The sequence below is a fragment of the Chenopodium quinoa genome, unplaced genomic scaffold (assembly GCF_001683475.1).
Source record: "Chenopodium quinoa cultivar QQ74 unplaced genomic scaffold, ASM168347v1, whole genome shotgun sequence".
Classification (NCBI taxonomy): Eukaryota; Viridiplantae; Streptophyta; class Magnoliopsida; order Caryophyllales; family Amaranthaceae; genus Chenopodium; species Chenopodium quinoa.
This window is the reverse complement of record NW_018745523.1, coordinates 2,172,247-2,315,641: the sequence shown is the minus strand read 5'-3', so window position 1 is coordinate 2,315,641 and position 143,395 is coordinate 2,172,247. Positions and strand designations below refer to the sequence as shown.

The window sequence follows — 143,395 nt, the reverse complement described above, 5'->3', positions numbered from 1 at the left end:
CACGTGACACTTAATGACCCTTTTCTTTCACCAAGTGTCACGTGACCAAGTCAATGCCGGAGAATTTTGGTCAAACTCCTTCATAATCCGGCGTAAAGGTAGTAAATTACAACATTTTAAAAATTTTAGGTAGTCAATTACAACATTTTTCACTACTAGAAAACAGCTTAATTCCGACGGAACCGTTCCGACGGACAAGAAAATCCGTCGGAAAGTACGAAATTTCCGACGAAATTAAATTCTGTCGTAAATTTACGACGGATTTTTAATCCGTCGGAAATTATACCATTTACGACGGAAAATTCCGTCGTAAATGGTATAATTTCCGACAGAATTTAATTTCGTCGTAAATTTACGACGGATTATAACCCGTTTCCGACGGAATTTAATTTTTTTTTTTAAAAAAAAGAAAAAACCCCAAAACCCTAATACTAAAACGGCGCCCCAACCCCCCTCATTCACAATCCGCCTCTCTCCTCCCTTTTCTCTCTCCTCACGCTCTCTGTCTCCTCCCTTTCTCTCTCCTCACGCTCTCTCTCTCCTCCTCCTCCTTCTCTTCTCACGCTTTCTCTCTCCTCTCCTCCTCCTCCTTACTCTCTTCTCAAGCAAGCTCTCCTCCTTTTATGTCGTTTATGGTGATGTTAGTCAAATTAATGGTTTTTAAGGTCAAATTCGACCATGAAAATCCTAGATCTAGGGTTTTCGTGGTCGAATTTGGCCTTGTTAAACCAAGTTCGTGGTTAATTTCGAAGTTTTTTTTATCTTAAGGTACGTTCTAATATTTAATTTTGATTTTTTTATTTAATTTTTGGATGATTTTCGGTGGTGGTGGATCTAAATTTGGGTGATTTTCGGTGGTGGCTGTGGTCTGGGTCGTATTATGGTGATTTTCGTGGTGGTTGTGGCTTGGTTAGTGTATTCGGTCAGGGTGGTGTGGGTTTTGGTGGGCATTTGTTAGGGGTGGGTATAGTGTGGGCTCGGTTAGGGGTGGCTGGGTTTAAGGTTGGGTTGGGTTTTGCGAAGTTTGGTGTTTTGGGGTTATTGTGTGCGTGTGGTGGTGTCGGTGTGAGTGTGGTGGTGTGTAGTGGGGTGGTGTCGGTGTGAGTGTGGTGGTGTGCAGTGGAGTGGTGTCGGTTCGAGTGTGGTGGTGTCGGTGTGAGTGTGGTGGTGTGCAGTGGGGTGGTGTCGGTGCGAGTGTGGTGGTGTCGATGCGAGTGGTGGTGTGCAGTGGGGTGGTGTCGGTGTGAGTGTGATGGTGTGCGGTGGGGGCTGGTTGGGTTGGCTGGTGGTATGGGGTGGTAGCTGGTGGTGGGGGTTGGTGGTGCGGGCTTTTTTTTTTTTTTTAATAAATTTCCGACGGAATTTCCGTCGGGAAATTCCGACGGAATCGAATTTCGTCGAAAATTTCCGACGGACTTTTCCAGACCAGAAAAACCTCTTTCGACGCTAAATTCCGACGGAATTTCCGTCGGAAAAGTGTTTCCGACGGAAATTCCGTCGTAAAATATCAATTTTCCTACAAATACTTTTCCGACGACACCTTCCGACGGAATTCCGTCGTAAACACGGTTTCCAACGGAATTTTTCCGTCGGAATTAAGCTGTTTTCTAGTAGTGTTTTTTAATAGGTAGTTTCTCGCAAATTCTGGATTATAATAGGTAGTTTTTCACAAAATTTCCTTTAATATTAAAAATTTAGAAGATGTTTGTGAGAATGTTGTGTTTATGGAAGAAGTTGTTATTGGTGTGGTGGAAAAAGGAATGATAGAAGGTGTATTTATAGGTAGGGAATGAACTAGAGATGAAGCTGAAGACAAAGGTTAGTTTTATGAGTTGAAAAGTAGGAACTTTATATTAATGGAGCTCCCAATATTAGTAGCAATGAATATACTATATGAATTAATTAAAGGTTTTCAAATTTAATATAAACCTGCCACCATCTTAGCTTTAAGGTAAAGAGGTTTGTTTCTGTCCATTTCAATTTTCAACTTTAGCTTTTTCAAATAATATGTGTAACTACATGATTGGTGTGTTTCAAATAGGGAGAAATTATTGGAGAAGTTTGTTGTGATCTATAACTTGTCTTAAATGATGATAACAATAGTAAGATGATTTCTAGCTTATTAAGTTATTATTATTACCTTTTGATCGAAGGTGTTTAGTATTGCGGATTATAATAATTAAGCATTTTTATATTAGTAATTAGTGTTAGAGGACTAATTCAACCAAAAACTTAAGTTAATGGTTAAAATTCAAGATCGGTTTATATGCTCTATCTTATCCCCTCACATGAGAGCCCTTTGGGCTTGAACTGTGGATGCGCATGAACTCCACACACTCATACCGAGCACAAATTATTCTATTCTAAAATGATGGTGGATGAGATTCGAACTTGTGTCCTTTGTGTCACGCTGACTTTGATACTACCATGTTAGATCACCAGCTCAACCATAAGCTAGACCAACTCAACCATAAGCTAAGCTAAGCTAAGCATAATTATAATCTTATGGCTAAAGCCATGATCGGCTTATATACTTGTAAGGAATATGCCTTGAATCGATAGCCTTGAGTCGGGAACTAAGAAGTAGGGCATGTTATAATTACGTCCATGCCTTGGGGAGACATGAACATGCCTCGACGAAGAAGTATTGAAGACTGAATAGGCACGTTCATGCCTTAGCGAGCTTCACATGTATTCGGCCAAGCACGTCGTCCGTGCCATCAGGAAGCACGTCTATGCCTATACGGAGTTTCGACGAGGCACGTTAGTTCTGGTGCCTTTGAAACGGTCTGTGCCTCAGCAGTTTTGACCAATTTTGGATACATTGTTCGTGGGCTTTATTCAAATAAAATTATCTTTTCTAGCGTATGGGTTAATATAACTACCCTTAAGTTATTTCCTAGCCCCACTATGGTGATATTCATTATCAATCTATAATCTAGAATTCCTCAAGATCAATAAAGTTTTTCCTTTCGTCTGTCCGTGGACGTAGCCAACTCATTGTTGATGAACCACATAAATATGTGTGTTATTTATTTATTTTACATTCGTTAATTTGTTCTTTCTCACGTCCGTAATAACAATGTTTATCAGTTAGAAATGCTAATCATTCTCTATATATGGAACAAACAAACAATCATGCATTCATGCTGCTCCCAATCAAGGCCAGACTTTGATTAGTTAGAGAGAAGAGACTTGAGTGAAGCTTTAGCTTGATTGACAACAACTCCTAGCATTATTTATCTAATAATCCTTCAACCCCACAAAAAGGAGAAAAAAAAATAAAAAATAAAAATAAAAAACTTTATAAATTTAGTGTGAGCTACGAATTTAAATGTGTAGTCTCTTATACAGTTATACGTATAGTACTTCATTGTTAAGTATTTTTATTCCATCAAATTCCAAGAAAAGTGGACAAGTGGAAAGAAGATTATGTGGTGTTTTAGGAAGTCTTCCCCACAAAATGATTTAGGCTTAAACACATATATATGGATATACAATCAGTAAAGTTTTCTCAATAATTCATTCATATATACAGTAGCCACATTATCCAATTATCCATAAAATGATTTTGTTAATTATTAGTCAGTGTTAATTATCAATTGGTGAATAGCTTAGTTGTTAATTAATAGTCATATATTGCCCAATAACCCAAAAACTCACAGTCTAAATAACTAATGGTGTACTAAGTATATGCAGCACAAACAGAGATCATAACTTTGGATCTCATTAAGCTTTATTTATTTTAAGTTTTAACCAACAAGCTAAAAAGTTGAATCAATAGAAATAGAAACACTAGCGATTTTATTCTGTTTATATAAAATTCTTGCACATTTACTATATTTGGTTTTTATCAGTTTTACTTTTACCTTATAAATACTTAAAATTACTCCTCGAAGCCACAAACTTTAAAAAAATCGGGTATACGATAATTATTGTACATCCACTATAAAGATAGACTAGATTGATCAAAAGTTACCCCTAAAATAAATAAAAGTTACCCTAATATGCATAAAAGTAATCCAATACAAATAAAAATTATTAGTAAAGGATCACATTTTAAATTACTAAAAATCAATTATTCATTATTAAATGTAATTAAATTACCATTATAAAACCTTTCTTATTGTCTATTTATATAAAAATTGTATTATGTTAAAAGTTACCCAAAAAAAGGCAAAAAGTTACCCTAAAATTAGGTAAAAGTTACCCTTATACTGCTCGATGTACAGTAAAATTAGTGTAAATCGGGTGTATACAAAAGTTTTTGGGCCCATTAACTTCAAAATTACTCTATGATCACCTCTAGTTTAAACTTTGAGCTTTTCTATGATTATGGTATACTCCGTCTTTTGCTATTCTGATCTACAATAATTAATTTTGAAGACATCTCCTCCAATGGAGAATCAAAGGATTTAAACGTTTGGGGTTTTGCTATCTAAGATGCTCAATTCAAAACATAAGTCAAGCTCAAGTGCAAAAAAATCTATGTTGCGAACAATTGTCGTTCTAGTTTAATTGCCTATTCTAATGTCTTGTAATATCTTTGTATTCTGTTACTATCAAATAAATAAATAAAAAAATACATTAAAAATGTATAGACGTGCTACACGCAAAACGAATAAATAGTTTTTTTTTTTTTTTTTTTTTAAATGTTACGACTTTGACTCTTTTATTAATTATAAAAATCGTGTAGATCTTCCCACTAAACAATCATAATGGAGGGGCATAATCGATCATAATTAATTCATTAACCAGCACAAAATTATTTGTGTACAGCTTAACTGATAGTGCAATTTTATCAATAAATTATAAAAATTAAAATTAAGACGTGCATGCATGATTATATTATACGACAAATACTACGTTATATAGTATTGACTCGACTATTAGCAATTGTGTACCTTTCCTCTATTCATTAAATAGTACGACTACATTATTGAACGACAATGTCTCTGAAGCAGAATAAGAGCTTCAATATCGTGACAATGTACGTGATTACGCTTGTAATTATATTTTCTTTGGTTGTACACACCAACGCCGAAACAACCAAGGAGAAGGTATTAGAGAAATTAAGGAAGTGCGACGAGTATAGCAAAGAAGCTCGTCAAAACATGGAAGATGCTATTAAACAAGACCAAGAAAACTCTACTATAGAGAGTAAACGGAATCGTGAATTCTTTACGAATGCTTATTCCGTTGCTCTCAACTTCTGCCAGGGTCGAATGTAGCTCTGTTTGGTTTTTTTTTCTTCATCTTTTATGAAACATTCGTGTTCGATTTGTGATTAATTACTATATTAATATAGGATACGTTCCTATTGTTTTTAATTTTATGGTTGTTGCTTTATTTTAATTTAATAACATACTATTTGTATGATGAATTTCTACACTATTTTATGGTTCTAAGCTAGTTGGTGTATTTTGTGATAGGGTTTATAAATCAATCATCACTTAGTTCGCTTTTATGAGCCTCAACTATCAGCTTAATTAAGTTTGAAATTGATTAAAGTGATTCTTTAACGTGGTATCTAATCAAGCATGACAAAAGGTTTCTGTATTCCACAAACAAAAGTGCATGTTTTCTATTCCCAACGATTGTTCCTCTGTTTTTTTTAGTTGATATTTTTCTACTATCACACTTGCCAACGCATGTTTTTAACGCTCAATAACTTCAATTATTAAATTTGTAAAATTATAAAAAGTGAATATTAATAAAATATACATATAGACGATTCAAACAAGATCCCACATTATTATAAAAAGTAGACAAGTGGAAAGAAGATTATGTGGTGGTTTAGGAAGTTTTCCCCACAAGCAACGAATAATTGATTTGGGCTATATGGATAAACAATCAACTAGTTAAGTAAAGATCCCTCAATTATTCATTCATATATACAGTAGCCATATATATGGATATATATCCACTTATCCATATAGATTATATTGATAATTATTAGTTAGTGTATAGATTAGTAGTTGATCATTGGTTATATCTTGTCCAACAACTCTAAATCTAGTTTATGCAGCACATAATTAAAGGGAAGAGAACTTTGGAGTTCAATAAGGTTTAATTATTTTAGTCAATAGTTTACGCTCATCTCATCAATTAGTAGCATCCAGCTGAATTAAAATGATAAATAATATTAATCTTAATTTAATATGATGATTGTCTTATAAAAAATCAAATTTATTTCGAAAAATATTTATTAATATTATTGGATCTTTTACCAAAATGGCTAATTTGACAAAAGTATTTACCAAAACGGCTAATTATAAAATTTAATTCCCAAACTAGCTAAATTTATTGATTTGAAAGGACATTATTTATTTTTTATATTACTTTGAACCCGTTTAGTTCACTTTATTCTTTTTTAGTTTATTATTTAGAAAGAATTAGTTTTTTTTCTTTTTTACCTTTGGTTTTATTTAAATTCTAAGGCCATAGTTTAAAATATCCCATTAGTTTAAACAATAACAATCAACATAATATATATGCAGCAATTCTCAATTTTTAAAAAAGTTACACAACATAAACAACCACTCAAAAAAATGATCCAAACTTCCAATCAACAAAAGGAAAAAATAAAAATACAACTATTTTTTTTAACACATAAAGATGGAATTAACATAAAGATGAAAATAAATATATGTAAGTTTGATTTATCATACACATTAAACAAAAAAAAAATATATTCATACTAGCCAACATTCACAAAGAATATACAATTAATAGACATGAAAAAGATGAACAATACCTTAAAATCTCTCATCGTCATATAAATTTGTGGTAGTCTTGATAGAACAATACTACTTGAAATTCCAAATTTTTGTGATTGATATAGACGGAAAAATTAGTGCTTTTAATTTTTTTTTTATCGAAATTAGAGTTCTACGAGTCTGCGACTGTTTACGTTGTTCGTAGTTTTGTATATTGTTTAAATCTTCTTACTTAAAAAAATCTTTAAGTAAATAAAACTAAAACAAAAAAAAACCAAAGTTAAAAAAAAAAGAACCAATCGGTTCAAAGGAAATAAGAAATAGATAGATTCCTTCCAAGTTAATAAATTAGCTAGTTTGGGAATTAAAATTTATAATTAGCCGTTTTGGTAAATACTTTTGTCAAACTAGCTGTTTTGGTAAAAGATCCAATATTATTATTATTATTGAGAAGGAAAAGCACATGAGAGGGTTAAGACAGCCTTTAGTTAAAGCTATAACCTATTCTATCTATATAACGAGTACTAAAAAATCTACTATCTGTAAAGAGATCAATATTCCAATGATGACCTAAAGCTGCAACATAATTTGTGACATGATATGTGTCCAGTTTTCTTATTACATGTGGCGAGAACAAGTCTTAGTAAAGTAATCTAGCAATTTATTATTGACATGCATCATCGATAAATAACGTAGATGGATCTTCCACGGATCCAAGCCTTTGTTAGGCTTGATCTTGGAACATTAAGGTTGGATGAGGGAATGGTGGCAAAAAGTGAATTGTTTAAAATTGAAAAGCTAAGAAGGGACACAATTATTTGAGTGCCTTGTCTTGCAATTAGTCGTGGCTTTGTATTTTAGCAAATGTTTTTGGCTGTTTTCTTCTTTTATGCAGCGCCACTTAGTGAGTGAGTCTACTAAAGTGACTAATAAGTTAGTGTTCTCTTTATTTTTTAGGTTGTGCTCTCTCACTTTCAAAACAAGGTTCCACAGAGAATCCTTTTTTTATTAATATAAATAAATGAGTCACTGAGTAGAAAAAAATAACACACATTATAACCTTAATTATTATTCTGCTTTTTCCGTTTCTTTTATTTAATTTGCAATACAACTTTCGACTGGACTTATACTTTTAGGAGGTAAATAGAGTTAGTAAACGGAGAACTTTACCAAATAATTTAAATAACAATGGGAATGGAAAAGGTAAGATACTATTCATAAATTTGTTTGTACTGTGTACATTATCTTTGGAAAACTCTTTATCACATGCACTTTATATATCAAACAATAAAATGTTTTCCATCAAAAATAGTCTTACTTTGTATTAATCGATTAATCTTATAAATGAAACGTTACATAGGCATGGTATTTTTTATATCCTCATCTAGAACTTTATTAGTACCAACATGGATTCGTTAGAAGTAATAACCTAATTATTTATCGGTAACATCTTTTATGCTTGATCAATAACTTCATACTATCATACTCCTTATATGCATCATTAGTAACCTCTATATATTAAATATAAACAAATAATTTAACTTTTGTACTTGTAATCCCATTGTTGCATGCATGGTCAATAATAATTACATGGTCAATTATTTCATTTGAATATATTTTACCATTGATTTATTGTATGGCGAATCACATATAAGAACACCTCTATACAAAAGCATCCATAAATTTACTCAAGAACTCGTAAAGGGGTATGTATATTTAAGTAACAAAATGCATGTGAATAATATATAGTATATGTTAGAAGAATGAACAAAGGATCTTCCTAACTAAAGAAAGCTAGTTGATTGGTTAACTACGTTTGATTTGATTTTCACTTTATTCAAAGGTACCAAAAATATGGCACTTAAAGAAATTTTCCCTAAAAAAAGAGGGAATGATTAAAATAAGTAACAAATTGTACCAATATATACACATAAATCCTTAATCCTTATTTGGCTTGTTTGTGTACAAATATTTTTTTTTATTACAAAAAAATGTATAGAAGTATAATGCAAGACGAAGTTGCAAATTTTGCATTGAAAGAGAACATATTCTTTTCTTTTTCTTGACACATTTATATGATTCCCTCCAAAAAAAAACAATAATAAATTTTTAAAAATTAAAATGTATCATGCTCTACAATTGTAAGTTCCTCCTACAAAAAGATATAATGGCTAATTTTGATGTTTAAGTTGAGAATAGAAATCCTTGATGAAATCTTCAGCAGCCTGATCCACATGCTCGTCGTCTTGATCCATGTTTCGTGTCGAAAACGGTGAGTCCGTTATCCTTAGAGGCTGGACCGTAGGGCTCTGTCCGAACCCTAGGCCCGGCAAAGCCGGTGAAGCAGCTGAAACACCACCAACATCTTTGTCATTACGTAATATCATTTCAAGTACATTGTTAACATCCTCTATATTATAACTTTGACCATCTTCCAAGGGAAAAGGGGAGGGCATGTAATAGTGATCATTATTTAGGTGGTGATGGTTCTTTCTTTGGTTTTTGAAGTAGCGGTGGTATAAAGGTGTGTTGCTACAACTAAACTCGTACTCCCTGGCGTTGTTGGAGAGGTTAGATGACCCACCAACGCCGTCCTGGGTGGAGAAGAGGTGGTGGTTGTTGTGGAACATAAGGTTTCCTAGGGCTTTTTTACCGGCCATTTTGCGACGTTTCATCATGAAGTTGAGGTCCATGACTATTTTTTTCTTGCATAGACCTTTCTTTATCATGAAAATTGCCACCCTTACTATTTTCCATACCTTCCTTGAAATGCCTTCTAATTTAGGCTCCATTTCTAATGCTTTTGTTTTTTTTAGTGTTAATAATTGTAGGAGAGAAAAGTGAATTGAGAAGACAAGACTTGTTATGATGAGAAAGGGATGCAAATTGAAAGGAGTTATATATAGGAGAAAAAAAGTTGATTATGAAATGTTAAATTATTGAGTACTTTTGATTGTGGGAGGGTGAGTAGAAGTTTCAATTTCTTAACTTGTAACACTTCTACTTTCTCTACCTTTATTTATTGAATAATACTAGTTATTAGGGACACGTTTAATGGAATTACTTGAGTTGTAATAATGCAAAGGAAAACTTTTGTATACACCCGGTTTTCAGTAATTTACTGAACACGGGTACACTTTTGTCAGATTTTGTGTCACTTTTGTCAAATTTATCAATGAAGCAGAAATAACTTTTATATATGTCAGGGTACCTTTTGTGTGTTTTAGTGTAACTTTTGCACATTTTATTGTCACTTTATAACGGATGTTCAGTAATTTACTGAACATCCGTTTTATTTAAAAGTTTGTCTAATGCAAAAGTGGTTTATTTGAGACATGTTTGAACTTTAAACGTGTTGAATTTCCTAAGCTAGCTAGTTAGGCCATAACGCCTTTTTTGGTTAGTACAAATAGTACGTACAATAATTTCTTGCATCTTTTTTCCCATGGAACTTCATTTATCTAGCCCATTTGCATGAATCATTTGTATAATTGTATATCATATCATCTTGTGCATTAGGACGAAAGAGTTTTTTTTTAATATCAAAAATATTAAGTGAGATACTGAAACTCAATTATAAAATAAAAATTTGAACATATACAAGTTCAAAAAATAGTAATGAATGAAACTATTATTACTTATAGCTTGAATACCATCATATTCAGCGCGATAGTTTTAAGTACTCTTTGGGTACCATAGTACCATACTACCATGTTATATACGTTATTATGTTAAAACCCATTTAGGGTGGTTTTGGGGAATGGGTTTAGGGTATTGGTGTTAGTTTTTGGGTGGGGAAAGGGGTCATTTCCGGTTGGGGGAAAGGGGAATGGGTGGTGTCGAGGTGGGGGTTTTAATGTTTCATTTTTACCGTTTAAGGTGGTTTCGGGGCAGCGGTGATGGGAAAAAGGGAGGGGTGGGGTTACTGGCGTTGATGGGGAAACGGAGGTTGAACTGTGGCAATGAGGGTGGTTGAAGATAGAGTGGTGGCTGGAAGGTGGCAGTGAGGCGGCTAGACAGTGGTTGGGCCCCACTAACATAAATAGTAACGGTATAAGGCAACAAATAGTGATATCTAAAATTTTGGGATTTGGGTGGTAGTAAGATAGAATAAAAAATCAAACCAGTAGCAAATGTGAACCAATTAAGGTTCTTTCGTTGGTAGAAAATGCTTAAACTTTAAATAGATTTAACAATTAGCAAGTTTGCTTCAAAATAGGATCAGGCTCGAGTATGAGCTTAAAGCGAAACTATTAACGGATGTGAGAAAGAACTAATAAAGAATGTAAAACAAACAAATAACACACAGATTTGCATGGTATACTAATATTGTGTTTGCTACATCCACTAGCAGGTGTAGACACCTAAAAATGTCTCCCCTAAAACTAAACCCGGTGATGAACAACCTTTCTCCGCCATTATTGGTCGGGTTGAATATTTAATCCCGAGAGTGCTTAAAGTCCATGTTCAATCAAACTCAGCTCACAAAATAGTCAACAGATCAATCCTAATGTTTAGACAAAGCATAGTCAATTTGTATTTTGGCCCGAACCCTTTTTAATTCGTTTTGTATTATTTATTATTTAAGCCCGATTAATGAATAATAAACCTAAATAGCCCGAAATTATGAAACGACACTTAAAAATACTGAGCGAAATTATATTAGATTAAAAATGAATTTGGACGCAAATCTGGAAAAATTGAACACTGTGACACGGCGCCACGTGCCGCGCCACGGTGGACATTGCCGCGTCACGACATTCTTTGCCGCGTCGCACACTGGATTTTTTGTGTTTTCTCCGCGTACACAACAACACTCGCTTTATCATTTTAGGCCAAATTTTGTATCGCGCCACGATGTAATTTACCGTGTCACGGCACCCATTGTCGTGTCGCAGCAGACATGCCATGTCACAGTGCCCAAAATTAGGGTTTTTATTTTTTCTAGGGTTGCGTGTGATCCCCTGCTCATTTCCTCTATAAATACAAGCCTCATTTCTACAGTTCGGGACATAAAATAATTCTCTCTTCTCTCTTATATGATCTAACCTAAACACTACCCTACCTTATTCTCTCACAATACTTCCCCAAGCACTCCAAGGACTCCATACTTTACCCGAAATTCCATCCTTAAACCAAGGCGTGAAAGGTAGAAATGTTCGAGGGTTTGGCCCCAAATCAACTTTAATTGATTTAATTTTAATTATTGTTTTATTAATTTCCTTGAAGTTACTAACGCGTTAATTGTTTAGTTGCAAGCAAACAAAATCAAAGTAAGGAATCATGCATGTTCCTTTTATTTCTATTATTATTCTAACTATTGTTATTATGTTTATATCAATTGTTGGATTATAGTTGAATTGCTACCAATATTAATGCTAATTCTGTTTTTATTATTGATCAATATATATATTGCATGTTTCAAGGGAATATGTAATCGAAAATCACGCCTAATAAGATAATTTGGACAACCGGTTTAGGTTCCTTTAATCTTATTGTTTAATCGAAGTGATCAATAATATTTTAGAATTATATGTTGCATTAGTGTTCAACCAATTTAGCATAATAATAGTTTGGAGCAAATTGAATATTTTGTTTGTATGGTTTTGAGATCACGGGAATGCTTTTCACAATAAGAATCGAGTAGAGGTCAATACGGGCGAATGTGACTCCATGACTCACTTCGTATCATCAACCCTAATCCTCCTTTCGTGGTTCCGAACCATATGGAGTTAGTAATCTCATGGATTATGAATGGGGTGTAACCTTCACGGGTCAATCGTTGTTGCCTATTGTTGTTCCCTTATCGTGGTTGTCTTTAATGATCCGTGAATGGTTTACAATTTCCTTACAAACTTGTTGGAGGATTCCTACTTTCCTTGTCCCTAATCGTAATATGTCAATTCCTACTTCCTATGAGTGTCAAGCATATTCACACGTGCTTCTAACGTAGGCGTACTTCAAACGACTCCTACAGCAGGGCTAGAGGAAAATAAAAGCTTTATTAATCTTGAATTCCATATTACAAATTGATTATGAATATCACAAAGCTAATAAATAACCTAAGGAGTATTATTTATAATAACCCATAAACTGGGGTCTGGGTATTTATAATAATCCATATATTAGCAAAGATAGACTTTAATTACAGAGATAAAGCCTAGTGCAAAATCGACTTAATCTGCCCAAAAATCTCCAAGCACGAACGTACTTCTTAATGCACGTCTATGCCCCAATATTAGAAATAAAATTGAAACGAAAGTTAATTGTTGATGTAGCACCCCCAAATCTTCCTCTACGAAAATACTGGTATAATACGTATAATTTTACCGTATAGATAGAGTTAGGCTTATTATTGTCGTGTGATTATGCAAGGCTACTCAAACTACTAACCAAAACAATACTTTGCAGCGGAAATTTAAACTCTTCTTTCATTAATAAAAGCTATAAATAGAAACCATTGTCATGAGTGCGTACTCATCATAAAAATAAAGACCAACATTCCTAATCTAGGTGAAGAACATCCCGGGACTCCCAAATGCTCAAATATGGACTCCACATGAAATTAGTCAACATTGCTTAACATTAAGGTAAACAGGGCGAACCAAAACAAATAGAAAATACGAATTAGAAAAATATGCTAAGTACGATAAGTTCAAGATAAGTAAACTCAATTTATTTGCAAACATGCTTTTAAAACCAATTCCAATAACTAATCCAATAATCCAAAAATTCATGATTTGAATCCAATTCTCAAATATAATTCAAATAACTCAATAAAATGATTATTAAAATCAATTCTTTTCAAGGTTGCTGCTGTCGGTGGTCGGTGGCTGGCGTCGGAGGGTGGTGGCGGCTAGTGGCAGCTGGCGATGGGAGGTGGTGTTTAGTGATGGTTGGCGCAAGAAAAAAAAAAAGAAGAGGAGAATAGAATTAAGAGAGAATTAGAGAATTGGTGTGAGTGTTTAGCCATGAATCAATAGGTATTATAGGCTAGATTATGTATGAATTATGGTAGGAAAATGTAGGAAGAATTATAGTAAAAAGAGTTAAGGAAATTACTTGGAGAAGAGCGAGAGCTTTATAATTATGGAAAGTTTGAGATTAAGGTGACTACGAATAATAAAATTAAGGAAAGTATGTTGTCGTGAATAATAATATGGCAAAAAAAGGTTTACTTGGGGAATAATCAAGGATGAAATAAGATAGGAAATAAGATGATCAAATATCTAAGAGGTGGAAAATAATAGATTTAAGGAAGATAATTAAAAAAAATACAATTTACCAAAATAAATCACCCAACGGTGGCCGAAATTTTTTAGCTTCATTCCATAACTCAAATTTCAGACACCCTATGACCCTATGTATTTAGGGAAATATTTTTCTAGATTGGAATTGAAAATAGTTGTGTAAATAAAATATACGTACTGTATAAAAGAATTAATTAAAAGAACACAAACTATTTACTAAATAACTTAACCAAGAAAATCAGATTTTCCACACTAGGAAAATCCTAAATCCTTAGCTAACCATTAGAGAATTTTTGACCTATTAGTTAAATAGTTAAAATATAATTTTTGCTTTAATTAAAATATCCGAAATGTATATATAAATAATTTGGATTTTAAAAATAAATGGATAATAAATCTTATCCAAAATCTAAAAAGAATAATTAAGTTTTAAAATACTTTTGGCGTCAAAATTCAAATACCATTTTGGCTCCAAAATTGGAATAATAAAATAATTTACTAAATACCTTTTTGAAAAATAATAATTAATTAATTAATTAAAGAAATATGTATCAAAATACGGGGCATTACAGTTGAGGAGTGCCAAAATTTTGGCACTTGCACGGCACCAAACACAAACATGCTTCATGCGAGCAAGGACGCGCCACAACGATTCTCTGTCAAGGCACAAACGTGTCAGAGTGAGTGCCTGTACTTCTTCGTCTAGACATGCCCATGCCTCCCAAAGCCATGGACGTGTTGTTGCACTTTCCTAGCTTTCGACTTTTAGCTGGCACCTTGTAGCACCAATCCTAGTCAATAATTATTTATGTAAATCTATTAACAATAAACTAGAATCCATGTAAAATTAGATCTCAAAACAATGTAAAAAAAAATAGTTGTTAAGGTTTTTGTTTAAATGAGACAATTGAAAACCTAATTCAATTATGGTTCCATGAATGAGATTATAAACCACTAGCTCAATTAAAATTTTATATCTTAATTAAGAAATTGTTTATTCTTATTTAAAGCCCAAGGCAAATTTCTTCATTTCACTTTTCACAAAATTCAAAAGGAAAAATTACTGATTCAATAGGGAGTTTTAGTCAGGAGAAAATTGTCAAATCAATCAGCGATTTACCAAATTAAACCACTGATTAAATTGGTGCATTATTTAGTCGAGAGGACTCGAGACAAATGGAAACTTATTTTAAACCACTAGTTCAATTAGAAATCTGCTAAAATCATTGTTTTATCTTAAAAGATTGTCAATTCTTATTTTAAACCTGAGCTAGTAATCAAGTCAACCCCCTCAATTCACTTATAGCGAAATTCAAAAGGAAAAATCACTATTTCAGTAGGAGGTTAGGTTTCATGAAAGAAAATTCGTCAAATCAATTAGAGATTTGCCTGATAAAACTACTAATTAAATTGGTGTGTTATCCACTAATTGATGAAGTGGCTGTTTTATCCTTCATCAAAACCACCAATTCAATTAGCAATGCAATTTTGCATGCCTTGAACTACTTTATAAAATTGTTGATATATTCGACTTCTTTAACCATTTATACAAAATTGTTCAATGATATTGTAGACACCCATTTGTGTCTCCCCAAAACCAAACCCAGTGATAAGTACCTTTCATGTCGAATCATAATCGAATGAATTGAAAGTGTGGAAAGTTTAGTGTTGCGGAAAATTTTAATTTCTTTTCTCTTCTCTCTGTTTTTGAAAACCTATTTTAAGAAAACAGTCAATCCAGTTTGGTTGGTCCATGATATGGGTTCAATAGTAGTGTAGTTGGATGGGGCTTAACAAGACCTTTCCGACGATATATTATAAGCCCAATTCCGATGAATATTGAGGAAGTTATGGCCAATTTACTGAACTGGGCCCGGTTTGAGCCTTATATGCGGCCCAATGAACTAGGAGAGGGCCTAATATAGATTTATCATTCCTAATGCAATTAGGAATGGTTTTAGTCTTATAGATTTTTCTAGAAGGTTCTTTTCATTCTTAATTTAATTAGCATTGATAAATTGATTTTTCAGAGTTTTAATTAAAATCAAAGAACATATTTTGCGGGAAATACGATTTTATCCTCCTGTACGGTAATTTTTATCTGATTTTAAGAAAACGCGTGAATTTCTGAATCAGCGTCAAACGCCAGCTGTAGCGCCTGGCGCTACGCTTGGCGCCTGGCGCTAATGTTGGCGTCTGACGCCAATAGCCAGCGTTGGCGCTGATCCAATTTTATCCGCGCCAGAACTCTGTTTTGATATTTTATCTTTTTGGCTAATTTTCTTTATGAATAACGTCGTAAAAACTCCGTTTTGATTCACCAATGTTTAATCAACATTCATCAACAATCATCAATTCTAATTCTCTCTCTAATTTTCACCAACTCTCATCAAGTTTTTCTTGATTTTTTTTCTCTCTCTCTTTTCTAAACTAGCCTTTTCTCAAATACAAAATTCCGCATTCATTAGATCTAGATACACCTAGCCATATTCGAAGCTGCATTCGCCCTAGACGTGAAAGGTTTTAATTTCTGAGGGTTTGGTCCCTAATCCCTCTTTCAATTATTTAATTTAATTGTTTATTATTTTCCTTGAAGTTACTAACGTGTGCATTTTGTTATTAGAAAGAGGTACGAGGCATCAAAATAAGTTCTTTAATGGTTTTTATTGATGTTATGATATAGAGTTCATGCTTAGGTTGTTATTATGATTCCTAGTATCATGTCTAGGGTAATTTTAATATTAATTAAATATGATTAAAAGTATAATGCTTCTTATGTTCTTCCCAATATTTGTTCATGTTAGTATCATGTTAGGGCTAAAGCTTTGATTTTTATTGCTTAGTGACATGCTAGGGTTTGTTATTAATCTTGTTAGTATCATACCTAGGATCTTGCTAATATTATGCTTTAACATTGTTATTGTGATTATAATTGTTATAATAGTTATTTTATGATTATTATTATGTTGCTTGATGCTTATTTATTGTTATTGCTTGATCACACCTTTTATGCATGTTTAAAGGGAATTTGTACTTGTAATCACACTTAATAAGATAATTAATAATCTTGTTAGGGTTAATATGATTATAATTCAAGTGATCGCCAATAATAGATTTATTTGTGCATTATATTCAACCAACATAGATTAAACAGGTTTAGGGTAATCCTATTGATTGTATGTTAGTCAGAAAGCGCACATGAATACGATCAGAATAAAGTAGAGGCCTATTATTAGGGCAGGTTCAATCTCTTTTAGGTTGGATTTGTACCTTCATCCCCGAACCCTATTTGGTTCAAGACCTTATGGAGTTGACGATCTCTTGGATCGTTAAGGGGTGTAACATTCACCTCGTGAACGGTTTACAAGTTCCTAAAACTTGTTGGCGACTCTTTTGCTCTATCTTCTTTCCCTTTGGACGCCACCGTACTTTAGTGTATGATCACAGTGGGGTTCAAGCTAGGGGATTAACGCTTGAAATATTCCCTACAGTTTTTGGCGACTCCGCTGGGGAGGATTTCTATTTTAATTCCTGAATTTGTTTCGGCAATGATTTAGAATGAGTGGATGAGACTCGAAACGTTCTAAGTATTTCATGTGCATAATTTTGATTAACATTATTGTCATATGCATAAAAAAGATCTCATTGGAAATACCATCCGTAATGAGTTCAAACATAGGATTTTACACGTAGGAAATTTGAGAAATATCTTTCACAACTAGGACCGAAAAAACACTGCGCGAAAGTGGAAAATTTTATCGAGCACAGAAAGCTGCTGAGACATGTAGGAATTAGCGTCAGCGACCAGAGCATTGGCGCCAGACATTTAACTATAGCGCCAGACGACAGGCTTGTCGCCAGGCGCTACAGCTAAAACCTGGTGCCAAGCTCTGTTTGCTAGCGCCAAATTCTTCCAATACCGAGCCAGAAATATGCGTTCTAATTTCGACCAGTTTTTCGTATTGTTTTCTCGATCCTACTTCTTGATTGAGTTTTTCTCTCTTTTCTGAAACCCATATGTTTTCTACATATGGATATAACCCTCTGGGAATTCATGCTCCATCTACCTAATTGAACGCTCTGAGCAACAAAGGGTACATCCGAGAATGTTGAATTCACCAAACCATGGAAGCGAGTTTTTCTAAAACTCGCGGTGCCCATCCACTCGCGCCAACCCTTCACGGTTAGGCTTCCGCGCGGTGCATCCGGACAATTAACCATGGACCCTCTATTGACTAAACCATATCCCGAACTTTAGAGAACTAGAGACATGGTTAGGTTGCAAACTCATTGCATCATATTGTGCCTACTTGACTAATTGTGCATTATTTGTTGTGCATACTATGTTTTCTTAACCGTTTGTTTGACTTGTGTTGAGATTAAATAAATTAATGACTTAAAGAACTTTGCCTAATTAATTAATTGATTAATTAATTTGAGTAAATAAAGTCTAATATTTTAATCAGAATTGACCTAGTACGACTTTAGGTATCCTCTGTTGATTAATAACACCGAAAACAGTCTCAGATTGAAGCTCCAGCATTGGCGCCAAAATCTTAACTGTAGCGCCACTCTGTGGAGTGGCCTGGCGGCAGCTCTGTCGTCTGGCGCTACACTACACAGTGCAGCACCAGTCTTGTCGTTTTGACGACAGTTCGTATTATTGATTGAGTCATCACCTAGTGTCTAATTAACCAGTTTGCTAATTAAGTCGGTTAAATTTCGCTGTCAATAACACCTTGTCGAGTCATTAATTGAGTCTAGTCACATAGTCTAGCCACATGGTCATGACACGAGTCTTAACATATCACCTACACTCACTAGTCTTAGCACACACTTCGAGTACATATCACCATGACTATGTCTTAGGTCCATGCATGAGTCGGTTTTTTCCGTCATTTGAGTTGGGGGTACATTCTATTCCTAATTCTTCACATCCCTCCATCTACATCATTTTTCTTCACATTCTATTCCAATCTTTCTTCACTTCCTCCATCCATTGCATGTTGAATAAAGTTTGAGTCAAATAATTAACAATGAATATCCCCAAATTCCTTTTCCACAGTACTTGGTCAAGGAGAGAAGGGCGATTAATCAAGGACAACACCTTTGTTCAGGTCTCGCTTTTTGATAAACCGATTCGTCAAAAGAGGAAGGCTAAAAAGATAATGGCAAGTCAAGAAGAGGTCAATGAACTTAGGAATCAATTGAATGACGTGACTGAGGTGTTAAAGGCTTTAACCCTCAAAATTGATGACCTTGTGAAGCAACAACAAATGAACCTCATGCAAGAAAGTTTGAGAAAGCTATCTAGTGACTATAAATTTTAGGGCATGAGTTCACAAGGGGTCTCGTTGGACAAGGAACTTCTTCCACATAAGTTCAACGCCACTGACATCCCTAAATTCAAAGCAACATATAACCCTTACTTTCATCAAAGATCTTTCGAAACTATAATGAACATTAAGGGTATCGATAAGAAGGTTTTCCCCTCTCTGTTCTCACTATCTCTTGAGACCGTTTGCCAGCAATGGTTCTTTTCCCTCGAGAAAGAGAAAACCTCTTCTTAGGAGTCGATAACAAACGTTTTCATAGATAGATATAAGTGCAACATCCAAGACGAAACAGACCACAGACAACTTGAGATGTTAAAACAAAAAGAAAACGAAGGGTTCACTTCTTTCTTCAACAAATGGAGGGAAACTTCTGCTAATATGGTCAAAACTCCCACTGAAAAGGAATCTGTGAGGATTTTTATCAAGAATCTCCAAGGGAAGTATTCAAAGCACTTAATATACCAACACAACTTGAATACTTTTAAGGCTGTGTATAATATAGGCATTGACATTGAAGATGACCTTCTAAAAGATAGTAATGCGAGAGGAAAGAAGAACGACCATCCTTCTTCTTCCTCTCCCATTAATGGAGTACATGCTACGAATGCCTCTAAATCGCGAATCCAAAGGTCAAAAAGAGTGTTCACTCCACTTGGTATGAGTTATGAAACGGCTTTCGAGAAACTACACCACAAAGGACTAGTCATGCCCATAGGGCCTATCAAAGATCCAGTTCCAGAATTCAGGCCACCTAAGTGGGACCCTAATAAGCACTGCAAATATCACCAAGGAAAGGGTCACGACACTGAGGAGTGTTGGAAACTCAAAGAAACTATTCAAGATCTGATCGATAACAATGAAACTTCCGAGATTCTAGCCATCAAAGGAGATCAAACATCCTTCGACCCATCACTTCTTATCACACCTGTGGGAGAGCCCATGATCGAGACAACTTATATAACCTCTCTCGATGAAGTGGCCATAATTGAGGAAGATGAAAGTCTTTCCTTAGATAATACTAGGGAAGACTCGTCAAGTCTAAAAGAGGACGTTCGAAAACTGCAAGATGTCATTGCCATGCTCTTGAATGTGGTAGAAGGACTAGCAAATCGGGTGATGGTCATCGAACAAAATTATCGCCAAGGGTTTAATGAAGAACTCAATACTCCTAAGCCACGGGCAAAACAGACCATTGAAGAATACACACCAATAGGAATGACTTACAATGAAGCTTTTAACTGTCTTCACGGTCAAGGTCTTATTCACTCCATTGGTCCCAGTCAAGCCCCTCCATCTGAAAAACATTTTCCCAATTGGGATCCAAATTCTTATTGTCGATACCATAGAGGTCGCGGTCACACTACCGAAAAGTGTCTCGCCCTCAAGGATCGTGTTCAAGACTTCATTGATTCAAATCTCCTTCATGTTCCTCCGCGCGACAAGAAGGCCAAGATTAGTAACGATAGTAACAGTGGTTGTAAAGGGAAGAAGAACGACTATCCTTCTTCTTCCGAAAACACCTACTCTAGTAACAGTATTGGTACTTTCGACCTTAATGAGATCTTAGCCATGGATAATCAAGGATTTAGAAATCAACAAAAAAAGGATTTTACCCCTATTGGAATTAGCTACGATGATGCTTCCGATCGACTCCATGCCAAGGGAATCATTACTTTTATTGGACCTCTTCAAGATCCCCCACTTGAGAAGAGAATACCTAGTTGGAATCCAAATGTGCGCTGCAAGTACCATCAAAGTAGGGGTCATGCTACTGAGAGCTGTTGGAAGCTAAAGGAGGCTGTCCAACATTTGATTGATAATAACAAGCTTCCCATACCTCCAGTTAACAAGAAGAGCGAGTGATGATAAAGCAAACAACACAAGACAAGAGGCGAGCTTCAACGACGAGATTTCATAACATCTTTTTTCTTTTTCTTTATTTATCCTTTCCCCAATAAGTCTAGCATAGGCACCTTTCTTCTCCCTTAGATTAATTTTGTAGATTCTTTCTTTTTCCCTTTTTAATAAAATGAGCATTTTATTCTCTTACATATGATCATCACATTGCATTGCATAAAAAAAATAAAAAAAATAAAAAAATCCATGTCAAACTAAGCACAAGGTATACTAATGATTTAAGGCACCCCTTGTAGCCACATCATATCACCTTTTACCTTTCTAATCTACAATCCTTTCTTCATAAACCACTTTGAGCCTCGTCTAACGATAGACATTTCATTTTTCAACCTACATCTACCTAACTTTGGGATGGGATGGTGTGCAACTTATGCAATTCTAAAAAGGCTTGAGTGAATTCAAAGATTAAAATAGAAAAAATAAGCATAAAAGAAAAAATAAATAAATAAATAAATAAAGTGTACAAAAGGGCAAGTGTTCCAATGTCTTTGATATGAAAATGTCTTCGATATGAACACGTCTCAGATTGCGTCTCTTATCGAGTGCTTAGTACCGTGCCTGAGAAACATGAATGCCAAGTGAGTGGTAGACCGCATGATCGGGATTGCCCACACTTATAAAAATAAAAATAAATGCTAAAGCAAAAAAGAAGAGAGCTAAAAAAGAGTAGAAACTCAAGCATAAAAATACAAAGATTCAAAAGCAAGGTTGCACACCCTGGGGGCTTATCTAGGGTCTTGAGCCTTTTATCCCCTTTTTCTATAGCCTTTAGCCTAACCACGTTACAACCTTTAAAAAAACCTTTTTCAGGTATACACATACTTGTGTGAGGTTTGGCTAGAGCTACGTTCGGCCTGATTCCTAACGGATACGTAGGCAACCTCACATCAAGGTGCGGCCGTAATAAAAATGCATTCATATTTACATTCACAATTGATCATATCAAGGGATCCCCTGTGCTCATCCCTATTCACTTAGAGCTAGACTTGGGGGCTTGATCCCTACATCATTAGCTTACCTAGCCTAAGAGTCACCACCATTTGACTCTTTTCCATATATTCTTCCACACGCTTAGCCCTTGTGGCCTAACTCTAGTGTCACTTTCACACACTGCACAGATACATGACCAAATATACTTTCCCTTGAGGAACCCTTTGTCATGAAATCTTAACACAACGCTGAAGCATGCCTTGTCATATCAACATCACTCATCAATCATAATTGTCATTGCATCGAAGTATGAAGTGCTTAGCCTCCGTGCCTAAGTTATCTAAATACTTTCATCATTGAGTCAACCATTGAGATAGCCTAGGATGGATTAATCCTTGAACCTTGAGAGATAGTATCAAAAAAAACATTTGACTAAGCTCATTCAACATGCACCTTCAAACTTCGCTTCTTTCTTTTTTGCGTCTTTCTTTTTCGGGAGAAAGTCGGTACCCTCCACAAAAATGACGGAAATTTTTTTCTTTTTTGCATTTTCGAGTCGTACGATCACATTACAATGCACACACGAGTCATGTACACATTGAGTCATGTCGTGTCATATCACCTTGATTTGAGTCTAACACATGTGTCAAACACTTTGAGTCGAGTCAACCTCGAGTCAAGTTTATGCCTTGAGTTGTGATAAGTCAATGAGTCAAGCAATGCTAAACCTTAGGTCAACCCTAAGATGATTAAAGAGATTAGCAAAGTTCTATAGTCAAAAATAAATACAGGTGCATCAGAATAGGGAAGACCCTACCCCAGCACCAGACAAAAACATCTAGTGTCTGGCAATAGCTTTTAGCGCATGACGCTATATCTCAGTGTCCGGCGACAGAGTCAATTCTTGGCGCCAGAGATATTTCAGCAGCGACAAAGCTCGAAGCCTCTCAGATAGGTGATTTTGACCTCATACAGCAATTTCGGGTTCCTTGGTACGCCAGTTAGCCCCTATAAGCAATTTTACATGATTAAGTAGTCGGTTTGATTACAGTCTCAATAAGTGATCGACCTGATGAAAGATCGTCTCACTTAGCTTAAAGCGCCTAAGCGTTGGCTTATCACGAACATAATGGTTCACAAGCAGCCCCGCCGACGTATTGGCATAGCGGAAGCAAAGTTCAAGCGAGCTTTAGAGATCAGCAAGCGTTGGTCTTTAGAAATTTCTCTTCGGAATATTATCGCAACAAACATTCAAGCATCAAGCTATTTTGTTCAGAAACCCGTGGACATGTATTTCAAGCTCTATTGTTCAGAGACGCGTGGACATAATATTCAATCTCTTTTGTTCAGAGACGTGTGGGCATCCTATTTTCAAAGCTCTTTTGCTCCAGAGACGCGTGGACATATCATTCAAGCTCTTTTGTTTGGAGACGCGTGGACATATCATCAAAGATCTTTTGTTCAGAGACGCGTGGACATATCAAAAAGCTCTTTTGCTCGGAGATGCGTGGGTATCCTATTATCAAGCTCTTTGTTCAGAGACGCGTGGACACATCATTCAGAAGTTCATATTAAAAAAATAATAAAGAAACTCTATTGTTCAGAGACGCGTGGACATATCCAAAAAACATGAAGAAGCTCTATTGTTCAGAGACGCGTGAACATATCATCAAGCCCTTTTGTTCAGAGGCGCGTGAACATATCCAAAAGAAGGTCTTTGTTCAGAGACGAGTGAAAATCGGAACAGCAAGATGGCGTTCCATAGATTGTGGAAAGTTGTCAAAAAGCAACTGAAGGTGATTTTAGGCGAAGTTGTCTTCGATTATGTTCCCTTAGACGTGGAAGATGGTCATAAAGCGGAAGGGGATGATTTCAAGCGAAGTTATCTTCGATAGTATTTCTTTGAATGTGGAGTATTATCATAGCGGAAGAGGATTGTTTCAAGTGAGGCAATCTTCGATAGTATTCCCTTGGACGTGGAATATTATCAAAGCGGAGGAGGATCGTTTCAAGCGAAGCAATCTTCAATATTGGAAGCAGTTACAAGTGTAGCAGTTTTCAAGCGGGGTGACATTCTCTTGCCAGGAGGTCATAAAAAAAACAGTAAAGCGGCAGCAAATTGGTTTTTTTCAGAGACGTGTGCTCGACGGTGCAAGATACGCGTTTCTTAAGTCTTTTATCTGTTTAACTAACGCTAGTTTGTAGGTATCGGTGTTACAAGAGTTGTTTAGGATCGCAGAACGTTCTGAATCATTCTCCGTCCCTATCGATACTTTGACTTTTGTTTTCAAAACTTGCGTTTCTCCAAACTCAGTCAAAGTGGGGGCTTCTGTAGACACCCATTTGTGTCTCCCCAAAACCAAACCCAGTGATGAGTACCTTTCATGTCGAATCATAATCGAATGAAGTGAAAGTATGGAAAGTTTAGTGTTACGGAAAGTTTTAATTTCTTTTCTCTTCTCTCTGTTTTTGAAAACTTATTTTAAGAAAACAGTCAATCCAATTTGGTTGGTCCATGATATGGGTCCAATAGTAGTGTAGTTGGATGGGGCTTGACAAGACCTTTCCGACGATATATTATCATCCCAATTCCGATGAATATTGAGGAAGTTATGGCCAATTTAGTGAACTGGGCCTGATTTGAGCCTTATATGCGGCCCAATGATCTAGGGGATGGCCTAATATAGATTTATCATTCCTAATGCAATTAGGAATGGTTTTAGTCTTTTAGATTCTTCTAGAAGGTTCTTTTCATTCCTAATTTAATTAGCATTGATAAATTGACTTTTCAGAGTTTTAATTAAAATCAAAGAACATATTTTGAGGGAAATACGATTTTATCCTCCTGTACGGCAATTTTTATCTGATTTTATGAAAACGCGTGAATTTATGAATCAGCGCCAAACGCCAGCTGTAGCGCCTGGCGCTACGCTTGGCGCCTGGCGCTAGCATTGGCGTCTGGCGCTAATGTTGGCGTCTGGCGCCAATAGCCAGCGTTGGCGCTGATCCAATTTTATCCGCGCCAGATTTCTGTTTTGATATTTTATCTTTTTGGCTGATTTTCTTTATAAATAACGTCGTAAAAACTCCGTTTTGATTCACCAATTTTTAATCAACATTCATCAATAATCGTCAATTCTAATTCTCTCTCTAATTTTCACCAACTCTCATCAAGTTTTTCTTGATTTTTTTTCTCTCTCTCTTTTCTAAACTAGCCTTTTCTCAAATACAAAATTCCGCATTCATTAGATCTAGATACACCTAGCCATATTCGAAGTTGCATTCGCCCTAGACGTGAAAGGTTTTAATTTCTGAGGGTTTGGTCCCTAATCCCTCTTTCAATTATTTAATTTAATTGTTTATTATTTTCCTTGAAGTTACTAACATGTTGTAGGGAATAATTTCAAGCCTTTAAAATCCCACTAGCTCGAACCTCACTGTGATCATACACTAAAGTACGGTGGCGTCCAAAAGGGAAGAAGATAGAGCAAAAGAGTCGCCAACAAGTTTTTTAGGAACTTGTAAACCGTTCACGAGGTGAAGGTTACACCCCTTAACGATCCAAGAGATCGTCAACTCCATAAGGTCATGAACCAAATAAGGGTTCGGGGATGAAGGTACAAATCCAACCTAAAAGAGATTGAACCTGCCCTAATAATAGGCCTCTACTTTATTCTGATCGTATTCATGTGCGCTTTTTGACTAACATGCAATCAATCGGATTAACCCTAAACCTGTTTATCTATGTTGGTTGAATTTAATGCACAAATAAATCTATTATTGGTGATCACTTGAATTATAATCACAATTAACCCTAAACAAGACTATTAATTATCTTATTAAGCGTGATTACAAGTATAGAATTCCCTTTAAACATGCATAAAAGGTGATCAAGCAATAATTATAAATAAGCATCAAGCAACATAATAAATAAATATTATCATGACAATAAAATTATAATCATAACAATAATAATATTCATGATCATGTTCATATTAATATTAAAGCATAATAAAAATAGCAAGATCCAAGACATGATACTAACAAGATTAATAACAAACCCTAGCATGTCACTAAGCAATAAAAATCAAATCTTTAATCCTAACATGATACTAATAATCATAAATATTAGGAAGAACATAGGAAGCATCGCAACAATCATATTTAATATTAAAAATACCCTAGACATGATACTAGGAATATCATAACAACAATGTAAACATGATTTCTACATCATAACATCAATTAATCAATTAAAGTACTTACTTTGATACCTCGTACCTCTTTCTAATAACAAAATACACACGTTAGTAACTTCAAGGAAAATAATAAACAAGCAATCAAATTAAATAATTGAAATAGAGATTTGGGACCAAACCCTCAGAAATTAAAACCTTTCACGTCTAGGGCGAAGACAACTTCGAATATGGCTAGGTGTATCTAGATCTTGTGAATGCAGAATTTTGTATGAAAAAGCAAAGTTTAGAAAAAGAGAGAGAGAGAGAAAATAATCAAGAAAATCTTGATGAGAGTTAGTGAGAATTGGTGATGAATGGTGAATGAATGTAGATGATTAATGAAAACGGAGCTTTTAATACGACATTTATAGAGAAAAATCAGCCAAAAAGATAAATTAACAAAACAGAGTCTGACGCTCAGAAAACAGGGTTGGCGCCAACCCTGGCTAACTGGCGCCAGGCACCACCACTAGCGCCAGGCGCCAAGCCTGGTTCCAGGCCCCAAGGCCTGGGGTTAGGCGCCAAGCCTGATTCCAACGCGTTTTCGAAAATCCGATAAGTTTATAGTACTGGAGGATAAAATAATATAATTTCCTCAAAAATGCTATTTGATTTTGATTAAAACTCTGAAAAGTCAACAAAAGTCAATTTATCAATGCTAATTGAATTAGGAATGAAAAGAACCTTCTAGAAGAATCTAGAAGGCTAAAACCATTCCTAATTGCATTAGGAATGATAAATCATATTAGGCCCTCCCCTAGATCATTGGGCCGTACATAAAGCTCAAACCGGGCCCAATTTGGTATATTGGCCATAACTTCCTCAATATTCATCGGAATTGGGCTTATAATATATCGTTGGAAAGGTCTTTGCAAGCCCCATCCAACTACACTACTATTGGACCCATATCATGGACCAACCAAGCTGGATTTGCTGTTTTCTTAAAATAAGTTTCCAAAAACAAAGAGAAGAGAAAAGAAATTAAAACTTTCCGCAACACTAGACTTTCCACACTTTCACTTCATTCGATTATGATTCGACGCGAAAGGTACTCATCACTGATTTTGGTTTTGGGGAGACACAAATGGGTGTCTACACATGTGTATTTTGTTATTAGAAAGAGGTACGAGGCATCAAAGTAAGTTCTTTAATGGTTTTTATTGATGTTATGATATAGAGTTCATGCTTAGGTTGTTATTATGATTCCTAGTATCATGTCTAGGGTAATTTTAATATTAATTAAATATGATTAAAAGTATGATGCTTCTTATGTTCTTCCTAATATTTGTTCATGTTAGTATCATGTTAGGGTTAAAGCTTTGATTTTTATTGCTTAGTGACATGCTAGGCTTTGTTATTAATCTTGTTAGTATCATGCCTAGGATTCTTCTAATATTATGCTTTAACATTGTTATTGTGATTATAATTGTTATAATAATTATTTTATGATTATTATTATGTTGCTTGATGCTTATTTATTGTTATTGCTTGATCACATCTTTTATGCATGTTAAAAGGGAATTTGTACTTGTAATCACGCTTAATAAGATAATTAATAATCTTGTTAGGGTTAATATGATTATAATTCAAGTGATCGCCAATAATAGATTTATTTGTGCATTATATTCAACCAACATAGATTAAACAGGTTTAGGGTAATCCTATTGATTGTATGTTAGTCAGAAAGCGCACATGAATACGATCAGAATAAAGTAGAGGCCTATTATTAGGGCAGGTTCAATCTCTTTTAGGTTGGATTTGTACCTTCATCCCCGAACCCTATTTGGTTCAAGACCTTATGGAGTTGACGATCTCTTGGACCGTTAAGGGGTGTAACCTTCACCTCGTGAACGGTTTACAAGTTCCTAAAACTTGTTGGCGACTCTTTTGCTCTATCTTCTTTCCCTTTGGACGCCACTGTACTTTAGTGTATGATCACAGTGGGGTTCAAGCTAGGGGATTAACGCTTGAAATATTCCCTACAGATATACACAGTTCTTAATAGTTTGATGTAAATTATAAATGCATGGCAATCACACATTGTAATTAGCGTAATTAATATTTAATTTAATTTAACTTAATATTTCCAATTTTAATTCTTTGCATGTACTTTCTTGTCACTAAACCACAATAGGTTAGCTAGCCCATGCATAAACTAACATTCAAGCATGGACGCATGATAGATCGATATTGTGCGTAGGGGTGTACATAAACAGGACCGGACCTGAAAACCGACCTGATCCGGACCTGTTGGGATTGGACCTGACCCGGACCTGTAGATTCAGGTCCGGTCCCGGTCCTTAAAATTCAAGGTTCCCGGTCCCGGTCCGGATCAGGTCTAAACCCGGGGTTTTCAGGTCTGGACCTGAAACCCGGTAAAAATGTATTTTTTTTAAAAAAAACTTTTTTTTCCCAAATATCAAAACAAGAAGTCAGTTCATTTCTAACCCTAACTTAATCACTCACTCCCTAACCCACTCAGCCGACACAAGTCACACAACACACTTACAAACCCACTCCCTCACGCTGCACACTCCTCTAGCGACCACTGGATCGCGCGACTTTAGCAACCTCAGCCACTAGAACGTGCGACTCTAGCAACCGCTACCACCACATTGCGCGTCTCCAGCAACCACAGCCACCAAAACACGCGACTCTAGTGACCGCAGCCACCAGATCGCGCGACTCCAGGGACTGCAGCCACCAGAACGCGCGACACTAGAGGCCGCAACCACCAGATCGCGCGATTCCAGCGAACGCAGCCACCAGAACGCGCGACTCCGGCGACCGCATCCACCAGATCGCGCGACTCCAGCGACTGCAGCCACCCAATCATACACCAATCGCCCTCTTACTCGCTTCACGATCTACCCCGACCTTCCTTTGCGACCATCTACTTTGAAGGTGGTAGATCTGGTGGTTGTTGTTGTCTAGTATTTTTGGTGTTTGAGAATTGGGACTTTAGTCAATTTATACAATTTATGTAGTATTCATGATTGATAATATTAGATTTTATGTTATTATTTATTTTATTTTTTAAATAAAAAATCAAAAAATAAATAAAAAAACAGGTCTATTCAGGTCCGAACCCGAACCGGACCTGATTTTTTAGGTCTAACCCGGAACCGGACCTGTTGAATCAGGTCCGGTCTCCGGTCCTCAAAATTCCCTGATTCAGGTCCCGGTCCCAACAGGTCCGGTCCAGGTCCGGTCCGGTTTTGGACCGGTGTACATCCCTATTGTGCGTACTTAATGTTTGACAAGTGGCTTGTGTTAAAGAATACTATACAATACAAGAATTTTAGTGAATCTTGAATCCTAAAATGATATTATAAATAACTAACTAGATACACCTATGTGTCCTTGCTTTTTGTGATTGATAGATATAAGGATAACAAAGTTATTATTTTTAGCATATCAATCATAATACATAGTCCAACATTTAGATATTATTGAGGCCAAAAAATGTGGTGTGTAGTCGTTGCTTTCGAAGTTTTGATAAATAAGATTCTCTACCAACTTTGAAAAAAATAATATAAAATGAATGGAGTGTGTTAGATTATAATGATATGTGTGGTGTCGAGTAAGAGATAGAATCTAAGCTTTTAAGGTTGCTTAATCAATTCAAAGATCTTCTAGTTAAATTTACTTGCTAGATACAGAAACTAATTTGTATTAAGTTAATCATCTATTTTTATTTTTGATGTAATTATATTAAAAAAAATTGATTACTAAAAAAATCTTATTTACTGGTAATATCTAAATTATACAAGTATTTGAAATTTACAACCAGGCTCATACTATTTACAAAAATAAAAAATAAAAAAACCAACTAGCTAACTAAGGAAACTATGTTAAAAACAATTCGAAGATGGTCTAGTTTTGTTTGAGAATTGGTAATTGATAGTAGTCACTTGGCTTTTTATGTTCCATATTAGTTGATCTGTCAGATCTTATATATACAACAAGCATAATCATTTCAACTTTGATACGAGTACAAGTATATTGTTGGAATAAAGAAAGGGAATTCAAGGCGTTACTTCCCATTCTTAATTTCTTGAATAATTTTCATAACACCTCTTTTATGTGGAAGTTTAAGGAGATTAATCACCTCCGTTATACTCTTGTGTAACTCTTATAACCCCTCCCTTTTATGAGAATGTTAAAGGAGATTAATTACCACCATCAATTTGATTATTCATCTCCCTTGACGTTTGATGGGATTCTTCTTCTATGTTTTTCTATAAATAGAAGAAGTCTTTATTATATTATACACACTTACAAAAATACATATCAAACACAAGCTAAACACATACTCTATATTGGGCATAAGTTACTTGGCTCCAACCTTCCACCCAAAAGTGCCTTTGAGTGGAAGTGGTGTGTTAACCTTAGGGAACGTGCCGACGAATACAATTGAGCACCCCGGTTGCTTCGGAATTTCGTTTTCAAGTCAGTGAATTTGCTTCACGACACACCGTACTCTTCCTACTTTTGCGAGATCAATTTTTCGGTCTTGCTTAATAATTTTATAATATTTGTAATAGACCACTCCTTTATTTACAACAATTTGAAAACGAAATTATGTCTATTGCTAATAGTATTGCGAAGTCTCTTCCCGACCTCTCTAAGTTGGAACCTCTTGATGGTAACAACTACAAGAGGTGGTCACAAAAGTTACTAATCTTTTTTGAACAAGTGGAAATAGATTATGTCTTGAATGAAGATGTCATTGAAATATTGGAGAAGGCGGAAGAAGTTGCCAAAACCGCAACGGATCCCATTCCGGCGGCCATCACGGAAGCTTTAAAGAAAAAGGAAAAGGACAACGAGCTTGTTCATGGTCATCTCCTTAACCATATGAACAATACTTTGTTTGATTTGTTTGTCAATTTCAGGTCAAGCAAAGCCATTTGGGACTCTTTGGAGAAAAAGTATGGGGCGGATGATGCCGGGAAAAAGAAGTACGTAGTGGTCAAATGGATTAATTTCAAGATGGATGATGAGAAGTCTATCATGTCTCAAGTCCATGAATATGAGAACATGGTGATCGAAATTCTTGGTGAAGGCATGAAATTTGTGAGACTCTTCAAGCCAATGTCCTCTTGGAGAAATTCCCTCCCTCTTGGAATGACTACCGGAATTCTTTAAAGCATAAGAAGAAGGATATGACTCTTCAAGAGATTATTAGTCACATGAGAACCGAAGAGGCTAATCGCCTTAAGGATAAGTTTGAGAATTTATCTCTTAATTCTTCTAAAGCTAATATTGTTGAGTCTTCTTTGAATGTGTCTAAAAACAGGAAAAATTCTAAGAAGAAGGGAAACAACAAGTCCAAAAACAACTTCACTCCAAACAATAAAATCCAAAAGCCAAAAGGTGCTTGCTATGTATGTGGAATCATTGGACACAAAGCATACCAATGCAACAGAAGGCATGGAGCAAAGAAAGACGACCACACCTCCCAAGCCAATGTTGTTGAAAAAGAAGAAATCATTGCTGCGGTGGTGGAGGAATCCAACTTGGTCGAGAACAAAGTGGAGTGGATTTTGGACACCGGAGCATCTAGGCACTTTTGTGCTAATAAGGCCTTGATGACCGAGTTTGAAGATGTTACCGACGGTGATCATGTCTACATGGGCAACAGTAGTACCGCCGAAGTCCTTGGCAAAGGAAAGGTCCATCTCAAACTTACCTCCGGAAAAACTTTATTTTTAAATAATGTGTTGTATGTCCCTTCTCTTAGGAGGAATCTTATTTCGGGAGCCCTTTTCAACAAAGTAGGCCTAAAACTTGTCTTTGAGGCCGACAAGATTGTAATGACTAAGAATGGAGACTTTGTTGGGAAAGGTTACCTCAATAATGGCTTATTTGTTTTGAATGTTATGAATGAGAATGAAAGTACTTCTTTTGCTTATATTGTTGAGTCTTTGGATGTTTGGCACAATCGTTTGGGTCATCTAAATTCCTCTTATTTGAAAAGTTAAAGGACATGAATTTGAATAATTTTTCAATGGATGAAAAACTTGATAAATGCCAAATTTGTGTTGAGGCCAAACATACTAAGAAACCATTTAAGCAAGTGGTCTCAAGAAGTACAACATTACTTGAATTGATTCATTTGGATTTAGCGGACTTTAAAAAATGCACTAGTAGGGGTGGAAAAAACTATTATATTACTTTTGTCGATGATTTTTCTCGTTATACCAAGGTGTATTTGCTTAAAACAAAGGATGAAGCCGAAAGTGCATTTTAAAGTATAAAGCCAAAGTTGAAAATCAATTGGACCTTAAAATCAAAAGAGTTAGAACCGATAGAGGTGGTGAATATGGAAAAGATTCTTTAAAATATTTTGTGAGTCCAATGGCATCGTACATGAAACTAGTCCACCTTGCACACCCCAATCAAATGGTATTGCCGAAAGAAAAAACAAATCTTTGAAAGAGACTATGAATGCCATGCTTCTTATTTCCGGTTTATCCGATAACTTGTGGGGAGAGGCGGTTCTTTCCGCTTGTTATGTACTCAATAGAGTGCCTCATAAGAAGTTGGATAAAACCCCCTATGAATTTTGGAAGGGATATAGTCCATTTTAAATTTTTGAAAGTGTGGGGGTGTTTGGCTAAGGTGGCTTTTCCGGATTTTAAATAATCCACTATCGAGTCTAAAACTTTTGATTGTGTGTTCATTGGATATGCTCATAATAGTGCAGCCTATAGGTTCATGTTATTAAGTGATAGAACAATTTGTGAAGCTAGAGATGCAGTATTTTTTTAGCATATTTTTCCTATGAACAAGTCCTTGTCTTCTAATGTTGATATGCATGCTAGTAATTCAAGTATGAATGTGCCCCTTGTTGATTCTATTTCTAGTTCTAGTCTCCCTTCTTCCTCTACCAAAGTGGTAGAAGTTGAACCTAGGAGAAGTAAGAGACCTAGAGTAGAGTCTTCCTTTGGACCGGATTTCTAGACTTCTTTTGTTGTAGAAGACTTTGATGTGGATTCTTTAAGTGAACATGTTGTGTCTTTGTTTCTTTTAGAAGAAGACCCTAAGACTTATGATGAGGCAATGAGGTCCATAGATGCTAGTTTTTGGAAAGAGGCCATTAAGAGTGAACTTGATTCAATCATGACCAATCACACTTGGGAACTTTGTGATTTGCCTAAGGGTTCTAAACCTATAAGTTGTAAGTGGATTTTCAAGAAGAAACTTAGACCGGATGGGACCATAGAAAAATTCAAGGCTAGACTTGTAATTAGAGGATTCACCCAAAAGGAAGGTATAGATTTATTTGACACCTATTCTCCCGTGACTAAGATTGCCACCATTAGAACCTTGGTAGCCCTTGCGACAATTCATGACTTAGTGGTTCACCAAATGGATGTCAAAACGACTTTTCTTAATGGAAACCTTGGTGAAGAAATTTATATGACCCAACCGGAGGGTTTTGTGGTGAAGGGACAAGAGCACAAAGTGTGTAAGCTTAGAAAGTCTCTTTATGGTCTTAAGCAAGCTCCTAAGCAATGGTTTGAAAAGTTTGATAGTACTCTTAGGATTTGTGGTGTAGACACCCATTTGTGTCTCCCCAAAACCAAACCCGGTGATGAGTACCTTTCGCGTCGAATCATAATCGAATGAAGCGAAAGTGTGGAAAGTCTAGTGTTGCGGATAGTTTTCAATTATTTTCTCTTCTTTCTGTTTTTAAAAACTTATTTTAATAAAACATCCAATCCAGTTTGGTTGGTCCATGATATGAGTCAAATAGTAGTGTAGTTGGATGGGGCTTGCAAAGACCTTTCCAACGATATATTATAAGCCCAATTCCGATGAATATTGAGGAAGTTATGGCCAATATACCAAATTGGGCCCGGTTTGAGCTTTATGTACGGCCCAATGATCTAGGGGAGGGCCTAATATGATTTATCATTCCTAATGCAATTAGGAATGGTTTTAGCTTTCTAGATTCTTCTAGAAGGTTCTTTTCATTCCTAATTCAATTAACATTGATAAATTGACTTTTGTTGACTTTTCAGAGTTTTAATTAAAATCAAAGAGCATTTCCGAGGAAAATATACGATTTTATCCTCCTGAACGGCAAAACTTATCTGATTTTCAAAAACGCGTAAAAAACAGGCCTGGCACCTGACTCCAGGCATTGGCGCCTGGAACCAGGCCTGGCGCCTGGCGCCAGCCATTGGCGCCTAGTGCTAGCCAAACAGAGTTCTGGCGCCAATTAGCTGGTGCTGGCGCCAGCTCTATTTTGCGTGCGCTAACCTCGTTTTGCGTGCGACAGAACTCTGTTTTGATTTTTTATCTTTTTTGGCTGATTTCTCTATAAATAACGTATTAAAAACTCCGTTTTCATTCACGAATTCTCACCTACAATTAGTTTTCATTCGCAATCATTAATTCTCTCATTCTCTTCTCATTCATTTAATTCTTTCTTCTCTTTTCTAAACTTTTCTTTTCATATACAAAATTCCGCATTCACAAGATCTAGAAACACCTAGCCATATTCGAAGTTGCCCTCGCCCTAGACGTGAAAGGTTTAATTTCTGAGGGTTTGGTCCCAAATCTCTCTTTCAATTATTTAATTTGATTGTTTGTTTTATTATTTTCCTTGAAGTTACTAACGTGTGTATTTTGTTATTAGAAAGAGGTATGAGGCATCAAAGTAAGTTTTTTAATTGATTTATTGATATTATGATGTAGAAATCATGTTTACATTGTTATTATGATATTCCTAGTATCATGTCTAAGGTAATTTTAATATTAAATATGATTCCTGCGATGCTTCTTATTCTCTTCCTAATATTTATGGTTGTTAGTATCATGTTAGGGTTAAAGATTTGATTTTTATTGCTTAGTGACATGCTAGGGTTTGTTATAAATCTTGTTAGTATCATGCCTAGGATCTTGCTATTATTATGCTTTAATATTAACATGAATATGATTATGATTATAATTGTTATAATTTATGATGATTATGATATTATTATTATTATTATTATTATTATTATTATTATTATTATTATTATTATTATTTTGATGATTATAATTTTATGATTATTTTTATTGATTATATATTATATGTTGCTTGATGATATTATTTATTTGTTATTGCTTGATCACACCTTTTATGCATGTTTAAAGGGAATTGGTACTTGTAATCACGATTAATAAGATAATTAATAATCTTGTTAGGGTTAATTTGATTATAATTCAAGTGATCGCCAATAATAGTTTATTTGTGCATTAAATTCAACCAACATCGATAAACAGGTTTAGGGGTAATCCTATTGATTGCATGTTAATTAAAAAGTGCACATGAATACGATCAGAATAAAGTAGAGGCCTATTATTAGGGCAGGTTCAATCTCTTTTAGGTTGGATTTGTACCTTCATCCCCGAACTCTTATTTGGTTCTAGACCTTATGGAGTTGACGATCTCTTGGATCGTTAAGGGGTGTAACCTTCACCTCGTGACCGGTTTACAAGTTCCTAAAACTTGTTGGCGACTCTTTTGCTCTATCTTCTTCCCTTTTGGACGCCACCGTACTTTAGTGTATGATCACAGTGGGGTTCAAGCAAGGGGATTAACGCTTGAAATTGATCCCTACATGTGGCTATGTGGCTAATTCTTCAGATTCTTGTTTATACTCTAAGGAGTTTGAATCATCTTGTGTTATAATATGTTTATATGTTAATGATATGCTTATTGTTGGTACTAACCTTGATGTGGTGAATAATAATGCTAAGGCTATGCTTTCTACTAAGTTTGAAATGAAGGACATGGGAGAAGTCGATGTAATCCTTGGAATACGTCTAAGGAAAACAGGAAATGGTTTTTTCATGAGCCAATCTCACTATGTGGAAAAAATTCTCAAGAAATTTGATTCTTTTGATGTGGTGCCTTGCAATACCCCATATGATCCCAACATGAAGCTTGATAAAAACAAGGGTCCTAGTGTATCTCAAGAGCTCTATGCAAAGGTAATTGGTAGTGTAATGTTTCTAATGAATTGCACACAACCCGACATTGCTTATGCGGTAAGTAGACTTAGTAGATATACTCACAATCCAAGTCAAAGTCATTGGGTTGCACTTCGTCGGTTACTAAGGTACCTCAAGGGTACTATGAATGAATGTTTGCATTCTTATCGCTTTCCTAATGTTTTAGTAGGATATTGTGATGCAAATTGGGTAACCGATAATGATGAAATTTCCTCAACTAGTGGCTATGTTTTTATTTTGGGTGGAGGTGCTATTTCATGGAAGTCCTCAAAACAACCATGTTTAGCTCGCTCCACCATGGAATCTGAACTTATTGCTCTTGAGTTGGCAGGTCATGAAGCGGAATGGCTTAGGAACCTCCTAGCCGACATACCATTGTGGGGGAAGAGTTCATCACCGGTGTCTATACATTGTGACTCTCAAGCAGCAATTGGAGTGGCCAATAATAGCAACTACAATGGAAAAAAGAGACATATTCGTATGAGACACAAAGTTTTGAGGCAATTTCTCAAGAATGGAGTGATTGCATTAGACTATGTGAGGTCCGAAAAGAACTTGGAGGATCCTTTGACGAAAGGACTGGAAAGAAAATAAGTTGGTGAATCATCGAGGGGAATCGGACTTAAGCCACATGATACATTACATTTGTCCTAATTCCTATGGTGATAATGTTTGTAATGTTTGACTTTGTTTGTGAGGTTGAGTTGTTTAACTCTTAATGGGTTCTTGTGCTATTGAGACGCACACTAAAGAACTCACCTATGTGGTTGTGAAGATTAGCCATCTTCCATGAAAACTTTGGCCGGTTTCTAGAGCCTCCACTAGACCTAAGGTGAATGTGCTTGGCTATAAATAAGCACATCTCTTCGCGAAGTTCAAGTAAATTTTGGAGTGATGTATGTGATGTGAAGGTCTTGGATTAAATCTTAGAGTTTCAAGGCTAGTCTACTCTTTGATTAAGAGTCTAAGGGTTTCAAGGTTAGTCCACCCTTATACTTGTAATTCATTACCTCATCTCACTAAGCACTAGATTTCAAATTACTCATGTAATATTTAAGTGTTAAGTATTGATCTCCTCTTATGCCCAATATGTTGCTTATCTTCTTCTTTGGTTTTTCTTCCCTTCCTTTAGTGGGGGATTGTGGGAATAAAGAAAGGGAATTCAAGGCGTTACTTCCCATTCTTAATTTCTTGAATAATTTTCATAACACCTCTTTTATGTGGAAGTTTAAGGAGATTAATCACCTCCGTTATACTCTTGTGTAACTCTTATAACCCCTCCCTTTTATGAGAATGTTAAAGGAGATTAATTACCACCATCAATTTGATTATTCATCTCCCTTGACGTTTGATGGGATTCTTCTTCTATGTTTTTCTATAAATAGAAGAAGTCTTTATTATGTTATACACACTTAAAAAAATACATATCAAACACAAGCTAAACACATACTCTATATTGGGCATAAGTTACTTGGCTCCAACCTTCCACCCAACAGTGCCTTTAAGTGGAAGTGGTGTGTTAACCTTAGGGAACGTGCCGACGAATACAATTGAGCACCCCGGTTACGTCGGAATTTCGTTTTCAAGTCAGTGAATTTGCTTCACGACACACCGTACTCTTCCTACTTTTGTGAAATCAATTTTTCGGTCTTGCTTATTATTTTTATACTATTTGTAATAGACCACTCCTTTATTTACAACATATATGAATGTACCTTGTTTATGTACTATGTTAATTATCATGCATAAAATCCATCATGCACTTATCTTGGAGAATGACCAGATTGGTTATTGTTTAATTGTTACAACACCACCAATCAACCAAAATTACATGTACGTTGTGCTTATTTAATACAACGATTGTTACCCAAACTCTATGTTATGTACATGTACCAATGTACGTGAGTTTCGCACATTAGTGAAGATGTAGGATATTATTATATTAACCACTAAATAGTAGTGTAGACAAAGTAATGAATGTATCTTGTAAATTAGGTCATGCATAGTACAAGTTTTAAAATATGTAAAATGATATCAAAAGATTGATGACACTAAAAAATTCAAGTCCTTAGGATTCATATTATGGTTGATAGACGGTACGAGTGAAGATTTTGAATTGGAATCATAGTTTTCATGCTTGTGGTCCATAAAAGCAAAGGATAGCGCACATATTTTGCAATGTTTTTACTCAATGTTGACGGCTCATTGAGGTAAAGGTTTTTTTCCTTCCTTTTGTGAAAGTCATGTAGGTAAAGTTGCCGCGTCTTTTTCTCATTAGAGGCTCTTTAAGGTTATGCTGTCCAATTTTAATTGGTTGTTGTAGGTCGTGTCTTATCAATGCTTATAATTGTGAAAATTTTTGATTTTGATTTCATTGATTGCTAGTAATTAGTCTCTTTATCTAGTAGAGACGTAGAGTTCTTTTCATCAAGCTTTTGATAAGTACTTAAGTTTGTCACTATTAAAGTCATTTTATTGTTAAATTAGTTACTTGTATTTGAGATTGGTGGTGGACTTATTTTTCATCATAGATGTTTGAATGGTTTCTTTCACTATAAACCTATCAAATAAATCTTTTTCAATCACATAGTTCATTATTTCTACATCAGTTTACTTATTTAACAAAAAAATTCTACGTTAAAACTCGAGTTATTTTTTATTATTATTTTTTTTATTTGGTCAAATCAGATTTCAATGTTAGATCGACATAAACCGAATATAAATACCAGTTGACTTTAAAAGCAAGTGCATCAATTTCAAAAAATGCAAACGTCCAAATGATTCAATAAGAGTGAGTTTGCCACTATAATATACTATAACATACATATTTTGCACACACAATAAAAAGTAATGCAAAATTACAAGTTTCTCTACCTTACAAGCTAGTCCAAAGTTCTACCATATTGCTTGTCCCAAAAACAGACAGCATAATATTTCAAAAAAAGGACGCACATTTTCAGCATCACTGTTTCCTGAATTGTATCATATTTGATACCTATATATGTGTATTTTTCTACTATATTGCACTAATTTTACCTTAACTTACACTTAACACAACATTAATAACAGTTTTGCTCCTTGAGTTGCGAGTAAAATCTCTTAATAAACTCCTCGGCAGCTTCATCCACACGTTGATCACCGCAATCTCCTTCATTTTGCAAAGGAAATGGTGAGTCCGTTACCCTTAAAGGCCAGACACCGCTATCTTTCCTAGACAACATGGTGTCCAACACCTTGCTAATAGCTTCTAAACTATTATCAATGTCTTCAATTTTTGGAGAAGGCATGTAGTAGTAGTTTTGGTTATTTTTCTTCTTGTTGGTGAAGTAATGACGGTATAAAGGGGTGTTGCTACAACTAAACTCATGCTCTTGTTCAACGTCGAAACCAACAACACCACCACCTTGAGTGGTGGAGACTTTGTTGGTTGTAAAGGCCGTCTTTCCTCGTTTCATCATCAAGTTGAGGTCTAAGAGCAATTTCTTCTTGGAGATACCTTTTCTTAGCATGAAGATGGCTAGTTTAACCATGTTGTACAGCTTTTTTGTGATTATTGGTAGGTTTTGCTCCATCGTTTCCTAGATTATTTTTGTAATAGTGGTAAGCTAGCTTGTTTGTTAGAATGTTGTGTTTTTTGTATAAGAGAGGTTTTTGGTGTGGTGGAAAAAGAAATGGTAGAGGGAGTATTTATAGCTAGGAAATTAGACATGAAGCTAGCTTAAGACAAAGGTTTTATTGAGTGAAAAAAAAAGGAACTTTAAATTAATGGAGCTCCCAATACTAGTAGTAGCGTTGCATGAATAAATTAAAGGCTCTCAATATTATCATAAACCGGCCACTTTCAACTTTAAGGCTTTAAGGCAATCAAAGAGGTTTAGTTTCTGTCCATTTCAATTTTAAACTTTAGCTTTTTCAAATAATAAATTGTGTATGTTACTACATACTGCGTATATGATTAACGTGTGAATAACGGAAAAATTATTAGAGAGGTGATATGAATTTTGATGGATATAACCTTCAATCGCAGTTGAAAGGTTTGGAATCTTGAGTCTCGGTCAAGAAACGCTAAGCAACACGAGCTTAAAACCTAAACTAGGCCAAGAATACACATGCACAAGCTTACGTAAAACTTTATAAATTTCAAATCAATCAATCATACTTTTCGTTAAACACCATCACGTATTTATAAGCTAAATAATTAGCCTAAAAATCGGTAAAACAAATTCTAATCTAACTAGGAAACTAACTCTAACTTGTAAAGATAATATTTTGCAAATATGATCTTTAAAGTTAAGCTTATCTTATACTAACCGAATTAAACTAACAAAAATATCCTAATAAATTCGGTCATCTAATAATAAACTAAAAATAACAATAAAAATAATTATAATAACAATATTGATGCCTTGGAACCGCATCAAGAGGGTTTCTTAATAGATAACTATTCTTCTTTCAAAAAAAAAAATAGATAACTATTCTTGTCTTAAATGATGATAACAAAGAACATGGTACATTATTTTCATTTTGTAGGTGATTTGTACGGAGTACTATTGTGGTTTAATTATTTTTTGGTATGTATTTTCGAACCTCATGTTGGTATTTATCATTATAATGTATTATACGTGCATTAATTAGATTATATCCACGTACATAATACTATGTATTAGTGTTATTGTCATCTGAGTAAAATACATGAAAAAATATACAGAGTTTATGTTTGTAACTTTTACCCGTGTGGTGATGCCTTCTTCCACTACTAGAAAACAGCTAAATAACGACGGAAATTTTCCGTCGGAAACACCCTGTTTTTCGTCGGAAAACTCGTTTCCGTCGGAACTAGTTGTCGGAAAACTATTCGTAGGAAAATGGGCTTTTTCCGACGGAATTTCCGTCGGAAACACTATTCCGACGGAATTCAGTCCGCCGGAAAATATTTTCAGGCCCGAGAAAGTCCGTCGCAAGTTTCCGACGGACTGAGTTCTGTCGGTATGTTGCGACGGAAATTCCGTCGGAAAATTATTTTAAGAAAACAAAAAAAAAACGCCTCGCACCACCCCACCACCAGCCCACATCACCAGCAACCACCCTGCACCACCAGACGAACAGACCCCACTGCACACCCTTTTCCCACCTTCAAACATCACCACCAACACCCACAGCAACCGTTTTCCCACCTTCAAACACCACCACCGACACCACCGACACCCACACTAGCCACTAATCCACCTTCAAACACCGCCACCGACACCACCGACACCCACACCAGCCACCAATCCACCTTCAAACACCGCCACCGACACCCACCCTAGCCCCTTCCCACCTTCAAACACCACCACTCCAAAAATAAACCCCAAAAAACACAAAATTTAACAAAATAAATCGAAAATAACCAATAATCGAAAATCAACCCAAAAATACGAAAATTAACACAAAATACGAAAATTAAGAAAATAAAATTGAAAAAAACCACTAGATCTACATATTTAACAAGAATTTCATAAAGAAAAATGAAAAAAACGATAATTACACAACAAAAATTAAACGAATTATATAATTACACAATTATCTAATAAAATTTACAAAATAAAACAATTACATAAACAATTAACTAGATCTACAATCTAACCTAAATTTAAACTAGATCTACAATTGATGTTGGGCGTTGCCGGTGTTGTTGTGGTCGTCGTTGTTGTTTCCCGGTGGTTGTGGTCGTCGTTGTTGTGGTCGCCGTTGTTGCGGTGGTGGTGGTGTTGTTGGTGGTGGGGATGGCAGAGATGTTATTGGTGGTGATAGAAGAAAGAGGGGGTGAAAATGAAGAGGAGAAGAAGAAAAGAGAAGAAGAAAAGAGAGGAATGGAGGAGAGAATTCGCTGAACAAGGAACAGAAGAAAGAAAATAAGGAGGAGGAGGAGAGAGAAAGGAGAGAGAGAGAGGGAAAAAAGAAAAGGGGCGGAAGAGAAAGGGAATTAGGGTTAGGAAGTTTATAAAAAAAATATATTTTTTTTTTATAGTTAAATGTTCCGACGGATTTTTCCGTCGAAAAACTTCCGACGGAATAATTTTCCGTCGGAAAAGACCTTTTTCGACGGATTATTCCGTCGGAACGTCCAATTATTTTGACGGAATTATTTTCCGTCGGAAATTTCCGACGGAATGCTATAATTCGTCGGAAATATTCGACGGAAAATAAATCCGTCGGAAATTTCGATTTTTCCGACGGATTTTCGGGTCCGTCGGAACCGTTCCGTCGGTATTTGACCTGATTCTTGTAGTGTTCTAGCTCAAACCACTATTAGTGACTCTTCAAACCTCATACTATGTACTACGTATTGCCTCTGTTACATATAAGTGCAACTTTTAGGTATTATTTGTGAGACATAAAAAATTTCAAAGTTACACTTAAGTAGTATATAACATCCACATATTTAAGCAAAGTAAAAATTATTTATCCCACCAATGTGAGACAAAGACGAGCCTTTCCCTCAAATAGAAGAGTAGATAAGTAAAGTTAGCTCCCAATTCCATGCATTATATCCAACATATAATTGTATTCATATGGGTGAGGATAGACGGTGTATGCGTGTGATTGAATTGGCGATATTATATGCGTAAATAAAAGTTTTTTTCATGCTTGTGGTCCATGATAGAAATGGTAGCACATTTTTCAAATGTTGCTCGATTGAGGTAAAGTTAGTTTCCTTCCTTCGGTGAAAAGTCATTTTAAGTAAAGTTAGTTACCGCGTCTCTCTCTCTCTCTCTCTCTTTTGGCGTTCTTCATCAAAATTTCCTACCGTTTGATTTCAAATTGTTGTTTTAGGCCGTCTCATATCAATGTTTATACTAGTGATAGTCGTGATTTTAATTTCATTCATTACTGTATTCGTCTATGAGAATTTTTTTTATCAATCTTTCGAAAACTACACATTTAAGTCTGTCACTATTAAAGAGTTAGATTAATTTAATCAAATGGAACTGGTAGTCTGCGATTGACTTATTTCTCATGATTTTTTAAAAGACTCGTTTCTTTCTCTAAGTTGTACCTATCAAATAAATCTTTTATCAGTCACATATTTCACGATTCTTACATCTAGGCTGCTAAATTAAAAAAATTAAAAAAAAAAAAGTTGTTCAAAGCAACGATTTAGTTTGTGCTGATTTAACTAAATATTTTCTAGCTTCTAAGGAGAGTGAGGTTTGTTTTGCTATATGTAAACTTATAAATCAAAGATTAATACCACCTTAGAAGCAAGTGCAATTTTACAAAGTGCAAACTATTATACAATATACATATATTTTGCACACACAATAAAAAGTAATGCAAAATTACAAGGGTTTCAACCTTATAAGCTAGTCCAAAACTCTAACATGATATTTCAGAAAACGGACGCACATATTCAGCATCACTGTTACCTGAATTGTCTGTGTATCTTTCTACTATCTTACACTAAATTTCACCATATTTTACACTTAACACAAAGTTAAGCAACCAAAAGTTTGACCACAAAAATAACCGACTAGTAACACTACTAGCAGTTTTGTTCCTTGAGTTGCAAGTAAAACCTTTGAATAAACTCCTCAGCAGCTTCATCCACACGTTGATTACCACACTCTCCTTCACTTTGCAAAGGAAAGGGAGAGTCCGTCACCCTTAGAGGCCGGACACCACGATCTTTCCTAGGCACCATGGTCTCCAACACCTTGCTAATAGCTTCTAAGCTATCATCAATATCTTCGAATTTTGGTGAGGACATGTAGTAGTGGTTTTTCTTCTTGTTGTTGAAGTAATGACGGTATAAAGGGGTGTTACTACAACTAAACTCATACTCTTGTTGAACGTCGAAACCAACAACACCACCACCACCTAGAGTGGTGGAGACTTTGCTGGTTGTAAAGGCTGTCTTTCCTCGCTTCATCATCAAGTTGAGGTCCAAGAGTAATTTCTTCTTGGAGATACCTTTTCTTAGCATTAAGATGGCTAGTTTAACCATGTTGTACAACTTTTTTGTGATAATTGGTAGGTTTTGCTCCATCTTTTTCCTAGATTGTTGGAATAGTTGTAAACAAACTAGGTTTAATAATAAAATATCTAGATGTTTGTGAGAATGTTGTTTTTATGAGAGATGTTTTTGTTGTGTTGAAAAGAAATGACAATGTTATAGGTGTATTTATATGAAATGGAAATGAATATAGAAACGTTAAATTATTGGCGTTTTTTTATTTAATTAAATGTAATAGTGTTACAAATAAAGGTTGATTAAGATTTGGGAAAGGCTAATCTATACACCGGCCACTCTACTAGCACACCTTTAAGGCAAAATAGTTTCGTTTCTATCCTTTTTGCCTAGCTTTAGCTTTTTCAGTTTATACAATGGAGTAGTATTTAAAATTATCTAATTTATTGCATGATTGGTATGTCCATCATGCATGTATTATTGGAGTAGGCTGCATTCCTTGATTAGTTTGAGAATGGATGTCAGCTATATTAATTGATTAAACTGTTAAGAAATATGTTTGTATCTCTTCAAAAACATTGTCTTTTATGAGTTGCGACTCTTTGTAACTGTTGTACGTACACTTATAAATAAAGGTTTTATATAACTCGAGCTCAATATTTTTTTTTGGTGTGTGTTTAACTTAGAGAGCCACAAGGACGGCTGATATTAAGAATCAATCTCAGAATCTCCTAGAGTCGGGAAGGAAGCTCTAACTACTTGAGCTATCCTCACTCTCAGAGTCTCAGCTCAATATTTCTAGAGCAACACCAATATAAACTCTATGGCCCTTACTATGTTTAGCTTAGTCCGTCCTTGCTTTGCATTAAATTTAACATCATATACACTCCCACGAGAAGACACTCTAATAACAAGCAGTGCGCAAGTGTACATTGTGATACATTAAACAATATCGTTGAATTGTTGTGCTCATGGAGTTTGAGGCTCAGGGACTCAGGGTTTAATAAAGAGCCTAAGCCACTCGTGAGATACTAGAACTTGGCTCGAGTGTTCTTTGATGTATCTACTTCAAATTATTTTTATAATTATTTGTAATTTTCTTAAATAAGTGAATAGAACAACACCTAATAAGGTTCAATCGGTTTTAATTAGGTTCAATCAAACCCAATAAGTTCAAGACAATTCAAGTTAAGATTGAAATGCTCATCAAGTGCTCAACCTTGTATCATGTTATTATCAACATTGTTCATGCCTATCAATTCAATCTAATATACTACTCCCTTTGGCTCATTTGCCTTGTTTCATATGCTTTCATTGCACATTGTTTTTTTTTTCCCCCTTTTTTTCAGAGGAAATGCACATTATATTTGAATTGTGCAACAATAATATCTCTAATACATACGATTAAAATAATGAAAAATATAGTTTTTTTTATATATATTTTTTATGAAGAAATTTAGTGGTTAAAGTTTCACTCAATTTAAATAGAAATATTGCAAATGGAATAAATGTGAAGGAGCAAAGGAATAATTTTTATCCAAATCTTGCCTACAAACTTTAAATTATATCCTCGTTATCTACTTCATTGTTAGGCATTTCTTCCCATCATATTTAATAAAAGTAAGGCATTCTTTTCGTAAAGAAGTAGGCAAGTAAAAAGTAAAATAACTACTAGTTTAGGAACTCATACAAGCTAAGTTAAGGATAAATGATTCATCAGGCTAAACGAATACATGTGGATAAGGAATGAACCAACAAATCAAAGATTCCTCAATAATTCATCCATATCCATATATCATACTAATTTGCCAAAATCAGCTGTGCTATGAGTGTGCATATTGCTAGCTAACGCCTTAACGTTCACATATGTTATAGACAATATAAAGTTGGATAGGGTTATTAAGACCATGTTCTATTCACCTTATGTTCTCTTAATTTAAAAAAAGCAAATTCAATTCTGATAACAATTAATAAATTCAATTTAAGCTAAGTTCATATATGAATTAATAAAGGTGTTAGTGGACCATGTCAACCAAAAGTTTAAGCAGATGATTGAGGCCCAATAATATGTTTTATAATCTATCATGTCCCCTCACACGAAAGCTCGTTTAGGCTAGAAGTGTAGGTGCAGCATGGATCCTTCTCAAACCCAGCGCTCAATATTCCACTTGAAAATGAGGGGTGATGAGTTTTGAATCCGTAACCTTTATGTCACACGCTGGCTCTAATATCATGTCAGGAATTGATTTTCATTTGTCGTATTAGTGTATGAACAAGTTTATACATACAACCTTACAAGAGATTAGGGCCGATAATATTGGCCCATTAGCTATACAATATTAGGCTTAACAAAAGGTTATACAAAATCAACTACACAATACATGCATCTAAAACAAGTTTAAATAATTTATATAAGCTCGTATAAGGGAAAATTGTTTAAATAGAACGCACCCTAAATTGAGCACACTACAAAAATAAAAGCTTTTTAGCAACTAAGTTTGGCAACAGATTTTTAAAATGTTGCTAAATAGCAACGAATCTAAATTTTTTCATTGCCTAATTAAAAGCGACATTTTATGTTTTAGTTTTTAATAAACAATGGCTACATGTTTTTGATTTATTGTTTTTTAAAACAAATTTTCTTACTAGTTGTTACTAGACGGCATCATATTTTTCTCTTGTTGCCAAATAGTAACAAACTATGACAACAAATATTTTATTTGTATTGATTTAGAAACAAACAAATACAATGAATTTTTGAATTGTTTCCATTAGAAACAAGTCTTCTAAATTATTGTTGCTAATTGATAACGCATTATTTTGTTTGTTGTCATTGGAAACGAGTTGTGTTACATATTGTTGTTAATTTATATGTAAGCCACTTTCTGCTGTAATGTATAAAATTATTTGTTGTTAAAATGACATCAAATAGAGACGGGTTTCAATTTCGTCTCTAATTTAGAGACGGATTTTTTATTTTGTCCCTAATTTGGAGACAAATTTTTCAATTTCGTCTCTAATATTTTGTTCACTTATTATAAATTATATGCATAGAAGTAAACAAATAGTATTTGGTATAGTTGGTAAGAGATTCACCATCTGACTTTGAGGTCGCAAGTTCGACTCCTACCAAATGCGATTCTTGAGACTGGGGATTCAAAGAGCCTTACGTGCAAAGTCGAGCCGAGTTGACCTAACCTGAGTGGGATTTCAGATTGGTAAAGGCCGAGATCGGGTTGAACCAAATTGCTAATAGGGATTGGGTTTTTGTCTCATAGTGTTGATAGCAACCAATATTAATGATTTGTAGCTATTTTTATGAACCAACTTTAATAATTTGTTGCTATTTTTAAGAACCAACATTAATAATTTGTTGCTATTTTAGGAACTAACATTAATAATTTGTTGCTAATTTTAGCAACAAACAATGGTAATTTGTTGCCAAAGTTGGCAACGAATGCACCAAAAACAGCAACAATCATGGAAACTATATTTAAATGATGCAATATTGCAACAAAATTGCTTTGCAACTGGTTTCCAAAATCCCATGGCAACAAGCCTTTTAGCAACAACAAATTTTTGTTTCCAACCCGTTGCTAAATAGAGTTGGCAATGGATTTTTGGTAAATAGCAACAAATTTTAGTTGATGCTATATTGATTTTTTTTTATTTTATTTTTTGTAGTGGCACCACATAATAAAAAAAATGGATATTTTGTGAAAAACTACCTTTTATACTTTGAATTTTGCGAAAAACTACCCTAAAAACAAAATGTTGTAATTAACTACCTTATAAAGTATAAAATGTTGTAATTAACTATCTTATAAAGTATAAAATGTTGTAATTGATTACCTCCCACCGCAATAACACATTTGATTTTTATTTTCCAGTGTTGACCATGTCATGTGAGGGTCACATGACTCTTTAATGACTTAATACCCCCCTTTCTCCCAAATTTTCCCGCTTTATACCAACTCTTTTCCTTAACAATACAATTATTTATATTTTATATTGTTTATTTGCAACCCCTTTGATAATTGTATGGGCTGAATTGGTGTAAAGTAGGAAAATTTGGGGAAAAGAGGGGAATTAAGTTATTAAAGGGTCACGTGACCCTCACGTGACATGTTCAATGTCGGGAAATAAAAGTCAAATGTGTTCATTCCGGTATAAGGTAGTCAATTATTATGTTTTATATTTTATAAGGTAGTTAATTACAACATTTTATTTTTAGGGTAGTTTTTCGCAAAATATGGAGTTTAAAAGGTAGTTTTTCACAAAAAAATCCTTAAAAAATATGATCAATATAGATAACAAAACTTGCCTTCTTTAAGCTTTAATTATTTCGACTTCCACCAAAAAAAAAAAGTCATTATTAATTAATAATATAGATATAGATTGAGTAATTAAAGCAATGAGAGGAGGAGTTGTTGGATTTTAAAAATTGTTAAGAGTAGATGAGGGAAGAAATCCAAGCCTTTACTTTACTTGCTCTTGGGTTTTGAGGTTGCTTGATGGTAAGGTGGCAAAAAGTGACAAATTAATTTAATAAAGCTAGTAAGGAGCACAATTATTTGGAAGCTTTAATGGTGGGCTATATATTTTAGCCATTATTTTTGGCCGTTTTCTTCTTTTGCTAATATTGTGCCACTAAACATGAATTGATATAAGTGGAGGCGTCTTTTAATTTTTTTAAATTTTTGATTGATGATATACTTCTAGAATAGAGCTCAAAGTAGTGTAGTGTTAAATTTTGAGTTAGAAGGTCCCATGTTTTGTCTATAATAATTTGTAGATTTAGCGAATGAATCTATCCCATAAATGGGAGTTACTCACCCATAAAACAACCATTGATATATACTAGCTATGTGTAGGATAAGGAATCTATTAATTTTTAAAATCAGGCCGACGAAAATTTATCGGCTATTATAATTGGTTTTAAAATAAAACTCGGTTAAACTTGTATGTTGTCAAACATATAATTATGTGTTTGCCCAATAAAAATTATTGGCATAAATTAAGTATAACCACTAAACAAATCCTTCAAAAATTCAATCTACTAAGGATTTGAGATCGACCAATCAAATGTAGGACTTATTAGGAGTTGTATATAATAATCATGAATTATCAAGTACATTTAGTACTAACCCTAGAAGAGAATATAGTAGAATCTTATTAAAATCCTATTAAGATTCTCACATATTTCCCCTAACTTTTTAAAAGTTGAGTGAGGGTATGTTAGTGCCTTATTAACTTAGCTATCATGCTTAATATTCATCCACTTAAAAAAATAACAAAATATATATATATATATATATATATATATATATATATATATAATGAAGAAAAAAAAAACTACCATGCTTTATATATATATATATATATATATATATATATATATATATATAATGAAGAAAAAACTACCATGCTTTTTATACCATATGAAAATGAATATTCATGGAAGTACCACCATCTTTAACTCTCTTTTATTTTCACACACTAATCCTATAGCGGCACAAGCAGCATGTTTTATTGAAGGTGGTCCAAAAACAAAAGTTTTACGAGTATGATATTTATCCTCTTTTTATATTGATAGTATGAGATTTAATTAGCTTATTACACGTTAAAAAAATTGAGAAAATATGGAATTAAAATTTGATTGGAGAACTTTGTGTAACGGCTTTGTACTTCATCACTTTCTTTCTGATGAAGGATTTCTAGTGCACATAATAATCTACTATAATGGGCCCCTTTCAAATAGGTCCCACTAATATTGGAGGGGTTATATTTATGCATAATAATATAGTGCATTAAAAAAAGCTTCAAACTTGGAAGCTAGAAAATGCATCTTTATATTCACCTAAAAATCAACTCTACTCTAATACATCAAACATAATACAAAGATGGCAACATATAACAGTTAACCTAAATAGTTTAATTACTCGTATGATAATATTTAAGGGTCTGTTCACATTTACTGAATTGAGCTGAAGTGAACTGAATTCGTTGGAGCTGCACTACATAAACATTCAATAACAATTTCCTCCTATAAAAATCTTTAGCTTGTCCTTAATCTATTCGATGGGCATTATTATCTAATAATTAGGGTTTTCAAAAATGGAACATAACATAAAACTCTTTTCATCATTGAAAACAACAAGATTTCCGGTCCCTTGCATTGCATTACCATAAGGACAAGAAAAATTCATTAAAAAAAATAAAGATTGCTCTTGTGACTTGGAATGATTCTTTCTCGGTGGAGGAAAGGAATAGCGATAGATTTTGATAGAGCATCCATGAGCTAGAAGATTCAATCAGACGACGTACTAGTTGATTATCCTATAATCTGACTCAACAATACTTGTTTAGATGCCGAAGAATAACAAGAATACAGCGGTCACCTTGTATAAGAATTTAAACGAAATCTATCTAGTGAATAAAAATAAATCACTTCTAAATGCAACTAAATTTCTTTTCTAATTTGATTGTTGCAAACAAATTATTACGTCTAAATAAATCTCATAAATCCTCAATTTATCATTGACAAACACAAGTGTAACGTTTATGACCCATCTTTTATAAAACATGATCAATTATATATATTAGAGTTATTATACTTATTATTTTATTATGTTAGTTAGTTAGTTACTCTAACTAACTAATATATATATATATATACTGTAGCTTGTAATCTTTAGTGCTGTAGATTCATTTTCTCCATTTTCCTCTGATAATGGAATCTATCTAATTCCTCATTCTCTGTCTACTACTACATTTCTATAATATATACTACCTCCGTTACAGGTTATGTGCAACGATTAGACATTGTGCCTCTCTACTTTATATCAAATCGTTGCACATAACCTGTAACGGAGGTAGTATGTTACTATGTTAGCGAACATATTGAATTGAATAATGTATCACATTTGATAAAACTAACTTTCATTATTTATTGACACATAACAAATAAATCACATTCTAACAAAACAAATTTATTAAGTCAATAACTTTTGAAAATTAATGTACTTCAACTAAAGGAATGTTTGCCATATTCTTCTTACAAAAGTATTGGCTTGATAGAAGAAAAAAATTCAAATGATATATATATATATATATATATATATATATATATATATATATATATATATATATATATATATATATATATATATATATATATAGGGGTGAATAGGTTGAATACTCACTAGTATTTTAATAATTCTCACTATAGCTCAAAAAGGAATGATACAAAAGAATAATGGATTCGTAATTTAGAAGGTGGATAGTATACAATGAAGGTAGAAAGGTAGGAAAACTTGTGTATTGATATGACTTCTTATGTGTGTATCCTTTGATTGTACGCCAAATACTCAATATTTATAGTTGAAAATGGAGGTTGAAAGAAATGACAAGTATATTCTAGATTTCTCTTCATCATACATTTTTGTAGCTAAAATGTTTAGTAATTTAATATCATACGCGGTAAACTATATATTCTAATTGCTTTCAATGTCAAGAATTCTCTAGATTGTTTAAGAAGCTTGTGTCGATAAGCTAGTTGAAAAATAATCTAGAGAAATAAAAAGCAATGTTAACCATGTTACATGTATCCAAAGTTTGTAGAGCATGCATAAATAATAATCCACCAAAATATTGGACCTATAAAATTTGGGTCACACCCAACACATCTTATTCATCCCAATATAATTGGTAGTTTATTTTTAGAATGTATGCTACTCGCTCCGTCTCTTTCTATCTTCATTTTTGAAATCTTTTTGTGAGCTAAATGATCAAAGTATAAAGATTAAAAGAGACCAAATAAGTAGTATTTTAATCAGCAAATTAATATTTAAAATTTATATTTCCTATTTGAGGATGACTCATTGTGTGTACATAGGTAAATAATTACAATATATAGGAATGTGTAGGCATAAAATTTTGTACAAGATGTAGATATAAAATTTTATACAAAGTGACATACTAGGTAGAGCTGTCAAAAGCTCACCTGACTTGAAATACCGACCCGAACCCGATTATTAACCAACCTGCTTGAACCTGAAAAATGGTGACCCGAACCTGATATGACCCGACTCGAAACCAACCCTAAATCCGAGTTAACCTAAGTATTTGAGACCCAAACCCGAACATGAACCGACATAAAGATGACCCTACCTAAATATAACCCGTAAATTATTGACCTGAACCGAATCCGACCAGAACCGAAATTGACCCTAACCCGTCAAAACCCGAATTAAGCCAACCTGCCAGTAACCCGACCCGAATTTAACCGAACATGTTATTAAATCGACTCGAACTAAACCCAACCCGAATTTTACCCGACGTATTACTAACCCGACCCAAAATTCACCCCAATCTGTTGCTAACCGACCCAAAATCAACACGGCGTGTTATTGACCCAACCCAAATTCAACCCGAATTGTTCCTGACTCATTTCGAACTCAACCTAACCTGTAATTTACTTAACCTGATTTCAAATTACCTTAAATTCAATTTAGACCACCTTATTATTATTGATTAAAGTATAGTTATACAGTTACATTGTCACTTATTATGTATATATTATCTAAACTTATTTGAACTAATTAGCTCGAATTCAAACTTATCTAAAATTATTTCTATTACAATAAAAGAAAAAATTGATAATGATAAAACGTGAACGTCATTACTGAAATGTTAACAAACCGACCCAAAAAATGTACCCGAACCCGATACGACCTGACCTAAAATCAACATGAAATTCAGATTAACCCAATATTTGAGACCCAAATATGACCTAGCTTGGAATTGACCCGACCTGATTGTCATGAGTTGGAAATGACCCGACCTGATTATAACCCGCAAAATGTAGACTTGAACCGAACCCGACTCGGACCCGAGAATAACCCTACCTTGTTTTAACCTGTGGAAACCCGAATTACACTCGACCTATTATTCACTCGACCCGAATGTAACCCAACCTTTTATGACTCAACCTAAACCTGACCCTACCCAATAAGATGTATGACCAGATGTGACCCGACTCAAGTATGACCTAACCCGAACCCAACCTGCATAAGTTACGACATTAACCCGAATTAACCTGACCCGAGTTAACCCGACCCACACTTACCTAACCCGTTTACCCAAATTGACATCTATTACTAGGTCACAATGTTGGAATTTTCAAAGTCATCGGAGATTCGGAGTACATACATATACATGTATGAGTGTATGACTACGTACTACATGGGTGGGTGGAATTTTGGGGGAAAAAATGCTTAAATTGATTAAGAGCTTTTACGTTTGTTCTATTTTTTACTTCTTGTATTCTTTGGGTCAAGCTTGAAATCTAACAATTATGTATAATAATCATATTATACATAATAATTGTTAGATTTATTTCAGTTAGTGAGTATAATTTTATAAACAAAATTAGTATTTTATTTGGAAAAAAATAATGATCAATGATTTGTATTAGAAACCACACCATACATGATACTCAAAAATATAATTAATGATCAATGATACTCAAGTTTTAATTGCAATTCTACACTAACTTTTATTTGAGGTACTTGCAATTCTCCACCCAATTTTGTTTTCCGTACCTTTGATTTATCTTTGATCCAACATTATTTAATTAAGAGTAAAGAGCATGTAATTAAGGAGTAAGTTGTTTTTATCTAATACTCGAGATAATTTAGCTATAGATTTTCTTATATATCTTCTTCTTTGATTTTATTCAACACTCGAGATAATTAATTTACATTATACATATATAGTGTAGTACAAAAGCACAATTATAAAGAGAAGCGCAAGAAAAATTCATACAAGGATCACTATATATTATAGCTACCATACATCCTACGTACAAACATGCATAATCAAAATTGTCACAAAATTTTAAGCATCCATTATCCTTTGTTGCTTAAGGTTGTTATAAAACCTTTGAATAAACTCATCAGCAGCCTCGTCCACCTTATAATTTCCTGGCTCTACATCATGCAACAAATATGGAGAGTCGGTTACCCTCACAATTGGGCTTCCGCTTGTCCCAAACCCGGCTAAAACCGGTGAGTAGAAATATGGGAATGGAGAACCCTCAACATCATCGATTTGACAATTTGAATTAGTCATCATTTCAATCACTTTGTTCACGGCTTGTATTTCACATCCCTCAACCTCCTCATAAATAGAAAATTTAGTGTAGTCTTTATTTTTGTGCGCCTTTTTATTGTGGTTAAATTGAAACGGATGGTTTGGGGTGTTACTACAACTAAACTCATATGCACCACTATGGCGCTGGTGGTTGTGGTTGTGGTTGTGGTGGGTTAGTTTTTTTACGAGTGATTTTCCGGTGAGTTTTGGGCGTTTCATGACTAAATATTTTAGGTCTAAGAGAAGTTTTCTTTTGCTCATGTTTTTCCTAACTATGAAAAAGGCCACTCTCACTATGTGCCATAGTTTTTTTCCAACAACTTGCACATTTTGCTCCATTTTTTCTTCAATTTTTTTTTTATTTAATATTTTTTTTTAGAGAGAGGAAGATCTAGAGAGAGAAGGAGAATTTGGTTTTGGTGGTGAGAGGAATTAAAGGAGAGAGTCATATATATAGGGGGAATTAATCAATAATTTACATGCATGCATACTTTTTCTTATTTAATTTTTTGGTGGTTCATTGGTTAAGGAAAATAGCTATTCCTATGATTAGACTTACAATATAATGGTAAATCACTAATTAAAGTAAATAATAATATAGTTGAAGGTGGTTGGTGGGGGCACGTATGTAACCTTGTGGGTTTTGAGTGTTTCAGTTTCTAAAATAATATTAATTGAAATCAATAATTGGTGGGAGAAAGGGAAGATCCTTGTGTACAAGTTTTTGTAGAGGTGACTACGTGTCCTAGATTATTGTTGACCATTACTACACTAATAATTAAAAATCTAATTACGTGTAAAAATAATGTGATTTACATTGATTGATTGTGTATAGGTCACTAGATTATTGAAGTATATAATTAAGATCTTAATCGTATGATGTTATTTAGGAAGCGTCTTGTTCCAAGAAATTTTGAGACAATATTAAATGTAGATCTTGTCCCCTAATTTTTTATTTTCCCCACAAAATAAAATTTGCAAAATAAAAAATCAAATATATTGAATTGGGAGGAATATAATATCAATTGGAAAATAAACTTGCTTCTAATAGTCAAACTAAAAAATGTTAAATTAAATGTCTTTAAGAACAATACGAGTATTAGTTATTGGACCAAGTGGAACTCAAGGACTATATGTGTAATGAGTTTGTTGGTTTTTTTTTTTTTTTTTTTGAAGTCAAATGAGTTTGTTGGTTTAGTAATTAATATATGCGAGTTTTTTTTTTTAAAAAAAAAAAATTTTAGACTGTATTCACTTTTTTTCTCATGGAAATGAGTTTAAATAAAACAATGTTAAATTAAAAAGGGAAAATAAGAATTATAAATAATTGAAATTTAGAGAGTGAGGGATAGTTCAAGTGGTTAGAGCTTTCCTCCCGATTTCAAGGATCCTGGGATTGATTTTCACCCCGTCCTTGTGACTCTCTAAACACCAATAAAATAAAATAAATTTTTTAAAAAAATTTAAGTAAATAAAAGGCCACCCTTAATTGTGTTTTTCTATTGTAATATAATACATTGATGTTGCAATATGCTTACATTAATTATGTTGATTAAAAAATGATTTTACAAATATAATAGAGTTAAGCATAAGGTTGGTGATTATGTTTTATATTTTTTCACCGTTTGGTGATTATGTTATTTTTTTCACCGTTTGGAGATTAGAGGGGTTATTCTGGCAAAAATAAATAAAAAGGAAGCAAAAACTTAATGACTTGTCAGATATGGGTTAAAAACTTAGTCACTTGTGGTTAATCAATAGGAAAAAAGCAGGTATTTAATTTTTTTTTTATTCACACGAGGCACGTCAAATTTGTGAAAATGACGCCTCTTATGAACTTTTCCCAAAATTTCCCCTTTGGTACACTTCTTCCCCACATTTCCTTTTTTTTTTCTTTACTAGTCCTGTAAACTTCACTCTTAATGAATAATGGTGATTTGCTCTTTTGGAAAGCTTGATTAAAGGAGTTCGGCACTTTGAAAGGTAAATTTGTACTTGATCTCTTTGGTTAAGTTATTCATAATTGCCTCAATCGTTGTGTAGTCTTTAAAATCGAAAAAAGTAGGGTTTAAATTTTGTCAAAATTTGTGGAATTCTTCCTGAATTTAGGGTCGAATTTGGTGTTTGATGATAAAATTTCGTATTTTTACTTTTAGATTATTGTTGTAAGACTCTTGATTTGCTAATGCATGGTTAAATTGGGTGGGTATCTTGACTTTAGTGTAATTGGAAGGAGTATTGTAAAACATAGTAATTGTACTTAATTGAAAGAATTTAGTATTTAATGTCAAGTAAAGTGTATTTATGTGTTAATTTGTTTGTGAATTATATGGAACTTGTTTTATTTTCAATATGTGTTGATGTTGAACAATAGCTATTGAGTTTTTAATTGAATGCCAATTATATGTTTTAGATGGAGATGACCCCAATGGCACTTGTTGTTCGATTTGGTGGGGTGTGGAAACATACTGCTGATTTATACTTTTGTAATTTATCCCAACAGCTAGTATTATATATTCAGCTTTGAAACTCATTTCAGGATTTAATATTGATAAGTGATTATGTTTTTGGGAAAGTGATTAAGTTTATGTTGGGTGACTAAGTTTTTTTTTTTTTTTTTTTTTGCTGAGTTCAAAACAGGTTAAAAGGTGTTCCGGTGAGTTAAGTGCTCGGTTTTTCTAACTCAATCACCAAAGGGTGAAATAAAAAAACTTGATCACCAAAGGGTGAAAAAAACAAAACTTGATCACCATTTGTATACTTAACTCAATATAATAACGGAATGTAGGTGTGAATTATAATTTATGATGAAAATGTTTCTTTTGTAAATACAAGTTTCCTATGGAGTGTGAACACAATCATGGATCTTCCTCATTTAGAAATTGGATTGGGGTTAGGGAATTAAGATCTTCATTGTCTGTTGTATTAGTTTTATCATGCATTGTAAAGATAAATTTCATACCACCATTGTTCTTTAATCAGTTCTTTAATGGGATTAATGACATATGACAAATCAAGTAAATTTATCTTCAACGTATCCTATATATATGCAAATACGAAATAAGTGCTTATCATAAATAATTAAACCAACATGAATCAAATCAATCATATTTTTTTTATTTGCATTTGCACATCCACTAAATATTTTAATCTCATAATAGTAGTAATAATTAATTGTATATCATACAAATTCTCACAATTTTTTCTAATTTAGGGCATGTTCACATTTACTTAATTTCAGTTCAGTTTAGTTCAGCTCCAATCATTTCAGTTCAGTTCAGTTCAACTTCAATCAGTTTAGTTCAAGTCAGCTCCTAATTTCCCTCATAAAATATTCAGTTCAGCTCAGTTCAGTTCAGTTCAGCTCCAATCAGTTCAGTTCAGTTCAGCTCCAATCAGTTCAGTTCAGTTCAATAAATGTGAACAGATCCTTAGGGTCTGTTCATATTTACTGAAATGAGCTGAACTGAACTGATTGGAGCTGAACTGAACTGAACTAAACTGAACTGAACTGATTGGAGCTGAAATGAACTGAACTGAACTGAAAAATTAAAATGCATAAAATATATGAAAATTTTTATGAAAATTAATGATAATATATATATTGGATTGTGAAAAATATAAAAGTGTTTTAAAAATAACTCTGTATTTTAAATTATTAAATTTTTGTGTATTATATATTTAAAATATATATATAAAAATAAAAAGTACTTCAATATTTTACTGTAATCAATCGTTGCTTGTTGTACTCTACACACTTTTGTTCGTTTACATGAACTAGGGATTCCATTCACGCACCAAGTTGAAGTCATGGGACCAACAGAAGATCATACTATGTACGATGATAACAGAAAAGCAGCTATGGATATTGTACGAAACCAAATAATTGATCAGATATGGGAGTCAATTCAGAGGAATGCCGAGGTAATGGAGCAACTTAATGAAGAAGAAGAAGACGAAGAACTAACCAATTATGAAAGCTAGTAACTGTTGTGTAGTACTCTCATTTTGTCAATGAGTTCAACTATAAAAAAACATGTGACCATTTTGAACGACGAATATAACTTAAAATAATAATAATAATAATAATAATAATAATTATTATTATTATTATTATTATTATATTTATTATTATTATTATTATTCTATTATTATTATTATTATTGTTATTATTATTGTCGTTGTTGTAATATGCTAAAACATCTAAAACAAAAAAAATTAACAACTGAGCTGAACTGAACTGAACTGAACTGATTGGAGCTGAACTGAACGGAAAATAAGTAAATATGAATAGGCCCTTAATGTTGTTTTCTTAAGAATTTTGATAGATTAGATGAAAAAAGAAATCCAAATCAAATCATGCAAATTTAACATTTATAATAACTAAGCGTAGAAGTTGAAGCCCTTGAAGAGTTGAAGGTCAAGGGATCAAGACTTGGTAACAAAAAAGCGTACGTTGCCTAAATCTTTTGATGTAACATCTCAACACACACTCTCACGTGTGGGGGCATAGGGTCCGAAACAATAGTAAAACCCCAATCGTCATAAGAATCTCCAAACTCCATCTTAAAATGAATTTTCTAGTTTCTAAACAATGAATTTTCTTGACATCTTAGATACTCTCCCCGATTTATTTTATTTTATTTTTATTAATATATACATGTTATAGCTCAAGAAGACATACAAGTCTGGCATGGACGTGGTTAATGTGTGGGTCGAGTCAAGGTCATTACAGGGTAATTGGTAGCCTTGTAGGGTTAATAGCGGTTCGGACTAATACGGGTCGTAGGTCAATTATGGACAGACCAACAAACAATTAATTAAAATAAATATTGGACAAAGTTATGAATAAGTATATATGAATACGAATATATATACTTTCATGTAATTGTTTTTACATTATCTACCTTCTTTATCTATTAAATTGGACAAATATTTTAGCCCTATATTGACCCTATCCTATAAGTACTATCCATTCAAGACTTTGTCCATTAAATGCCTTTAAGCTTGGCCCTAACCCTATTATCATTTGGCTACCCTACCTAATAACCAAGTCTAGTCTAACTAGCATCAAATAGGTTAATTAGCAACAAGTGTGGTGCAAGGTTAGCTATATGAGTATATATAAGAGTAATTCTTATTCCTTATTTAGTCATATGAGTAATCATATTTATTAATAAGTGTAAATTTATTTTGTCTATATGAGTAATTCCAATTCATTATATAAGTAATATCAATTAATTAAAAAAAAAATTTGTTTCATTTGCTCATTTGAGAACCCTTTTTCTTTTGTTTTGACTACTAAAATGATACATTCTCTCACTAATGTTATCAACAACCAATTTATACTCAAGGCCAAACTGAAAAAATTCCTCGAATTTGACTAGTTATGGTGCGCTCATCGCACATGTTATCTGCCCTATTAATAACAAAAGACAAAATCAGAACGCTTAAAAACAAACAGGGCATATTTTACTATCTATTATAATATAATTGAACAATTCACATTACAACAAAATAATGACAAAAAACAAAAAAAAAAAATACTTTTTTATTCTTGAGTGATTGAGCCACCAAATTCTCACTGATTTACGAGCATAATGAATAAAAGAAAGAAAATGGATAATTAAAAAATGAAATGTCCTAGATTGGGTTATTGGGTTATTAGATTCTCCCTTATCCTCATGATTATCTTACATAATATGTACTTCACTATTAAGTATTTCCTTGGAAGTTATGAAAAACACAATTGAAGTGATCAATCCTTATGCATAAATTTAAGCTCAACAACGGCAATTAAAGTAGATTTATCTTTATACTTGATAGATTCTAAAGATCTCTTTGCTTTGGGGTTTAGTGTATATAATACTATTAGGAATACATAAAATTAATCATTGTTAAATCCATATTAATAGTTGAATAGACTAGGTTCTACTCCTAATAGGATGTGGATGATCCACTTATATCATAGTGGAAACAGGTTGGGTGGACAATTTTATGGGATTAAATCTTAATCAAGGTTCTCCCACCTTTTGTCCGACAGAAATTAATTAATATGGTCTCCTTTAATTTCAATTAAATTATGTGACCCTTTTCAATTAAATTATGTGACCCTTTTCCTCATTAGGGACCAATTAATTGTATGTTAATTTAAATTTTAAAATATAAATGCTATTTATTTCAATGCTAATTATTTTTGTGTGTGATAGAAAAAAGTACAATAATTGCATTACATTATTTTGATTTTGAAGTTGAGTAGCCAAACTTCTCCAAGTAGTATTGAATATTGATGTAATCTCGTTATCCCTCTCTCCCTACTACTTGACACAAATCTATCTTTATTTGTTGACATATTTCTCTTCTTTTCATATATGTCATGAATTCACTTAATTTTTAATATTTCCTCTAAATTCCTTAATATGCAACACACTTTTACGGCACACACTTTAAGAAAGAGATAAGATGTTATAAACGGATAAATTAAACAAAATAATTTACCTGCATTACCTAACTCTTCTCTATTATTATTATTAAGGTTAGGACTATTTTGATAAATTCACTCGTTTACTTAAGCTACTCTCATCAACTCTTGAAATATAAGTGTGTTCTAAAGTTGTGATACAAATAACAGAAAACAAAGGAAATATTTCTTTTAATACACTTCTACTTAAATTAATTAAATACTCTGTTTAATTCTTTTAAGTGCCCTTGTTGATCAATAAACTTGTCATTTCATGCGGAATTTTGACTGATTATATCTTTAGTTATTACTAAGTATAAATTATAAAATTTAAATACTTGTAAACTATGTATCGAGAAGATTTTAACGAGTATTCACATGGCTATAATTAATCTTATGTATAAAGTGCAAACATTGATCAAAGTGGTACATGTAAATAGTGTAAAAGTCAAACAAATACACTTAAATAAAAATGGGGAGAGATTATAATACTCTACTATCCACTAACTAAAGTAATAGACATCCTACTACTTCCTCTGTTGTTTTTTGTTTGTCCCATTTGACTTTTTATGGTTTTTAAAACATAAATACGTGCAAAAGTTATTAAATAAAAATTAAATTTCTTTAGTAGACATTGTAATAAATCTAACAAGATTCCACATAATTTTATTTTTTTCATAGATTAGATTTAAAGTCAAAATTTTTGTGACAAACCCTTAAAAGTACAATGGGGCAAACAAATAAAAACAATGAAAGCAGAATTTGTCACATTAAATAAGAAAATTTAATTTACCTAAAATTTGATCAAAATTAGGGATGTTAGTGGGGCAAGTTAATTAGGAAACCCGCTTGGGGTGGGGATGGATCTCGGTTTGGTGGGTAGTGGGACATGGATGAGGAAAAAACCATACCCACCATGCGAGGATGAATTGAACTGATTGAAGCTGAACTGAATTTACTAAACTAAACTGATGGGGCGAGGAAAAAACCATACCCACCAAATTTCTGTTCATTTTAGTAAATTTAGTTCAGTTTCAATCAGTTCAATTCATCCTCGCCCCATCACCCATGGCGGGTATGGTGAAAAATAATAGACCAACGGAACAGAAATTTTAGAATATGAGATGACCACCCGATTCGTATTTACGTTCTACCGAGTATGTAGTATGTTAGTATGTAACGGTCGTGTCTTGCTGGACCAAATGTAGGCCCAAATTCCATGTCATGCTGAGTCTTGGCCAAACTCAGCCCACTAGCCTTGTGGACTTGTGGTATGTCATAAAATGAGTGTCATCCCAAGTAAAACCTTCGCCCTGCTATATTTGCCTATTTGGCTATGCAGTTGTGCCTTATGACTTACTTTCTCCGTTTTTTAGTTAACACGTTTTTTTAGTCACGTTTATCAGTACGCAAACCTACCCCTTGTTACAACGTGGATCCACCATTGGTGTCAACTTAAAAACATGAAGTAGTATTAAAGTAGCATTTAGCTTCTTCACTTTAGTTTTCTACAATATAATATCCATGATTATGTACCGCGGGTGGGTAATGTACGATCTACATCACACCCATCTCGTTTTAATTCATTATTTCATTACCTTCTTCTAATAACAACTTCAAATAGTATTATATCAAAAAGGTATGTTGTAACTATTAAAAAATATCCAGAATTTATTATAAGGATCAATAAGTTAGATACCAGAAATTCAAAACAAACAGAATACCTTATAAAAGATAACACTACCTAAGCGGCTAAGCCTAATCTCATACGAGTACTCTAGTACCGTGCAATGAACTACCACGCATTGAACGGCTGAGGTTGGAAACTTGGAGATATCATTTTATCATTATTAAATGGGAAATTATCAATGGTACACCCAAGGTTCGGGCTTTTATCAATGGTACACCAACTTAGTTTTTGTTTATCAGCGGTACACCCAAGGTTTAATACACTCATCTACAGTAACCATAACGTTAATCAAACGTTAATTAAAGGTTAATTTTAGGTTAATCCACTTAAAATGAAATGACTAATTTGCCCCCATACTCCAAATACATTAAATCGCTCCTTTCAAACCTCAACTACCTATATTAAAAACTCCTAAGTCAGAAGATCGTTCATCTTCTTCTTCCTTCTCACTCTCTCCCCTTTTTCTGCTGTTGTGAGGTTCCATAATCGACGGGTGAATTGAACAAAATTCTAGCAAATTCTGCACTTCATTGTTGATCGCTTAAGGTAAGTTTTCATCTGAGTCTTTGATTTTCTGACTTTCGCTTAGTTTTGGTACTATATGAATTTTTTGTTTAAATGGTTGAATTTTGGTTTCCATGTACAATTGTTAGCGAATTATGGTTTAAATTATGCACAATGTGCCTGTGATTATTATTTATTGCTTTATTGTTGTATTTTTTGCACAAATAATTTAAACTGGGTGTGTTTGAGTAGATATATGTATGTTTGTGTGTGAAAAGGGAAAATCAGAAAGGAGGGAAACTATATATAGAGGAAGAGGGGGTGGGTAGGGTAGAGTACATAAATGAGGGAAAATGAAGAGGGGAAAAAAAGGGAGGGAATATTTTAAGTTAAAAAAATCGAATAAACCCCAACTTAACCTTTATATAACGTTTGTTTAACGTTAAGTATATAGTTGATAATCGTGTGAAACCTTGGGTGTACCGCTGATAAACAAAAATTAAGTTGGTGTACCATTGATAAAAGCTCGAACCTTGGGTGTACCATTGATAATTTCCCTTATTAAATTGTTAATTAATAATTATGCAATGATTGTACTTAACGTGGCACAATATTGACCAGAAACTAAAACTTGGAGTACTGTTTAGCTATTAAATATAAATAAATAAACACACATGAATCATGAAGTAAATTTATAAGCAACAATGATACCAACAAAGTGTTGATTAACTCAAATTAAAATTTTAGATGTTGCTATCATCTATTACAAACAAGTTAATCACCCACTCAATAGGTGTACCATCATATAAGGCTATAACACAATACTCTGTATTGACTATAAAAACAAAAAATTTAAAAGTAAAATTTAATACACAATCGTGATACTCATAAAGTCGTAGTTGTTTGGTTGGCATCCAAATGCATAATATGTATATTTTCTTTAGGCACCTTTTAGAAATATAATCTCTACAAGGTCATGTTCTGATTTACTGAATTGAGCTGATTGGAGTTGAGCTGAATATTTTATGAGAGATAAAAAATTAGGAACTGAACTGAACTGAAAATAAGCTATAGAGAACAGGCTTAATATTGCGAATTCAAAAAAAAAAATATATATATACTTTGTAACTTGCGTATAGCCAAACGATCATCTATATGTTAATAACCATTTTACAAAATGTAGCACCGAAGTTTGATCCAACCTACGACAAAGCAATATAAATATGCAAAACATAAAGCATGAGTAGAACTCATAAGAGCCTCAAATAAACTAAAGCATCATCTCGATTCCAGGCATTTATTTCAAATAAGAATTTATCCGTTCAACAAATATGTGACTAGCAATTTTACACAGAAATGAGGCAAACCAGTACTCGAGAAAAAAAAATACAATCAACTACAAAATGGAACCAACCATCTCAATGTCTCAAGCGGAGGAGGCGTTCCACCAAAGATGGAAACCAAGAAAAGAAATTTCGTTGGGCACTAAAACCCATCTTAAAGTTCTTAGAAAAAAATAATCAGTTCTTCACAGTTGTGACATACTTGAGCAGCATCTGAACAACTTCAGGAGATATACTGGAAGACTGTGCCTTCAGCTGTTCGATTTTAGCATCAGTTTCTTTTTCAAGACGCTTCACATTAGCACCTGAGTCGCCGCTACTCTGTAGAGAGAACACAATTTTTAAGAAACAAGGCAACTTTATCCAGAGTCTAGACAACTCAAAAAGTGCTTAAAAAACATAGAATTGCTATAGGAGATGTTGAACCTACTGGCTTGTATACAAGTCCAATAGCCATAGCATTGATATATTATCTCATGCAAAAAGGCCATCACGCCCATGAGATAAGGGGAAAGGGGCACTGGAAGACGAGAATTAAAATACAGCTTTCTACATATCTTTTCCCTTATGGGGTTAAGGCTTTGATTGATTGATACATATCTTTGCCCTTAACTTCAAAGGAAGCCCTCAGAAAAATAAGAGACAGAAATACGAAGAAAACAGTAATTTAATAACTTAAGCAGACCATTGTCCAGAAAACAATAAATCTAAAACCCTTCATGGATGTAATTCAGGTGATGGGTGCATGTATTTGATTAATCAAGAAAATTCAGTAAATAGTAGAATTATATTAATCTGACCTCCGCCAGTTTTCTCTGGTATTCGGCTTCCATTTGTGCACGAAACTCAGCAATTTCTTTCTCAGCCTCTTCCTTTGCTTGTCTTAGTCTAGCCATCTTGGCTGTAAAACACAAAAAAATGGCAATAAAATGATGTCAAAACCAAATGCATTAAGTAAAAAAAAAATGGCAATAAAATGAAGCCAAAACCATACATATTTTAAGCCTTTCACATAAAAAGTAATACACATTTCCATCCTCCAAATTTCTACAGGAATGGGAACTTACAATCCATCTTTTGGCTTAGAAATCTTAATGATTCCCATAATCAAAATTCATAATGTCACATAACTAAAAAGTGTCAAACATATACTTTGAAGAGCACATTGTTAGGTAAAATAGTTGTTACAAAAAATCAAGATGTAAAATGCAGCCCAATATAAAAAAATTATGGGGATGCTTTTCAAAGCAAGTTCACTTTAAACAACTGATTTATACACAATAATTACTTGGAATTGTGATTGCCACAAACATAAGCTTCTAATGCTCTATATGGAGAAAAGAAATGCTTCAGACAATTTATACAAATAGATTATAGATGTGACCATGGCGACAGTAATTCCCGTTAATGTACATGACACACATTTTAAAACCAATATGTAGTACATACAAACGTCCACAGATGAAAATTGCAAGCATACCATTTTTGGCTGTGTTAACAATGTGTTGGGCTTCTTGCTCTGCAGACAGCAAAAGTTGAATTCCATTTTGGGGTCTGCTTGCTTCCATACTTACTGTGAAGGCTGACACGTCCTGAAAGACTACAAAAATATAATTATGAGGAGAAATAGCATTGGATAGGTATCATACGAACCAGATACTTCAAGTACAATGTATCAGACAGACTCCTCACAACTACCCAGCAAGTATCTATATGCATCAGTATTCATGTCTGGTGATGACTTTACAAAGACGAAGAACAAGAGTGGACCAATAACATTATTAACATGGAAAAAGATTATTCCCCTCCAGAAAGGTCAAGATTTACTTTCGTAATCAGATATCACTACTGGCCATCAAGTTTACTTGCATATCACCAAGTACAGATAAAGAAAAAGAAAAAACAAACAAACAAACAAAAGTTCACAACTTAAGATCATTTGTCAGCATGGAGTTTTCAGGAACTACTAAGAAAATCGAAAGAAATTTAAATGCAAGAATGTCCTGAACAAAATAACAGAAAACATCCTCAAGACAACTTGTCGATCGATCTCAAAAGTAAATAAAATACATGTATACAAAATATATGAATATCACAGGAAACTCTAATTGCCTACTGGATCTACCCCCTCTTTAATAATGCTTAAGGATATAGATGTCGTCTGCTAATTCAATAACTTAATACTTTGCATCACAAAAATTATTTATGTCCCAAGAACAACCGCAAGCACAGATGAAACATCCTTCCATAAGCTCTCAGCAATATTTATTATTTTTTGGGAGAAAAAGCTCTCAGCAATTACCGGCAAACATTAAATCCTCAGCAGGGTAATTTTGATACAGAGCGGCAGATAGTTCATCAAAACTATGCTAAAAGTAATATCCACGACCATATTACTCTACCATCAAAACTAGACAGCTTTCCTCGTCTTATTGATACGTTATAGCCTCTTTAGAGGTAGGCTAAAAGATCCATGCTGTTAAAATGTACGATAACGGAACGTGTAACTTGACTGACAAAAACTTAGAACCAATGTAAATGTCTAATGTTACCACCTCAGTAAAAAAGTTGCAGATCAGAGCAAACTATTTGCTTTTAATAAACCCCAATCCACGACTGATCAATATTCAAACTGATGCATACTTCATCCGAAATCAACACGAAAAGAAAATAATCAAACTAATTACGACCTCAACTAGCAAATTATCAATCTTTCAAGCAGTGTAATGAAGCTAAAAGATAATACCAAATTAATTTTATAGATAAATAAAGCAAAACGTAAGATAGCAACGCAATCAAATTGAGTGATCCAGGATCAATACAAGGAATTCAATCCAAAACCCCATGAAATCGAGATAACAATTCGCTAGATTATCATAGCTAAAACTCTAAAAGCATGAAATTCAATGAACAAAATTGGGAACCAGAAATACATTCAACTAAAACTAACATTCATCAATGCGATCTTAAACCCAATACGAATCACAGATAAACCTACGAGTATAATTTAACACCAGAGATTTCATTAAAAATCCCCAATTTCTACCACACAATCAAACAACAACCTAGGGTTAAGAAATTAAAATCCCAAAATTCAATCAAAAATTAAAATCAATTAAGATCCACAAATCAAGTCAAAGCCACAAATTCGAACAAAATTAACAAAAAAAATTAAAGGGGCGAACATATAAATCACAAAGATCTGGGTATAATCAAAACTATATAGTTTAATCGTAGATGAATTCTGGGAAAATTGAAAGATGGGTGATCTAATAATACTGTCAAAAAGTGTCAAGAAAAAAATGTGGGGAAAAAGCGACGAACTTTGATGATCAAAGTAGAAGAAAGTAAAGATCTTGCGATGAAGAGAGAGAGGAGACTTACAGAAGGTTGAGATGAGGGGAGAGTCGGAGAGAGGTGATGTGCTTCAATCAATTGTCTACAGATTTTGCTGACAACAGACAAACTACTCGGACTTATTATGAGGAGTATTATTGTGATTTGTAAATTTGTGATGGATAAATTTACTCTTAGTTCCCGTAAAAAAAAATATAATAATGAAAATAAAAAAAATTACTCTTTTTTTTTCTTTTTTTTTTTGAAAGCAAAATAAAATTGAAATTTTTTCAGTGGAGGCGGATACACCATGCTTGGTGCATCCAGTGTTCTTTAAAAAAGGCGGAATGAACATTTAGCTATTCAGTAAAGAACATATAGTTGTTTTGTAAAGAACATACAGCTATTTTATAAAGAACATCCAGTTTTATATGTTTTTTTGGTAAATCTAAAGAACATTTGTAATATTAGTAAAGAACATGATAATATTAAAGAACATTATTCATACAGTAAATGTACATTTGGTATAAATGATCTTGTATGTATATGAAAATGTACATTTTATTGTATTATAATGTACATTGTATTATATTCTAATGAACATATATGTTATAATGTTGGTTACATGTTTTATGTACATTGTATTATTTGCATCATATAAGTATATGAAAAAAAGAACATTTTACTGTATTTTAATGTACATTGTATTATTTGGATCTACAACTTTTTCTAAATTTGTCTATTTGCTTGCTTTCTTCTTCCAAAATATATTAATCGGTTGATCTTCTTCAAGAATTTCATTTTATTTCTTATTGCAACAACAAAATTATATCAAAATCGCAAATAATTTTCAATAAAAACAAATATTAAAATTTTCAATCAAATTTATAAAAAACAAACACTCAAACTCAAAATAAACAAGTATGAATGTCAAATAAACAAGTATAAATGTCAAATAAACAAGTATAAATGTCGAATTTGGTCTTACATTTTGTTTTTATTTGTCATCTTGAACAATCTTGGGCTCAACATTTCGAATTTCTTGAAATTTTGTTTGAGGTTTGAAGAATTTAAATGGGTTTGAAGTTTTGTTTGGAGAGAGAAAGTGAACTTTTGGTAAAAAAAATTGAAATGATTTGTAATTAATGTATGGTAAAAAAAATTAATTATAGTACTATTTATCTATTTCATTATACAAAATTTCTTTTAAAAAAAATATATATACAAAATTATTGCATAAAAAACTGATGTACATTACAAATAAACACTATGTTCTTTTATATATATGTCCATGTACATTATAAATGACTACTATGTTCTTTTATATGACCATGTTCATTAGTATATATCTGAATGTTCATTCCGCCTTTTTGTATTTTGGAGCGGATGCACCATGTGGATCGTGCATCCGCCTCCACGAACCAACTATTAAAATAAAATTACTTATAGTTAAATTTCGTTTATGTCAACTTTCATTTTGCTTAGGCAATTTGTTTTTTTAGCCGTCAAAAAAAATTATTTTATTATTAACCAAATACGAAGTACATAATGTTTTATTTGAGACTCATGAAAACAAGGTAATTGACTTCCCCGCGTCTAGTTAATGGTCACGGATACTTGAGTTAATCTTTTAATGGTGTGTTGTCCAGAATTTATCTAAACTTAATTGAACATATTATACCTCAATAAACTTATTAGGGCCTGTTCTGTCTACTGAACTGGTTAGAATTGAACTAAATATTTTATGATAGAAGAAAATTAGGAACTGAACTAAACTAATTAGAGCTGAACAGAACTAAACTGAACTGAAAATAAGCTAAAGAGAATAGGCACTTAGACCTGATTGAAATTATTAAAACTTACTAGACTTTATTATTATTATTATTATTATTATTATTATTATTATTATTATTATTATTATTATTACGAATTTTTCACCAAATACCACTGAGTTAAAGCTTAATTCACCATATACCACCAAAAACTTTCTAATACACCATGTACCACTGAGTTTAACATAAATGTCACCAAATGCCCTTAATGACTAATGCCGTTAACTCCGTTAGTCATTAAGGTTAATTATGCCACGTGGCTGTCACTTATTGGTTCTTATTAATATTATTTAATTAATTACTTAAATAAAGAATAAAAAAAACTTACAAAATAAATAAATAAACCACCACCAACCTAGCCACCGCTCCCCACCCAGCCAACATCCCTTCCCCTACCGGCACCACCATGTCTACACCGCCGCCACCGCCGCCACTATGTCTACACCGCCGCACATCCCTTTCCCTTAAACCACTATCCTCTCAAGTCCCACCCTAAAACTCGAAAAACCCCCTCCCCGACGCCCAAACCCACTTGTTGGCTCCCAGACCCACCTTCCCCGAGCCGGAGAACCTAAGTCACCCCTCAATCTTCCAACTCCACCCTTTCCCCCCCTCTGAACCACCACCCCAAAACCCTAAAACCCCAAAATCAAAATCTAGGGTTTCGATTTTGGGTTTTGGGATTTTGGGTTCAACTGCGGGCTGGTCAGGTGCTTAGCGTGGTGGTGTAGTTGGTGCCGTGAAATGAAGTTAAGGTGTTGCGGTGGTTTGTAGCTGGTGTCGTGTGGTGGCGAATTGGAGGATGTGCTGTTTGTGTGGCTGAGCTGGGAGGTGGTGCGAAGTAGAGTTGCGTGGGTGGTAATTTGGGCGGTGTTCAGCGGCAAAGGGCTGGAATTGGTAATTGTTGCAGTTTGTATGGTGGCAGCAGCGGTGCGGCTGGAGATGCGGGGGAGAAAGGGAATTGGTTGCGTGGGGCTGTGATTGGGGATGGCAGGGAGGTGGTCAGGTGTTGGGTATGGTGGTTCAAGGGAGAGATTCGTGCACCGGCGCAAGGCTGGGTACGGTGAAAGTCAGCGCCGACCCGGTGGTGGTTCAAGGCTGAGAGCAGGCGGCGAGGGGCTGGGCTGCAAGGTGGCGGTTGTGGGGAGGGGAGATGGCTGACAGCTGGTGGTGGTTTTATTTTTTTTTTAATTATTTTTGTTAAAGTTTTTTAATTAATTAATTGATTAATTATTAAAGTAAATAGTTTAAGTAAGAGCCAATTCGAGGCTGCCACGTGTGACATTTAACTTTTCATGACTAACGGGGTTAAGAAAAAGGACATTTGGTGACATTTATATTAAACTCAGTGGTACATGGTGTATTATAAAGTTTTTGGTGGTATATGGTGAATTAAGCTTTAACTCAATGGTATTTGGTGAAAAATCCGTTATTATTATTATACAGATTTTGATATATGGTTGGCCTAGAGGTGATAAAAAAAGTCTAGTTGGGTCGGGCATTAACATCATATCTTGTGTCCAAACCCACAAAAAAGTGACGAGCTTGTCGAGTGTCGAGCCGGGTTCGGAATTTAAAATTAAAAATGTGTGTTAAAGCTTTTCCAAACCTGCCTTATTTTCGAACTGGGCCAATGTTGATCACCTTTAGGCTGGCCACACGGTGTGGTCGTAGTTACTCGGTTGGTCATGGGTCAATGGTTGCTCGGTCGGTCAAAGGTTACTCGGTCGGTTAAAGGTTACTCGGTCGTTCAAGAATTACTTGGTCATTGTGTTTGGTGTGTGTCCGAACACCCAAAAAAGCCTTGTTACTATTATATAGTGTTATGGTATGTGGTCATAGACTCATAGTGAGGATAAAGGGGAAAGAGAAGGGGTGGTTGACTCGGCGGTGGGATTGGGTTGCCGGGGTGGGGGGTTCTAAATGGCAAATCGGTTAGGGGAGGGGTGGTTAGCTAGTGCCTAGTTTTTTTTTAAAAAAAAAATTAAGTTAATTTTATTATTAATTGGTTAAGTGAGAGCTAAATAGTAAATAGAAAAGATTAGAGGTTAATGAAGTGAATTAAAGGTATTATGCGCCTCTTCAGATTTACTAAACTAAACTGTTTATGAGAGAAGTAAATTACAAAAGAGAACAGGTCCTAAAAAAATATTAACATTATATTTTCTTTTCCCAAAAAGCTTTTTAATTTTTTTTCTTCTCAAAATGGTTCTTTTCAATTTTTTTGTTTTTAAAAAAAATTCCTTTTTTTCAATTTTTTTGTTTTTAAAAAAAATTCCTTTTTTTTAACATTATATTTTCTTTTCCCAAAAAGCTTTTTAATTATATTTTTTTACAAATTACAATTCAGTTTAGTTCAGTTCAGCTCCTAATTTCCTTCTCTTATAAAATATTCATTTCAATTCAGTTCAATTCAGCTGAGTTCAGCCAATGAAAACGGTCCCTGAATGTACGCCCTCTCTCCTCAATCCTCATTTACTATTTTGACGGGCTCAACTGCTCAAGTCCCCCCCAAAGAGAAACTACATCTGAATTTCATCGGCGTTGCTCCGACTCCCGGCAGGCCTGCACGGTGGGTGGAGGCTGGCGGCAGAGCCATCATCCCACGCAGCCACGCTCTCACACTCTCGGTAATTCGGTTCTTTACTTCTTTCAATTTTTCACTTTTCATTCTAATTTGTTCAACGTTCCAGCTTTTTTTTTTAATGAATTATAATATTGTTTAGTTTTTACTTGTTAGAATGTTACACTAATTGAATATATATTTGGTTGATTCTTGATTTGTTGAATTAGTTTTAATTTTTTCAATTTTAATAGTTGAATTAGTTGTTGGATAACTTAGATTATTTGTGGATTTACTCCCTACTTTATTAGCTAACTGCTGAACAGATTGGTTGATTGGAATTGTTAAAATAAGTTAAATACTTTGTCTAATTGACTAATTTTATATGCAATTCTTGCCAAAATTTTGTACCAATTGTTTTGTGTAATTGATATTGGCTATTTGATTTAGACTAATTATGTATTTTGATTTTATATACAGTACTAAAATTGGAAGATGAAAAACAAAAGTTTATAATACTTTAAGAATACAAATCATGGGTTTTAATTCATGCCAAAATTATTGCGCTTGGAACCGCAACTACGGAAAGAGTTTTTTCCTCGATGACTATTGCGAAAAAAAATTGCGGAATAGCATTGGTGACCAATTTATGAATGATTGTTTAATTACATTTATTGAGATGGACTTGTTTTTGCAAGTTAGTGATGATGATGTAATTATTTGCATTCAAATTATGAAAACTTGTTGTCTGTATTTGTAAAATTTAATGCGAAAATCTTTCTCTCTTCATTATTTGTAATACGAATTATGTTTTTTTTTTTTTTTTTTTTTTTTTTTTTTTTTTTTTTTTTGTTGCTAAATTTTGTTTTATATTGAAATACTTTTTTTTTTTAATTGAGTTCGTACCCCCATTCCCCGCCCGAATCCTTGATCCGCCACTGGAGTGCAGTGAAGGTGCGTGGCTGATGGGATGTGTTTTGTTGGGCACCAAGGAGGGAGTGCAGGGGTTGTTGGGTTTGAGGGAGGTTCTTGGGAAGTGTTGGTGCTGGCCTGCTGGATGCATTGGATAGCAAGGGAGTGCAATGTGACTGTTGTGTAGATGTCAGAGAGGGCTGCTATTGTTGTGTTATGATTAGGCAAGGGAGATGGAGGTAAGGGTGCGGCTCTTGGTGTGTGGGCTGCTGTGGGTTGACTGGCAGGGAGGGTGGAGTGCAAGGGTTGTGAGGCGAGGGAGATAGAAGCAGGGGATGTAGTGTTTGCTGCTGCAGTTGTTAACTGGTCAGGGGAAGCGAGTGAAGCGAGTGTTGCTAGCAATACTTTTTTAGGTGTCATTTAGGAGGCTTGGTTCATTAGTAGTATTGATAAAATGACCTTGGCCATGGAGGTGGATAGTACTATACTACTATATGGGTTAACCGGTAAGATTCACAAGGTAACTGTGTGAGTGTACTAAGGAGATGGAAATTATGGAATACACTCTTTGTGTCGTGTTTTATGGTGTACCTATATACCATGCACACGGTATTTGTGGTGATATGTTGTACTTTACTTGAAATGACATTGATCTTTATCCTTAATGAAAATGAATTTATTTATTATCGACCGAGAATCAAGATTTCTCTCCAGTTATCTTTTTGATTGAATCTAGGACTTGTATTATTATCTTATTTCTGGTTTAAGTTTGACCAGTTAATTTCACTTTTCTGTCTTTTCTTTTTTTGCTCATGATTGTAGGCTTGTGGCTACCCAGACATACTGCAACAGCTTCTTTTCTCTTTGCTTGGGTTTTCTAGGTGTGTACTTTGATTCTTTTTGGTTTAAATTTTGATATTCTATTCGAATTTTATTTTTATTTTTTTTAATTGTAATTTCCATTTTGATTAGGATTATTGATTTGTGCTTCTTATTTATGATAATATTGAGGATTAGTGGCTCTAGCAAAGTATAGAATTTGTAAAATCTCTTGCTGTGACCTCAATTATAATAGTGAGTGAACTGGACTAATTTTCTATCATAATAGTTAGTTTATTTTTCTCTTGTTGTAAGTGGATTTAAGACCTTTGAGTATAAAATATGTCTTTGGCACATGAATATTTTTATATATTTATTGAGCATTCTAGAGTTACTTAAAACAGAATAAATGGCATTGTATATTTGTATTAGCTTGCTATATACTCCGTATTATTATTTTTGGTACATGATTATAGTTTAATATTTTGTTTGAGGTCATTCTTGGGCGTAATCTATTACTATCAAGTATCAACTAAATGTGTTTCATTCTTGGGTATTATTTTCATCTTGAAAACTTGTGCTAAACTGTAATCAAGTTGCTGCTATGCATGTGTTTTATGGGGGAAATATTTTGGTAACACAAGTGTTTTGCTGGTAGGCAAATGGATGCTTTGTGTTGTGCTTGTGTGTGTCTGTGCAGATGTGTATTTGTGGGTTTTTGCAAATGTATTTGTGTTTGAGCATGAACCAATTAAGCATGTCTCTGAAAAACTTGGTTTTGTCTAGTGGTGTGTGGTGCTGTTTGGGAAAGAATACCTGTGAGCGTGATTCAGAATATGCAATTTATGTTTACTGTAGATATTTGTAATTTAGAGAGATTAAGAGATCATAACAGAGTTAACCACCTAAAAATGTAAAGTCAGCAATGTCACGGCGTTGCAACTAATGCTAGATGGTGGGTGCATCAACTTTTTATAATTTCTTTTGATTCAAGATTGAAGATAACAATGATCAAATTTGTGTTTCAAAAACTGTACAATAAGTCAAATAAGACAAACTAACAGGAATGAAGGGAATGGTTTCCATCTTAAAGATCAGGTACATTATGCAATTTTGTGCTGCCACTATGAACAAGAATTACAAAAGCCAAAAAAAAAATAAAAAAAAAAATATGATAATAATTTTAAAAAATCGCATAAATTAAAAAAAGAACCTAGTGGCTTGCTTGGATAGCATTTTTTCATTTCGAATGTAAAGTGTGGATGAAAACATGAAATCTAATTTTTGGATAATCAAGAATATGTCATGAAATTGGCCCATGTAGTTTAAAAGCTCAAAAATAATAATGATTCAAAATGACAATCTATAAGCTACAAGTGTACTCCATAACTCGAAAGTCTCCAAGCTCTTTCTGTTCTTATTTATGTGCTGTTTTTCTTGAATCACATAACGTCTACGATGATACATTAACACAATTGCTCTTTCTTTCCCGCTTATCTCAACTCCAATTTCTCTCTTTCTCTCTCCTATCTCAAATCTAATCCCTCTTTTTCGGAGTTTCAACATTACAACCAAAGGCTTCACCATTCTTTGCTTGTGTAGAAATTAGCCAAGAAATTGACGTTGTCCCTCTACTTATCTAAGATTCTAAGGTAGCTATGTATATTAAATGCATTCGAAATATAATTCAAAATCTTTTTTTTTTTTTTTTGTTGTTGTTGAAGCTAGAGAGCTAAGGTTTGATTTCCCCAAATTTGATTGAATTTTATGTATCAGATTTCACTCACACTAATTAAGCTAAATGCATATCATTCGAAGGGGCAAAAGGTTGAGTATTAATTGATTAAGATTCGGATTACAAACTAAGAGGGATAAGTATAGCTTTAGGCTACTAATCTCACAAGAGTTCACTCAATTTTCTGGATGATCCTACTGTTAAAACATACTACAATATTTATACTCATGACTTCTAATGACTAAGGTTAACCCTAAAGTGAATACATGTGACTTCTTTACTAATTTAGAAAAACCATAAGCAGACATTGTTGAAGCTGGTTGCTTTCCTTCATCAATTCCTTCTTAATTGAAGTTGTCTTGTTGCATAGAAATGCCTCCTGCTGCTGCTCTTTGTTGTTGCCCCTTGTTGCTCCCTTTTTTGCACCTCGTGTACACCAATAAGGGTGGTTGACTTGGGCTATTGACCCAGTCCATAACATTGAAGGATAATGATTTGCTCATATGATTTTTGCCAAAATTTTGCTTCAGGATTTTCCTTAAAAATGAGAATTTTGATTATTTTTTGACTTTTTTTTGCTATTTATATTAGTACTCACTCTAAATTTGGCTGAACTATTCACTTGTGATTGATCCTTCATGATTTAACCTTCCAGGTTGGAACTGACTGTCGAACTGTATTCTGCTTTACTCATATACCTAAATCTGTATTTTTTTTTTATACTGGCAACTTTATATGAACTTTGCTGTAAAACAGATGGGCAATTGTATTTATTTAGGTTAAGAACTAGTGTTGGAGACTTCATTTGAAATATGAACTTCTGTGAAAGTTGTCAAATTAACAGGATCTAATTTGACATATCACTACTTTGAGTTTCTTATATTAAACAATTATGTGTATTACAAAACCATAATCAGTTAAAATCTCACTCAATAATAGTTATATGATCAGAAGTGAAATCTGTTGAAGAACATTGCCGGGAAAGTGGCATGTCCAAACAATGACTATCTTACTGGCTGTCAATTGTTCTTGGTGCAGTTGGTACACTATTAATCCCCTACAGAGGAGATGAGAATTGTTGGACTAACAGGTGGGATTGCATCTGGGAAGAGCACTGTTTCCAACCTCTTCAAAGCTCAAGGCATTCCCGTCGTAGATGCTGATGTGGTTGCTCGGGTATTTTTCTTCTTCTACCTCTCTTTCAACATTGGGGTTTTTATTGATTTTGATTTTGGATGACTGTGTTACTGACTTTTAATATGCATCGCCTATTTAGTCCTAATTGTTATCGTTAATATCAATTGTTGGATGTCTAATTTGATTTTTTTGGTGTTACTCTGGCTGAGTTGATTCAATGCTTTTATGTTTTACTTGGTGGAGAGGATGGTATAGAAAAGGGTTTGGAAATTATGTTGAGAATCGAATTAATCAAATTTTTCTTTGGATTTTGGTAATTTTCCATTGAGCAAGGGTTGGGATGACTCTTAAGAGTTGGTTAAAGTTAGGTACTAAATTAGGTACTAGTGATTTTACATGACTGCATCTTGATGGAGTTCTGTTTGCTTCTATCTTATATTTGGTGATGCTTCATTTTTTGTATCAGCAGGAATGTAATGAAACTGATTGTCATCAGTGTCACACTTAAAAGTCTTGAACGTCTTCTAATGGTTATAATTAAAATTTAGTTAAGAGTTATCCTTTTATAAGATATTAGGTAGCATGAATTCCCCTTATGTGACATTAAACTTCATGAAGTGGAATGTGCTGTGCTCATTTCCCTCATGTGACGTTTGGTAGCCTGAAGTGGAATGTGTTAGATTTTTCTTTGGTCCTTGCTAGAGATCCTTCCAGACCTCCTATAGTGTTCACTTACGCAAGAAGGAAGCATGGCAAGGGCGGTGATATTAATTAACCAAGCAGGGGCAGAGGAGTCATTAGCTATAATAATTCTGTTAGAGAAGTTTGTTTAGAGAGAGAAGAATCTTTAAGGGATTGTTTAGCTGGCTAAGCTTAGGGAGGGGAATCAGTCATTCAGTTGTAATAATCATGCTAAAAATATTGTTAAGCTTTGCTTAGTTTTGGAGAGCTCCTTTCTTCTCGAATTGAAAGGTGTATTGATTGAGTTCTGCTATTCATCAATACATACTATCCTTCTTCTACCTCTTAATCCTTCTGTGATTCTCTGTTTTACCTTGCAGGGAAGCTAATTCCTAGCACTAAGTTTGAGGATTTAATCATTTTCTGTGTACTTTTCCAAAGCAAAGGCTTCAATTAGTGAACTTGATTTAGATTTCTAGGTAGTGTAAAAGCCTTCCATTTATTGTATAAATTGGTTGGACAGACACCCACCTGAGAATGAAGAAGACTTTCCTTTGCTTCAGCGCAGACTATTTGACATTTCATTTCTTATGAACTGAACTAGAGTACTTTCTCATTCCATTTTATTTTTTTATTCTTCATATACATAATGCTTTTGGACTAAGGCTTTGTTGTTGTTGTATTCTTCATATACATAATTTTATGAATTTTCCCTTAATGAAAAACTATGGTTTCTCAGTAACTCTTTCTATAGCCTATAGAAGAATTTCTTCCCACTTTTTTCTTTTGCAAGTTTTTGGTTCTGACCTCAAAATTTGCTCGTGGTCAGAGATTGAGGGCTCTGTTGTGATAGCATACACACTCAAGAAAAATTTGACTTTATTATTAGGAAAATGTAGCAACAACCACTCTGTAATTGCTGGGTAAGATCACATATCTGCCATGAGTGCCATCCACCCTGTCAGGTGAGAACGGAGAGCCCTGATTGTGGTAATGGAGTAATGATAACAAGCATGATATTAATTGTCTTGAAACCAAATTTGTTGTTTGTACATTTTGAACAATTCGTACATCATTACAATTTATGCTAGTATTTATGATCCTGTTTCTGATTTCAGGATGCATTGAAGAAAGGCACAGGTGGATGGAAGAAGGTTGTGGAAGCATTTGGGGATGACATTCTACAACCTGATGGAGAAGTGGATAGACCTGCGCTGGGACGTATAGTATTCTCCAATCCTGATAAGCGTCAACTACTTAACCGGTAGAGTAAATCTTCCTGCAGAATCTGATAAAGTAGTTTTCCTTTGCAATTCTTTCATCATTGCATGTTAGCATGAGCAATATGGAAGTTGAGATTATGACATTTGCTGCCATACGCCCATACCTCACGTATTTAAAGCAATAGACATTCATTGGATGTCCATTTTCTATCCAACTGCCAGGTCTGACTTTTTATGGCTGGTGCAATCCCATGCTTTGAGGACTTATTTTCTAGTTAGGGGGCAAATCTAGGGGAGTTTAAAGTTTGAATTTATCAGTTTATGTTCAGAAAGAGTATTTTCTTTCGGCAACATGCTAACAGTCACGTGTATGATATGTTAATGTTGTGCGCATCATGCCACAGGCTTTTGGCACCTTTTATTTCCTCTGGCATCCTCCAAGAAATACTGAAGCTGTGGTTAAAGGGACACAAGGTGATTGTTCTTGACGTCCCACTGTTGTTTGAGGCCAAAATGGACAAATGGACTAAGCCTATCATCACTGTATGGGTTGATCGCGAAACACAGCTAAAGAGATTGGTTTCAAGAGATGGAATAAACGATGAGGAAGCTAATAACAAAATAAATGCTCAGATGTCCCTGGATTCCAAGAGGAGCAAAGCGGACATTGTGATTGATAATACTGGATCATTAGATGAGTTGAAAGTACAATTTCAGAATGTATTGCATGTAGTCACCCGGCCTTTAACATGGAGTGAATTCATGCTTTCTAGGCAAGGAGCTTTTTCCGCGTTTGCTTTTGTTGTTTTAGGTGTTCTTGTGGCTAAAAACTTATTCAAATGCGATGCATCATAGCCTTGCAGGTTACTGTAGGAATTTGAGAAGAGTTTCTGGTTGGTGTTGCAAGAAATTTCTATATATAATACGAATTCTTTTCTTTCTGCTTTTATCCTCTTGATGATGATAACTAAAGTCTCACTGAATAAATGTCAAATTTTAATTTCAACATTGATATTTCTTAATCGAATGGTAAATTGTATTAATTAACTGACCAGTGACCACCCTACCAACACGGCAACACCGCTCCCCTCGTTGTTGCCTTTGGGAAATCACCAACCTGTTGCCACCATGATCACTCTGCCCCAGCCTCAAACACAAGTCACCCCTGAATCCAACCATATCAAATCAACAACCAACTTCAAAGCCACTGGTGCACCTCTACCACAACCAACCTATACAAGCACTACCGAACCCTCAACATATAGTCACCAACAAGCCCCAACAGCCAGTAACCGACAGCAGTCCCTAATGGCTAGTAATCCACTTCCCCTAATACAGAATTAGACCCCAACAATCGAGAGACCTAGCCCATCTCCAGCCCCATGATGCGCATACTTCCTACATAGGCATTAATTTGCCTGTCAACCACCACCATATTGCATTTTCTACAAGTTTGTTAGGGTGGATTGGGTCTCTCAATTGTTTTAGTCGAAAATTGTGAGGTGTATTTAGTTGACGACATTCTAATTCATGGGTAATCTACTTCTTTAAGATTTAAACACTATAGAACTTGTTTGGTTGACAAGAACATATTCCTCTGTCAAAAAAAAAAGAAAAGGGGAAAAAAAAAATAGACAAGAAAATATTGCTAAAGATGTTTACTTTCACGTAAAATTTGAGATGTTAATTACGTAGTCACAGAGAAGTTATTGATTACCTAGTCCCACTTAGGTATGTAAACATTTTAAGTGGAAATTCCAAATTACTACTACGTATGATAGATGATGAATTAGATAATATCACTAAATTTCTAGGAAGTGAAAATACAATGGGAGTGTAACACTGTAACATCCCAAGTTCAACCAAAGGACCACTAAGATAGTGATGGCAAGGATGGGTGGAAGTTGGGGCTGTTAAAGGTGGCTACTAGAGGAGTAAGGTACTAAGGGGGATCGTCACAAACTAATTTGTTTTAATCAATTTAGGTTACTAATTCAACATGATACAAAGTTTTTTTGTCATTGATGAAATCTTAAATATTCAAGTCCATTAAACAAAATTCGCAAAACAAAGAATTATTTATTTTCAGATTAATATTGAAACTGATATTATTTTTATAATAGATGTAATATAACTTCTGATCAATTAATCTAAACCAAGTCTTAAAACTAAAGTATACAAGAAACAACATAATCCATCATGTATACGTACATAATACACTCACCCTTAATTTAAAATTTATGGCCCTCGTAATTCATACACGTACGCACACCCTTAATCTAAAATTTATGGCCCTCCTAATTCATACACCAGTTGACATCCTTGATCGTATCCTTTTATTACGAAGTTATCAAATTTAATAATATGTGTGGGTTCAAATGCAAGTACAAACAAAGATATTTGAGGAACAAACATCAGCCGCACCTCATACCAACAAGCGTTCTTAAAAAGCACCAACAAAATTAAAAGAAGAAAATGATTGAAAGATCAAGGACCAAATGATCAAAGCATCAAAGTTCATTTAGAATTAACTAGTTTTTTTGACTAACTTTTTTTGATAACTGATTTACCAAACTATTTCTGCGACAAAGAAAATGACTTTGCATGAAATTTCACCCGTGAATATGCAATAGCTTTGGTGTGCATGCATGCAATAGCTTAGCTTTTATGGTTATAAGATGAACACACGTGATTTCTTTCAACTACTAAATCATATACTTGACTTAGCTAACTTATGTATTCATTAACATACTTCCTAATTTCAGTATTAGATACTATTCATTGTATAAAGTTTGTAAACTAAATTTTATCCATGCATTTGATATTCATTCTCATCCATACCAAAAACTCTATTTTTTTTTTTCATTATTTCCCTTTCTTTAGCCTATTTTTGTAAAGATAATTTATGTGGAGTACGATCTAGAATGTACTAACATACCTAAGGCAAAGTTTATAATCATTTTATCTGCCATTTTCAATGCATGTACAGTGCACCTATAGCTTGTTTATAGCTCGTTCAAGCTAACAATTTAAAATTTACAAATTTGTACTCAATCTCTTAGGACTATTCGGATTTACTGAACTGAGCGGAACTGAACTGATTGGAGCTGAAGTGAACTGAACTGAAATGGATTGTTTATGAGAGAATGAAATTAGGAACTGAATTGATTGGATCTTAACTGAACTTAAGCTGAAAAGAACAAACCTAATCTTGCTTTACTTGTCTCATTTTACATTTTAACAAAAAAAAGAGGTACGTTGGTGAAGAGAGTATTGAAAAAAAAATGAGCTAATTTGATCAAATGAGAAGGTTGACTACATAAACCAACTACATAACTAGCTACTTTGCTCACATGAAACGGTCTCACGCAAAACCTTCTCCTTTGCTTGTTTAGTAAAAGAGTTTTTAATTTCAAGCAACAAGCTGAGTGAGTTGAAAATGCTAGTAAGAAATTAAAAATGGAGCTTTTTCGATTAACAAATTGACAAATTAAATTTTACCAAAAGGGCAATTTCGTCCTTAAGTTACTATAATTTACATTCCTACCTACTCATTGTCAATGTCCTTATTTTTCATTTCATGTGTTTAAGTACCACAACAAATACAAATTATCAATTGATAAAACCAGCTAATCAAATCGATTATTAGTGCTACCAACTATCAACAATTAGTTATTAGCTATACTAAACATGTATAATCTAAATGAAGCAAGTAAAGTGAGACGAGGAAGTATAGTACATTTGTAACTTATGGCATCAAATGTACAAAATGGAAATCAATCAATAGTCATGTAGTAAAGTATCAAAGGAGTACATAAACTATTTCATTCTATGAAAGCAAATGTTGTAATTATGTGCTCCTTTTATTTGCAAGTTTAACTACTTCATTTTGAACTCTAGCTTAAATCACATTAGTTTGTCTATATATATTACGCATTACGAGTAGCTACTTAGAAGTGTTGCTTCGCTAGGTGCTGCCTACTTTCATCAAAACAAATTAAAATGATTGGAATTACAAATTGCTAGGCTCACAATCAATAAAGCTCGATTATTTAAGCTTGTTTAATAAGATCAAGCTCAAAGGAGCCAAATTATTACTACTTTATATTATATGGAGTATATTTTTGAAGGAAATTACTACTTTATTTTTGTTATAAATGAATATTTTATAGTGATTGTAATATGACAATTATAATGTTTTATATTTATTGAATAACAAGTACGCTCATAAGATTAATCATTTCTTAACCTTAGAATAACTTTCCAAGTTAATTATAAGTCGGTAAGCATCTTTTTAGTCACTCAGTCAGTCAACTAGATCACCTCGTGTAGCTGTGTTCCAAGTATTTACACACATACATTTAAGGGGTTGTAAGTCTTTAAACTATAGATATTATGACAACTTGAAATTGCTTCAAACCATAACTTAAGGAAAACTCAAATCAAATATTTGGTGGAAATTAAACGATAAAGAAGTAACCAAATTCAACCATAAAATTTTTTATATTATTTTTTTAATTAATCCTTGGCATCATAATTATACATGATGATTGTGGCTAGAAATGATGCTTTTCAAATTAACCATAGACGAAGTGCAAGTAGCTTACGCAATAATGCCAACAGCTTCTTTTTCGATTAATTGCCGATGACATACATGCATGGCAAATTTCTAACCATGAAGAATATAAGGGGTTTTAAATTTCTTTTATTTTTATTTTATTTTGTAAACAATTGCTTAAGAAGCATGCTTTTTAAATTAAGGAAAATGCTATACATAGCCCTAAGGGCTACATATAAACATTTAATTTACTCTTGAAAATTGTTTAAATTTAGAAAATCACGACAAAAACACACTAATTACACCGATTTGCGCGTGTTTTTGTCATGAATTCCTAACTTTATACATTTTCCAAGAGTAAATTCAATGCTTATATATAGCCCTAAGGGCTATGTATAGCATTACCCTTAAATTAATAATCTATCTATATGTTTTTCTACAGTGGAGTCGTTAGTTTTTTAGTTGTTTAATGATTTGTTCTTGTTTATGTTCTCTCTTCTTCTTGTTTTTTTTTTTTTTGGTTTAATTTTGTGCGCGCGCGCATGTATCAGAGTTTTTTTTTTTTTTTTTTTTTTAAAAAAGAAAGAAAAAAGTAATCACCTTTTCCCCTATTCTCATTATATTGGTAAAGATTTGTTCGAAATCGCAACGGCTGTCAAATTTTCAAATACATTCAAGTGAATTAGATAAAAATTATCTTTACGGCTACAACAACATTGTTAGGTCGCCTCTCCGAAAAGATCGCATATTCTGGCAATATGTGTGTGTGTGCGCGTGCACGTATGTGTGTGTGTGTGTGTGTGTGTGCGAGAGATGTACCACAATGCAAGACCTATTCAACGATTGTAGCTATGATGAAGAAAATAATTTGATTCAATTTTATATATTTGTTAAGGTCTCGTTCACTTCACCTTATTATTGCTGAACTGAAATTATTTTTACTGAAACAAAATTATATTTGATGAACTTAAATTATTTTTACTAACTTAAATTAATTTTACTGAACTGAAATTATTTTTGCTAAACTGAAATTATTTTTGATAAACTGAAATTATTTTACTGATTTTCTATTATAATTCTTGTTTAAGATAACTGAATTTTACAAAACTAAAATTATTTTTACCAAACTTAAATTAATTTTATTGAACTGAACTTATTTTTACTGAACTGAAAATATTTTTACTTAATATTATTTTTTAAGCTAAAGTGAACAGGGCCTAATTTAGATTTTATTTGTAGATCTCATATAGCTTTTTATTAATGAATTAGTTTGTTTAAAAAAAATTAGAAAAAATTTATCTATCTATAATAATATTGAAATATTATACTTCATAATTTATACCCCAAACAAATTACAGCTCTTTACATTTTTATCATGATATTTAACCCCATTACATTCTTGTTTTTCTTTTTGATGATACTATAGCCCGGTTCACTACACCTTACAAAATAATATTTAGTAAAAATAATTTCAGTTCAGTAAAAATAAGTTCAGTTCATCAAAATTAATTTCAGTTTAGTAAAAATAATTTCAGTTTAGCAAAAATCAGTATACTTAAAGAATAAATATAATAGTAAATCAATAAAAATAATTTCAGTTTAGTAAAAATAATTAGTTCTGTAAAATTAATTTCAATTCAGTAAAAATAATTTAAGTTTAGCAAAAATAATTTCAGTTCAGTAAAAATAATTTCAGTTTAGCAAAATTAAGATGAAGTGAACGGGGCCTATGTACAGAGATCAACTCCGCTAAAATCCTAAAAGGTTAAGCATATGATTAGAGTTCCTAGACAACAATAATAGTGATAGAGAATATGCTAATATTCTCAATATATATTTTTTTTTGTATGTACTTTGTGTTATTATTCTCATGGATTAGGTTTTGTAAACACTCCTATATATATTTATTAATGAGAATACTCCTCACTAAAGAGAATTATTACACAATTCTACATAGTATCATAGCCACCTAGAGTTTTTCTTTTCTCTCTCTTGATTTCCAAACCCTAACTTTTCTAGACCTGTGCCTAGCCGTACCTTACCCTTCTCCGCTCCGTTCAACGTACTACCATGACGGGATTTGTTAAACATCGCCCACAAATTACTACATAAAGCCCACAAAATTCACTTGGTTTGCCAAAATTGCCCTTGACCTTAAAAAAAACACTCACACTCTCATCACTCACTCACACTCTCATTGCTCATCTTCTTTCAACCTCTCTAAAAAAAAAAAAAAATTCAAATAACGGCAATGTCGAGGCGGCAAGGCAAGGAATTGGCGGCGGCGGCGGAGGGAAGGATGTCCCAAGGAGGAAAGGTACATTTTGTTAAAAAAAAAAAAGGGAAAAACCGCCGTGACGGCGGTGGGGCGCCCTGGCTGGACGCCCAGCCAGCGGTGGTGGCGCCAGCTGCAGACGCCGCCACCAGTTGGCTGGCGCCTGGGCTGGACGCCAGAGCCACGGTTGTGGCGTTTCCTTCCCTCTGACCGTTCAAACCTGAGTTGCTGTCTGACGTTATAGATGTGTCTTCGGTTTGGATGGTCTTCTGGAAATTTCTCTAACACAGATGTTAATATTTTAGCAGGCTTCACTTGAGCATCACTCATTTCTTTCACAACTAGTTTCGCAGCAGGACTTAAGCCGCTCAGTTGTCGATGACCCTCTTCATATACTATCATCTCATGGTTGTGATACCCCCATTTAGAGTAACCAATCACTTCCCAACCGTCACGACTCCGTAGTTGTCGAACCTTTACTCTGAACTCACACCCACAACCTTTCCGCTTTGTATCAAACCGAGTGGCTGTACGAAAATCTCTTTCTTCTCTTTTGCGATAACGGTCACATCTCAAAATGCGATCCATTCTACCATCCCGTTGAGATTTATGAGTTACTACTACCAAGCAAAATCCAGCTGCAATTGCAACCTGTTTTGCCCAATCAATCGCCTGTTGAGCTTTTTCGAATGGACCATCATGTCCAAATATCCCACTGTAATCATTTCCGTCTCCACCATATTCCTGCATCAATTATATATTACAATAAATTCATTTAACGGATAATACATTTAATTTCTATATTTACACAGAATTAACACAAAAAAAAAGCATAATTATATATAATCAAACTTAATTTTTATAAAAACCCAATTCGAATTTTCAAACTAAATTTAAAAATATACCATTTCGAATTTTCAAATTTAATTTTAAAAAAACCTATTTCGAATTTTCAAATTTAATTTTAAAAAAACCCATTTCGAATTTTTTTAAGAAATCATTTTCGATTTTTTTTTTTAAAAAAAAATTAAATAAAAAACAACAACAAAATCAAAAAAGAAAAAAAAAAAAAATTTATAAGGGTGGCGTCTGCCAGGGCTGCCACAGCCACTGGACTGGCGCCTGGCAGGGCCGCCTCACCCAGTGGAGTGGCGCCTGCCCAGGACGCCAGTCTGGTGGTCTGGGCGTCTGGGATGGACGCCACTCTGGTGGTTCTGGCGTCTGGCTTGGACGTCCAGGCTACGGTTTGGGCGTCCACCCTAGGCGCCGGAGCCACTCCGACGGTAAACCGTGAATTTTAACGGTGACTTACCTCGTTTTCCGTCGACGACGACGTACCTCCGGCGTCCCCCGCATCTCCGGCTTGCCCTCCGGTCTCCCCCGGCGAGCCAGTACGGCTCCACATTTTTTACACCGAGATTATTTCAATTTTAGAAAAAGGGCATAATGGTCAAACCATATCATATTTGTGGGCTTTATATGGTAAATTGCGGGCGATGTTTAGCGTTTCACACCATGACAGGCGACAATCCAAAATATTCTCCATAAATATTCTGTGATAATATACTTTGTGTAATTAGGAAATATTGTATTCTCATGGATTAGGTTTTGTAAACACTCCTCTATATATTCTATTAATGAGCATACTCCGACTAAGGAGAATTACACAATTCTACAAATAGTTTTATACACTATCATATCTAGCTTAAGTATCTTTCATATTTAAGCTTTCAGACTAATTAAATAACATACTTATTAAATTATACAAGTACATTTTTCATTCTCTTCATTTGGCACCCTAATTACCCTATAACAAACCAGCATGGCAGCACTTACTATAATTTTAGAAAGGAAATTTTCTTAAAAAGGACCTTTTAAGTGCATTTCTTTGTTAAAAAGGACCTTTTAAAGCTAAAGTTGTCTAGAGGGTACAAATTTTGGAAAAAATTTGTGACTTGGGACAACTTGCCGGAAGCCAAAGTTGACTGCACAACTCCGGCATTAACCAGCACTTGCGGCCACCATTTTCCTCCACCCCATCGCCTCCTTCTTCCCCCTCCCCATTCACGAAATCACGACAAGTCGACAGCCCCAGCCACCCCCTTTTATCCTCCGTTGCCGACACTAATCCCGAAACCCCAGTCCCATCCCTTTCACGGCCGCAACCCACTTCTCCCCTTTCCCCACCTCCACTCCCTTTCCTCCATTGTGATTACTGTAAATATGTTCAAGCGATTTCATCCACCCAATTCAAACCTTGTAATTTAGGGATGAGAGAATGGAGCAAAGAGAGAAGATGAAATCAAATTTCTGAGTGATCGAGTTTAATGAAATTAGGGTATGAAATTGGATTAATTTGTGACGAATTTGGGGAAAGTTGAGATCTTTGAGATTAAGATCGAACCCTTACCGGAGATTAAGTCGAAAACGGAGGGGGTGGGTAATCAGGCGAGAAAAAGGATCAGGGTTGAGGAAAGGGAGGCGGCTTGGGTGTCGCTTAGACAGTGGAGGGGGAGAGAGGGGGCTAATGGGGGGGGGGGGGTGTGGTCTGCCATGAAAGAGGAAGGGGGAGGGGTTGGGCTAGGGTGGTCAACGCCGTACTTGGTGGGTCAAATTCGACTTTCCGGCGAGTGGTCCCAAGTCACAAATTTTTTTCCAAAATTTGTACCCTCTAGACAACTTTAGCTTTAAAAGGTCCTTTTTAACAAAGAAATGCACTTAAAAGGTCCTTTTTAACAAATTTTCCTTTTAGAAATTAATAAAATGCAACAATATTTGCATGTTTTATTAATTATTACTCTTTTTTTTTAATGTAACAATATGATCGACATGTTTGTCAATACACAATTTTGACCGTCTTCCATCAATATTTTTGATATATATTCTATTTGTATAGCATACAAAAGTTAATATATCATGAATCATGAAAATATTGTAGATAAATTCATAACTATTTATACTTTAGTAAAAATAAATAAATAAATAAAATAGTCAATGCCACTTAATGAATAGTGCAAAATGTCAAAGGGAACCATTAAAATAAAAGAAGAGAATACATGTGTACTCCAAAATACTTATGTACATGGAGCACAAAGTTTAGTGCAAAATATAAGTAATAAAATTCTTGTATGTCCAATTAGTTATAAAAACTTTCTTCTCATGCTGCCATCCATGCATGCTTATTATAGACTTTGGTACGACTGTAACCTAATTAATTTAACTAGACAAAATTGTCCAAATTCAACAAATTAAAGCAACCTTATCTTCTAATGAAGAGACAACTTTTCATTCTCGCTCTATTCTTAGGTAGCTCAACATTTCAGGTTATATTCTTCCTCTAAACACCCTAATTTTATTATCTTACTATACGTGAATCTCGTGTTTACAAAAAAAAAAAAAAATATAGTTATAATTCAGTTTTATACTTCTATATACAATGTTAGATTTTTTAACAATAAATAAATTAATATAAAAAAAATAATAAATAGATAAAAGACCAACTTTTTTTCCATGCAGAAAGCTGAATTCATGGCACATAACAATGCAATAAATCCTACTAAAAAAAGATGCATGCAATCCTTTTTGCATCTCCACAGAAATAAAATGCACACTCAACTTTACATATGTTGCATGAAAAAGACCTTCAACTGCATGCTTTTGTAGTCACGTAAATTTTCAAGAAAAATCTAGACTTTGACACATACTACTATTTGGTCCACAAGATCTTACGTTCAAATCTCAAGTCCCCTAGAGCTTGTACCCATATAAATAAGCATTCCATTTACACTTATCTTATTCATCAGCACTGGAAAAACCCTCAAGCGAAACAAGTAATTCGTCTGTCTTCCAAACTACTACAACCTTAAACACAATTACATAATTCTCAACCTTAAACTTTCTCATATTAGTCATGGCACCACCACATGGAGAGGCGGTTCTTTCATCCTTCCCCATGCCTACAAGAAACTTCTCAAGACCACCAAAGCTTGCTAATGACAACCTTAAGAGGACGGTCTCTGACATTGCTTTCGAGTTAAGCAAGGAGATGGATAGGGAGATAGAAGAATCACAAGCTCTCCCACCTATCTCAGAAGCAGAAGATGCAAAGTGTGAGTGTTGTGGGATGAGTGAGGAGTACACACCGGAGTACATAAAGCGTGTACGTGACAACTTTCAAGGTAAGTGGATATGTGGGTTGTGCTCTGAGGCTGTAAAGGAAGAAATGGAGAAAAATGGAGGGATGTGTAAGGAAGCCCTAGAAACTCACATGAGCCATTGTCATAGGTTCAATAAGCTCGGTAGGGCTTATCCGGTCCTATGCCAAGCCGAAGCCATGAGAGAGATCTTAAAGAAGAGCACTAAGATTAGAGCCAAGTCTTTAAGCCCTAGAGACCTCAAAGGTGCTCAAAAGAAGGGTGGCATCACTAGGAGCTCAAGTTGCATGCCTTCCATGATGAATGACCTTACTATTGACAACTAACTTATCAATTGGCATGTATTTGTTTTGCTTTAATTTACTTTTCATTAAGCTTTTTAACTTCTAGGGTTGTTTTTGATGGTTGACAACATCAGATTATTCATTATTTTTAACACCTCCTTTTTTTGGTTTTAAGGGGGGTTTATCTTCTTGGATTAACATAAGTTGTGCTAATGATGATCCCACTTTATTTGTTCTACACCTACACCCTTTTAGGGTTTCTTGAGTGGGTTCATAAGTAGCATATACTAAATGAGTTGATGAGTACCATTATTAGTTTAATTTGTCTACTAATAATAGTAATATGTCTATGTAATGAGGCTACCATCTTGTTTGTTAAGCCATTGGAGATGCCATCTTAGGCCTTTCCTTTCGGCTAAACCGGATGTCTTCTTGTAATATTTTGTATTATGAAAAAACTAATAAAAAGTTTGTATCTTTTAGATCTTTTTTGCTTACTTAACTAGCTATTTTATGAATTATATTTATTTAGTCTTCTCAATTACACAATCAGCTTTATGTTTTAATCTTTAGTCAATCTGGCTATATTCAATTTGAGATATAATTAAAAAGGAAAGAAATTAAATGATTTAGCAAAGGTCTTATTTAAGAACAATCATACCATCATCTTCAGCCTACCTAAATATAGGCCACAATCCTATTTTGTCCCAAAAATTATAGTACTTTCCAAATTTATTGGTAGATTGAACAATAAGAATTAGTTTTCCATATTGTCCTTGATGGACAATATAATTTTGAAACTGAAAATAGTTTGATATGAGAGAAACATAATAACTTATGCTTCTTCCGTTTCTTTTTAATTGTTGTATCACTTTCCTAAAACGAAAATTTCAAATTAGTTGCATTACTTTTCATTTTAGTTAATAAACTTTTTCTATCACATGGGTCTTTTTTTTTATTATTCTATTTATCTTATTCATCTCCAAAAACTACCTAAGAGTTTGCAATTTACAAAGTGCAAGTATAAAGAAAGAGGAAGTACAATAACAGATGATTACTATCCAAGTATCCATGTAATAGGTAAAAATTTTAAAAATTAAATTACTTAAAAAAAAACTTATGTGCCCTATTATTTAGGACAGAATGATAATGATATTTTCATGCAAAATCACTTCATGTATAATCTTTTATTTTCTACCAAGGAAACCAATAAAATTATTTTCGTGAAGCTTCACATGAAAATTCTTTTAGTATCCTATGCAACAACTACTACTTTTTATGAGACAACATAGAAATTTGGAAAAACTTTACATATTAGGTGGTGAATAATTTTTTAACTTTTGCTGTTTAGATAACTATAAGGGCAGGTAATGAAAATCGATTTACAAAATTTCTTAGAATTAGGATAAGACGCTTAGGGTCTGTTCTCATTGACTGAACTGAACTAAACTTATTAGAGTTGAACTGAATTGAATATTTTATAAGAGAAGGAAATTAGGAAATGAACTGAACTGAACTGAACTTATTAGAGCTAAACTGAACTTAACTTATAAGAGCTGAGCTGAGCTTAACAAAATTGAACTGAAAATAATCGTATGAGAACAGGCCCTTATCAATTTGCTCAAGGTACGAATTCAATTCCTTATTCTCATTGTTTGAAGAATTATCATATTTCCTAAATATATGTAGGTCTATATTACAAATTTACAAGTGGATTTTCAAGTGCACTCCCACTTAAAATTTAGTAATGAAGATGGGATGTTAAAGGAGTTAAATTCAAATGTCCCCAAATTTAGTAATGAAATGTTCGAAGTGTTAAATGAAGATTAAGTGAAACTACAAATGTCGTGAATTATGAAGGTGTTAAGATAATGATCATAATGTCAGAGTATTCATTAGTGTTCTTTCTCAACTTCACATTAAACAGGATAACGTTAGTAAATTGTTCAATCAAATCTCCAACCATTCATTGGGTTAATCGATAATTAGATCATGCGAACCTTTAGCAAGTAAGCTAATCCAAGAATAAAGCACAGAAAACATAGAAGGTGAGACACCAAATTAAACAGAAAAGCAGTTTCAGGTCTCTGCCTGCCTAGCCGTAACGCAACTTCCATAGATAGATTCAGTTTACCAAGGTCTCCTTAGTAAGAACCAGGAGAGCAAAAGAAACATATTACTACTTCACAGTCACATAAATAACCCTGTTTTGTTCAAGTATTTAACTCGGGAGTGCTAGTGCTACTAGAACTAAGGCTGCCAGGTATCAGACGAATGACCAGTTCATGAACATGAAGCATATGCAGTGAGCGTTTTCTTCCTCGTTCAGCACCTTCCATGCCACTGCTCTTTCATATGACACCGGACGACCCATGCTTGACAGACATATACCACCTTGAAGGCAAGCAAAACCCTGCAGAGAAATTCAATGGACATGATAGCATCAGCAGTTAGTAACAACTTATGTCAAATGTGGAGACTTTTTTTCCTCCTTTGATATATACTCTGTATCTTTATTCAAAGCCAAAAGTTTTGTAGGTAAAGCAATAGTTTGAACCTGTTGAAGAATCTGAGGAAATTCTGAGCATAGTGTCTTTCGTCCTTGGTCATCCAAAATCTTCTCCAGTGTGATGTCTTGCAGGGCAACCAAGGTTGTTTCGAGCATGTCAAGACCTGCCTGATTGGCAAATGTAAAAACTGGCAAAGCCTGCAAAAGAATAGTCCCCCAGTCAAATAATGAATAATGCAGATAGCAAGTCTAACCTACATATATTTGCAAAATTAGATCCATTGTAATATTTAGCATAGTATAGAGTCTTCAAAGATTTGGGAAAATATATCCAATTATCCTAATTAGAAAAAATAATCACTGATTAAACAGCAACAGCAAAAGATCTTGAAACATTATAAATCAAATAGGGAAAACACGACGAAAATCGTCTGAATTTCCGATCTTGAAAGCTCAATAATAAGATGCAGCACAAATGGCTCACCTTCAAGGAGCAGCACATAATGGCATCAGAATGATGCCACAGAGTCTTCAGGACAACATCGTTACCTTCACCAGGTGACTTGAGTAGCTCCACTCCCAAGAAGCATCTGTCAAGACAGACAAATCCAATAAGCTCAACAGAAAATTTGAATTTGACCTTGACCAACATTCAGTCTTCTATGCAATTCTACAGGCAAATCTAGATGAATTTATGCATTTACTGTATTCTCACATGTGTATAATCCCATACATCACTATTTAAACCAGTGTAAAAATATGCACTTTAAAGCGACTATTAGATAAACTAACAAATCCAATTTCAATCAAATACAGGACATAAAATTACATGTTTTTAAAAAATTGCTAGATTTGGGAGAAAGATGTGATCATAAATAAAGATTTCAACTAGCTAAATACTGAGGAAATGGCTCAACACTGTTAATATAAAGTAGCTTACTAAATTTTCAACACCTTAACAAACATTTATCTAAAATAGTCGGCTGATTGAAAGTCTAAATAACTTACTACGAAGTATTACTTAGCTAATTGAAGTTGCTTGCTAAATAGTGCTAAAATCATCAAATTGGGATAGGAAGGTTTTTTTTTTTTTCCTTTCAAATCTCTGAAACTTTTTTATGACTACTCATGATAGTTGCTATAATCCGCGATTACTTTTTTGGGAAATCATCTTTTCCCAGATAATAAAGACACCGCATACATTTTACTCCTTATTTTCAAAAACGACATCATTTTCCATTCTTCCTTAAAATGATTTTTATCAACCATCATTTTTCCCATTCCCTAGATTTAAATGAGATTAATCATTACCTGCCCAATTCAATTGGAAAAATAACAGCAAGCAATAAATGTTTTCAAACCTGCATAATCCTTGAGTCTTTGAAAAATAAAAAAGCAAACTAATAATTAACTTTATTACTGAACTTTTCCTTGAACATGAAAAGTTAAGTCAAACCAAGTATATCTTAGAAACAAAAAACATCAAACATTCAGAGTGATCAGAACATTTTGGCAAATAAAGGACTTTGCAAAAATGACACCTTAAGCTCTAAACAGATATCTTTCAGGCTTGTTGGAGAGGTTCTGATGGGGTTTATCATTGAAGCTATAGGAAACTTAACCTAAAGTGATGTAAAACGAGCACTTTTGCTGATACATCACAGAATTTTATAATGATGGGAAGCTATTCTGGAATCTGAACAAATTAATTGCCTGGATATTATAAGACAACAGTTGTTTCTGAAGGCCTCACACATTAGGCAAGGGACAGGCATTCTTGTCATGGGTCTAAGAAGTGCATACTTTATACAACAAGTTATTTTAGTAGCAAGTTTTTTTTTTTAAGTTACTCTAACCTACACAAAAGAATATATGGGCAAACAGCAAGAGCAGAGACTTGATTCTAAGTATAACAACAAAAGTCTGGGGACAAACCTATAACTCTGGCAAATCCATCGAGCTAGAGTGTGAGCTTCAGGATTTCCGAGTGGTGATCGAAGTCCAGCTTGAGAACCCAAATGAGGAGATAGAGCCAACGCCACCCTCTGAACTGATGAAATAATGCTGCGAACATACTGTCGAGCCATAGATGCCACATTGTCTTGCAGATGGCTCTCAAAAGCGAATTGAAATGCAATAGTCATCACTGATCTCATGCTATTACCAGAAGCAGAATGATCAGAAGATCTGTTTGCGGATGAACCAACCTCCAGAGCAGAAGCAAGATCCAGAGTACGATTTGGACTCGAGGTTTCCTGATTTAACAGTGCAAAAAAAGTTCCAAATATATGAGCTATCCACCACCAAGAAAGCAGTGAACTTTACAAGGAACAAAAATAACAGTTTCCAATGTGCAACAACCTTCACAGAATCAAGAGGAATGATGCGAAAACCGGATGGCAGGAGAGGAGCATCATCAGCAAAAGAAGCGTCAATAGGAGCAAATATGAGTTCAGCACATGTGCCAACGGCATTCTCATCCATTCCGCTACATAGCTGCCAAGAATAAAAGCACGTCAGCAAAAAAGGTGACAAGCTATGTTAAGAGTAGTTGAAAAACGATGTATTGGACTTATAAAAGTAACATCTTAAGAAAGGAGTATTCAGCTACGTATTATTACAGCATGATCTTGTTGGCAATTAAGCATTGAAATAGAGGTAGGTAGCATGTATTTAGAAAATCTAGATGATTTGAGTGAGATAAAACAGCATTGTACATGCCCCAAATAACTTAATTTCAACACGATGCTCAGAACTTTAATTTGCAGTACACTGGTGCTCTGTTCTTTCCTCTGACCAAACTTAATGTCAATTGAAGCAGACATTGAGAAGCTAGCTAATTATAGGGTTTAAATAAAGAAGGATTGACTCAATTCATGTATGAAAAATCTTAATAATCAAATCTTAATTTACTAGCTCAAGTTCCACACCAAAGTCTTGACAGAAATTAATTTTCACCAAGTGCAACTGCAACTGCAAGTTTAGGGTAACAAATATCTTACTGCTCCTGTTTCTTGCAACAACTATCATTTTATGGTTGTTCCAACTAGTAAATCACATCAAGATATTTGATCTGTTTTTGTTTTACCTTAACCAGTCCGCTAACAAAAATTTGCCGTGGTGATCTTAATCATCTTATGCACATGCACAACTTGAACTTTATTTTGACAAACAGTAAGCAGAAAAGAGATAAGACATGCGGGCGAATAAACATCGAATCAAACATGTTATAAAGAGAAATGGACATAAATAGTAAATTTGAACATTAATTTGCAGGTCTCAACGATGTATACTGTATACCCCAACTCTCGGTTGCAGTTTTATGGGACCCAAATAAACAATTTGAACTTTAAATATTTCTTCTTACAAGTTTCGAGGTTAACAAGAAATAAAGGAAGTAGTAGCCCAGCACTTACTTGCAATAGGAACATGTCTCTTGGCATCATAGCATCTTCAGGACAACTGACAACACCTTCAAGCTTAATGACCTCCAATAACTAAGCACATGAGAAATGACATAATTATTTTTTATCATGTTAGACAAAGCAAGTGACAAGGATCAACCGATCAAGTGCTTTGCTAATACAATCTTTGACATACAATGAAAAGCTTACCTCTTCATGTTCAATGGTGTGTGCCAATGGAAGTATAACTTGATTACCAAAGCCCCCAATTCGTGATCCAGGCAAGCTACAGGGACTAATTTTGGCAGCTGCTGCCAAGTAAGCATCAATGTTGTTGTCAGCCCATTCTGATCTATGCTCCCTAAGGAACCTAAGAAGTACAGCTGGCGGAACATTCTGAAAAAAATAAGAATTACACACAGAATTAGATATCAAATCGAGAAAGAATAGATGATCATATTTTGATCTTCCTTACAAGTACACAAAAACAAAGGCCATCAAATACTGATATAAAGTCCTTGATCAATCTACTCCCTATGACCCAAACAAAATGTACTTGATGGCTAGAGAAAGTAAAAAAATGGGTTCACGGGATAATAATTGTCTCACTCTAATCATAACCTTCACAGTCTCTATTTCTCTTGTCCTTTTCTCATGAACCAACATTTAGGTTATAAAAAGATGGTTCTTGGGTCACATGAAGAAGGAATGAAGAAATAATTAGTCCTGGTTAATGATGCTCTACGAAACCTACCACGAGAATCAATACAACAAAGGGCTATAATGCATAAGCAGCACAAGCGAACTCAAAGGAGTCGACGTAAATTTGAAGACAGCAATTCTTTAATTGCAAGCTTTATCATATTAAGCACGACTTCTTCTACAATCAGGCTAATTAGAGTCAGTGAAACTCATCAATGAGTGAATCTGGAATCGGAATCCATTAACTTCTATTGTCGATCAACATGGAACTAATTGTGAATAAAAAGTGCCAAATGTTACAAGTTAAATCACATACTAATTTGACAAGGATTTGAACAGGATACTTCTCTACTAAGTCAAAACTTTCTCTGTAATTTATACCAACATGTCTTACTATTTATGTGTATGAGCAGAATGAAAGGAAGTATCAGTAGCTTATACTCCACGGCTTCAAATACAAAAGTGGTTATTGTCTTATTGAAAACTTTTTAAACTTAATGTTCTGTATTCTGCACTTCATGAGGATAAGCATTCCCTGCTTCTGTACTGGCTCCACACACAGATACACAGGAACAACCCACGTTCTAGCAACACTGGGTCAAACATAAAGGGAGAACCTTCCATTGAAATGGGTGCATCCATCCGCCAAAGAGTCAACTAGATTTCAACTCAAGTGACATTGTAATCATAGTAGAAGAAACCCATTAAAGCCTGGTGCTATGATGATATTACCAAGCATAATGACGCCAAAGTATCCTAGACAGATTGATAGCCAGTGGGTTTCATATTGACCCATCCCCACTTTAAACAAGAAAGCAAATATAAATGCTTACTAACATACACAAGGAAACCAAATATCCAGAAAGATACAAAATTCAACTGTCATCCCAGTAATCACAAGATTATCACAAGCTCAATGAGTTCGCTATCCGGTATTATAATGTTATTGTGCTCTTTACCACAGTGATTCAAATAAGAAAAACAAAATAAAAACATAACAGAATCAGGCCCTCCAAGAATTTCAAGAGCCTTGGCCACAATGTATCACTTGTCAGTTTATTCAAACGTTAAGGATCAATCCTGTAAACCTTCACTACTTGAAGTTCAATGGGGCAAGGGTAAACCAACAAAGCAATCCCGACAGAATAATAATTCCACGATGGAGACAGAGCCTTTAAAAAAAAGGGGGGCCTCTAAACGCTTTGGAACTGTACAGGCGTTTAGAAATTCAAATAAAAACAAAAGGAAAGGATAACTAGACAAAATGATTTCCTACCATGATGACATCTTATACAGCGAAGCACAGGTATTAAGTGAATGCAAAATCTTAAAGTCCATTGATGAAGAACTTATTATTAGACAAAAAAATTAACGCAAACCTGTAGAAGCATTGAAGCTTTGGCACATAAAACCGTATTGCTCACGGCTGGAAATCCATTAGCGAATGTAAGGTTCAACGCCATCAATTTATCAGGTGATGAGTTAACAAGAACAGTGACATCATCTATGCCGTCATTTCCAATCATTGACCATCCTTCATCAGTAAACCCATTCAATGCCTCATTAAAACCCCTGATACATTGGAAACCATCATATTCCAATAGCAAAGGAATTAAAGGAGAATTAACATCTTTGATGAATCTTAAGTTTATACCCACCTGCTCAGCCTCTGGCTAAGTGCTCGCAAAGCTGCAGGTCGCCTGCCCCAATTAGAGACATTAGGCTGGGAAACTTCCTGAGCAATCTGCCTCAGTTGACGCAGTGCCTGCATCCCAGCAGCACAATATTAGGAGAATTAAAAACATGCACCAGATGTTGAGGATTAGTTTCAATCATACAACACTTAATAACTCCTAATGGACGTAATTCATGATCCATAATATGAGGCTTAAAAGAAAATTCTTACCGCCATAGTAGTTTTCTGGGCTATAACTGTTGATGACTCATACAAGGGGCGCAACACTTCAGGTACACTCCACGGCTGTTTCACAGTAAGACAATTCAGAACTATTAGTTACCAACTTCGCCAATTTGAATCATAATTAAGATTCAACAGAATATGTATCACCTCAAGATCCATATGGTCAACAATGTGTATTATGGAGCCACCCCCTTCACAAGGCCTTATAAGATACCCACTAGGGAGCATTTCTGCTCTAACAAAGTTCTGCACAGTTGGCATGCTCGGACCATTCTGGGTATTGTTAAGTGATCTTTCGCAGACCTGTATGTAGTAAAACATTACGGCAATAAGTACAGGGCTTAGCTGTGAAGCAAAAAAATCATGGAGCACTCCAAGTCTCAAGATAAATTACATACAGAACAAATATAATAATAGGCAAACATACCACCAAGCTGCCATCCTCCATGACAGAGGTATAGCGAAGCAACCAGAAATCTCGAGCAGGTGCCAAAGTTGTCGGAGCATAGAGCTGAAAGCACAACATATCGTGAGAACACCAAACTAAACAAGTAGACAAAATTAGACAAACAAAAACTTAAACACAGTAAAAGAGATCATTAACCTGCATGTATAGCAGCTCAACGGTTCCACCATTGGCAGTAGGCAGCACGTTAAGCACATCCACAGCTCGGCAATCGCGAAACCACGAAGGCCTATCCTTGAGGATTTCTGCAACCTGTAAGATGTGCAGCAGCATAAATGCTCAATTCAACTTCAAATGAACATCAAACAAATTACCTATCAATTCACTCTTAAAAAGTAAATTGAACTTACTCTTGTAGGTTCAAGACCCACAAGGCCGCAGGCTCGTGCAGCTACACCAGTGCAACCATGAGAAATAGCAACGATTCCAATGGAATCCGGACCAGGCTACAATAATTAACAACAAATTAGCAAGCAAAACACTCTACACTATGAAATTAATAAAATCTGCTTAAAACCCAAGTTTCCACAACAATTTTCAATACTTAAATATAACCCCTAACAGCTTTTAATTAAATAAAAACACGTTCTTTTAACTACATTACTAATCTTATTATCTAGATTGATTAATGAACAAGTAATGATAATTAATTTATAATTAAGAAATTAATTAAAAATAAAAAGGTACCTTCATTCCAGGCATTTGGACCCACTCTACAGCAGTTCCAGTGGCCTTTGAAAGAAACTCTGCTAAAGTTTCTTCTGCAATGGACAAAAGTCTGAAAAACAAAAGCAGAAACTCCATTAACCACACACCCAACAAAGAAAGTTTCACAGTAAACGATGTTTTTTTGTTTAACCAGAAAATGACACAACAACCAAATTATTCCCCCACTTACCCTGCAGGACTAGCATCTCTTGGAGGATTCTGTGGCGTCAAATGGTGTTGACCACTCGTCACCACTGATTCACAGCTTGTGTCTTTACTAGCAATCCCAGACTGATTAACATTATCAACAAAATTAAAACACGTTAGATATTACATTAATCATATGCGGGCTAATTGGATTAAGCTATAGGCCGAAACATTAATTACACCAATCAACACGTGATTTTGTCCTGAAATAATGAATTTCATTAAAACATGTTAGTCTATTGCATTAATCATACGCGGGCTAATTGGATTAATCTACATGCCGAAACATTAATTACACCAATCGACGCGTGATTTTGTCGTTAAATAATGAAATTTCCGGAAATATTAATACCCACTTAAATGTAGCTTTGGATTATGCTCTTAAGAACAAGATTAGTAAACAAAGTATATCAAAAGGTAAAGACTTTTAGCTTACTTTATTAGTTTGCTGGCGAAAATAGCCATTTTCATACACAAGCTGTGAAACTTGTTTTTGCAACCTATCATTTTCCTCCATTAGAAGCTTATTCATAGCAGTCAACTTCCTATTCACAGCTTGTAACCGTGATGCCTCTTTTCTCTGTTTCTCCCTACATCTGCTCCACATTTAAAACACACAATAATTAAAACCCAAAAACAAAATCTTGTAAAAAACAGAAAAATAATCACAATTTTGACTCACACTGTCAAACACTATAAAAACATAACATGATCATACAAGAATGTAACTGTGTCACACAGTCTGATACAAGAATTTGCAATAATATAATTATATAATTAGTATGAATTACTATATTCATGCCACAATCTAAAATGACAGCATTAAATAAGTTAAAAATAAAATGAAAATCCGGCAAATGAGAAGATGAACAATATACCTTCTATTCTGAAACCAGACTTTGATCTGTTTAGGCTCAATATTAGAGAGAATAGGGCACTCACGAATGAGCTGTTGACGGCGAAGAGAACTGGGTTTAGGACATTCATGATAAAGCCTTTCAAGGGCTTCAACCTGCTCAGGTGTATACCTCACATACTTCCCATTATCCATCACTCCCTTACCATCCTTGCAGGACATTGCCATTTTCTTACAAAAACTCGAGTTTTCGACACGAAACGATACAGTCTAAATGGATAGCAATCTAGAAGAATAGATAGATAGATAAATAAATACTGCTACTAGTAGATGAACTGGGTTTTTTTTTTTTTTTTTTTTTTTGGTTTTGTATTTTTTTTTTTTTAATGGGGATAATAACAACGTAAGAAATTATCTGCTAACATAAGATGAAGCAGCGAAAAACACAAGGAATGTTTTCTTTGTTCCCAAATTTTCGAGATCAGAGCTCTTGAAATTTTCCTAATAATACTCCAAGCAACCAAAAACAGTACCTTACTAATTATAATTTTGTAATAATAAAAAAAAACAACGATCTAAAAAGCGACGAAAATCCGCAACTCCAGAACCATGAAACCCATTTTTCTTCTTCCTTAACTCTCTTCAAAAAGCGACGAAAATAATACTCATATAGAAACCATAGGTTATACGATAAAATTGAAAAGAAAAAAAGTGGGAAATATCTGAAATAACTCAACGATAACCGAATAATTGAAGATGGTTAATCAAGATCTCTGAACTTATAACTAAAAGCAGAAATTTCTTCTTCTTCTTCTGATTAGCCAGCATCTTTATTAGTAACCCAGAATCAGATTGACTTGATAGAACAAACTAAAGATTACCCAGAAACTCTGCATTGATTAATTTGAAGAAAAAGTACTAAATTTGAGCTGAAAAGGGTATTTAAAGCTTTGAATTAAAACCCTAATTTTGACAAATTGGGGATTTTTTTTTTTTTTTGTTGGATTGATTGTTGCTGTTCTGTAGCAGGGAAAAGAGAGGAGTGTAGCTTTTTATTTTCTCTCTCTTCAATGGTGAGTGTTTGTATTGCTTTATCAGCTGTTTTAGGGTGTATAGTTATTAGTATAGGGAAGAGGGGATATTTTTAAATTAATATTTTTTTAATGGATTTAATAACATAAAATAAAAAGAAGTGGGAATTTTTGAAATTGGGAAAAAAAATATTATGACAAAACTACCCTTTGGTTAGGGGTTGGTTTTACAATGTACCCTTAAAATTTGAGATTTTTCTAAAATGGCTTGTAGGTGAAGGGTGGGGTGAAGATTGGCCTAAAAAGAAAATTAAAATTATTTTTAATTTGGTTTTAATTCATTTAATTTAATTTATTTCTCTTTTTAGTGTTTTTTTTGGTGGGACAAAAGGAAAGGCCACAACAACAGACAAGAGTTTGTAGGATCAAAGCTTTGTGAGATGATTGGTGCAAAGTTGTTTTTTTTTCTTTTTTCTAATTTCTATTTATCTTTTTTTCTAGTATTGTGTAAATTGGAAATTAGTGGGTTTGAAAAGGTGAATGGATTTTTCATGGCAATTGATTGCTTTGGCACTATGCTTTAAGTTTTTTTAGGGAAAAAGGTCATGTTTATCATGCATGCTCTTAAGTTGGCAATGTGTATATATGCATGCTAGTAAGTGTGATTTGCAAGATCTCTTCCTCTTTTTGTTGTCTATGGACTTATTTTTTAGAATTGTCTAGCCAAATAAAGAGTTTTCTTTTTCTTTTCCAACTGTAATGTAGCTGGCTGTAACAAAAAACAAAAGCATTTCGAGTTGATTCTTATTTACACTGTAATATCTAGCTGTTATGCGTGCAATTCTGATACTTTTAATGTGTATGTGAAGTTTTGCATGTCAAAATTTATGTGGGTTATATTGTCATGCATAAAATATTGTGTCTACTAAAAACTAATTACTCTTATGGTCAGAACGATAACATAACATAAGTTTTAAAAGGCTAGTTATATACTTCATAATGCTTGAACAATTTCCAAATATAGCTCTTTTGGATAAGTGATAAGAAAATCAATATTCTTAAATCTTAACCTCTATAATTATAATTTTCTTTACTCATACATAATTCAACATCATTGAGAGAAAAGACATTGTAATAATCAATTTAATTACATCATGTTTCAATAATAAATACATATAATTAGATAATTAAGTTCCAATAAATTTAAATCAATCTAAATCACTCAAATAAAATATACCTCGATACATAATGTAACAATGAAATTAATTGGATAAGCATAAACGATTCTCAAAGATGATTATTGGATTACTAGCTTTACTTGCATGATACTCATATAAAGGAAAGCTATGAAAGTTCCATAACCACAAATGCATGGTGCACAAAATCTTCCACTTTATACTTCAAGTTCCCATGTTCAACCTAAGCTAGGTTACATTTACATGCACGGTAAAAAACTAAGATTTACTGTAGTAACTATGAAATTTTTACTGCTCAACATCCACATCCAATGCTTATCTACTGTCTCTAACAACAAAATATAAAGAGGTGGGCCCGCTCAAATTTTGATGTCAAATTTAGTTACCAAAGTTAACAAAACATAGGGTACTTTAATAATGATCATAGCTATAACTTAGGTTAAAAATAGACAGTTAATATTGATGGCAAATATGGTAAATAAGTATAAAAATGGAGGGACAAAAATGGAAGAAGATGTTATGGTTCAGAAAAAAAGATATTTGAAAAAAAAAAAAAAAAAAAAAAAGAACAAAAAAGGAGAAAATGGGGGGAAGAAAGAAGAGAGAGATTGCGTGGGAGACAGAGGACAGAATGATGAGTCTCTTGCATGCGTCTCGACTCTCGATTTCTAGCTTAGCTTCACTTACAATATTTTAAGTTGTAACCTTCTCCATAATATTTATTGTCCCTTGCTATTTTTGAGAATCTATTTTTATAAATTATACCTACTTTTTTACTAAATATAATATGAAGAGGAAAATTAATTTAACAGATGATTTTGTACATTTGAGATTTTAAAGATTGATCTTGTTTGAAAATTCAATTTAATAAAACTATACCTTATTTGGAAAATTAATTGAACGTGGTGAATTTGTGTATTTGAGATTATAGAGATTGTTTGCCGATTTAATTTAATAAACAATACCGTGATTTTATTATTTTAAAATACTTATTGTATTTAGTTATTTACTTTGGTTTTCTTTTATATTTTATGTAATATAAGTACGGAGTTTTTTTAAAAAAAATAAAATAAAAGTACAGAGTGTTTTAGAGAAAAAGAAATTTATTTAGGAATGAAGGAGTATTTCATTTAAATTAGCATGTACTTTGAATTTTTTTTGTGTAGGGTGAAACGATTTGAGAGCATCAACACATGTTTTGATTAATCAGTTTTTAAGTGATTACGTTTTTCCAGCCAAAATAAATGCAATATAAAGCGGCTTTTTGAAGTTTTTCCAGCCAAATTTGTTATTCAATTCACAGAGAATGGTACTCTGTATATACAAATATACAATATCTAGAAATTCATAAATAGGCATGCTGATATAATGTGTTGTAGATGGAAATAATAAGCTAAACTATACATTAATTACATCAAATTAAACCACACTTGATTTTATCATGCTTTAAAATATACATATTGATAATGAGACATGTCGATCTAAAGAAACTACATAAATATGTATTTCCTTACATAGAGTAACCACGAATTATGGTTAAAATGAATTTTGCTAAGAATACCAACACTCTAAGGCCTATTCTGATTTACAGAACTGAACTGAATTGAACTTGGCTTAACTAAATTGTTAATGAAAGAAGAAAATTAGGAACTAAACATAACCGAAGTAAAATTAAGCTGAAAAGAACGGTACTAAGGGTCTGTTCTCATTTACTGCACTCAGCTGAACTGAACTGAAGTGAAATAAATATTTTATAAGAGAAGAAAGTTAGGAACTGAGTCAAAGTGAAATGAAAATAAAACGTATGAGAATATGTCCTAAATATTAATGTCAATATCAAACCAGGAAATGTATCAAATAGTTAGGTTTATATCATTACCCTTTTTCTAATGCAAGCGAAATTCATTAAATACCCTAAAAGAGTAACAAAGACTTTGGAGTAGCATCATTGTAAAAAACAACCAGCCGGCCACGTCTACACCTTTGGAAAGAAGGGTTTGGGACTTTGGGCAATATACGCAGTTCGAGTAATTCAGCCGAATCGAGTGCTTTATTTAGGAAGTAAAAATGTAAAATGACATCTAATTTGTAGTGCTCCATTGTCCAACTTTGTTTACAAGCTTTATTAACACATGAAACGAGTTGAGTAAATAATCTCAATAAGATTAACAAACTAGAATAATACATTAGAATATTGGATGCTTTTATTCTTCAATGCACAATTGAATTTAATTTTTGTGAAATAAGTAGAAACAAGGTAAATAGATCAAACCCTTACCTTAATTATGATATGTGTTTATGCTAATTTTCGTTAGGTGGGATTAAATATCAAAATCTAGAACTAAATAAAACCGTGAATAAAACTAATGCGAAAATAAAGAAATAACACAAGACATTGATGACACGGAAAACCCAATAAAGGTAAAAACCGCGGGTAGAATGAGGATCTATTGTTCACTATGAAAAATATTAAAGAAATCGGATTACAATGCATGCTTAAAGTAGTTCGGTGGCTAGGTTATATTGTCCTCTACGTTTGATGACGTGTCTCCCCTTTATATAGATGGTGCCTAGGGTTAATCCCTAACCGTTGCAAGGTGATAGACTTGCTTCCTTGATTATCGGAGCTGACTCCTTATTATCTCTTTTCTGTTTAGCCCACTAACGACAGGGTACGACAGCTGGGTGAAGACTTAGTCTTTCATGCTTATCCTCCCCTAGAAAATAGGAGAGCAGTTGGTGCTTCTTTCATCTGTCACGTCAAGTTTTGGTCTTCGTCGGAGCTTGATCTTGTCGTTGACATTGGCTGACTGCCGTTGACTTTTAACTTACAGAAATTTATCCATAACAATATGCACTTATAATTTTTTTTTTAAAATATGTCTTATTCGTTTCTAAATTTATTAATCATAATTTGAACCTATCTAAATCTATTATTCCTAAAATAAGTGAAAATAAGATAAATAGAATAGTGCCTATCAAATTTACTTGTATTATTATTATTATTATTATTATTATTATTATTATTATTATTATTATTATTATTATTATTATTATTATTATCTCAAAAACAAAAGTCATACAACCTACAATAAATTAGTGGAAAGCCGAGATACAATCTGGACCCCCACTCCTCTAGCTATTGCAAATCCTACCCTAGTGAAGATATGAGCTGCAGCACGAGCCCCAATGTCTTGCGTCGTCGAGAACCTTTGAATCCGCTTCAGTAACGCAACAACCTCTTTCTCTAATTCCCCAAGCGAAGAAAAGGAGAAGGGAATGAAACCATATCCAATCGCCTGACATCGAGCTTCATACTTAACCCGCTTCCGATGAGCTGCATCAGCCACAACCCGCCCAGGAATTAAGTCAGATAGCCCTGATTGTGTCAAAGGAGAAGACCCTGTCAAATCATCACAGACATCGCGACCACAATCCCATGAATAAAGTAACACATCCGCGGGTCTGAGGGCCTCGTCATTCCCTCCGGCCAGCCCAATGTCAACCTCTTTTCTCGCTGAAATCCCAGAACGAAAGCAAACATCAACAAGGGTATCCCGAACAACATTATGCCGATGTTTAATACCCACAATACCAGCACAAGACACTGCGTGATCACCGAAAATATCTCCAGCAAAAACCCTCGAACAAGCAGAGCACAACGTCGAGATAGAGAACAATGGTACACCCAACCGATAGGACAACACGCAGCGATAAGTCTTGGCGTTCATCGTCTGACCCAACCCTGAAATAGGAACCGCCCGAAGCCAAGCAGAGGTGTGATCACCTTGCTGTGATTTCCATAATGCTGATTGTCGAGGAGTTAAAGAATAAGCAGATTCTGCAGAAGCGGTAACCTTTGTGAAATATATATCTGCCAATTTCTTCATGAGTTTAGGGGCAGCGACCTCACTAGGATTACTCAAAATGTCAGACTCCATTGTTCCATTAAACAGACTCAACGCATCCTCAAAGGCTCGTCCAAGACCAACAATGCCAGCATGCCGAAGAAGTTGTGTCTGCAACCCAGCAGACTGTAACCGAGAAGCAAGAAAAGCATAGTGAAGAACATCACCTGTAGAATAAACACCAAGCCCTCCAAACGCAAATGGTAAGGTGGCAAGTCGCCACTGCCAATCACCAAACCCCGGCCCCGAAGCAGTAACAATACGCTCCATGGAAGATCGAAGAGCTGCATCAAAAGGGCGCTGAGCCACCTCAAAAGTACTAGGTTGACAAGTACACAATGCAAAGTAGAGTTTTGAAACTCCAGTACATGCCCTAAGTAACAACAGCTCACACTGAGGATCATCGAGCATAGCGACCTTATCCATAAGGGCAATGGTCTTGGTCACCCTCTGCATCACAAGCTCACCACTAAAACCAGAATCGGAACTAGCGGGACCTCCAAGCAACCTAACACCACGCAAAGGTCGAGCAATATTAGGTGGAAAGACACCCACCAGCCTGCTTCGAGGGTCTTTCTGTAGGCCAGAAAACTTCAGTTTTTTCCACATTAAGACATAACCCAGAACGAGGTCCTTCCTCCATAATCAACTGCAGAACTTGCCCCACCACCAAAGTGTCACCAATAATCGTGCCGTCATCTAAATACCAAGCCTGAAGACATACATCAAAAGTCTCTCTGATTTTACACACCAGGGGTTGTAAAACCAAAGAAAAAAGCAAAGGACCAAGGGGATCACCCTGCTGCACCCCTTGAGATGACCATAAGGTTTGGTCCCCATAGTACAACCTGGTTGGATTAGAATAACAGAATTCTACCCATCGCGAAATGCCCGGACAACGACGACGTACCTCACGTAACATGACCGAACGATCAACCAGATTGAAGGCATTTTGAAAATCCACCAACAACATAGATAAACCAACATCAGAACCACGGTCCTCAATCAACCGATTCACCGCATGAAGAATTGCCTCACCACCTGAAGAAACCCCAACACCAAATTGAAGGCCATCAAAGTAACTCCCTAAAGACTGACCAACCATAACAGCACCCACCTTCGAAACGAGACGCCGCCAAACCGTACCCACAGCAATAGGACGGATACCACCACCGGGCTTGACAAGTGGCGTAAGAGGAGCACTAGCAATGTACTCTCCTAATTCCATAGGACATCTCCCAGCTAGAAAGAGATTAACCACCCCAGTAATAGAGTCAACCAACTCATCTGATACTGCCACAGCCGCACCACTCAAGCAATCTATAAGATGTTGAGCACGCAAACCATCCCTACCACATGATGTGTCGCGAGGGAAACTCCTAATCCGATCCAAAACAACAGCAGAAGTCGTAACGAGATGAAGGTGATCAATAGGTATATCAGGCAAGGATGGAGATGGAGATGAAGGGTGCTTTGACTGTAAATCTGCAAGAGTGGCGTCATTATAAGGTCAACGCCTGCTGAAGAAAGAACCCGAACCGCAGCAGTGTAATGGCCATCGCAAATCTTCCTACAACACTGCTTAATATTACGCTCTTCCAAATCAATGTCCTCATCATCAACCATCGACAAAGTAGGAGAATCCTCTGCCAAAATTTCCCTCACAAGCTGCAAATTACCACCCGCTACACTCCAAGAACAAATAGCACGGGAAATACTCTCTTCTTGATGTCGACGTCTTACCGAAGATCGAGACTCACGACTACTCCGCGGGCGAAAGATTTTAAGGATGCAAAGAGGTAACACCAACAAAGAGACCCAATTAGAAATGTCATCAGGCTTAGAGATCACCTTATCAAGAGCACCTTTCAGAACCCAAGAAAACCCCAAACGACATTTGGGAGGGATAGACTTAACAGAGCGAAACCCCTTAGAGAATAAACAATCAAGGAGGGCCACATCAAAACCACCGTTATGATCTTGCACCAATCCATCCATACGATCAACTCGAGCAGGAGAAGAAGGAGATTGCGGCTTGGTGAAATTATGAAGCACAAAACGAACAACACCATCTCCTTCATCAGGGGGTGCACATCCTCATCCCCACGATGACGACACTTAATACGTACCGTGTGCGTTTTATAGCAAACTCCACATAACCAAATCCCCATACGCCTAAAAGTAACTTCTGCCTCATTACAAAAAGCCAAATTATAGAAGTAAGAGAATGTCGGGTGATATCTCGTGCACCGATACAACAATGACGATCACTAAGATGTTTGATTAGACAACGTCGAGTAAGGCCATTTCCACTCCCATCTTGACAACCACTAAGACCCACAAAGGGACAATGAAACTTCACAACGGCAGCCGACATAGCTGACTTGCACCACCCAAAACTGAAATAAGCCCGAAAGAGCACCAGAAACTGCCGCAAAACAGCTCCAAAACAGCACCCAAGAGCTGCCAAAACTGGACCAAAAACTGCACCAGAAACTGCACCCAAAACTGCTCCAAAACAGCACACAAAACTGCTCCAAAACAACACCCAAAACTGCTCCAAAACAGCACCCAAAACTGCTCCAAAACAGCACACAAAACTGCTCCAAAACAGCACCCAAAACTGCTCCAAAGCAGCACCCAAAAACTGCTCCAAAACAGCCCCTAATATCGAAAATCGCTGGAAATATTGATCACCGAAACCCAAAATAGAAACTAACAAAGAACCTCCTCTAACTGACCAAAAACAACACCAATATTCGTGAGAAAAGATGCCCTCAAAATGACCCAATAATAGCTTGAAATTGCACCCAAAACGCACCCAAAAACAGAGCAAAACCACGCTTGAAAACACAGCAGAATTGCACCAAAAACCGCAGCCTGAAAACTGACCAAAACAACCCAAAAATACCAAAAATAAACGCACCCTAAAGACGCTTGAAGCAGCCCGAAAACCCAAGGAAAACAGCGTGATAATTCGCCAGAAAATTGATCAAGAAACCACCCACAAAAGCCGCCTGAAATCCGCCCAAAAGCTGCCTGAAAACCACCCGAGAAACCACCTGAAATCCACCCAAAAGCCGCCTGAAATACCCCTGACTGAAAACCGCCCACCTGATCACACCTTACGCCAGAGATGATGCCGGAAAAAGGACTCGGAGCTACACCCAAACAGCCTGGAAAATCGCCCCTTAAACGCCTGAATTTCTGCCTGAAACCGCCTGAAAACAGAGCCACCACCGAGAATCTTCGCCGGACCTGCTAGGAAGATGAAACCACCGCCACAAGCTGCCTGAATTGCTGCCGGAAAACCGCCGGAAAATGAACGTGGAACCCCCCTAATCGCCCTAATTATTATTATTATTACTATTATTATTATTATTATTACAATAAGTAATACTCTGTAGTGTTTAATTAATCTTATTATTAATTAAATTTTAAGTAAGGTGAACTAAATATAGCCTTAATTATATATAAAATGCAACTATTTTTTTTAAGGAAATGCAACTTAATTTCTACTGTAAATACAAGTATACTCTTAATTTTTTTATACGCCTTTTGTATTCAGATAAGTGTATTACTTTAAGGGCATGTTCTCTTCTCAATTTAATTTCAATTTAGTGTAGTTTAGCTCAGCTCCAATTAGAGCTGATCACACTGAGTTCGACCCGATTTTGGGCGGGTTTTGGACAGAATTTTGCGGCCCGAATTTTAAAAAAGTTTGGACGGGTTTGGGAAATGGATTTTTTGCATTTTTAGTTGTTTTTTTTGCCCGGCCCGAAAAGCCCACATGGCCCGACTAGTTTGGGCGGGTTTGGGCACACGTTTTCCGGCCCGATCCGAGAAATGGGCAAAAAATTTTGACCTCGGCCCGGCCCGCCTGTTGATCACCTCTAGCTCCAATCAGTTCAGTTCCTAATATCCTTCTCTCATAAACAATTCATTTCAGTTCAGTTCAGTTCGATTCAGTTTAGCTCTAATCAGTTCAGTTCAGTTGTTTTCAGTAAATCTGAACATGCCCTAAATTTTGCATTACTCGCATACTAAATTTGACTTAATTCTTTTATTAATATGTAAAATTCAAAATTAGTACTCTGTATAATATTTTGTCTGGTCACAATGGATATATTTTTATAATATATATTAATTTTTTTATAAGCTAGACTGATACAAATTAAAGCGATAAATGATCAAAGTTGTGTATTGACACATATATCGGTTAAAGTGATGCAATTATTTAAATACAGTGTAAGTAGGTAAGAAAACAACCTTACAATCGAAACATCTCATAGGTCCACCAACCCAATTTAGCGGATAATATCCCTTAAGAGTGGTGAGAGAATTCTTAACCCAAAGTGTTACTTAGTGAAATTTAATCTTTATTTGGTTACAGGTTTTCACATGCCAAACATTGCATAGTTACAAACATTTTATTTTTTAGACAAGAAGAAGACCACAAGTCAAAACCTTCAATAGGCCAACTTGGACCAAAATTATTAGAGAAAGCCTTTCGTGAGTGGAAGGGGAGGCTAACAATCTTCCTCTAAAATTAAGACAAAGGCCGTAATGAAATTTGATGTCACAAACTCATTATGATTATAAAATATAACTTCTTTATTAGGCAAAATCTTGATTGATTATGAATAGCCCTTATACTTTTTTATGTATAGAATTTTGAAAAGTGATAGAATGATGTGATCTTCAACGTCTACCGTATTATATTAACAATTATTTACAAGATTGATTAGACCAACTTCCCTTGGATAAAGTTCTCAAACATTGCAAAAATTATTGATGTTCAATTGCTCATACAAACTCAAGCCACAAACATATAAATGTAGCTATTGAGTTATACTATAAAGTTGGATGATGATGATGTGAGTTGATAGTGGGTGGTTTGATGTAATGTATGAGGGTTAATCTGGTTACATTTTTGCCTAGCAACGATGTACACCCTTGGGTCACCTAATTAAGCCTTGCTTCATTTATGTCATTTTTTTTTAATTAATTAACTTGAGTGAAGTTGATTGCAGATTTTACCAACTTCAAACATTAACATTTGATTTGATTTGATGCTCAGAGCATCCCTTAAGGCACATTAATTTTCAGGTTAATAGGTATATGAAGGAAGATTATATGACTTTGTAATGTATTATAAAGATATGTTCTGATTTACTGAACTGAATTGATTGGAGCTGAATTGAATATTTTATGAGAGAAGAAAATTAAGAACTAACTTAACTGAATTTAACTAAAGTGAAAATAAGTTGAATAAAACAGGCCCTAAGTTATTATGCATTACAAAATAAATCATGTCTTTCTTGTGCCTATGTTTTGTCATGCCTTATTTTGTAAATCTTGAATAAGGCATACCAAGGGCCTCTTCAGATTTATTGAATCAAGCTGAACTGAGCTGAACTGAAATTAAGCTGAAAATAACAGGTCCCAAGTCATCTTTGTAACTCTTTGAATGACCGACCAATAATCGTAGCAAGTTAGTGGTTAATGTTATAAATAAACTGCATTACGTATGTAATTCCAATGTTAAAGCTTGAAAAAAATAATCATAGTTGACTAGTTACAAGAGCATGTTTAATAGAACAAATACTTGCATTCATCTTTAATACTCATAGTATATAAGGTATTTTTTTTTCGATATAGGTAAAGAGAAGGGTCTTACGTACCGAATCAGAACCTCTTACATGTCAATCTGACTCGAATTAAACATTATTCTACAAAAAATTGCATTCCAAGTAAAGCACAATGTATAAATAGGCCAGGAAAAACAATATAAAGTGGAGAAAATAGCATATAGTGTTGTGCATCAAAGTGATGTTTTTAAATTTTGACTTAGAGTAAAAACTTTACTAAATGACAACTGTTGTAGCCTAGTCTTGTGTGTTTAAAGGAAATATGAGTAGGAAAAAAGACGTATATACTACTTTGTATGAGAGTATCTTATTTATTTTATTTTCACTTACCTAAACTAAATTAATCGTATTTAAACTTATTTTAATTACATGCTGAGCTTGAGTGCCCTTTATCAATTCTCATTAGAACTTATTTTACAGATTCAATCTTATATAAACCTCTCTCTCATTAACCTATGTTGTTTAAACTTAACTTCTCAAACCTAATAAGGAGAAATAAAGTAAATAAAACATGACCTAATCAAAAATTTCTTAACATTACACATTATCATCTCCTTTTACAATGACATTCATAACCCGAGTATGTTGTTATATAATAATATACAATTATCTGAATTTACCTCAACTTACTAATAAAATATATAACCTTTTTTTAGAGGAACTTAAACTTAAGTTGTCAGAAATGAATTGGTACCCAAATTTAACTCATTCAAAATTAATGGATTTTAATGTAAATTGAAATTGGTAATCCTAATTGGACAAAACTCAACTATATATGATAAGTTTATTAGACAAAACTTACATTATCAAACCTCATTAATTACAAACTTAATATACTTGGACCTATATCACATAGTAAGTAAAAATAAGATGAATATTACGTACTTATAAGTCTAACCATCACCCCCTCTCTTCTAACCAAAGTATGTTTAGCATGATAAATTTAATTACACGAATATATGGAGAAAAGGAATAAAACACCCCACCAAAAACAATTTAAAGCCCTTCAAACAACAATCCAAAGCCCACACAAGATACTTGGGCCAATGATCTTTACAGAAATACAAGCTCGGCCTGCAAAAGACAAAACTCGATTAGGTTTGGGCTATTAAATTTGAAACGTTTAGGTGATAATTTATTCAAGTCAATGATCCAATGTTCTGAGTTTTTAGATGAGCCTACTAAATTTTTAAACTTGCTTGATTTAATTAGAAATTTAGAACTTACTTCCTGTGTGCTCTTCTCTGTCACTTATTTTTTGCCCTAATTTTTCTTTTAGACCGTCCTTTTATTTTTACTCCATTTTATTTTTAGACTTATAGAACCACACTTTTAATTTCACAACCACCCCAGTGACCTTGCCACTTTCTTCACTCATCAGTTTTTCCAACCAGAGAGTGAGTCATAGCTCAAGTGGTTAGAGCTTTCTTCCCGATTTCAGGTGATTTTGGGATCGAATCTCAACCCGCCCTTGTGGCTCTCTAAACACCAAAAAATAAAATAAAATAAATAAATAAATTCCTACCAAAATTAATAAAGTAACATTATTCTCATGGAGCAAAACAATAAGAGACTGAGGGAGTATAAAGTTTACATACTTCATCCGCTCTTTTTTTTTTTTATTGCACCATGAATGATTTCACACTTGCTAATATATTACTTTGCCTATTAATATTTTCAATTATACTTTTTGTAAAAATTATAAAAAATTGACATTTGAAATGTAGATTTCAATACGAATTTAACTAGATACCACATGACTATATTTTTCCAACATTATGTGACTATATAGTGTAAAAGTTTTTATGGTGCAATAAAAGAAAAACAAAGAAAGTATAACAAAATTATTATTGTGAAGGAAGTATTGGATTCTATTCCATAAGCTTTTTTATAAGCAACCTATTTGACACGCGGCAATTAAAATGATTTTATATGTAAATTGGTAACGAAATTCATATCTCATGCGCAAGATTATACTACCTCTGTTTCATGTTTTTTGCAACTTTGAGCATTATTTGTGAGATATAAAATATTTCAAAGTTGCAAAAACCATGAAACGGAGGTAGTATTTAAATTCATTCTTATCTTGGTTAATGAGGTGATACCTAAGACCTATGATTGAATCATGTGTACAACGTTTATCCTATGTATAACTCTCTCTACAAAAAAAAAGGGGCGGGCTTAGGTGCATTGTGATAGGGGTTGGTCTAGTTGTATAGGGAGAGCCTCACAAAATGGAGAGAAAGAAAGGGAAGGCAGAAACGTCAAAATACTTTCTAATTTGAGTAATATCTCTTAAGATAAAGCCATTGTTTCATTGTATTTTTGGGGTAAAAACTTTACAAGCTATGCCTATGACTATGAACTCTCACTAATTTATATTATACCTTGTAAAAAATAATATAGTTATGTGATGTCTTACTAGATTCGTTTTAACGTCTACAGAATTAAAGAAATTTCTATTAAGGTATTCTTGGAGAACATAAAATATCAAATGGGACAAATAAATACGAGCTAATTCAAGTTTATCAGAATGAGAAACAAATGTTGTTTATCAAGGGGTGGCGTCGTCATTTCGCGTCGGAAAGTAAGGGTAATTTGGACATTTGATCATAATCGTTGAAGACAGACGTTAGCTCTTGTTTTCGTTGACCGTTAACCCAAATTTTGTTGACCCCCTAACGTTGTTACTCTGTTTACTTTCTCTCTCTTCAGTAATAATTCTCTCTCCTCAGTAAATTTGGGTCTCTCCCTCCTAAGGATTATCACCTTCATCAGTCGTCTTTGCACTTGTAAGAAATTGGAGTTGTTAGAACTTGAACCTGGATAATCCCCAATTGGAGCGTATTGCTGGTATGGTTTTGAGTTGATTTTTGGAGCCGTAAGAACTTCAACCTGGATAATCCCCAATTGGAGCTATTGCTGGTATGGTTTCCAATGCTAAGTTTGTTATTTACAGTTAGGGTTTTAGATTCAATTTTATTTTTTGATTGAATCAATTCTTTATTATTTGCTTCTACTTAGGGTTTCCGGATTCAAGTTATTATGTTATCCGAATCAATTTGTTACGAATGTAGGGACAATTAATGTTATTATTGCATTCGCTTGAATCAATTAGCTAGAAATATTGGGACAATTAATGTTATTTTTGTCGCTGATAGTTCTTGTAGTTATTAAAACTCGTTATTGTGTTTATTTCATCTGAGTTACGTCTGGCGAATCAATAGTTCTTGTAGTAATGTTCTTGTATTCCCTGAAGTATTTGGTGTTATTAGAGTTGTGTAAAGGTGTTATGTTTATACGGTATGAAAATGTGCAGGTATATGTGTTGTTCCATCACATTTTACAGCAATGGATATTGCACATTTAAGAGAAGATTGTTCCTGTGTTGATCTTGAGTTGGTATATATTCTGACTTTTTTTTAATCTAAATTAGTTAGATTAATCTGTTAATTGATATAACTGTGAAAGATAACTTGTCTGGTTGTAGGAACTTGGTCGTTTTACCAAAAGGAAAAGGCATTTTGATTTTGATCAGGTATGTTGTATGTTCACCGAGTAACTATGCATAGTTGGGAATGACAGTTTACTTAAAATGAAATTGTGTGTGAAAAAGGCTGGCAGCGTTAGGTGTGGGAAGATTGGACAATTGCATCCAGAGATGTTTAAGGTAACCTGAGATTTATTAGGTTCTTTTTTTGCAGAGTTGTATACCTATTTAATTAATGGTGACCTTCTACTTGTTCATAGGATAACTTCCATACTGTTGGAGGGGCATTAAAAGGCAAGGGGGAAGTTTTGAAACAATTTGCTCGTGGTAGCTCTAAGGTTTGCTTGCTACTTTGTTAATTAATGCATCATATGTATGTGCCATAGATTCTTCTGGTCATTGGGGTTGTAATATATCACCCGTTTGATGATGCACAAGCACCCAACTTGACATGCCGTATAGAGTCATTTGGTAGAATTTGTCAAAAGTTTGACGGAAGACATTGGAGGTGGGTAACAGAAATGGGATTTGGTGGTTTACTGCATCTTGCCTCGTGAGGCATGCAATTACCCAGGCAATTGGCATATTGGTTGTTGACTCGTGTTGATCCAGTTAGTAAAATTTTGATATCTCCAGATGGTAAGGAATTTAGTCTGTCTCCTAATCAAGTGTATTGGGTTTTAGGAATTCCTAATGGTGGGAAGGCTGTCCCTACAAAGAAGAATATGACATCAGAGTTAAAATATAAGGTTGAAGCAATATTGAATAAGTATGGGCAGTCGTGGGAAACTACGTGTAATGGTTATGAGGGTAAGGTATATACTAGTAAGGGTGTATCTGTGAATCCTAGGCTGATGGAAAGACTGGAGGGTGATTGGATGGATGGGGAGGAAGTTGAATTCAAGACTCTATTCCTATTGTTGTCCCTCCACATGGTATTATGTCCAACCCAGTCTCCTAGACTTTCAGCCGATCTTGTTCTTGCGTTGACATGTGCACATGATTGCATGGATTATGACTGGTGTGGGTTGGTGGTGTCGAAGTTACTAGGCAGTGTATCATCCTTTGCGCGTAAGTTTTATGCTGATGGTTATGCTTCTGGAGGCTGTTTGTTACTCATTGTGGTAAGATATTCCTTCTGGTTAGTTATTAGCATAATTTGTCATATGTTGCTTGATTTGTATTGTGTATTAATTGTCTTAAGATTTGAACAGATTATGTACTTGGACAGGCTGAATAGGGTGCCGCTAAGATGGGGTGTATTTCCCAGGATCATAGTCTGGAATATTCAGGAAATTGGGTCATTTGCAAGGCTTGATCGTCACTCCATTGATGGTGACTTTGGTAAAATGGGGGTGAGTGTAGCAATGGACCATGTTGTTTGGTGTTTTTAAAGGATTTTTATGCTCTTATGTAAGTATGCTTATTATGTACGTATTTCAGATGATTGACGTTGCATATTGAGAGAGTCATCCTAAGGAGGCTAGGGATAGCAACGGACCAAGTTTGATTCAGGTTTGTTAAACAACACTGTTATAATTGAATCAGAAGTTAAGAGTAGTGAGGAATACTTGTTAATAAATGCTATCGTTCTGGAATGTACAACCTAACGATGAGGTAATTCCATACATACTCAAACCTCTTAAGGCAAGGAGGATTAGATGTGCGACAAATCCTTGTTTTGTCCGAAATCCAGTACCTAATGAATCTGTTCAGTACATAGAGGTTAGCATGTGTAATAGTTATAAGGATTCATGTGCTCGTATGAGTTTTTTGGTGTTTGGTGCTCATATTATATTTCGTGGTGCACCAGGTTGGTGAAATGATATGCAAAGTTCAACAACAAGAAGAGCAAGCCGATTGTGTCAACGTAGTTGTTCAACAAGGATACGATCGACAAAAGAGCAAGGCATATGATTTACAGTTTGTTAAGTGAGTTCATTCTTTTTATTGTACTAATAGCATTTAGATTGTATCATTGTAACTTTACACGGGAATAAACAATTACAAGATACACAATGTAATAATACTATTAATGTCATGATTGTTGTTTGTTAGCACAATAATAGCCAATAATATGTTTTCATAACTGATAAGTTGTACATCACAACAATACAAGCCAAGAACATAACTTAGTTGTTAGAACATATAAACCGTGGGCTTCAAAACATTGTTGATACACATCCATTGCAACAACCTAGTACTCCATGCCGCAATATCTACGAGTTCAGCGCCCCTTATTTACGAAATCACGACCATTCATCATGCTTTACATCCCTGGCCCCTACAACAAGTGCACACACACGCGGTTATTGCAATGGTTATGCATATTAGTGTCTAATTAACAAGAGCGAATAGTTTTTTGGGCTTTTACCTGAATGAGACCCAGGACACCCTTGGTTGTTGTTCTGATTGGTAAGAAGGACAAGTACCTTGACATCCAGAGTATGATAATTCCACCAGAGATGTTGTCGGGGTTCACCATCAACCACCCATTATATGGGAGTGCACGCACTATCTTTTCAGTGTCTGCCCTGCAAACTCGGTGTTCTGAAATAACCACCATGTGTGGATGGTGTTGGTTGATCAAGGAATTTATGTGCCTTCCGAAAGAGGCCCTTGCAATCACTCTTGCATTCCAGTACAGAATGATAGTGTTAGGGATTGTTGGTGAGTACGGATATGCATGCACATCATCTTCATGAGTAACACCCGGTAGGAATTCAGTTTCCTGTCCAGTAGCAGGATCAATTAAAATGTAGTACCGTGGAACTACGGATAATTGAATATGTCTTTCTTCATCCTCTGCTCCATCCTAGTGTATGTTAAATTGAATTTGCCTTTCTCTTTGAACAGCGTTGAACAACAACACCGCGTTTGACCAGCTGCTTGTATCCATTGTCGTTGCAACATATTGTACATGAATCATTTCAATTACATGTGGCAGGACGGGAGGAGGATCAAGAATGTAGGAGAATTCAGGTGGGATTACATCCCTTGAATCTTCTTGATTCAGTTTAGCCATCAACCAGAAAAACACCCTTTTGACTGGCTCGGTGAGGAAAACCAGATCAGAAATGTTAGGGAGGTGGGCTGGGTGTAGATCTCCATCGTTTGACAGCATTTGCATTTCTTTCCACTCATCTGGTACCTCACCAGGGTTGCAAATTATCCGACGGAGTACGTTTCCAGGAACTATGTTGACCTCTTCAATTTGTTGGGTCTCCATCATAAATTCTACTTTGTTTGGGCTTAGGTCTGATATACCAGTCGCTGTTGGTGCGAACTGAGACACATAAGACCTCCATGTGTGGATGACCTGCTGACTATACGGAGGTGTGTCCGGAGGTGTCTCCAATGGGTTATGTCTGCTTGTTGGTGTATCAGGTGGGGAGGGTGTGCCAGGATTGTAAGTTTCATAGTTCGACACCATTGTCGTAATCACAGTAAGCACAAAGTTGGAAGTAGGAAGGCTGGTTTGGGAAGAACAAACACTGATGGTGATATGGCCTTTAGGAACCCTTACTACTCTGTAAATGGGCCGAAAATGAGAAGGGTCGTAAATGAAAATATTTAGATGCGGCCCAAATGTTTTGAACAATAAGAATCGTGCATTAATACCCTCTAGCCCATGTGTTACGGCCCATGAAAATATTTAGATGCGGCCCAAAAGCCTACTATTGCTAATTACATGTTTTACGTTAAGCCTAATTTGTGGACCTTAGTTGTAGTGGCCCTTTGGGCCTTAAAAGACCATAAATGGGCTGTATATGTGCTGCCTTATGTGTAGTGGGCCTAAACTTACAAGATATTACATCAACAAATGCAAGACCTGCTTAATTGAAGTGGGCCTTTTGGCCCTTAAAAGACCGGTTTTTTTGTGTTATAGTTGGATGTTTTAATTTAACCCAACTTTGTGGAACTTAGTTATAGTGGGCCTTTTAAGGCCTTAAAACCGAGAGGATACTACATCAACAAATGCCCGATGATATTGATAAACTTGAACTGTTAAATCACAACATATTACAATTCGCTAATGACAGATCAAACATCTACTATTGCCGAATCTGAACAATAACAAAAGTTAATAGTAAATGGCATTGCATTATATCTGCCAAAATATATATCTACCAAAATACAATATACTTATGCCAATGGAGGATGTAAAACTGCAAAATATCAATTGGCAATATGTAACAACAACAGATAACAGTGAATAACATTAGATTAACATTTAACTTGTTATAATTTTCCATACATTCATCACCTGGTTCTCTTCGCTGCTCTGGATTTTGTGTCTCTTATCCCGAAAAATCAGGAAAACCCCTCCAATCACTTCATACTGTGAACTAGGGCTGGCAAACCCTGACCCGACACGAAAACCCGACCCGAACCCGATCCGAAGTTACTGAGAGAGACCCGAACCCGACCTGAACCGAACCCGAACAACCCGAATTCGACCCGATTTGACCCAAATTTCATATTTCGTAATAATATTAAGTTTTACACTATTTTTAATAGTTTCTAAGCATAACCCGAAATCGACCCGAAATCTGACCCGAACCCGACCTGCTGACCCGAATTGCCACCCCTACTGTGAACGTCCCACCGAGCGGTAGAAGTTGACATTATTAAAAATGAAGCGAGACATTTGAACAGAACATCTTGTCTCTGTTAACACAACCAAGTCGGGCATGTGTAGCTCATACAAGTGCTTGAATTGAGGGAGAAATGAGTTCCTCGCCATATCCCTACAATTCCAGACCATGATCCTCGTCCCAATGTCTTCACCGGTGGAACTATCTACGTTGTATTGTAGTGTCACTTTCCGTCCATCCAACACATTTCCGGATAACCAAATCCAGCTAGCTGACAATTGTGTAAAAGTTTGTGAGCCGTTAATTGTAAAAACCTTCAAGTCGTCGGAGTAGCCGTTTATCTCCAACTGATGTCTTCCCACTTGAAGGGAGCACGATTCCATTAGAGTCGGCAGTATTGAACTTGGGTCTACCATATTTTCCACGCACTTTGGGATAACATGTTCTACCCCAATTCCATCTGCACCCTCGTATTTGATGATAATCCTTTGTATTGCTATTTTCAATGGAACAGGTAATAGTGCCAAATCTGAAAGATCTGGAAGGTGAGCTGGGACAATGGAATTCTTTTTAAGAAGCAATATGTCACCAGCGGGTCGTTGTCCATGGGCAATCCAATCAGCAACGGTTGCAGCAGTAACTAATTGCAGGTTGAGCTTCTGTTGTTCAACGCTTGATACGGACTGTACAACAGCCAATATCCTTTTACCCATTTGTAGGTATCCACCTACAGGTCGAGGAGGCTTGAATTTGACGATAAGAGAAGTGGTTTCTACAACAGTCTCTGGAACCAACCTGTTCTTGTACACAACAAATTTGTTTTTACAACCATGGTTGATCCAAAAACCTCTCCCTCGCCTTCTCTTCAAGTCTCTAGCGCATATTTGGAGCCTATTAGTTTCATCTACAGGTATTTCGACTGGGGTTACCATTGGATTGTAGGGTGAATATAATCTTTGGGGTATGTCTGTTTGTAGTGATGTGTTGCTTGTATAGTATTGATTTCACAAAAGCGGGAATGAACAGTGGAAAGTGTAATGTGACGTACTAAAATGGCGCATATTTTACGCGCCCAAATTTTGACCCATTTGTAAATTGGTGCAATCTTACGCGCACAATTCTTACCAAGCCACGCACGTTGTGGCCCACGTCCAACGTTTATACCAAATGATACGATTGGGCCACACTAAACAAGGGTGGAAGCATGCCTTACGCTATACTTGGCCCAACCAATGAGAACACTGTACTAGGGCTGTCATCAGAATATTATGGGCCTTTTAACAAAAAATTGAAGCGATTGGGCCACAGTGCTTGGAATTCGGCGACATTTTTAAGTAGGCCCAACAAATCACAATACTTTGATTTAGTATTTAGTATAAGCACAATATAATGGGCCTCCTACAACAAGATGGCCGTGGACTTAATTAAATTTGATTAAATTTTGTAATTACCGCAACTATAATGAACCTTAAAAACAAAAGTGTTATTACAGCACGAATGAACGGAGATTAAAACACACAATGTTTGCCATCATACACATGAATTGAAATTACATAAATTAAGCATTATGATTGATAAATTATTACTCACAAACCCCCCTGCAGTAGGTCTCCCTTCCAATGTCATTCAATCGCTTGCTTGGCTGCGAGGCAAATGAAAATTTGTTTAATTGACTTAAATTTACTTGAATTAATCAATTAGTTGGGAGGATACTTACTATGATGTTTGCTGACAAAACCTCTCCGTAAAGGGTATTCTTCCTGCAAGAGAAGTATGGAGAAGCTCCTTTTGCCCAGAAACACATTACTCCTCCTAACCCACAATTTGGGCCAACTACCTCAACCCTGTAGTTTCCCTTGAGCTCACTTTGTACGAATTTTAGCATTGGCTTCCATGCCCTTGCCTTAGTGACAATAAGGAGGAGTGGTGAATATGAGTCGTGAATGATTCCGAAGTTTTCTGCAAAAGAGGGCCTGTGAACATCCCTAGAATTCCAAATCACAATTCTACTTCCCTTACTGAATGTAGATTGGCATGAAAACTTATTGGTTGTTTCTGATTCTATTGTTGTTCTGAAGTACCTATGCCCCCTACGATTAGTTTGACGACTCCAGATTTTGAAGCTAATTTGGGATATTAATTGAGTCACCACCATAACATGCACACCAGCATGATAAGCCCCCATGAAGATCTCACGAGGTGCGGTGGGGAGGGCGTAGTCGACGATATGATCCGGGTTTACATCAAATCGCAGATCGAATATGGGGATCACTTGTTCTGGAATGAGTTCCGGTTCAAGGGGACTTTGTTGAAGGCTCAACCATTTAATAAAGTGTCTAACCTCTTTATGTAAGTATCCGTCTAAGTCAGATAGCAGGGGAATGTAAGCAGGCCTGTAATTCCCCTCAAACTTCATCATCCGGAATGGACTACCGTACGGTGTGTCGTTATGGTCGTTCATCCGCAACTCCTCCTTGAGGGTTTGTACATGGATCTTATTGAAATCACTATAATCAAATTGGTTGTGGTAGTAATCGATGCCATTCACATCGATTTTGGCTTTGGTAGATGGATTGAAATGATTGAAATACATAACAGAATTTTTGGGATGGAATCTAATTCCCCTGCTCCTGGCCGTGATCTCAGATGTAGAAAGGTGAGAAACTATGGATTTACTCTTGGAGTTAAACATGTTTAGTTTGGAGTTTTTTGGTGATTTATGGTCAAACGTTGTCTTTTTATCATTTACTCTATCAAGTGTTTACGAGGTACTGCGTATGTCGTTGGATTATTCCAAAAATCCCTCTTCTTTATTTTACAATTTTTGTTAAACTTATATTTGATCTATCCTCATTATTGAAGCTCGTGTCCAACAGCTCTCTACTCTTTCCCTGGAAGTATCACTTTATAGCTGATGGGACTACTCAATGTGTAGCCTTAGGTCTAGACTAGTAGCTGTTGCTTGTGGCTGATAGAATAAGTCTAATTTGCGTGTAATTTGAGTATTAAACCATTATGCAAATGCATGTGTTTGTAACAAAAATAAATACATATTTTCATTGTTACCCCCATTTGAATAGCAAGTTTTGTCATCAAATTCACATTATTCTAGTTAGGCCAATTCGATCCGAATTATAATTCGTTTTTATTTTTTAATCCGATCCGAATTGTTCTTCCAATCAAATCCGATCGAATCTGAATTAAAATTCGGTTATGTTGGATCCGATTCCGAATTAAACTAAGTTGATATATAACTTCTAATAAACTAGTACGATAACATAAAACATTATTCATGATTAACATAAATTGTTTAACATCAGGTCCGATTTAAAGTTTGGACCCAAACCGAATTTATAATTCGGTTTGGATTGGATATCCAAACTATGGACACCCCTAAATTCTAGTGCCCTTCGAAGACTAAAGGTCTCAATTCGTACATTATTTCCTTTAAGTATTCGTTTTATAGGTCTCAAACGGGGTTTAAGTATTCATTATTCCATTATCTCCTATACATTGTTACACATAAGTCATATAAAATTGTTACGCGATTTGTAATCGTATATTTTTGGGACCAACACACGCCGTACTACATTAACATTTGATTTATACCTTAGTGTTGGGCTGAAATGGTTTCATGTAGTAAGTTTTTGGATGATATTCTAAATTGTTGAACTGGATTTGTCTAAATTGTTGAACTGGATTTGTTATGGAATTGTAGGACTATATTCATGTGTTAATGGTATTGTGTATTGTTATGGGCTACACTTGTTGTGGTAATGTATTGTCTGTGTTTTATTTTAAATATATGTTTGAAATGGAATAGGGCCCACAACCTAACTCTCCCTGGTTACAACATATGCTAATTGCCAAATTTTAAGAAAGTCCAACTAGGTAGATGTGTTTACATAACTAATATGTTTGTAATGGAATAGGGCCCACATAAACCATTTTGAAAAACCCCATGCTTAAACTTTTGGTATAGGCCCAATTGCCCAACTTCAACATATGCTGATTGCCAAATTTTAGAAAGTCCAACTATTAAGATGTGTTTCAATTAGATAATGTGTTTGTAATGGAATAGGGCCCATTATCCATTTTCAAAAACCAATCTCCATTCTTAAACATTTGGTATAGGCCCAATTGCCAAATTTCAAAAACATTTTCAACATATTCAACATATTCTGATTGCCCAATTGCTTAGGCCCAATAAATTGGTATGATACATTGATATAACATAACCCATACGACAATATTGTATACATGGGTTGGGCCATGTATGACATCCCCAGTATATGATTAATATATTTTTTTAAAATAGAAAAGGAGCTTAATTAATTAATAATGATGATCAAAGTACACAAAATTGGGCAGCTAAACACAAGCACGCTTAAGGCTACACTAATCAAGTTCCAATACTTAACAACGGCAGTAATCTCGACCAACAAGCCATACTTAAGGCTGCACCTAGATGCTACCAGCACAGTCATCCTCATACACATCCAATAAGTAAGTTGAGGCCATAACAGGCATTCCCTTGTTTATATAATTCATCACCGAAATCTGAAAGTATCACAACTCAGTTACTAGATTTTACTAAAATTACTACTTGACATTACAAACTACAGAACACAATATTCGTAGAAGGTACAAATTCAAAGGGTGGAGTACTACATGGATAGCCTCAAAACGCTTCAGAGTTACCTTTGGTCCATTCCATGTTGTTCGTGTCCATCACCAAGTCAGCATCATTAGCAAGGCTTACACTATCACCATGTTGGGAGTTGCATACATCAGCACTACCATATTGGGTGTTGCAAACATCAACCTCACTGGGATCCAAGTCCTGGTTAGTATAATTAAATAGACCCACATTAGAGTTCGCATAACAACACAAGTCACAAGCACTTAAGGCCTGCTTAATAAAAAAATTGATGCAACAACAACACAATATACCTGCAACTCTCCCAACTCATCATTCTGATTCGCCCCCTGTTCAACAAAGTCAAGATAAATGAGTTCACACCAAACATCATAGCCGCATGACCTTCACAAGCCATAGTGAAATGACTCAAAAATTACCTTGGTTTTCCTGGTCTTAGGTGGTTTATAACCTGTCTCAGAATATGATTTATTCCGGGAACCTTTAGTCCTGCCCCGAGGTCGCTTCTTAATTGGCGGATCTAAAATTGTAGCCTGTACATTAGAAGAAGATGGTTGACATGAACTGTGGATACCTAACTCTGACTGGGGTGGACACGAACTGTTGGAGTCTATCTCTGACTGGGGTGGAGGTTCACTAGACGGTGGGTTTTTTGTAGCCATTAACTCCATGTATTTCTTTCTCCTCTCCTTGACTTCGCTATGGAGTTTAGATAATGCTTTCACCACTATGTCCACTGTTTCATCATCAGCAACTGCAGCATCATCACATATCGGCTCAAACACATTCATCATGTTGTTGAACTTCTTAACTTCTGGGGTCCGCGTGGGATCATAGTACGCAACCCTCACTCTAGTGTGCTTCCGAACAATATCTTTACGCCACCTATCGACGATGTATTTGTCGGGAATCTTTACCACCTTGTTCTTATCCAACACACGTATGCAGTGCTTGCATAGGATGCCATGAGCTTCAAACCTTCTACAATCACATGAAACCTCCTTTGTCACATGATTGAAGATGAAAAAGTAGTTACATCGTCGATCAGTGATTACTTCCTCGCTTTCACCTTCCGGTACAATCCAAACCCTATCATCAATCACATACCGAGTCGTACTTTCATCAATGACAGTTACCTCACCATCATAACAGTACATCATTCGGGTAAGTTCACTTTGAATTTCCTGAAACTTAGCATCGGTGTATAACTTCTGAAATAATTTCTCATGTTTGAACCCCCTCACAAGGCGTCTGATGTATTTGGTAGCCTTTGCGTCGGCTTCGTTCTCGTCTGAAACCCTCTTCTTCATTGCCCTTGTGTAGCGTACAAGGAATTCACACAACCTGGTTTTCCGATTAACAAACGCATCAAAGAAACTGTTTATGCTCTCCACACGTTGCGTGGTTTTCATCCCCGCCCAGAAATACTCCCGCATATAAGCTGGAATCCACATATGTCTCTCCTTAAACAAGCCATCCAACCACTCATTCTTCTCCAACTTGTATTTTTTAATGCACTCGTGCCACCTTCTTTCAAACTCTTCCGCAGTAAAACTCTCATATATTATGGCCTTCAAGGGGCTCTTAAACTCTTTGTACCTTTTGTGACACATATAATTTCATTATAAAAGCACCATCAGTTTACAATGCAAGCATTGAGTAAATCAATACGCAAAACAACCACAATCACACAGTGACAACCAATAATATACAAACAGCAAAACAAGCAATCACTTACTTGTCGCACTTTCCTAGTTTGTCACCAAACTTCCTGACAATATGCCATATACACCAGCGATGCCTGGAGCTGGGCATTGTTTGTACCAAGGCCTTCCTCATGGATGCTGCTTGATCAGTCAGAATAGCTAAAGGAGGTCTGTTGCCCAAGGAAGCAAGCCACTGTCGAAAAACCCATGTGTATGTTTCAGCATCTTCTCGTGAAACTAGTGCACAACCCAATAGGATGGACTGCCCGTGATGATTCACACCCACGAAATTTGCAAATGGAAGTTCATATCGATTAGTTAAATAGGTAGCATCAAAGCATACTAAATCCCCAAAATACTCATATGCAGCCCGACTCCTGGCATCCACCCATAACACATCCTTCAACCGACCATGTGTGTCTAATCGGTGACAATGGAAAAAATTCTGATTGTCCGCTTGCATCCGGTCAAAATAAGCCATCATGGCTGTTGCATCACCATCCTCCATTTTCAGTCTCCTAGCTTTATAAACCTCATGTTCCATATATTTCAAAGAAGGCAAGACCTCCTTCGTATGTGACATACCATTACGAATTTTGGAAACAGATACACCCTCTTCCAAAAATTAATCAGAGTCTTTCTCACATTTGAGGTGTAGTTCTTCATCCTATATTCTTTAACTAAGACTGCATCACTGGGATTTTGGTCATGATTGTGCTCATTACAAACCTTCCTTAACTCCCACTCCTCATGTTCATTAACCCCGGCATATATCTTAACAGGGCAGTAACATTTTTTGGACTTTCTCTTGCCTTGGGCATGCTCTTGCACTCCTATGACTCCATTAACATTACCTCCACACCCACCAACATCCATCGCCTTTGCCCTCTTCTTCGCCTCCCTTTGAGCCCTCATGTTAGGGGCACCCCAACACTCACACTTCCATGTCATGCACTTACGCTCATTGGTAACTTTAGATTTCGTTCCTTGCACCCTCGTAACCCCAAACCCCTCCTGCTCCCCATACTTTTTGTAATAAATCTCTATATCCTCCCATCTTCTAAAAACCATGCCAACTTTAGGGGTTTCAACAACAGGACCAGGACTCCTCCTATTAGTTGAAACTACTGTCTCTATAGTCTGCATTGTATGAATGGAAGAACGGTATTCAACAACTTTAAAAGATGTTCTTCGCGGATGGGGGACATCGGAGGCATAAGATCAATGTCATCCATGTCATCTGCATATTCAGACCAACACCCCTCACCAGCCACGTCGTCCATAGCATCACAGTCACCATCCATAATATCAACAAAGGTCAATAATTAATAGTTAGTTACCTGTATCACAGCCCGCATTGAGATTATACATCAACACTGATGAATATAACTAGTAAACCAACGTTTTTACATTGAAATTGCATTACATTTACATAATAACAACTAGTAACCTATTTGAAATCACAAATTCTACAATAAAGGCAAGCTAATCTGAATTTGCTGAATTCTGCGCTATTAAACAATTCAATTCAATTAAACAATTCAATTAAACAATTCGGGTAAACAATTCTATTAAACAATTCAATTAAACAATTCGGGTAAACAATTCAATTAAACAATTCGATTAAAGCTAATACAAAACAATCAATTACACCATTTAACTTAGCATTAAATATACAGAATATTAGCAGATAATTTTGCAAAGCCAAAACCAAGTAATCAGGATGGATAATTTCAAATGACTTCCTCTCTACGAGATTACTAGTTGGTCAAAAGCTAATTTGTCGGAATCAAATCCAGCAATTATCAACAACTATTAACAACTAAAAACACCCCTTGCACAAATCTACGATATAAATTACCTCAATTAGATAGCAAAATTATAATGGCCTTCTCGATCGATCTAGCTGTTAATGTTGAATTTCGTTTGCTTTCTCCATTGTTCAATTTCAAGCTCTTTTTCCATTATTCTCTCTCCTCTCTCCTCTCTCTTCTGACAGAGTTACTCAATTCACTTTCTCTCTCATGGTAAAAAACAAATGTTGAGTATTCACGGTTCATTTTTTTCCGTTTCAAACACCGTTAACTCCGCTTCTCTCTTCAAACGTTACCGCCAGTTGTCTTAGTTGCACATGGGCTTTTTTAAACAATTGTTCACAGATTTCAAGCCTCAGTATTTACGCTATTGCCATTTGATTAACCAAATTCGTTTCTCATTTTGAGAAACCGGGGCTCCCTCAATAAATACGCCAGAAGAGAAGTAATTCACAAAAGAAAAAAGAGGGGAGGTTTGCTAGGTGTCTAGTGAAAGTCATAGACTGAAACCAAATTAACCAATTCATAATGTGAAATTGTCAAAGACAATCTAAACCAACTCGTAAAAAAAGACCAATAAGATGCGGTAGTAAGCCGGGCTCATCTGACAACACTTTAATAACAGTTGTAATATCCAAATATAGTACTACTAATGAGTTGGGCTTCATTGGGCCTTACAATTCCAATAATGCATTTATTTTTTACTTTCCTCAATCAAAGCGATATTTGAAGGTCAAGGGTCAAAATTATAATTCTCCCTCTCAATCAACGCCAATAGTTGAAGACTTGAAGGTTAAGGTCATACCCCAGGTCACGTGCATTACTCTCATTCCACGTGACTTCTCTACACGTGCTGCCACGTTGATTTTCACAAGTAGACGCACGTGTGAGAACCCACAAAGAAATTGAGAGTAGTGGTGAGAGTGTATTTGACCACCGCTCTTTAGCTTCCTTAGCATGGTGCAAGAAACTTGTTTCATACAAAAATAATTTAAAGGAATAATTAATTAGATTATTTAAAAAAAAAAAAAAAGAAAAAAAAAAGAGGGACAAATTATTTTATAAAATAAAAAGAAAAAGAAAAGCCCATAAAAGAAGTCACATGATGGCTGACACTCACCTCTACCTTTGTCACGTGCTTGGCCCCCAATAGTCCTACCTTATTATTTAAAAAAAAATAAAAAATTAAGGAACCCACCTTCTGTTTTAGACAAAGAAGATAGGGAGAGGCTCCCCACTAATAGTATAGTAATGTAAGATAATGTAAATGATTGGGGGTAATTTTATATATTGAGGTTAAAAAAGATTATATTATATTCTTAATTATATGTAAAATATTGTAAATAAAATGTGTTGATGATTAAGGTGGGAACTAGGAAGGGGGATAAATATATAGAGTATTGGAAGGGTAAATAAATAAATGTCAAATCCTTATCCACTTTTTACCCTTTGACAAACACTAATCTAACTAACCTTTGTTCCCCTCTTTACATTGTTGTGGTAATTGTGTGCACAACATTAATTAAATTTTCACTTTAGATTCTTTTACTTTAATATTTTTCGAATCAATCGTTTTTTAATGTTTGTTTTTATATTATCAAAAAACAAAGATCGATAATATACATAAGATGTGATTTTAAGTACAGAGTATAAAAATGGCAATGGGTTGAGTCGGCCTACCACAATATGAAGCACAGTTGGACACAAGAATGGATAGGACACCTCTGACACTATTATTGTGTGTTAAGTCATTCATGCTTTTTTTTTTTTTTTTTTTTTTTTTTGAGAAGCACAACAAATACACTAAAATAAGTTAAATTTGATTTAAACACGTAAACATGGCCAATACTATTGTTGTCAATAAGGTACTTTGGGTTGGGTCGAGCTTGAGTTGTCCTTCCGAAAATTTAGAACAACATGATATGTAACGAGTAGACTTATTAATTTATTATGGGTCGATTTATGCTGACTTGATATGATATTATTAATAGTTGGTGAGTATATAAAAGCTAGAGAATTGAATTTTCAACATTCATACACATTTTGAGTGTTTACATCATTGTTGCTTACTTCATCGGAGAGTGTTTGGCTCATTGGTATTTTTTACTAGTAATTAATTTTATTATGGTGTATTAGGTTTTTGCCTACAAGGTGTTCATTGACTCTAGTGTCTAGTCCAATCTTATATATTCAATGTCAATGGAATATATGCATTTCATACACATTGTAAAATGTAGAATATATTGAATCATTTGCCATTTTGCCCTATGTAATACATATTCATATTTTCTTCAAATTGACACAAATTTAATATCATAAAGTTGCTTAATTTGTACTTGTATATAATATGAGTATAAAGCTACTTTGATTTCAGTACGTACACTAATAAATAAGAAGAACTTATACAAAAATGTAAATAGAGAGTAATAAGATAGAAATTAAAAATGGAATTGAAGTAGAAGAAAAAACAATGGTGTCAATTTGTTTTGTTATTTTACTGAAAATTTACCACATTATTGATTTATTAAAGATATATATATATATTTGATCCCAAGTGGAGCATGTGTTGTTTTTAAATTGTTGCCCAATTTTAAGCTAAGGAATAATTAGTTGTTCAACACTTCAACATGTAGCTTAGAATTTTCGTATATATGCCATTATGTTTGTGTACTATATTATATTGATTTAAAAACTGCATTAGTTTGAAATAGAGTTAAAGTAACTAAAAATTTTAGTTTGAATGTTGTAGCCTAAGTAATTTTTCAACTTTAGGTTCACATAAAATTTCTCAAAAAATGGAGTACTTGTTATTTAAAATGATTTTATTTCCATTCATGTGAACCCTTTCATAGTTTCACTAACTCTCTTTCTCTCAAACTCTAAACTTACTCAATGGAGTACGTTAAAAACTCCACGATATGCATGTCCAGATCTAATAAGAAGATTATTTGAGGATGAATAAAGTTTTTCATATATAGTGGCTTTGACAATTTTAATTTGTATTATTTCATTCGTCTCTAAAATATTATCTCATTATAATTTTCTACATTATTTTAAAAATACTTACTATGAATTCTCATTAATATATAAGTAATAATATAATTGTTAAGAATTTTGTTGAATTCGTTTTAATGTATTGTAATATCAATTTTTTCTGATCATTACGGATACTAGAGAAGGAGGCGGGAGTATTACCATTTAACACTCTACATATATTATACTATGAAAAATCAGATGAATAAACCTTTAAAAATAACAGATAAAGTATTCCATATATCATAGCGCTAAGTCGGCAACCATATATACACACATGTTAATGATCACTTACAATAGTATAGTCATAACTAATCAGCTTAGATAGAACTAAATGATGCACCCAAATAGGTAGACCAAAAAAGGCAAAAAAAAATCCAATAGCATGAAAATGATGGGAAAGAAATGGATGAAAACGGCAAAAAACCAAGTGCCAAAGCAATGGGACTCACTTAAACTTGCTACCCACCAAATTAAAGCATGGCAATTTATAAACCATTTTAGGAGAGAGAAAAAATTAATTGGCCTATGTTTTGTGGGAAGAGACAACCAATCAAAAAGCATGGTTCAACAACCCAAATCCTACGTGGAATTTATATTTTTAAGGGAAGGTAAAAATAATTAAAAAGGTAAGGTAAAAAGATGACACGTGGGAAGGGATCATTGGCGTCGTTTCTTTGGTGCTGAGCTGTACCACTCGTGCATTAACGTGGGTTAAGGAATATGTTAACGGGGGTGTGAATTGACATAACATATTCTTTGGAGGGTTCAAGGAAAATAAAACACTATTACTCGTACTTTCTTTTGCTAGGAAAAATTATTGGCATTAGAAATCTTGGGATTATAAATTATACTTAGAATAATATTAAGAATAATTTTTAATCAAAAATGAATAATAATGCTTAATTTTATTGATTTATGCTTAAATTTATGTAATTCTTAGAGAGAGTGTAGCAAGTGGAGCATGTGTGAGAGACGGAGAAAAATTCGTTCCTTAATGTTAATTATTGTTTTTGTTTTCGTTTGTTCTTCTAAATTAGGAATACATCTCGATACCTTTCTTATAACACATTATTACCTCCCACATCCCACTATCCCACTCTCACATGCAACATATTTTCTTACCTTATCTTAAACACGCTCTACTTACAACACCTTTGTTTTCTTATATTATTGGATTTAATTACATGAATGACACTTGCAATACTAATTCTCTCTTATCACATTCACACACGCTCCACTTACACATTCTATAAACATCATTTTATCGAAAAATTATCTTATCAAAACTTGAATTTGTTTGAATTGTAAGTGAACTTACCCCATAAGTAAGTTTGTCTAATGTTATTGATGTATCGTAATAAGTTGATTAGTTATGATTCATATATTTATATAATATGATCCAAGATGACCAAACTCAAGTTCAATCTCGTTTTGCACTTCTGCTCAGGTTATTACCATGTATTTTGACTAAGGGTATTTAATGAACTAAGCTGAACTGAATTGATTGGAGCTGAACTAAACTAAGCTGAAATGAATGAAAAATTGCAAAATTTGAAGATAATGATTATGTATAAATGATGCAAGCCATTCATAAAGTTCATGGCACTCTAGTTATATGATAATATAGAATTCATTACGTACAATATTAGTTCATACCCCGTATAAATTTCATGAAAATCTAATGGAAAATTAAGAAATCGTAAGATGATTTTATACAAGGACAATGAAATTTTGTGAAATAGAGAAAAAAAATGAAGAAAAAGGCAAGAAATTCTCATTTCCCTAGAATAGAAAATGATAATTAAAAGATGGAGCAGAGGAATCCGGCTGTAAACTTGGACACTAATGAGATAGGAGTATAGGAGTGTGACAAAGCCTGCAAAAAGATCGATTCTTAAGGAGTTGAATTTAAGCTAATAATGTGCTCTTAATTACACTCATTGATTGTCCCATTTATAGTTGTTGGCTTTCATAATTACTTGGATAAATTTTCTTGCACTTATCTATTCACCTCTTCATTCTTAAAGAGTTAGTTGTTGCATTCTATATAGAATTTTGTTCTAGTAAATAAAAAATTATGGAGGAATATGATAAAATGGTGTCATTTTATATACATGTTCAAATTAATTTGTTTATAATAAGTTAGATCAAATAATTAATTAAAACTTTGAATATGAGTCTTTGTTATTCATAGCCATATGGTCCATGGACTTTATATCTTTCTCTATTTATCTTTACATTAAACTAGCTTATTTCCGTACCAGCACAATTTTTACAAAATTTTATTACGATTTTATAATATTAAATAAAATATATATATTTTAAATGAAATAATATAAGTTGTTATATAGTTTATACTATACATATATGCCTAAGACGTTAAGATTATCGATGCATTAGACCTAAAAGAAAGATTTTTTTAGAACTATGAGTTTCCATATAAAAAGAAAAGGAATTTTGAGGTAAATACTTGTAACTCATATGCAATTTGACTTGATTATAGAGTGAGGGATAGTTCAAGTGGTTAGAGCTTCCTTCCCGACTTCAGGATATCCTGAGATTAATTCTCACTCTCGCTCTTGTGGCTCTCTAAACACACACACACAAAAAAAATGACTTGATTATATTTTCTTTGTGATGATTATTAATAAGCAACTTTTTAAAACAAAATTGTAGTTACTAATTAAGTATTAGATCATGTTGTATATAGTATACATATATGAATTATTTTTAATATAATAATATATAATATATTTCTAATATAGTACCTTATGTACATTAATAAGTAAATAACCTTAAAATATATAACAGATAGGTAAAAATATATTAATTGAATTTATATAGATTAAGATGACTGTCAAAACTAAAAGAAGATATATGTCGCCAATTTTTTTTTTTTAATTTTTTTTTTTTATGATAAATGTCGTTCTTGATTTGCATATCGGCCTATAGTACATAATTATAGATATTTGTAAGGAAAATTTGTCAAAAATAACACCACCTTTAAGCGGTCTTCCCTAAATAACACCACCTTTTGATTATTCCACAATAACACCACCTTTGATACATATCTGCCAAAAATAAAACATGACCGGTTGGTAACCTATTTAAAAGGTTACATGTGACACGTGTCACACTATCAATGGTCAATTTTTTTAACAATTTTTTTTAATAAGATAAACCTTAATTTTTTTTTAAAAAAACCTTAAAATTAAAAAAATAAAATAAAAAGAAAATCCGTCCAACCACATCACCACCTCCACCTACCAGGCTGCCACCGCCGCCGTCGCCTGAAACCCCTCCCCCGTGCCGGCTTAACCATTTCGCCGGTCGTCTGCACCCCCTTCCCCTCCTTAACCCACCACCAAAAGGTCGAAAACCCTTAAACCACTCGATTTTGGGGTTTTAGGGTTTTTGGATGGTGGTTCAAAGGGAAAAGGAGGTGGAGACGGCCGGGGAGGGGGGGCGAAGTGGTTTCGCCGACACAGGGGAGGGGGTTTGGCTGGCGGCCGGTGAGGGGAGGGGGGTTTTCGAGGGGAGGGAGAAGGGTTTTAGGGTCGAGGAAGGTGGTTCAGGGGAAGAGGAGGGGTTGGGTGGTCGGGCACTCCGGCTGGGTGGTCACGCTGGTACCGCCGGTTATGAACTCTGGTTGTCGGCGGTGGTGGTAGCCCTGGCAGGTGGTTGTGGGGTTGCCGCCGTTAAGGGGAGGAGTTTTCCCTTTTTTTCATTTTTTTTTTTAAAAAAATAGATTTTTTTTAAAGTTTTTTAATTTAAGTTTTTTTTTTTTTAAAAAAAAATAACCAATCATACATGTGACATGTGTCAATTGTAAACTGTAAAACAAGTTACAGATTTTTTGTTCTATTTTTGGCAGATGTGTATCAAAGGTGGTGTTATTGTGGAATAATCAAAAGGTGGTGTTATTTAGGGCAGACCGCTTAAAGGTGGTGTTATTTTTGACAAATTTTCCTATATATAATTCATGTATTATATGAAAATTTAGAGAGGGTTAAAGAGAGGTTTTTTTTTTTTTTTTTTTTTGTGATTAAGTTAGGGCATATTTGTTTTATCTTTTGTTGAGGGAAAAAAAAGCTTCTACATGAATGCCTTGATTTTCCGAGTCTACACTGAGGGATTCAAAAATCCTAGGCGTTTCTGACTTGGATATCCCCAAGTGTTTCTTAGGCGGGCTAACAATAAAAGAAAAAAAAATAATATGCTCGCACCGATTCCCTTGCCTTTGTGGATTATTGAAATACTTCTGATAAAATAATCTCAATGTGTAAATCTTTGTAATTCTCATGCCCATCTCATGGCCACATTACATATCTATATATATCTAGAATGATTAGGAGACATACCCTAATATTCTCTAGAAGATATACTTCCTAAGATAAATACAATATATCACAATAATATCTCTTAACAATATTCACATATTTGATATTATCCCAATACCCCCCCTCAAGTTGGAGCATACGGGTCACAAATGCCCAACTTGCGAAGTAGAAATTCGAACTTAGCTTTTCCCCAAGCCTTTGTAAAAATGTCAGCCAACTGAACCGTCGTAGGAACATACGATGGTATAATCGTTCCATCTGTAATCGCATCCTGTATAAAATGACAATCTGTTTCAATATGTTTAGTCCGCTCATGGAACACTGGATTCTGCGCAATGTACAACGCAGACTGACTATCACAATAAAGATGCATCCCATTCTCATGTTTCACACCTAAGTCACCAAGAAGTCGTTTCAACCACTTCAGTTCACAAGTCGTTGCATTCATACAACGATATTCTGCTTCTGATGAAGAAAGAGCAACAGTAGGTTGCTTCTTGGTTTTCCACGACACTGGAGACAAACCAAGTAGCACAAACCATCCACTTAAAGATCGTCTGGAAAGAGGGCAACCCGCCCAATCCGAATCACACCATCCTTCCAATTGTAAAGCACTATCAGATCTCAACAAAATCCCCTGTCCCGGGCTCTTCGTCAGGTACCTAACAACTCGTATAGCCGTTTCCCAATGCTCAATCCTGGGATTTTGCATGAACTGTGATAAAATGTGCACAAAATATGCTAAATCTGGTCTCGTCACAGATAAATAAATCAGACGTCCTATGAGACGTCGATATTTCTCAATATCACGCAAATATCCGCCCTGTGCCAAGGCTAATTTGTGATGTTGTTCCATAGGGAACTCTGCAGGTTTGGTCTCTAGTAAACCAGCCTCAGTAATGATGTCGATCGCATATTTTCTCTGACAAATGAATATACCCTGTGCATTCCGGGCTACCTCTAGCCCCAAAAAGTATTTCAACACTCCAAGATCTTTCATCTTGAAACAAGTTCCCAAGTATGATTTAAAATTATTCATAGCAGATTTATCATTCCCTGCAATAATCAAATCATCAACGTATACTAACACATTGAGCTGCATGTTTCCCTATGTTAGAGTAAATAGAGAATAATCATAGTATGACTGTTTAAAGCCATAAGATTTCAAAGCTGAGGCTAACTTTGCAAACCAACATCTGGGAGCCTGTTTTAGGCCATACAAAGATTTCTTCATCCTGCAAACTTTGTCAGAGTTTTTTTTATCAAAACCAGGGGGTATTTTCATATATACCTCTTCCTCCAAGTCACCATGTAGGAATGCGTTGTGAACGTCCATCTGATGCACTTCCCAATTTTTCACTGCAGCTACGGCAAGGAAAGTTCGTACTGTCACCATCTTTGCCACCGGTGCAAATGTCTCATTGTAGTCCAGACCTTCAATATGATGATTGGCAAAAATTACCAGTCTAGCCTTTAATCGTTGCAGGGTACCATGCTCATCATATTTCTCCTTGTATACCCACTTGCTTCCTAATGCCTTCTTCGCCGGTAGTAATTTTTCAAGAACCCAAGTCCCTTGAGCCTCAAGAGCAGCTATTTCCTCGGCCATAGCTTTTCTCCAACCTTCATGTTTCATGGCTTCTTTGAAACTCTTCGGCTCATTTCCTCCTGTTATCGCTGCAATATAATTTCTATGTTTTGCAGAAAATCGGTGAGTATCAATACAATGTATGATAGAATAAACAGTACCTGAGGAAGATGAAGATGTCACGGGTGAACTCTGAAATGTCGTTGTAGATGGACTTTTGTTCCGTATGGTGATAACATTCCCCGGAGCATCACTCGATCCAAGGTGAAACGTGAGGTCTACCTTGGTTGTTTTTCCACCATCAGTCATCGTATGTCACAAATTCTCACCAGAAAAAATTGTAAAAAAAACTGCAGTGAACTCTCACCTTCCTGTCACTCGTTGATTATGAAAAAAACGTGTGAAAAAAATTGGATCAAAACTTAAGCTCTGATACCATGATAAAATAATCTCAATGTGTAAATCTTTGTATTTCTCATGCCCATCTCACGACCACATTACATATCTATATATATCTAGAATGATTAGGAGACATACCATAATATTCTCTAAAAGATAATATTCTATAGAAGATATACTTCCTAAGATAAATACTATATATCACAATAATATCTCTTAACAATATTCACATATTTGATATTATCCCAATAACTTCCTCTACGTACTCCTGGTGCACTGTTGGTGGTGGTGGTGGTGGTTACTTGGGTGGCCGGAAAGAGAGATCAGATGAGAGAGTTAATGTGTTCGAAAGTTAGAGCTGGTAGTGGGAGTAGTAAAAAATGGGATTGAAATGTACGAGGGGTAAATAAGATCGTTCATGGTAAAATTAAATGTGCATGACATATTATCCCCCTTGATAAGTTCATAAAAGGGAATAAGTTCACATAAGTTTTGATAAGTTAATGGATATTTTATTACTTGATGCTCACTTACCCTCATCTATTTAAATTTAATTAAAAGATGGCTAAATCACACGATTTAATTTTTGAATCTACAAGTAGTTAAACCATTTTTTTGCCTCAAAAGGCACCTAACCACCCTAAGGATTCTTATTTTATGGTTTGGAATTTTAGGAAAGAGCATAATGCTATAATTTTTCGCTATAAGACCCTTAATTTTTTTTTTAAGACTTACCACGAAGCGCTTTTTGCTTTCAGTTTCGATGATTTAAGATAGCATGCTTGAATTAGACCTACGTGGAACAACAAATTGGGATCCTTGACTTTTCATAATTATATGTTCTAAAAATGTCATTGTAAATATTAATCGACACACTTTCATTGATAATGGTTTTCTATTATTAAATGAAAAATAAATAATGTGATTGCAAAAAAAAAACAGTCGCATAGGAACTAATCCGGATTTAAATTATCAAACTGTTATTGTTTCTTCTTAAAATAATGCGTTGGAATAGGAAAGATTATAAAACAGTTATTGTTGCTCTTCATATTGCTTCTCCGTGGGAAGAGTGAAGGGATCATTTTGGCTTAAATTTTACTCCCTATCCCTTTTTGTTTGAATCATGGACTCATGTTATGTAAGAGCTTTATAATAAGTTACATTGTGCCGAAGAGGGGGGGAGGGAGAGATCGAGGGAGTAGTTTCTAGAACTCTTACATTAATGGGCCTTAAGCGGTCACCTAGCCCTAAAAATCATAATGTAGCTCAAGACCAGCCTTGAAGACAATATGGGAAAATTATTCTACTTATAATCACACTCCTTCCATCTATCATTGATCTCTATTTGTTGTACCAATACAAACGAAGATATATAGAGATTCAATGAAAATCGAGTCTCTTTTATGACTTTACTATAGAAACGAGGAAATTGTTATAAAACACGAGTATGCATAAGTGATCCATTGTAATGGGGATAAGAGAAGGTAAAAGAGAGTATTTTCTTTGCCATAGAAACTAGAAGGAGTAAAATAAAAAAGGAAAATCAATTAGGAATACATCTAAAAAAATAAGAAGGATGATCAATGAAAAGTAGAGGGAATTTGATATAACATTCAACAGAAAAATATATTACATTGTATTAATTTGTGACCAACTAGTACACCAATGATAGCCTCTCATGTGTCCTCTATTGTTCTTTTTGTATTTTTGGAGTTTAATTTCAAAATTGGCTTCATTAATAGTGTTTTTGATGCTATATGTTCATGTAAAAAAACAATAGAAATGTCAACAATGAGTCAATGAATTAAATGTAGAATCAACCATCCAAAAGTTTAAATATAAAGGGGACATGACAACATATTACTCCTTCCGTCTCTTTATTAATGTCCATTTTCTATCATTTATTACTCACATAATAAAGAAAAAGTGGACATTTATAAAGAGACGGAGGGAGTAATAAACTGCTATACCTAAGTGGTGTAACAAGAAAAATAAGAATAAAACCAAATAAAATTCTAAAGAATGTTAATAAAATTCTAATTTTTTTTAATAAGAATAAAACCCTATAAAATTCTATAAAATATTTATAAATTTCTAATAAATATTTATAAAATTCATAAGAATTTTAATAACGGTGAGAGATAACAAAAATAACCGCTTCTCATGCAACGCGTGTAAAGGAAAACCTTTAAAATTAACCACCATTACTAATGAATTTAGCAACACCATATAAAAAGAGGAGAAAAAAAAAGTAGAAGACTAGAGTAGCAAGTCAAGCATTTTGTGTTTCATAGAAAAATAAAGATGCATGGCAAACCGAAATTTTTGCAGAATTGATTGTTACAAGCAACTAACACACATTTTAATCATCACAAAAAACAAAGGTAAACAATAAGCAAAGGAACCTTATAAAAGGACACAATCGTAATTTCGCCTCGAAAATGATGTCAGTAAACTTCTTAACCATTAAACACACACAACTGTAGACAGTTAAATTTTTAATTAAACTAAACCTAATTAAATATTTAAATTCATTAAATTTACTACTCAAATAAAAAAATTAAAAAAAATAAAATTGTAATTTAATTTGGACCCCCCTTTTTAAAGAGCTTAAAAATCTAAACACTCTCAAACCTCACACACCCTCTCCCCCTCACCATCCTCAGCTCTCAACTCCCCCAAATTTTCTCTCTCTTCTTTCTCTCTCTAAAAATACATTCACAACAACACTATCAAAGAAGAGTTTTAAACAAGAACAAAATCAAGACTTTCATTTTGTTGAAAGATTATTATTATTATTGTTAAAAATGGAGGCTCCAGATTTTTTCGTGGAGGATTTGCTGGACTTATCCAACGGTGGTGATGAAATGATGACCGACGCTTTCTTTGACACCGTTACCGGTAATTCCACTGATTCTTCCACTCTTACTCCGGCCTCCGATAGCTGCAATTCCTCCGTCTCTTGCGCCCCTTCTTTTCCCGACTCTTATTTTTCCGGGGCTGACTTATGCGTTCCGGTAAGCATTTAATATATTTCCTGATTTATTAGTAATATCAGGTCTGTTTGTGAGTCTATCGGTGTAATTAATGTTTAAAACCGAGTATATTATTACATTGGTTTTTTTTTTAAGTGTGTACATTTATGGGTAGGAAAAATGCAAGTATTTTGTTTTTGTTTGATTAAATTAGCTCCAAATATTGCGGAAAAGTTGAATGATTTTTAATTTTTTTGGAAATGTGTGAAACAGTATGATGATATGGCGGAGCTGGAATGGCTATCGAATTTCGTGGAGGAATCCTTCTCCACCGACGACTTGCACAAACTCCAATTCATTCCCACCAACCCACAACAGCCCGGCCCGGCCCGACAGGGTGGCCCGAACCCACCGACAACAGTCCCGGGGAAGGCTAGGAGCAAGCGGTCCCGGGTGGCCCCATGCGACTGGTCCACCCGGCTCCTCATGGTCTCCTCGCCCTCCCCGGCCACTTCTTCGTCCGATAGCGGACCGAGCACGGGGGCGAAGAAGCAGCCGTCAATGACGAAGAGGAGGGAGAGTGGTGGGCCCGATACCGGGCCCGGGGAGGTGCGGAGGTGCCTGCATTGTGCTGCGGAGAAGACTCCACAGTGGAGGACCGGGCCTATGGGCCCGAAAACATTGTGTAATGCTTGTGGGGTTCGGTACAAGTCGGGCCGGCTCGTGCCCGAGTATAGACCGGCTGCAAGCCCGACATTCGTGTCGGCCAAGCACTCGAACTCGCACCGGAAGGTGATCGAGCTTCGACGACAAAAGGAGGTTCACAGACACCATCAACCACACCACCACCAACAACAACAACAGCAGTACATTGGTGGTGGTGGTGGTGGTCATCATATGATGATGAGTGGCGGTGGCAGCGGCGAAGATTACTTCATTCATCATCATCATTTGGGAGGGACTGATTACAGGCAGATGATATGAATGACAACATACTTAATTTTTCAGAGTAATCAGTTAATCACATAAGTAATGTGGTTTAAGTTTAAATTAGTGCAGTAATTTTTTTATTATTAGAATGGGCATCCTCTCAATTTTCCCTGATTTTGACAATTTTATAACAAAATTTACCTACCAAAAAAATTAAATAGAGTTAATCAAGTTAAATTAGAAACATTTTTTTGTTTACTAGTATATCCTTGTCCCCATTTTCTTCATATCTTAATTTAATGCGGGAAAATAAGGAGAAAAATAGAGCTAATTAGTTGCGAAACAAAAGGAAAGAGGAAAATTCTCATTGTCACTCTCGTAGCAGAGAAAGAGTACTCAATTAAATGTCGTTTAGTCTGTATTTTTCTATTTTTTTTTTAAAGTTAACATTTTGTTATCCTTCTTGCCCAATTTGGCAATTTAAATGAAGAGTTTGAATAGTTGAAATTCACAATTCAAGGTATAACACTTTTTATTGAATAATTATTATTATTACTACCTCCGTTTTATATTATTTGCAACGATGTGACATAAAATAGAGACAAAAAATTGTCTAATCGTTACAAATAATAGAAAACGGATATAGTATTATAGTTACATTAAAACTTCCACTTCTATTTATTATTATTGGTTTCCCATGAAAAGTCACAAATGTAGCTTGGATTCTAAGTCTGGAAATTGAGTAAGCAGGCACAAAAGAAAGGTTAGGTAGGGAGGGGGAGGGGGAGGGGGAGGGGAGACTACTTAAAGCTTTAAATCACATGCCGTTGTCCCAATTTTGACTTCTGAGTTACATAAACGTATGCAGACTTGGGTACATACGGAGTATATTATATTAATGTAAACAAATTACGACAGTAATTTCAAGATTTTAGAGAAATGAATAAGAACTATATTTTCTTTCAAAAACAATAAGAAGTATATGCTTTTTTTTACTAGTGAGAGTTCTCATCAGTTTGTCACACAATATTTCGATCTCTCAAGATCAATTATATATATGTGAAATTATTACTACCTATGTTGTTGTGGAACAACTACCACACTCCGTAATTCCATTTTTTATTGCTTACATAGTTTGACAAGTTAAAAGAATCAATACTTGAACACACAAATAGTTCAATAGTGTATTAAGCAGGTTAGAAGTTGAAGAAGCGATTAGTGATGTAGATAACGTTTGGATAGCTAGTCCCAACCTTAAAAATAAAAAATAAGTGTTGTTGCAGA

At 34.7% G+C, this 143,395-nt stretch overlaps 10 protein-coding genes across 11 annotated transcripts; 3 read left to right on the top strand and 7 right to left on the bottom strand.

Moving 5' to 3' along the window:
* Nucleotides 1-8,890: 8,890 nt before the first annotated feature.
* On the bottom strand, nucleotides 8,891-9,511 carry LOC110715460. Its single transcript, XM_021894040.1, has one exon. The coding sequence runs from the start codon at nucleotides 9,509-9,511 to the stop codon at nucleotides 8,891-8,893; it is 621 nt and encodes a 206-aa protein (XP_021749732.1).
* A 29,671-nt stretch (nucleotides 9,512-39,182) lies between these two features.
* LOC110715587 lies at nucleotides 39,183-40,208 on the bottom strand. Its single transcript, XM_021894176.1, has one exon. The coding sequence runs from the start codon at nucleotides 39,974-39,976 to the stop codon at nucleotides 39,464-39,466; it is 513 nt and encodes a 170-aa protein (XP_021749868.1). The 5' UTR covers nucleotides 39,977-40,208; the 3' UTR covers nucleotides 39,183-39,463.
* Nucleotides 40,209-43,929: 3,721 nt separating this feature from the next.
* LOC110715458 lies at nucleotides 43,930-44,433 on the bottom strand. Its single transcript, XM_021894039.1, has one exon. It carries the CDS (start codon nucleotides 44,431-44,433, stop codon nucleotides 43,930-43,932), a length of 504 nt encoding a protein of 167 aa, XP_021749731.1.
* A 9,822-nt stretch (nucleotides 44,434-54,255) lies between these two features.
* LOC110715457 lies at nucleotides 54,256-54,849 on the bottom strand. The gene has a single exon (XM_021894038.1). The coding sequence runs from the start codon at nucleotides 54,847-54,849 to the stop codon at nucleotides 54,256-54,258; it is 594 nt and encodes a 197-aa protein (XP_021749730.1).
* Nucleotides 54,850-64,430: 9,581 nt separating this feature from the next.
* LOC110715394 (V-type proton ATPase subunit G 1-like) lies at nucleotides 64,431-68,045 on the bottom strand. 2 transcript variants are annotated; one of them, XM_021893977.1, is made up of 4 exons: nucleotides 67,892-68,045; nucleotides 65,988-66,107; nucleotides 65,308-65,408; nucleotides 64,431-64,828 (listed from the first exon to the last, which is right to left on the bottom strand). In XM_021893977.1, exons 2-4 carry the CDS (start codon nucleotides 66,073-66,075, stop codon nucleotides 64,685-64,687), a joined length of 333 nt encoding a protein of 110 aa, XP_021749669.1. In that variant the 5' UTR covers nucleotides 66,076-66,107; nucleotides 67,892-68,045; the 3' UTR covers nucleotides 64,431-64,684. The 2 variants fall into 2 exon arrangements, with proteins under 2 accessions (XP_021749669.1, XP_021749670.1); XM_021893978.1 differs by having other exon boundaries at nucleotides 65,988-66,099; nucleotides 67,892-68,035.
* Nucleotides 68,046-72,114: 4,069 nt separating this feature from the next.
* LOC110715385 (dephospho-CoA kinase-like) lies at nucleotides 72,115-79,717 on the top strand. Its single transcript, XM_021893960.1, has 5 exons — nucleotides 72,115-72,305; nucleotides 73,973-74,031; nucleotides 76,743-76,880; nucleotides 78,641-78,786; nucleotides 79,150-79,717. The coding sequence occupies exons 3-5, from the start codon at nucleotides 76,773-76,775 to the stop codon at nucleotides 79,598-79,600; spliced, it is 705 nt and encodes a 234-aa protein (XP_021749652.1). The 5' UTR covers nucleotides 72,115-72,305; nucleotides 73,973-74,031; nucleotides 76,743-76,772; the 3' UTR covers nucleotides 79,601-79,717.
* Nucleotides 79,718-88,678: 8,961 nt separating this feature from the next.
* On the top strand, nucleotides 88,679-90,478 carry LOC110715482. Its single transcript, XM_021894063.1, has one exon. It carries the CDS (start codon nucleotides 89,489-89,491, stop codon nucleotides 90,056-90,058), a length of 570 nt encoding a protein of 189 aa, XP_021749755.1. The 5' UTR covers nucleotides 88,679-89,488; the 3' UTR covers nucleotides 90,059-90,478.
* Nucleotides 90,479-92,053: 1,575 nt separating this feature from the next.
* Nucleotides 92,054-101,904, bottom strand: LOC110715603 (homeobox-leucine zipper protein ATHB-15-like). The gene is made up of 18 exons (XM_021894193.1): nucleotides 100,812-101,904; nucleotides 100,370-100,529; nucleotides 99,917-100,017; nucleotides 99,706-99,796; nucleotides 99,369-99,464; nucleotides 99,157-99,270; nucleotides 98,980-99,063; nucleotides 98,700-98,855; nucleotides 98,538-98,612; nucleotides 98,290-98,396; nucleotides 98,011-98,203; nucleotides 96,140-96,325; nucleotides 95,942-96,022; nucleotides 94,887-95,021; nucleotides 94,461-94,780; nucleotides 93,010-93,115; nucleotides 92,574-92,723; nucleotides 92,054-92,429 (listed from the first exon to the last, which is right to left on the bottom strand). The coding sequence occupies exons 1-18, from the start codon at nucleotides 101,015-101,017 to the stop codon at nucleotides 92,283-92,285; spliced, it is 2,508 nt and encodes an 835-aa protein (XP_021749885.1). The 5' UTR covers nucleotides 101,018-101,904; the 3' UTR covers nucleotides 92,054-92,282.
* A 23,223-nt stretch (nucleotides 101,905-125,127) lies between these two features.
* LOC110715456 (protein FAR1-RELATED SEQUENCE 6-like) lies at nucleotides 125,128-128,175 on the bottom strand. Its single transcript, XM_021894037.1, has 6 exons — nucleotides 127,675-128,175; nucleotides 127,062-127,597; nucleotides 125,743-126,922; nucleotides 125,617-125,652; nucleotides 125,399-125,506; nucleotides 125,128-125,223 (listed from the first exon to the last, which is right to left on the bottom strand). The coding sequence occupies exons 1-6, from the start codon at nucleotides 128,173-128,175 to the stop codon at nucleotides 125,128-125,130; spliced, it is 2,457 nt and encodes an 818-aa protein (XP_021749729.1).
* A 12,666-nt stretch (nucleotides 128,176-140,841) lies between these two features.
* Nucleotides 140,842-142,654, top strand: LOC110715565 (GATA transcription factor 12-like). The gene is made up of 2 exons (XM_021894150.1): nucleotides 140,842-141,223; nucleotides 141,455-142,654. The coding sequence occupies exons 1-2, from the start codon at nucleotides 141,014-141,016 to the stop codon at nucleotides 142,163-142,165; spliced, it is 921 nt and encodes a 306-aa protein (XP_021749842.1). The 5' UTR covers nucleotides 140,842-141,013; the 3' UTR covers nucleotides 142,166-142,654.
* Nucleotides 142,655-143,395: the final 741 nt, after the last annotated feature.

Bases quoted from the DNA above. Each gene is read 5' to 3' on its own strand.
- LOC110715460 (XM_021894040.1), bottom strand. From the start codon at position 9,511: ATGGAGCCTAAATTAGAAGGCATTTCAAGGAAGGTATGGAAAATAGTA.
- LOC110715587 (XM_021894176.1), bottom strand. From the start codon at position 39,976: ATGGAGCAAAACCTACCAATAATCACAAAAAAGCTGTACAACATGGTT.
- LOC110715458 (XM_021894039.1), bottom strand. From the start codon at position 44,433: ATGGAGCAAAACCTACCAATTATCACAAAAAAGTTGTACAACATGGTT.
- LOC110715457 (XM_021894038.1), bottom strand. From the start codon at position 54,849: ATGGAGCAAAATGTGCAAGTTGTTGGAAAAAAACTATGGCACATAGTG.
- LOC110715394 (XM_021893977.1), bottom strand. From the start codon at position 66,075: ATGGAAGCAAGCAGACCCCAAAATGGAATTCAACTTTTGCTGTCTGCA. The intron at 65,409-65,987 runs GTATGCTTGCAA...TGTGTTTTACAG, and splicing joins TGTTAACACAGCCAAAAATG to CCAAGATGGCTAGACTAAGA. The intron at 64,829-65,307 runs GTCAGATTAATA...TTCTCTCTACAG, and splicing joins ACCAGAGAAAACTGGCGGAG to AGTAGCGGCGACTCAGGTGC.
- LOC110715385 (XM_021893960.1), top strand. From the start codon at position 76,773: ATGAGAATTGTTGGACTAACAGGTGGGATTGCATCTGGGAAGAGCACT. The intron at 76,881-78,640 runs GTATTTTTCTTC...TTCTGATTTCAG, and splicing joins ATGCTGATGTGGTTGCTCGG to GATGCATTGAAGAAAGGCAC. The intron at 78,787-79,149 runs GTAGAGTAAATC...ATCATGCCACAG, and splicing joins AAGCGTCAACTACTTAACCG to GCTTTTGGCACCTTTTATTT.
- LOC110715482 (XM_021894063.1), top strand. From the start codon at position 89,489: ATGGCACCACCACATGGAGAGGCGGTTCTTTCATCCTTCCCCATGCCT.
- LOC110715603 (XM_021894193.1), bottom strand. From the start codon at position 101,017: ATGGCAATGTCCTGCAAGGATGGTAAGGGAGTGATGGATAATGGGAAG. The intron at 98,856-98,979 runs GTATGTTTGCCT...TACTACATACAG, and splicing joins TGGAGGATGGCAGCTTGGTG to GTCTGCGAAAGATCACTTAA. The intron at 98,397-98,537 runs GTAAGAATTTTC...GCTGGGATGCAG, and splicing joins CCCAGAAAACTACTATGGCG to GCACTGCGTCAACTGAGGCA.
- LOC110715456 (XM_021894037.1), bottom strand. From the start codon at position 128,175: ATGCAGACTATAGAGACAGTAGTTTCAACTAATAGGAGGAGTCCTGGT. The intron at 127,598-127,674 runs GTGAGAAAGACT...TCACATACGAAG, and splicing joins TGAAGAACTACACCTCAAAT to GAGGTCTTGCCTTCTTTGAA. The intron at 126,923-127,061 runs GTAAGTGATTGC...GTGTCACAAAAG, and splicing joins AAACTAGGAAAGTGCGACAA to GTACAAAGAGTTTAAGAGCC.
- LOC110715565 (XM_021894150.1), top strand. From the start codon at position 141,014: ATGGAGGCTCCAGATTTTTTCGTGGAGGATTTGCTGGACTTATCCAAC. The intron at 141,224-141,454 runs GTAAGCATTTAA...TGTGTGAAACAG, and splicing joins GGGCTGACTTATGCGTTCCG to TATGATGATATGGCGGAGCT.